At 38.6% G+C, this 144,179-nt stretch overlaps 1 protein-coding gene across 1 annotated transcript; it reads right to left on the bottom strand.

Annotated features, from left to right (window-relative positions):
* Nucleotides 1–40,806: 40,806 nt before the first annotated feature.
* On the bottom strand, nucleotides 40,807–116,565 carry LRFN2 (leucine rich repeat and fibronectin type III domain containing 2). The gene is made up of 2 exons (XM_063290267.1): nucleotides 115,193–116,565; nucleotides 40,807–41,713 (listed from the first exon to the last, which is right to left on the bottom strand). Exons 1-2 carry the CDS (start codon nucleotides 116,563–116,565, stop codon nucleotides 40,807–40,809), a joined length of 2,280 nt encoding a protein of 759 aa, XP_063146337.1.
* Between the last annotated feature and the right edge of the window lie 27,614 nt (nucleotides 116,566–144,179).

Raw genomic sequence — 144,179 nt, 5'->3', positions numbered from 1 at the left:
CTATTATGAGAAAAATGTGCAATCATAACATTTTAATAAACTCAGGGCAGATTAACTGAATCCTAGAGTGCTGAAGGAGCTACCTTGTAGCCTGGCCAGATTTGTATATATTACATGCATACCTGTCAAGCTAGCTCCAGTTCAGCAAAGGAGTGAGAAAAGGCCATGTACTCTCTCTTTATTGACTCAATCTATATGTTAAATATAGATTGAGTGAGCTGGATTGGAAGAAGATGAGCATGGTTTTAAAACTGGAGGAAGAAATATTAATAACTTGGGCAAGGCTCATGACAGCTCAAAATGCAAGGGATCTGCAAGCTTTAGTAATGAAATTCAAGGAACACAATAAAAAAAGGACTATAATTAAATATAGATAAGACCCAACTAATGTCAACAGGTACGACAACCAGTCTTAAAACTAACAATGAAGATGCTGAACTGGTGGATAATCTCTGCCTTTTAGGATTCACTATCAATATTAAAAGAATCAGCAGTCAAGAAATACACTGCAGATTAGCACTTGATAGGGTATCAGTTGAAACCTTGGAAAAGATACTCAGATGCCATGTTGTGACATCAAAGTTGAGACAAAGTTGCAGGCAATGTTTTTATCTGTGACATTCTATGGAAGTGAAAGTTGGAGTTTGAAGAAGCAGGATAAAAAAGAGTATTGATGCTTTTGAACTTTGGTGTTGGAGGGGACTCCTGAGAATACCATGGACAGCCGAGAAAGCAAACCGATGGATCATAGAATAAATCAATCCAGAATTCTCACTTGAGGCACAAATGACCAGGCTCAAATTATCATATTTTAGATATATTATGTGAAGACCTAGCATTCTTGGGAAATTCTTAATGATGTGAAAGGTGGAAGGAAAGAAAAGAAGAGCATGAATAGCAGCAAGGTGGATGGGTGCACTGTTTGAAGTCCTGAAGGACTAAGCTGGGCTCAGATCATCCTGGAGAAGGCCTATCTATGTGGTTTTAAGGATCAACACCAACTCCTAATTAAGGTAGTAAACAACAATACTAAAGAACAGTATTAATGAATCACTATCATACATATTTCAATAGTAATAATAGTAACAACAATAATTTTAACAATAACAACCATAATCATATATGGAAATTTGAGTTATAAATAGAACAAAAATATGAATAGCATCACTGAAAAGTCTCCTCCTTACCCCATATTAATAATCCATTGGTGCAAATCTGGTGCAGATTTCTCCTTGCAGTGTTGTATACTTCTTTTTAACCAACCCCCATGCTTGAAAAATCTAGAGTTCTTGGTAGCTTAGCTCAACTGATACCCAATATTCCAAACACTGGGGAATATAGTTAAGGAAGATATATATGCTTCTTTAACATGTAGCAATTATAACAATCCCATTAAAATCAGCTCAAAATTTTAGGACCAAAACCAAACCATATTAGGTACTCCTGAGTTACATTACCAGCAGCAAGGTGATTTTAATGACCTTTATTAAACATTTTCTGAAATGTCCAATGTACATGAAACATTTTTGTGCTTGTATTAACTTTATTTTACGACCCTAGGAAACTAATTTCATGTTGTTTTAAGTGACCTTCCTTTGGTATACCAGCACATGTAATTTTAGCTCATTATTTCAGAAGTCACATAAATAACCAGAATCAATTTCACCAACTTCATCCAATAACAACTGCTTAAGTTGAATAAACAACCCCCCCCCAAAAAAAACCCCTATGAAATAAATCAAACTATTTTTTCTTAAATTCTGCAAACAAAGAAACAATGGCTTCATGCAAACTAACTTTACTTAAAGTAATAATGTTGTGAGAGGTCCAGTTTACCACCTGAATGAACTGGGACAGTCTAACATCAATATCTAAGAAGATTTTAGAAAAGATCATAAAGAGATCACTTTCTGTAAGCATCTTGAAAACAATATGTAATTACTAGAAGAACAAATCTTACAGACTAATATTATTGCATGTCTTCATTAGATAACTTGCTTAATGAATTGCGGGAATTTATTGTAGGCATAATATATCTTGATTTCAGCAAAGCATTTGACAAAGCACCCTATAAGATTCTGATTAACAAGCTAGTGAAATGTAATATGGATGGCATGGCAATTAAGGGAGTATATGGCTGATTTTGATGGCTGAAAGTGAAGAGGAACTGAGGAGCCTTATGATGAAGGTGAAAGAAGAAAGTGCAAAAGCTGGCTTGCAGCTAAACCTGAAAAAAACCAAGATTATGGCAACCAGCTTGATTGATAACTGGCAAATAGAGGGAGAAAATGTAGAGGCAGTGAAAGACTTTGTATTTCTAGGTGCAAAGATTACTGCAGATGCTGACTGCAGTCAGGAAATCAGAAGACGCTTAATCCTTGGGAGAAGAGCAATGACAAATCTCGATAAAATAGTTAAGAGCAGAGACATCACACTGACAACAAAGGCCTGCATAGTTAAAGCAATGGTGTTCCCTGTAGTAACATATGGCTGCGAGAGCTGGACCATAAGGAAGGCTGAGAGAAGGAAGATCGATGCTTTTGAACTGTGGTGTTGGAGGAAAATTCTGAGAGTGCCTTGGACTGCAAGAAGATCAAACCAGTCCATCCTCCAGGAAATAAAGCCAGACTGTTCACTTGAGGGAATGATATTAAAGGCAAAACTGAGATACTTTGGCCACATAATGAGAAGACAGGACACCCTGGATGCTGATGCTAGGGAGAGCAGAAAGCAAAAGGAAGAGGGGCCGACCAAGGGCAAGATGGATGGATGACATTCTAGAGGTGACGGACTCGTCCCTGGGGGACCTGGGGGTGTTGATGACCGACAGGAAGCTCTGGCGTGGGCTGGTCCATGAAGTCACAAAGAGTTGGAAGCAACTAAACGAATAAACAACAACACGGCTGATTTTAAAGACTGGGTACCAAATATTGCTTTCTGATGAACATGGTAGATATGTAGCAGTGGAAGTTGAGCTTAATGGACTTAAATCTATTGTTGTGGGGATATATGTACCAAATGAGGATAAAAATAAATTTTTTTAGACATCTTTTGAATGAATTGTCATCTTTTTCATATCAAAGCTGGTGTCTACTAGGAGATTGGAATGGTGTAAACTCCCCACGATTGAACAGGACATCTAAAAAGGAAATAAAGCTTAAACAAGGAAGACTCTCACAGTCCTTTTTTGATATAAGAGACAACTTGGCATTAATAGATTCCTGGTGACACAAAAGTGGATTGGCAAGGGAATATACCTTTTACTCAGAAAGACATAAATCCTTTTCAAGAACTGACATGATATGGATTTCAAATTTAGCTACTATAATTTGAAAGGTTGATAATTTACCAAAGACTTTCTCTGATCACAATCCAGTAAGTTTGAAAATAAAGAGATCATCTATGGCTTTTATATGGAGATTGAATGAAGTAATTTTACGAAGAGAAAATGTTTTGGTTGATTGTAAGAGGAGTTTAAAAGATTTTTTGGACACCAACTTGGACAAAGGGCCTGACCTAAAAACTGTTTGGGACACTAGTAAGGCAGTTATGAGAGGTTACTTTATTTACCATAATTGTAATATAAAAAAGAAGCATCAACAAAAAATGCAAACTATCTTGGATCAAATTAAAGTAAAAGAAATTACTTTAGTTACAGAAATACCCAGCAGATACTGGTATTTTACACCAACTTAAACTATTACACCAACAATTATCTATGTTGACTGTGAGAGAAATTGAGACAAAATTAAATTATGTTAAATGGAGACATTTTGAGTTTGCCAATAAACCTGGAAGATGGTTGGCCTATAAATTAAGGAAGGAAAGAGAAAAGAAAATGATATTAAAAATTCAGGAAGGAAATATTGAATTAATGGATAATAAAGGAATTAAGAAATTGTTCCACAACTTTTTTTCCAATTTGTATAAAAGGCAAGAAGTTTCTCTGGAAAAGATAGATGAGTATTTGGAGAAACAAAGATTACCCAAACTCTCACAATCACAGAAATTATTAATGAACAATCCTGTAACTACTTTTGAAATAGTGGAAGCTATAAAAAGAACCAAACTGGGGAAAACACCAGGTCCAGATGGTTTGCCAGCATTGTATTACAGGTGCTTTGAGGATCAGCTTCTTCATCCTTTTCAAAGATTGATGAATTCTATTTTGCAGGGCTCTGCAATGCCTGACTCTTGGAAAGAAGCCAATATTGCACTTTTACCAAGAGAAGGCCAAGATATTACTCTGACTAAGAATTATAGACCTATTTCATTGTTGGACAATTATTATAAAATATTTGCTTCAATACTGGCTGAAAGAATGAAGAAGATTTTACAGGACTTTATTCACCAAGATCAATGTGGGTTTCTACCCAAAAGGTAATTAAGAGACAATGTGAGAATAGTTTTGGACATTATAGAATATTTACAACACCACAATGAACAGCAAGCAGCTCTCATCTTTTTAGATGCAGAGAAGGCCTTTGGCAATTTGAACTGCAGTTTTATGTTCAAAGTTTTAGAAAATATGGACTTTGGAGACAATTTTATACAAGGAATTAAATCAACTTATGTGCCTCAAAAAGCACGTATTATTATAAATGGCGATTTAACTGAGCCTTGTTACAGAAAGGAACAAGGCAAGGATGTGCTTTGTCACCTTTACTTTTTATCCTAGTTTTGGAAGTCCTGAATAGAGACATTAGACGATGATCAAATGAAGGGTTTCAAGATAAAAAGGAGGTCTTCAAACTGAGGTCCTTTTCTGATGATTTAGTTTTAACGTTACAAGACCCTTTGAATGTTGTTGAACATTTGATGAAGAAATTAAAGGAATTTGGGTCATTAGGTGGACTTAAACAAACAAAAAACAAAGATGTTGATCAAGAATATGACTACACAAAATCAAGAAATGTTGATGGGTAAGACTGGTTTTAAAATTGAAAAAAAGGTCAGCTATTTGGGGGTGACATTAGCAAACATGAATTGTATGTTGTTATAGAATAACTATGTTAAATTGTGGAGTGATGTTAAGAAAGACTTGTTAAGGAGGGAAAAATTACAACTGTCAATGATGGGTTGGATATCTGTGATTGAGATGAATATTTTGCCTAGAATGTTGTTTTTGTTCAGACAGTACCGATTTTGACAACTGATTTATTGTTTAAACAATGGCAGAAGGATATCTCTAAGTTCATTTGGCAAGGGAAGAAACCAAACATCAAGTATAAATTGTTACAGGATGCCAAAGAACAAGGAGGTCTAGGTTTACCTAACTCGAAATTGTATTTTGTTGCCTGTTGTTTGCTATGGATGAAGGATTGGGTGACTTTGAAGGACAAGAAATTATTGGAACTAGAAGGACATGATCTCTGATTTGGGTGGCACACCTAATTGTGGTTTGATAAAGCTAAAGTTAATGAAGATTTTAAAAATCATTTTGTTAGGCGTGCCATACTGAGGGTTTGGAATAAATATAAACCAATATTGTCTCCTAATGTACCTATGTGGTAGTCCCCTCAAGAAGCTTTTTTTAGAAGAGAGATGACAGGCAAACCAAACTGGTTGAGATATGAAGATCTGCTGAATTTTGAAGAAGGTATACCTAAACTTAAAACAAGGAACAACTAGAATTGGAAGGTCATATTTGTCACTGGTTCAATTTCACATAACTGTCAGAATGGTTTAATTTGGATAAGAAGGTATATAATTTTGTTAATGAAAAAATACAATTTGAAATGGAACTTTGTACAAATGATGAGCATCTTATTAAGAAAATGTATAAAATGTTATTGCAATTGAATGTAGAAGATGCATATGTTAAAATTGTATGCTTAAATGGGCTAAAAATTTTGGGTATAATATTATGCTTGAACAATGGGAGAATATTTGGAACAAAGGTATGAAATTCATTCTGAAATATAATTTGAAAGAGAATTTTTATAAAATGATGTACCATTGGTATTTAACTCCTGATAAGCTGTCCAAAATGTATAATGGGGTATCAAATGTTTGTTGGAAATGGTGGACTTGTAAAAAAGTTAAGCAATTCTGGAATCAAATATGTATTATTATTCAAAAGATCCTCAAAGTGGACTTACGATTGAAACTGGAGCTGTTGCTCTTGGGTTTGATGGACCAACAGTTTGAGAAGCAACATGGAACTTTGTTCTTATATATGATAACAGCAGCAAGACTCTTATACACTCAAAGATGGGAGGATGCACAAATTCCCTCAATGGAGGATTAGATGATTAAGTTAATGGAACTGGCACAAATGGCTAAACTGATAGCATTGATAAGAGAAAATACTGTAACTGGCTTTGTTTCTATTTGGAAGCCGCTTTTGGACTATTTGCTTGTAAGGGAAAAAAGTGAAGTTCTGATTTTGGGTTTTGATGATTAAATGGTTTGATTTTAGAGAAATAATATTACTAAATGTTTAACTAATAGCAAGAGATTAACTTTTAAGTGCTTTTATATCTGTGCTGGAGAAGGTCGGAAGTCACCTGTCTTTTATATGTTTCTGTCTATTCTTGTACTGTTTTAATTTTTCTTGTTTCCTTTTTAGACTTGTATTCTATCTGTTCTATATTCTGTATTTTGTATTTTAATTATATTCTGAAAAATTAATAAAGCTTTATGAAAAAAAAATAAAGACTGGGCATCAATGATTGGGGAGAGGCATTGAGTGGGGTGCTACAAAGCTCAGCCCTGGGCTGGATACCATATGCGACAATGCTCCCAAAATCCAATCTCATCAGATGCTCTGGAAAGAGATATGGTTGCTTGGACTGAAAGCCACCAAGAGAGGTAGTGAAAGTAGCCGAACCACCCTCTTCCACCCAGTTTCCAACATACCAACAACACAACCAAGAGTTTCAATCCACTACCCCAGATGAAATGATACTAAATCATTTAAATGCATCTGGAGTAGTGAGGCTATCATCTTTTCAGTCACTTTCCCCTGTGATTATACAAAAGCTCACTTTGGGGGTGTGTGAATGTTCCTGAGAATGGAAATGTAATCTGAGCAACGAAGCAGGTTTTTTTAACTATCACAAAAAGGAGATTTATGTACAGTAAATAGATGAAAAGGATAGGCAAAGCTAACTACACCCTACTAAGAGAAGAGTTACAGTATATGCTTTGTGTCTGCTTGGGAAGAAAAGGCAGAAGGAAGTGATCTTAGTTGAGCAATCTCATAGGCAGAGCAGGCAGAGTGGCTGACAAAGTGGGGTCACAGAGTAAATCCTTAATTCTCTATCTATACCCTACTGCCCCCTTGTGGTTAATAGATACTGAAGTGTCAATGTCATTGGACTGGACTTCCAAAAATCTCCTGATTCAAGGCTTTCTTCAGTAAAAATCTTACTTTTACACCACAAGTATCCCAGTGCTGTCCTGGTTACCCAAACACAGCACAATCAACTCAAAATTGGCAGACTGCTAGATGGAGGATTTCATCAACCAGATAGTATTTCTGAAGACCATGAACACTCCACCTTCCCCATCTGATCCTAGCCTGCTGTACTGCTGCCTGGCAGACAAAACAGGAGAGATGAACTCTACCCCTCTTCTGTCAGCTAGATCTCCAGGGTACAAGCTCCAACACTTTCATTTCATCTGGGATGAAGTCAAGCAACCAATCTAGCACGAAAGAGGAAAGTTTTCAGATTGGAGGAGCTACCATCACTCTTACCTTAACTTCAGTTATGCCACAAAATGAAATGAGAAGAGGCTAACCATTGTTTGGTCCTTCTGTTCCTACAATGGCAAGGTAACAACCTCTCATCCTATTTGACCCTAGTTACTATTTCAGAGTTTTCTTCCAAGCAGTTTTCCTTATCCCGCTGTCTCACCTTTTCCATAGGTAATAAGCAGACATACAGAAACCTGGCATCCAGATGATAACCTAATGCTAAATCACATACACAACATTTCCTGACTTTTCAGTGTGTTTCACTGGCCTGATAGAGAGACACAAACCACCACCATCTGTCCCACTGTGAACTCCCAGCCTAGCCAGAATGAGCCAAATCTCAGGTCATCCTTTCCTTCTCACTGGCTTTACAGTATATACTAAGCCTGTCCTGGCTGATTGCTAGTCCAGACCTATTCTGGCCATTGCTCCTGGATATGTATAACTTCATTACAGATAAATCAAAGATGATGTTGGGAAGTAGTTAGTGGTACGATACAGCCCAGCCCCCTACTTTGGCGAGATTCTTCATTCCCAAGAGGCAATGAAATCTTTGATATGTTTCTGAAAGAGAACGGAAGATTCTGTGAAACTTTTGCCTGATCATATGGGTATTGCAGGAAATGCTGCCAGAAATGAGAAGAACTGTGCTACTCTGAACTGGAAGATCTCTTGGCTACCTGGCATGTTTACAAAGAAAATGTAACTCCTTGCCTCCCTCAATAAGAAATGCTTTTGAAAAATTGCTTCTTACTTTTCATACAATTTTTATTTCTCTCTGCCCCATTCCTTCCCATCGCATATGAATAGGTCAAGAAGTGGGGAGTGAAAGATTTGGCACGGTACTAATAACACTGCCTTTTTTCTTTAGCTGTCACTGAGAGCTTCAACAGTGTTCTGCTGCGTATATGAGACTGAAATTTTATGAAATCCACACTTCCAGACAGACTAGTGAAACAAAAATGGCAGAAAATAATATATGACTCAATGGCCCTTCAGATATTGTCTCTAATGGCCAGGGAAATCATTCATAAGTGGGCTGGGTTGCCCATAGTTGGGGACTGTGAAAAATGGTCCTGAGGATGATAGAGAAGGAGGGGTATCTTGAGACAGAAACAATCAGCAGATGGGAGAGGCCATTTATCAATTAAATGGATTCTTAGGCCTGCATTGAAACAGCCTGGGAAAAAGACATTCGAAAGATTCAAAGAGACCACATCTTAATGAACTCACGATAAAAGGAGGGTTCGTTACTCAGTTTATGAGGTTTTGAACTCTAGCCCTTAATTCTTGGCACTGAATTCATTTTAAAAGCGAACGCCCTGATTGTCTGGAGTATTCACATGAATGCAAGTACAGTTTCCATTCAGATGCTGCTGTTTATTGAGAAAAAGCCAGGCTCAGGGATAATAGTGGCATGGGCCTTCATGGAGATGTTGGGAGTAAGGCCAATGCCCTATTGCCCTACCGTCTCCGAATGCCTAGGTAGGGTTTCTGAATCACATTAATAGCCACAAAAAGTAATCTCAGAAAAAAAGAAGTGTAAGATTCTTGCGATGCACAGCATGCATGGTGAATGCTGCATGTACAGAATGGTGCAGTTTAAAAATGAGTAAATGTGCAGGCAGAAGGTATGCTGCACATAACCCCAGTTTTGCTGTCCTGAGTCTATGCTTCAGCCCATATGAATGAAAACAACAAAGCAGCCAGGATACAGCCATTGCCGGGGTTAAATCTCAGTGGCCTGAAAATTGGCAAACCTATTGTGGCAGGGTAGGTTAGTAAGTTTGCCCTGAGACATAGAAACCCCTGGACTTGCATAGCTCTTGGAGAGAAAAAGGCCTTGAGGAGGAAATTGATGGTGCAAAGGAAGAAACAAGGCTGCATGTTAGGAAGCAAAGCAGGAAGATTAATAATTGGTGGGGGTTCAAGCTAAAACAGGAGTTTGGCCGATATCTCAAACAAGCCTGTTTGTGCACTGCCACAAAAGAAAATGCAAACAGAGGTGACTTTAGCTGAGAACAGGAAACATCTATTCTGATGTTTCTGTCAGCAGGAAAGAAGAAATGGTTAAGTAAATAGAAGTCCTTTTCATTCCAGTTATTGACATGGCAGCAGCTGAAAAATAGATTTACAGCCATTTTACTTTTCAACAAGACAAAACAAAACAAAGCAAAACACCAGAGTCATCCAAGGGGAGGAGGTCAATAAAGTCAAGATGGCGGCAGCAACTGTGTGATCAAACCCTGCCCTTTTTTGACATAGGATTCACATTAAGAGGCCTCCGACAGGAGGAGATGGGCGGGGATAAATCAGATTAAATAAATAAATAAATAAATAAACAAACAAACAAACAAACAAATAAAGAAAGAAAGAAGGTTGGGCTTCAACTGCATGGCTGCAGCAGACATCTTGACTCCACACCCTCCCCAATAAATCTCCTGCAAAACACTACTGGCCGCAACTTAACTTTTGTTAGAATTTTTTTTAAACATTATTGTGCAAAAAATTCCTTCTTAATCCCTCTGGTGAGATTTCCATGTCACTGCCATACACTACCCCTGGGACTCTTTAAAACTGCTAAAATTATTTTCCCCTTACCCCCACCCTGCAGGAGTCCACAAAAGGATTGCCATCTCTGGGGTAAGATATTAAGAAATTAGCATCTGAACACAACCTATTCAAGCTTATCAAGAAGTTCCTCCTTTCCTAACACTCTTTTCTATTATGAGCAGGTTCAGGTGACTTCTCTGATAAGACTGGTCAAAGTTTGAGAGGGTGATGCACTCTGGAAGTTGCTTTGCAAAGCAACACTCCCACCTCCAAGAACAAAATTGCATACACTTGGCTGTATGACTCATTCCCTTCCTTGCCTCCTCCAGCACTTCAAAAAGCAAACTCTCCAGCCTTCATCAGAATGACAGCATCTGTAACAGAACCTGTTGCAGATTCAGTGCCTGCTTAGAATCTCCTCTGGCTTTTGCAAATGATGGAGGTGGCTAAAAAGAGTTAAGAGGCTATGAGGAGGCTGCAAAGCAGGGTGAAGGCAAATTGTGTTACCTCTTCATTTTGATGAAGAGAATGGGGTTGTCTTTGTGATGAGATGCTCTTCATCAAGATGACTCCAAGTTGCTCCACACAGGTCTATCCATCTATTCTGGTCTAATATCTCCCTTTGGATTAAATCTTTTCTCCTACTTGCTGATACATAGATGATGGGAGCAAACCTATCAGGTGCTTCAATGGTAGGAACAAAGCTAGTCTGTACAACTCTGGAATCATCCTCATTCTTTGAATTTACAGTGGGAGGGGAAAGAGATGGTTTGTCTGAATTCTCCATTCACAACTGAGCCATTAATTGAGTTACAGTTTGGCTTTTAATGACCCTTTTAAAAATGTATCTAAATCTATATGTCTATATATCTATGTATCTATATATTTATATATCTTCAGCACAAGAAGTTGACTGTGTAGTTGAACTACTCACACACTCACATTATGAATAATGCTCCTTTTTAAGCACCAATACTGCTGATTGTATCACACTGATTTTTTACTCGGATTAAGCTTTTTAAGCAAGTGAACTGAATTCAATGCACCTTGAAATACACTATCATTCCCCCCCTATAGCCAACAAGAACCTTGCCAATTGATTCAATTTAAATATTATCAGCAACCAGTGAGGTCTACACTCATGGGGAAAAGCCTGCACCAACTCCAGCTGCACCAATGACAGTGATGAACACTCCAATAGAAGAGAAAGACAGTGATGAAAACTGCAAAGTGACAGCATTTCAGAGTCAAATGCAAAAAGCCTGGCTATTAGTTGTGGCTGAAGAATGAGGTTTTGCTTCCTTCCATAAGCTCAGGCATGAAAAGAGCACTTGGTTCTCCATTTTTGCAGAGTGAGGAAGAATGAAGCAGCTGGAAGCAAAGTGCTGGAAAAGGTACAAATGCTCCTCAAAGAAATGGAAAGAACAAATAAGGATTTTTTTTTCTTTTCTTTTAAAGCTCTGGCACATTCTCTCTTCCTCCCATACCTGCCTGAAGAATGCAGTGCAGTTGCGAGAGGGACCGACAAGATGCAAACGTGACTTGACTTTGCAATGCCCGGTTATGTGCTGCAAAGCTAATGGTTGGAGTGTGGTAAAGATCAGCCTGCAGTATAAAAACATCAGTCTGCCCTACTAAGTCCAAAGGCAAGGGAAACGTCAAACTTCTCTGTGACAGAAAATGCCCAGTGTGTGAGATTTGGCCTGTGGTTCTCCACCTCTAGTTTTAATTCCAGCCTCCCAACAGCTGGTTGGAGAGATTTCAAATGATTATCCAGTTTACTTTGGCTTCCTCTTCATCCTTTCTGGAACCAATCGTTCCTACAGAGCCATTGTCACTTCAGGCCCAACAGCGAAGGTACGTCTCATCACCACGTCTGGGCACACCTCATTAGATCAATGACAGCCTTTGGCTAGGCTCCCTACTAGGTACAATTTATAGTGATAACAGTGTGGCTTTGCTATTTACCCATCAGCAGTAATATAAAAAGATGAGACTGGAGGCATTTTTCAATAGGAGGGAAGGGCACTGGTGAGAGAATACACACAGAGAAACAACAAAGTTGGAAACCAGAAGCGAACAATTGAGGGAATAGCTTTAGGTGGAGTTAGTATTGAATAAAAGCAGATACATTTGGAAGAACAGAAGGGATGGAGAAAAGTCCCAACTATTCTGAAAACAGACTAGAAGACCTTTCTCTGTGGAAGTACAACAAAGAGTTTGAAGTTTGTTGATACAATTACTATTTTTCTTTCGATCTCTCTTTCTCCTTTTCTATCCCTCTCTCAATCTCTATCCATCCATTCATCCATCCATCCAGTATATACAGTACATCCATATACACACAAATTGCCTTAATCCAGCTAAATGGCCTGTACACTCCCACAATTTTTAATTATGTTTTATTTGATTTATGTTTCATTTGCTCTAAGGTAGAGGTGAACAACTTTCATTGACCATGGACATCAGGGTTAGTTACTGGAGCAGAGTTCTCTCTTATTTTTTTACATGATGTTAAAGCTGTCTTAAATTTTATGCTACAGTTCTCTTATGGTTTCTTGCCTTGCAATGGTGACAAACTGTGCCATTAATTTTCAGCAGTAATGATTTTAGGAGGCTGCAGAGACTACAAACCAAGAGACTTGGGGGCTGCACTTTGTTCATCCCTCTTTTAGAAACTGAATTCCTCACCACCAGCACCTATACTTTGTCTAGATAACTGTAATTAATAAATAATTAATATTATCAATCAATCAATCAATCATTCAGATACCTGCAGGAAGGGTCAAGCTAGTAAAGTTAAAAGCTTTGATTATACAGTGACAACCAACATCTTGCTTTTATTACCCTTCCTCCCACCTACTCTGTAGCCACCTCTGGGCTTGGCTCAATAGGTTCTTCTACTGGTCTTATGATAGAGTACTCTATAGCACATAGATAGCCCTGTGCTTCACTCCATGTAAGGATTTCAAGATTATTGTCTATAACTCCAGTATTTTCTGTTATTACTTTCCTCTTCTTGATTACCAAGCTAGTTTCGGATATAATGGTATGTGAGAATGACCTTGAGAGACAGGAGGAAGAGCCACAGATTGGGGAACCAGCATGTAAAAGATGTCTCAGCCTACAGACGGAGGTAAGGTGTGGGAAGGGTCTCAGAAGGGACCCTACCTAGTGTTATGGACAGTAAAAGGAAAGGAGGGGAGAAATACTTTCTGTCTTGCAAGATTCTGTTAACGTAACCTTACAATAAAGGTAGAGGTAGTACTCCTGGTTGTGCTTCTTGTCTGACTACCTCACAGAGCTAATACAGGGTTTTGCTTGAAAATCCCCTTGTGCTTTTTAGAACTGAGCTACGGAAAGGCCTGGGCAAAAGCTAAGTTTAAAAAGCTCAATTTGTTTCATAGTTTGACTGCTGCTAAGGAAAAAGAAAACAGTTGCTCAACTATAATGTCTCTTTAGCAAGAAGCTCATGAACCAGCGAATGAAATGTGACTCACAGGCATGCAATGTGTCCCCATAAGGGAACATTCCTGCACATAAAAATCAAGCATGTCAAGAAGTCCGGGCTGTCATAGCAGTTTGCTTGGTGCAGGGCTGAATCAATTAACTGTGTAAAAGGAGTGTTCAGTAATGCTTATTGGCAGAAAAGATAACATGGCGTAGTACTCTTGTATCCTCAGGTCCTTGATTGCTTTAGCTTCAGAGGAGATTTTGTTTTATACGTAATAATAATAATAATAATAATAATAATAATAATAATAAATGCATAGAGAGAGACATAGGAATAAATGGACAAACCTCTCTGTTCCAGTACAGCTTAATGGAGTGTTTCTCAACCTGAGGAACTTTAAGATGTGTGGACTTCAACTCCCAGAATTCCCCAGCCAGCCATGGCTTACACTGGCTTAATGGCTTGCTTTAAGAAGTTGGTTGTGTTTAAGGGTTTTAAAAACTATTTGTAATGAAGACTTTTTCCTTTTGATAGCTTTCCTTTCTTTTAAAGCATAAGTTGCTTTTGTCTCATTTCCAGGTCAGATCTCAAGGTGGGGAGTGGAAGGAATCAGCAAGAAAATGTGTGTGATGTTATGCATTGTACTGTTGTTGTTTATTCGTTTAGTCACTTCCGACTCTTCGTGACTTCATGGACCAGCCCACTCCAGAGCTTCCTGTTGGTTGTCAACACCCCCAGCTCCCTCAGGGACGAGTCCGTCACCTCTAGAATATCATCCATCCACCTTGCCCTTGGTCGGCCCCTCTTCCTTTTGCCTTCCACTCTCCCTAGCATCAGCATCTTCTCCAGGGTGTCCTGTCTTCTCATTATGTGGCCAAAGTATTTCAGTTTTGCCTTTAATATCATTCCCACAAGTGAGCAGTCTGGCTTTATTTCCTGGAGGATGGACTGGTTTGATCTTCTTGCAGTCCAAGGCACTCTCAGAATATTCCTCCAACACCACAGTTCCAAAGCATCGATCGTCCTTCTCCCAGCCTTCCTTATGGTCCAGCTCTTGCAGCCATATGTTACTATGGGGAACACCATTGCTTTAACTATGGGGACCTTTGTTGTCAGTGTGATGTCTCTGCTCTTAACTATTTTATCGAGATTTGTCATTGCTCTTCTCCAAAGGATTAAGCGTCTTCTACTAACACATGCTTTAAAAAAAAAAAGTATAGGGGTTAAGATGCTGGAACTGGGCTGGGGAGACTCAGGTTCAAATCCTTACTCAGCACAGAGGTCTTTGGATGACTGACCTTACTGGATTGTTGTCTGGAAGAAAAAAATATGGGAAACCCCATTGCAAGTCACCTTGAGCTTTCAGAAGAAAAGAGGAATGTAAATGTAAGAAATAAAATTATATACATGTCTATATGTGTATGTTTCTCAAAGTACACCTCTTTGTACATTTTTTTAAATTACGAAACTATGCTGTAGAATGGAAGGAAGTGTGAAAACTGAAGATTAGTTGTGTTCATGTGTTAGTTGGGCAAGTCCATGTTCTGTTACAGTCATTTAATGTTAAAATGAAAAATATGAATAATACGATTTTTCTCTCCTATCTCTGCGCTGTGGCCTCATCCTCTTTGACTTCACTATTCCCTTCACCCACCTGACATGCTTGATTCACTTCATGGCTATGACCCTCCCCTCTTATTTCACTTTCTACATACCTAATGGCATATTGCTCCTCATTCTCCCTCCATTGGAATCCCCTGGGAATTCTCAACATTCTATCCCATCTCTTTGGATGCCCCCTATATTCAGATGAACATCTCTGTTCCCAAACTCATTTCCCATCCTCCAGGTTATATTTGCAAATGTGCATTTCTTATTTTTGTTTGGGTTCATCATTATGTTTTCAAAGTCATTGTGTCAGAAGCTGATGTTTTCATATTTTCCCCAACCTTCTCTTTTGTCTTTCAAATCTATTGAAAACATTCCTGTCCAGCCTACTGAACGGGCAAGAAATGTTTTCTTTTATTCTTCCATCTACTTTCTTTCTTATATTCAGTCCATTGTTAAATCATTTTACAACATGGGAGAAAATATGCAGCTCTTTTCTTCTGCCTCCTTGAGGAAACATCCATCCCTTGCTTTGGTTCTCTCTGGCCTTCCATGATCATAATTCAGCATTCTCATTTCTATTCAATATTGTGCTGGCTATTCATTCATCTCCCATGACTTTGACCATTTCACACTAATAGTTAAGGCCTATCTGATGTACTGCCCAACCAAAATCCTAATACACTTCTTCACAGTATTTCACTGCTTTGCCCCCTATATGACAGCTTTCAGTTCCCAGCATTCTCCTACCCTCAGCTCCTTTAGCTTGCCTATCTTCACTTGTTAAAAGCCCTTTTGTTACTCAAATGATTTGTCCTTTCCTTCCTGGGTATTGCATGTGAAAACAATCAGTAATGCATCTTAGAATCCCTTTCCAAAATTCATGAAACCTTTGTCATAAATCCTAGCTCCTTATGCCTGTCCAAAACTAAACCTGGAACATGTCATGAAAATATACATCTATTATTCTACATACCTCCACCCCTACCCCCCACATCCCCATCTACAGTACTTCTCCTTCATAACTCGCCTTCTCTATGCCAAATTTTAGACTGTGAGTTTGGGGGGCATGGTGCCTTGTTCCTTTGTAAAAAACAAAAAACAAAAAACTGCTTTATGAAGAAACTTATATCTAGAATATATGAATAAAGCTTGGTCAGTTTGATTTTGGATTATATGGTTCAGCTTTAAAATTATGACGTAAAATGAGTGTACTGGACATGCAGAAAACAATTCTGAAGATCTTTTGGGGTTTGGGGGGGAACTGGGCTTTTAATCAATTTATACCTATTGTGCTTATCTTGTATTGTCTGTTTTTAAGATTGTCAACCACCAGGAGTCTTACAGAATAGGGAGATATATAAATACTGTAAATGAGCAAATGAACTAATTAAGTAATCTGTACAAAGAACCATGATCAGCAAATACCCATTATTGTTTAACCCATCGTTGTTTAACATGTTCTAATTCTGAACAAGACTAAAACATATTCTATGTTGTTAGGCCATCTTTAAGTTAAAGCACTTTCAAACCTTAAAAGAAGCCTCTTAGCTAACAATCCTAATTAATCCTAGAAGCAGTAGCTTCTGAGTTCAGTAGTTTCCCAGGAAATGGCCTAGTTTCTGAATGAGTAATTTCACCCCCTGTGGAGAGAACAGTAGCTTTTCCAAGTCCCACTCACATTATCTGTTTTCTGCAGACAATAAGATCTGGTCTCTTCACTGTAGCCTCCAACTTCAGTCAACTTCTAGTATAACACAGTGACAGATGAGAACCCTCTTCAGATGTTCTCTCATATAATTAAAAATCAAGTGAGGGAAAATAGAAAGTTCCAACAACTCTTGTGTGCCTTCTTCCCATTATTTATATCCCTCAACAAGTGAAACTACCTTTGTTCTTGGGGACTCCCCTTGGAATATTCATCTTAACAGTTATAGGATTCTGAATTGCCCAGGGAGATCTCAGCTCTTGGCTTCCAAGGTTTATCATTCAACTCATGGAAGTTTGCATACAAGAGGAAGGGGTTGTGCATGAGGGAATAGGGCTCACTATGATGCCCTTACTTTCTTTAGTGATGCGAATGAGATAGCATTTGAACAAACCTTGTTTGTGTTTGACTTTTGTATCTGAAGGAGGACTCTACCCAGATCTAGGTATGAAATATGACATTACTATGGTTGGTCACACAGTCAGCCAGATGTTTAGATTGGATTTGGCATTTTTGTCCACCTATTGAGTCCTTTAAACACCCATATATGTAAACCACAAGCTGCTCACGTTTGCCAGAAGTAACTTGCAGAAGTACCAAATTCTTTCATATGGTGTACAATGCAGTTCCACATGAGACCTCAGTGAAGCCCTAATGAGGTTTCCCTCTTGTGCCTGCTAATGTGTTAAACTAATCAATTAATTAACAAGCCAAACTAATGTGAACAATTATTCTTTTACATATACATACAGATACACTTCGATTTGTAATTAAAAACATATATTTCTTTCTTAGTTATAATTGTTATTTATTACAATATTTGCCCCAGTGTAGAGATATGGTATATTATATGTCCCTAGTAACCTTCTCTGTGCTATTTTGGAAAATGTGTTGGTACATATAGTAATCCAAACGTGTTTTCAAAATTTTCTATTGTCCTTTGCTCTTTTTTTTCCCAATAAGATGGCCAACTTTTAAATAAAACCTTAGCCTAAATTTGTGTAGTAGGCATACATGTTATAGCCAACTACACAACATTAATTATTGTGTCCGACAGCCTTAGATGACTTCTCATTTTAGTACCAATCCCCTCCAAATCAATAGGCAGAAAAATCTAGGACATACACCTTTTCTCCACTCAAGCATAAGACAGGGAAGAAATGCCTGAATAAGTAGTGGTTTAGGATTCCTCCTTTTCTGTGTCTTCAACAGTCTCAAGGAAAGGGGGAAGAGATTTAATATCAAAATGTCTCTTTCTTGGTGACTTTCATGCAAATGCTAAAAGATTTTCAGTAGGCTGAGTGAGAAGCAAGATGAAGTTGCCTTCAAACATCAATATCTATTGTGAGGGTTGTATATTTTTCAGATGTGGCTGCCTCATTGGGATTTCTGTGAATTTAATCTCAAAGGGCCCTGTTGGATGCATTATCAGACATGAATATAAATCAATAGTAAAGGGTTATGGAATATGCAGATACTATTTTATAGCCAAAGATAACCTGTGTTTTTTTTTTAATCCATTCAATCGTGTCTGATTTTTGGAGACTGCCTGGATAAGTCCCTGCAGTTTTCTTGGCAAGATTTTTGGAAGTGGTTTGCCATTGCCTTCTTCCTAGGGCTGAGAGAGAGTGACTGGCCTGAGGTCACCCAGCTGACTTTGTGTCTAAGGTGGGACTAGAACTCATGGTGTTCTAGGCCAGTGCCTTAACCACTACACCAAACTGGCTTGTTTTAAACAATATGTAATACATTGTAAGATTATGTTTTCTAATTATATGGACTTTTCATTAAATGTATATGTTTTCATAGAATCATAGAGTTGGAAGTGACCTAAGAGGTCATCAGGTCTAACCCCTTGCATACTGCAGGATTCACTACACCATCCCTGACAGATGACTTTCCACCCTCTATTTGAAAACCTCCAGTGAAGAAGAAGAAACCATTCCATGCAGTAGCATAATCCATTGATTGACCACTCTAACGATCAAGAAGTTCTTCCTGATGTCTACATCCTTGAAGTTTCATCTCATTAGTTCTAGTCTTACCCTCTAGAGCAAGTGAGAATAAGTCCAAACCTTTTACAATGTGACAGCCTTTCATATATTTGAAAACCGCTATCTCAACCTTCTCTTCCACAAGCTGAATATACCTAGGTCTTTTAACCATTCCTTATATGACTTTCCACTCCTTTCACCATCTTAGTAGCCCTTCTCTAGACTTGCTCCATTTTATCAATGCCTTTTTTAAACTGGGTTGTGCAGAAGTGAACACAGTACTCCCAGTGGGGCCTGACCAAGGCAGAGTAGAGGGGGATCATTACTTCCCACAGTCTGTACTCTATTATTCTCTTGATGCTTCTCAAGGTTTCATTGGCCTTCCTTGCAGCTGCATTACACTATTGGAACACGTTGAACTTGTGATGCTCTAGTATAGTCAAATCTTTCTCACATGTGCTGCTCTTGAGCCAGATTTCCCTCATCCTGTACAGGTTTCTTTCATTTTTCTTAGTTAGATGCATGACTTTACATTTTTCCCTGTTAAATTTCATTCTGTTTGTTTCTGCCCACAGTTGTAGCCTAACTCTTGTTGAATTTTTCCACTCTCCTCCCAAATATTAGCCACCTTTTCTAGCTCTGTATCATCTACAAATGTGGTAAGTATTCCCTTGACTCCCTCATTCATATCATTCTTTTAAAAAGTTAAACAGCACTGGGTCTAGGACAGAGCCCTTCGGCACCCCACTCAAGATGTCTCTATAGGTAGACATTTTCTTCAGCAGCTAAGAGGTACAATACACAATCCAGTCATTATTATCTGAACAATAATAGGATAGACTGGGAGATTAGTGACTGGTCTAAGGTCTACAGTTTATATTGAGTTTTTGTCACATCTTGGGCAGTCTTCTGGATTGTGGCCACAGCTTACCACCAAAAGGCCTAATGTGGCCACAGGCCTTAAAGAAGTTAGGCACACTTGATTTATCTGATTTATTTTATTTCAAGAATACCAGGATGGTATACCTTAAAATCAGGTATGTGAAAAGTGAAAGGTCCCCTGTGCAAGCACCAAGTCATGTCCGACCCTTTGGGGGGGTGCCACTTTCGTGACGTTTTCTTTGCAGACTATAGCGGGGTGGCTTGCCATAATACCATATTAAAACAACATAAAACTTTAAATAACCCAATACAAAAGCACAGAGAGACAAGATTAGCTATAGATACTACACATATATCTGGCTTTTCTGAAAGCCACAAAATATTACACTGTCATTCTCGACTGTGCACCTGACATCAGCTATACTGAACAAATGGCTCTAGTGCTGCATTTTGTAATAGCAATAGAACCAAGTGCAAATGTATCTGCAATAGTGAAGGTCAGGGAGCATTGCTTGGAATTTATTGCCATAAAAGTTACTACAGGAACTGGGATGACAAACACGCTTTTTAAAAGCTAGAGGAAATCAGGATTGACATACTATATATGAGGATATAGCACCTAATAATGCTGCCAATGTATAAGGGACGAATATAGTTACAAGCCTTATTTTTGGCCCATGCATTTTTCATTTATTGACCAGAGTAGTTTGTCATGTCACTTCTAAGTTTTATCTAAAGAATCTACTCTCTTTCTCTCTCTCCACATCCCCAGATCAGTGACAAGTTCAAAAGCAGGGGTGCAGAAGTGCAACTTGGGACCATGAATGTGATCCACTTGCATCTCTTTTATGGATCCCAGAGAGCTCCCTATATGGATAGATCCAATAAATTGGAATTTTTTTGCATTCTGAGGTGTGCTTGAGGCATTTAAACAGGAAACAAGGATGCCTTAAGAAACCCATTGTACTCCTTAAAACTTCTAAAAAACTCCCAAAATGGCCTTTGACCCTGCCTCACTGGAGTCCACCCCTGATATGCCACACAAAGTCTGTTGGTCCTTTATCTGAGGGAAGGTACACATTTCTGTTTTAAATGAACATCTAATACTGAAAACAAGGAGAGCTTTTATTATGCAAGGAAAAGAGGAGGATGCAACACTTGCATTAATGGTGGTTAGACTAAAAAGACCAGGTTCAAGTCTGCCTTCTGCCCTGAAGGTGGGCTAGCTCCTCTCTTGCCCCTGCCTTCTTTACTGGGCTTTTATTATGGGGATAAAATGAGATGAGAGCTCCAAATCAGCTGCCTTCTGCTCTTGGAGAAAAGGCAGACCATAAATCTGATGAATAAATAATAAAATAATGAATAACAGTATCTTAAGAATGTCAGTTCCTGCCAGAGAAAGGTAGAAGGAGAGAGGTGGTGTCACTCAGAACAGAAAAAAATGTATACATTTTTTCAGATTTCTATGTAGCTTTGGATGGTGGCATCATATACTATCTGAAATAGATGCCAGTAATAAGAGTTGCCAAGAGATTGATCTTGATGTTTCTATAGCCGTAATGCAACATCATTTCTCCAGGTCATCCATTGTGCAGATGACAGATTTGAAAATATTTTGACAAATGAGCCAAAAGATGGCAGAGGAATTTGATCTTCTTGTCACCTTCCCACCAGCACAAATACATTGTCTTGCCATAGGAAAAAATGAAACAGAACCAATAACTTCTTGATTATGAGATTCAAGATGATTTCATAACACAACCAAAACTGAATTTCAGAGTTGTTGCTTATTTTCCAAGCTTTTAACTTAGACAGTTGAAGAACATTTCTGATAGCTCAAAGGTCATAATTGGAAAGCTCTGCAATAGGCAACCTTGTTCCAACCATAAGCTATACTTTTCCTTTTATTATCCTTTCTTTTTTTCTGCTTCTGAGTTCCACAAGAATGTAGCAGAAACTAAATCCAAGTGGATGCATGGCACCATTTTCATTATCTTTATTTCTTTGTTTTTCTACCTCTTCTGAGGAGGTGTATTTTGAAATAAGCAAAATAGGAGTATAAAATATATTGGAAGCTCAAAATACCTGTTTTGCTGACTGTTTCTAAAAAAAACCAGTGCTTTCAAATGTCAGTCCTCCCCACCCCCCACCCAAGAACTTGGAGTACATCTCTGTAATATTAAATAGAAATAGATCACTTTTGTTGTTTTGACTGAGATTGTCTATGGCATTCCTCTCCCTAAATCAAACCACATAATATTCAGTCAAATTATTATGGCATCTTATATAGAATTTTACTCAGTTTGGGAGTTATACACAAGAATAAAGAAGCAAATTACTAAAAGGTTAAATAATGCACCAAACAAAATGTCTAAAGCAATTATTTCACTCTGCCTAATGATGGGGCTGCCCATGGAGTGTGTTTGTGTGTGTGTGTGTGTGTGTGTGTGTGTGTGTGTGTAGTGAGAGAGAGAGGGAGAGGGGAAAAAAAGAGAGAGAGGATAGCTTTAACTTTCCAAAACAAGTAGAAAGGATTGATTTCTACAAATCTGAACTACAGGGTATTTTCATAACTTCTTACTGATTTTCTTCTACAAATCATTAAGCCCTAATTGTCTAATATTATTTTTATATTTTAAGAATACCTCCAAAAGTCCAGTTTTATTGTACCCAGTGGGATCTGAGCAGCCACTTAAGTTTCACTAGGTTCCTGTTATAATCTTTACAATCCCTAATTATTATTCTGCCAGCATAAAAGTCACACATTATTCCTTGACAGTGTCACTCCTTTCACACCAAATTACATGTAGTTGTGTAAAATAAAACCATAATTAACTCAGTGCAATGCTGAAGCAAGCATCTTTCCACTGAGAAGTTTTGAATTAAAGGAGTTTATTTTATTCCCAGCAGGGCTGCAACTGGGGGCGGGTGGGCAAGCAGGGCATGTGCCCGGGCACCACACTCGAGGGCTGCCAAAATGAGCACTGGGGGGTGTGTGTGCCAAAATGGGTGCAGAATCCATGTTTGCCCCAGGTGACACAGACCCTAGTTGCGGGCCTGATTCCCAGTGGAAAGACCCCCTGTCCCAGGTGGGGGTGAAGGAGTATGGCGGCAGGACGAGTGATGTGAGAGCTCGAGAATATTCTCATCTACAACGCAGGATGAAGGTGGCTTTGCGGAGTCGGAGAGACAGGCAAACCACGGGGGCAGCACTGGAAGAAGAGCTCTGCCGACGAAGAGCTTCAGCGGCTTTGGAGCGGCAGGCGAAAGTTTTAACTTTCTTCTTGTCACTTTCACTTTCGCCATAAAAGAGCAGCCGGGAAGCCAGGAAGCAAGAACTGTAGAGCCTGTGTGAGTAGCCTAGCTTTCTAGGCTGTTCTGCTGCCCCCTTCACTTTGATGAAAGGAACAATAATTACTGACTAAATAAAGAAAAAAGAAACTTCCTCAGTAGGGGAAAAAAAAAACTTTACGATTGGGGGGAAAAATCTTTATTATAAGTCCTTGCTGCGATAAGGGGAAAACTGATTTATTTAATTAATTCATCACGCCATATTGTAATATACTATAGCTTTATATAAATATTTCAGCATATTTTGTACTGTATAAGTAGAAATAGATATTGTATATTGTATATCGTAACATATAAACAAATAGTGTATTAGGATTAATAGTTAAGATACGCTAAAAAATTAAGAAGGATATTTACAAAACAAAATGAATACAAGAAGACAGATTAGGAGAGGCTCAGAAGTGGGGGAAGGTGAATGGTTGAAACCACGTTTGAAGACTTTACACAGAAAACAATTCAAAACATCACTCAAAATTTAACTCATTTATTGGAAGAGAAAATTGATGGCTTTGAGAAAAGATTAGACCATAAGTTAGAGACAATGGACAAAATAATAAAAGCAGATATCCAAGAAGTAAGAGAAAGAGTGGAGAAATTAGAATGGGAAAAGGACACTGACTTAGATCGTTTAACTGTGTTAGAGTCAAAAGAAAAAGAATACTGTATTAGGCTTAGAGGAGTACCAGAAAAAAAAGAGCCAGAAATTAGAGAAATAGTGATTCAAATGCTTGCCAATTTAATTGACTGGGATGAAGAAAAATTAGAAGAAAATATAGAAAAAATATAGAGAGTTAACTCGAAATATGCAAAGGTTCATAGGAAACCAAGAGACATAATAATTGAATTTGCAAGAAAGAGGACAAAAGAATTGATAATACAGGCCTCTTATGGTAAAAAAAATAACATTGAAGGAGTGGAAATCATGATACTGAAGGACATACCACTGAAAATACTTAAAAAGAGAAGAGAATACTTTTTTCTTACTTATGTCTTAAAAAGAAATAAAATTCTCTTCAGATGGGAAATTCTGGAGGGAGTTAATATTATGTTTAAACAACGAAGATACAAATTGAATACTATCTCAAAAGGACAGAAATTTCTTAAAAAAACATAAGAAAGATCTGGAAACAGATGCAGAGGGACAGATTTAAAAGTAAAGAAAGTAAAGGAAAGTGTCTAGATTCTGAAGACCCCAGTGGAGAAGAATTAGCTTCTAGCTCTAAAGAGTTTACAATACTTCTCTCAAACGAATGAACTAAAATGCCTCTCCTGGAACATAAATGGAGCCAACTCCCCAGTTAAAAGGAAAAAAGTTTTTCATTATTTATATAAATTGAAACAAGATATTATATGTCTTCAGGAAATGCACATTGCTAAAAAAGATGATAAATATTTGATAAACAAGAAATTAGTAAATGAATTTATAGGAGCAAGTGAAAAAAAAACACAAATGGAATTGTAATATATGCAAAGTCTCATTTAAACTCCAACTTGATAAGTGCTGACAAAAATGGAAGATATATAATAATAGAAGTGGAACTGCCAAGCCTTAAAGTATTAGTGGTTGTAGTATATGCTCCGAATGATAATCAGAAAAAAAATTATCAAAATTTACTTAATGTACTTTCTGAACTACCCTATAATAATTGGATTATGATGGGAGATTGGAATGGGGTTACTTTACCTATCATTGATAGAAAGTCTGAACAACAAATTTTAAAAAATCAAGGAAAATTACCTCAGTCTTTTAAAAAATCAAGGAAAATTACCTCAGAAAATTACCTTTTTTTGATATGACCGAAAATTTGGCTATCATAGATGCCTGGAGACATAAAAGTGGCTTGGCCAGAGATTATACCTTCTACTCAGATAGATTCAAATTGTTCTCCAGGATTGATATGATATGGCTTTCTAAAAATCTGGCAAATAAAATCTCTGATGTAACAACCCTCCCCAGATCCTTCTCAGACCATAACCCGATTCAATTGAGCATAAAACTCCACCCAAAAAATTATAGGTGGAGATTAAATGAAACTTTGCTGAGAAATAAAGAATTTGTAGAAGATTGCAAAAAGAAACTAAAGGAATTCTTTGAATGGAATCTAAATAAAGAAGTAAGTATTGGTACTGTGTGGGATACTAGTAAGGCCTATATGAGAGGGTTCTTTATGTATCAAAATAGGTGTTTGAAAAAGGAAAGCACAACAAAAAACTCAAATAATTTTAGATCAAATTAAGTTAAAAGAAAAAGAGCTCCAATTAAAGCCATCTGATGAGGAAATAAATCGCCAAATAAAAATTTTGCAACAACAATTAAAAATACTTACAACAGATGAAATTGAAAGGAAACTGAGATATATCAAACAAAGAAACTTCGAACATTCTAATAAAGTGGGTAAATGGTTGGCATATAAATTAAGAAAAGATAAGGAAAAAAAAACATTACCAAAATTTGAGAAAATGGGGAAGAATTAGTTGACAATGAAAAAATTAAGAAGGCATTTTATAACTTTTTACAAATTTATATAAGAAACAAGAAATGTCAATTGACAAAATTGAAAACTATTTGCTAAAACAAAATTTAAAGAAACTCACTAAAGATCAAAAAGCAACAATTAACCCCATTACAACACAGGACATTATAGATGCTATTAGAAAACTGAAAACAGGCAAAGCCCCAGGACCAGATGGTTTTTCTGCAGGATACTATAAATATTTCCAAGATCAAATACTACTACCATTTAAGGATTTATTGAATATGATTGTATCAGGAAATCCAATACCTCAATCTTGATTTGAGGCGAATATTATATTAATTCCGAAAGAGAAACAGGATCCGAGATTATGTAGAAATTATAGGCCTATTTCGCTACTGAATAATGACTACAAAATATTTACATTAATTCTAACTGAAAGATTAAAAAATATATTACAAGAAATAATTGATCATGACCAAAGTGGATTCCTACCCCAAAGACACATAAAAGATAACATAAGGACTATCATAAATATAATAGAGTATGCCCAAATTCATAATGAAAAACAGATTATGCTACTCTTTTTAGACGCAGAAAAAGCCTTTGACAATTTAAACTGGAATTTTATGCTTAAAACCTTGGAATTTATGGATTTTGGTGACACATTTATAAAGGCAGTCAAAGCAATCTATACATTCCAAAAAGCCAAAATTGTGATAAATGAAGATACAACACAAGAATGCGTAATAGAAAAAGGTACCAGGCAGGGTTGTCCACTCTCCCCCTTACTATTCATATTGATTTTGGAAGTCTTAACAGAGAATATTAGAAAGGAAAATCAGATTGAGGGAATAGAGGTAAAACAAGAAATATATAAATTAAGAGCGTTCGCAGATGATTTAGTTATTACCCTACAAAATCCACTAACATCTCTTGGCTACTTATTAAAAACGCTACAAGAATATGGAGAATTAGCTGGTTTCAAAATAAATAAACAAAAAATGAAAATGATAAACTCAAATACGTCACAAAATACGTCAGAATATATTAGAAAATAAATCAGGATTCTCTAGTGTTAAAAAAGTCAGATATTTAGGGATAGAGATTACAGCTAAAACTAACGATCCATACCAAAACAACTATGCACAAATATGGAAGGAAATTCAACAAGACTTAGGGAAGTGGGAAAAACTAAATTTATCTCTGTAATCAAAATGAATATCTTGCCAAGGATGTTATTTTTATTTCAAAATATTCCAATATTATTAACTGACAAAACTTTTAAATTATGGCAAAAAGACCTATCAAAGTTCATTTGGCAAAGGAAAAGACCAAGGATTAGACTTAAATTAATGCAGGATGCTAAAGAATGAGGAGGCTAGGGTCTTCCAGATTTTAAATTATATTATGAAGCATGTGGATTATTATGGGTAAAAGAGTGGAATACTTTACAAAATTATAGATTATTAAATCTAGAAGGCCACGACCTGAAATTTGGTTGGCATGGATTCCTATGGTATAACAAATTGAAAGTAAATAAAGTATTTAATAATCATTGTATTAGAAAGTCCCTTCTTAGAATTTGGGAAAAATATAAATCTACTCTAACACCCACTCTACCATTATGGATTTCCCCGCAAGAAGCATATAGTAGGAGAGAAAAAACAGGAATTTGCAAATGGCTAAGATATTTGGACCTAATAAAATTTGAAGGGGCTATATACAAAATGAAAAGAAGAGATGAATTGGAAAATGAAGGACATCCATGCCAATGGTTTTTGTATTTTCAATTAAAGGAACAATTTAAAATTGATGCCCAAAGTTACAAATTCACAAAAGATTTAACCTGGTGGGATAACTTAGTTTATGCCAACAATGACCACATGATTTCCAAAAATATATAAAGTGTTATTACAAATAAGAATGGCAAATGTACAAATTAAACAATGTATGATTAAATGGGAGAGAAATCTTGGACATCACATTGACTATGATGTTTGGGAAAGAATGTGGACCAAAGGGCTGAAATTTACTTTAAATTATAATTTAAAAGAAATTTTTTACAAAATGATGTACATGTGGTACATTACTCCGGACAAAATAACCAAAATGTTTCAGAATACTTCAAATGTCTGCTGGAAGTGTAAAAAAGTAACAGGAATATTTTATCATATGTGGTGGACTTGTAAGAAGGCGAAAAAAAATTGGACATCTATACACAATATAATTTGTAAAATGTTGACTAAAGAAATTGATAGAACACTGGAATTCTATTTATTGGGCATCATGGACAAGGATTTGGAACATGAACATGGAAAACTTTTACGATATTTGATCACCGCAGCTAGAATTATGTATGCATCGAAGTGGAAGAAAGAACTGACCCACTCAATGGAAGAATGGACATTTAAATCCCTGGATCTGGCGCAGATGGCAAAACTTACAGACCAGTTAAATGATAAAAATGTGGAAGATTTTCAAAATGACTGGACCCCCTTCTTCAACTACGTAGAATCGACCCCAAAATTAACGTAAATGTGTAAAACATATGAATATAATACAAGATGTAAATATTATGTATTTGACTTATATAATCTCAATAGAACTGTGGAATTATTGTAACCAAATAAGTGAATTGTGAAAAGAAATTATTTAGTTAAGGTATAAAATTGTATTACTTAGGGAGTTGGAAATCCATTTCCTTTCTTTTAAACCTCTTCTTCTCTTTCTTCTTTCTCCTTTCCTTTTTTCTTTCTCTTGTTTTTGCATTTTATGTTTATTGTTGATTTGTCATTTTATGTTTGTATTATTTGTGTAAATAATTTAATAAAGACTATTTATTAAAAGAAAGAGCCCCTGTCCTTCTAAGGGCATGGAAGTGGTGTGGACACATGTTTTCTTCTTAAAAACTGTTCTGATATGTGATCATTTGGGTCCAGCCTTATCATTAGCACAAAATGGCCACCTGTCCCTCTGATGCTGAACAATTTCAACATTCAGCTTTCACACTGTGTGTGCTGTGTACCCTGCACCCCATTAACTTATTTGATACTCTTAGGCATTATGAAGACCACTATCTCATTTCTAGGCTACTTGGGCTGGGTCACCATCTCATTCTTTGCTTCAGACCTAAAATGGCTGCAGGTTGGTGCTGGGGATATGAGCATTAAGAAGATTACAAAGACACCCTCCTTCCCCAACCCCCTCCATTCAGAACACTGAATGTATACTGTATCTGTCATGTCTGGGACAGTCAGCCTATGCCTGACACAAACTTCGAGCATGTAGTTTTCCCCTGCTTGGGATGGATGCCATTGGGAATAAATTCTGAGCATGAGAATAGGAATTCTTCTGAAATTTATTTTAGCCAAATTTCTCCACAGTTTCTGGAATTTCAAATGGCTGGATTTTGCCTCTGAACAGGAAGAGATAATAATAGAAATTCTGTAAGATGGAAGATAGAAGTAGACAACCAAAAGGTGCCACATTTCCTTTCAAAACACACTGTTGGATGCTGCTTTGAAACAGAAAGCACATAAAAACAAAAAGGCCAGCCTGAAGCCTAGTAAAGAATCAATAAACCCCCAAATGGGTGGGGGGAGGGAATCCAGTAGAATATAGTGGGGTGGAAGAGACAAAGTAAATCTTAGGTTGGTTATCAAACTTAATTATATTTACTCCTCATCCATTCATGACTTCTTCTGGAAGTTATGCTCAAGAAAAAGAAGGGTGTGCTCTGGATGTTGTCCAACTTTAATATCTATCACTTGCAAACACTATGTCAGACTTTTGGCATGATGCCTTCTTTGGCTTCCTCTTTCAACCCATCTTTTTAACATTAACATTTAACATATTTCTTATTTCAGTCAGCCAACATGTTTCTCCCGCTGGATCCATGTTGTTTGGCAGTTCAGGTTGCTAGCCATTGAAGCCAGTCCAGAATTTTGTTGCAAGAGTGGTCCCTCCACCAGCTGGTCTGTTCACCCGTTGGCTAGTGACAGTGTGTTTCTGAGTCTGTGATGCCAGCCACCAGCTTTGGGGAGTTAGTAATGTCAGAAAACTGCAGGAATATGGCTTCAAGTGAATGAGCTCTAGCACCTGGCTAAAATAAGATCCAGAACTGTTTACTCAGGCAGCTTATAAAACTTTAACACGAGGTAAACTGTTTAAGAACCAGATATAATCAAACTGCCACCTTTTATAACTTATAAATATATAACTTAAGGGCAAGATTGAGGGAGGCTTCCCTCCCTCCCTCCCTTGAAAATATACAATCATAGTGGCTATTTAGCACACTGGTTTAATAGCGTCTTCTTTTTTATCATATGGTACCCAACTGAGTTTTTCAGAGAGTCTAATTAGGAATAAGCAAATTGCAAATCCCCCATCATCAAAAACATCATTCACAAGCCTCAGTTGGCAGGCACTGCTAGTAAGAATGGCTTGCATAGACTCACAGGTAATAAATCAACTCCTGCTGATTGGGATAGGTTAGTACAATTATATTTTTAAACAAAATCCAGTTATTTCATAATTTAGTTGCTCTAAATAATTCATATGCTTCTAATTGAAACAATTGGTCACTGAAATCAACTGTGAGATTTTACAGACAAACATGGGAAACACAATTCAGGCTAAATAATGTATTCGCGCTAGTAAAGTTTAGCATCTTCATAGATTTGGATAAGAACTCCCCGTGTGAAACTGGGGAATGTCCTCCATGCTTCAGAAGGGTCACTTGATCAGCTCACTAGTGATCTCTCAAGGTTGAGTAAGGAACGTCTTGCCTAAGAAGGACCTTGGCTTTTGAATCTGATGCTCTTGTACATATTAGAGCAGTTTTAACAGAGGGAACACAAAGGTAGCACCTATCTGCAGATCTTTAAAGCAGCCACATGTTTTCCCAAGATCACATGGAAGCTGTAGAGAGGCAGCTGCATAAGAAAAGATGCAACTGCTTTAAAGAGGTTATATTTGTGCTCTCTCACACCATGTGCTCCTTTTCTGAGTTATTTCTAAAGCATTGCATAGCCATCATACTGTATTTATCTAGCTCTCTGAACTTCCTTGGCCTATTATTATTATTTGTTGTTGTTATTTTAAGGCATTGGCAAATTGTTATAATTGAAGCCAAGCCTTTGAACTTTTTAAGAACTGTGTTGAAAAAACAATTAAAAAAACCCAGTAAATGGATCAACATAGGAGATCCCAAGCATGGTAATCAAGTTAACAAAAGCCACAAGTATATCAGGGTTGGATGTATTAACTTTGCAAACCAACCCACAACAAACATATCTTATGAAAGCCAATATCAATACAATTGTATCTCTGGTCTTTCAAAGTCCAGTCACACCTTACTTGTCAGCAGATAAAGTCGGGAAATCATTTCTCCAAATTTCTCTGTGGGATTTTGATGTTCCCCAATAGGTTCTAGGTAGTGTGGTTCATCATTAGTAGTTTCCTAAGTACATTGCTGTTGATATTTTTCCCCTCGCTGCAGTCACAAGAGTCTGTATTCATCAAGGTGTTGACTATCCATCCACAAGTGTCCACTGTACTCTGAATTTAGCTGGCAGAATAATGGGGCCTTTGTGAAATGGAGTAAGAAAAAGAAAAACCTCAGAAATGTCCTAAGCATAATGTTTTCTGAGAAATGATTTGGTTCAGCATTAACAGTCAGCCAAACCCAATAATGATGCAGGTCATGTCATACCTATTTCTTTTGCTAGCTTTTCCCCATCACACACATCCTTGAGTAGGTTGCTGGGCAAGTTGAACAACTGGGATGCCCTAGAGCTAAGATGTGATATCCTGGAGTTAATGTGTGATGTCATATTGCTAACAGATTGTATTAGTGCAAAACGAGCAGGGAATATTGTTTAACTGGCAAGCCCTGAATTACTTGCCTTCCATTCTGAGCATACCTCCTCTGTCTTCTCGTAGGGAATTGGAAAGTTTAGGTATGTTTTTAAACTACTGCAGAGATTAGCCTCTCCCCACCAGTATTTCGAGTATAATAACCATGCTGGCTGGGAATTTTGTGAAACATAGGTCCATCACACCTGAAAGGCATGAAGTTGGAGGAGGCTGCAACAGACGTAACTACAAGAATATAGTTAGAGAAATCAAAACACTTTTATAACCTAATCATAAGGGGCACTCTTATTTCCCATCTAATTTGCTCTGTGGTATAGCTTTTTCTTTGTGCCTAAGATATACAAGAAGCTGTTTCTTGTAACACTAGATAGCTCTAGATGAATTGCTCTGAGCAGACCTCAGAATGCCAATCGAAGCGAATATTTGTAGCTCAGGCTTGAACTGTGGAGTCCCTGGTGCTCTCTGAGCCTTGTTGTTTTCTGGCAGACGTTTCATTGCCAGACTAGGCAACATCTTCAGTGCGACTAGGCAACATCTTCAGTTTTGCACTGAAGATGTTGCCTAGTCTGGCAATGAAATGTCTGCAAGAAAACAACAAGGCTGAGAGAGCACCAAGGACTCCACAGACCTCAGAATAAAGAAGTGTAAATTGGCTGTGAGGTCTAACTGTCCAAGTTGGGTAGCTGAAGGAGTGTGACAGTGCTACCAAGGGAGGGATGCGTAGGAGGATTATGCAGGGAGGAGTATGTGATGGAGGAAGCCATGGGTCTTTCTTTTACCTCAGATGGTGGGTCTTTGGGGGGCATTTCTGGCTGCAAGCATGGAATCTGCCTCCGCTGTGTGATTTTCTCTTTGGAGCAATATTAGATCATTATCATACATAGCTTCAGATCCATGCTGGAAACGAACTGAGCCCCTTGCAGTCAGTCAGCAGCGTTACTGGATGATCTCCATCACATCAGGTCCCAGCTTCCTCCAGCTGAACTGATGAGATTTTGTGCAGCTGGAAATTCCTTGTTCTTGCCATCATAGTAGGGAGAAGCTGTGATCTGGCATGGTGAAGGATGCTCAGTGATGTTCTTGACTAATCATAAGGCAGATCATTATGTTATCTGTATGGATCTGAAGCTATGTCTGGTAATATCTTAGTTTTATATAGTGAGGGCCAAACTAGATAGGATATTGTGGCTTCAGAGAATGTTTTTATAGGAATTTCTGCAGAAAGGAAAGGATAAAAACCATCCATTCCCTTATAGTCTGCTTATGGCCTCTCACACTGTGTTAGAAGAAAAGGCACACACTAATCACATTTATTGCAATTGTAGTGGTAGAAATAAAGTTTCTGTTTACTCAGTAGTGTGTGGTCGCCATCTAAATCAAAAATATTACATCTCATTTTCTTTTTTGCCTACGGTTAACCTTACCCCTGACCCCAGATCTCCTCTCCCCTTTATACTTGTAGGCATGGACAGAGTCAAAACTGCATCACATACTACTACTACTATTATAGATCATAGCTTCAATTTTTATCACAAAATACATATCTTCCATAATTAGATATTTTTCTGAGACTGCATATAGAATATGGACACATGAATTTTTAAGATACATTTGGTATACATTCAATTGCCAATATTTAGATATAAGGAAATGCATAGTTTACTACAATAATTAATACCATTTGGACATTTTTCAGCCTTGTCCTCCACTGCTGCCTTCTTCTTCTTCTTCCCCACCTCCTCCTTGTCAGCTATTAACTGCCAGATGTAAAAATATCTCAGTGCTGTTTCTCTTAAGAAAATTCAGGCTATTAATAAATTATAAGCTTGCAACTTTTAAAATACATAAATGACAGCAGAAAAGAGTGGTTTCTTTCTGTAAAAAGGATTGCTTGGGAGAATCATTTTCTATACTGAGGCACAGAAAGAATTTAGAAAAATAGCAGCATATGAATAATTTCAATAAATGCCGTTAATCTAAATGAATTTAAACAATACCAATTTTTTCAGAAGAAAGCAAACACAATGGACTGGCTCCATGGAAGGTGAGAAGAACAAGGTTTAAAAACTGGCATCACATTAAATTCTTCTTTAAAAGAAATTGCTGATGCAGGATGAAAACAACCACCTTACAATCTTCAACATGTATATCAGCAATTAGGCTTTGATAGGTTGGCATTTATTTATTTAAAGAATTGATATGGCCACCTATCTCAGTCTAGTGACTCTGAGCAGCTAACAATGCATACAACATAAAATAACACAATGTAAATAATAATACAATGTCACCAAGGCTCCTAATAAAACCTTTCACATTACATCACAATACATATCAGCTTCCATTAGCATTTTGGCCCCAATGCCTGAGGGGAAATCCAGGACTGAAGGCCTTCCAGAAGACTAACAAGGTTGGGGCCATCTGAATCTCAGGGGAGATGTTGTTGCATAAGGTTGGGGCTGCAATAGAGGAAGCATGTCTCCTGGGCCTCCCTAGATGACAGAAGGCATCAGGAGCATGTCCACCCTGTGTGATCCGGTGCAATGGGCAGAGATAATCGTATCTGGTCCTGCAAATAGCTTGGACCTGTGCCATGCAGAATGTATAGGTGACAACCAACACCTGGTATTGCACTGAGAATCCTAGTGGAGACAATGTTAATTTGTCTGATCAACATCTTAAGTAAACCAAAAGACCCAATAGCCCAAGAAGAAGAAAAAAAAACAGGAGTCTTCTACAACATACAGTGTAAGGACTGTAATAGCCACTATGTAGGACAGACAGGCAGAAGACTAGCAGAGCACATCCAACTAGCAGTCAGAAGACACAAAAACTCCTTAAACTCACAACACATGGACAGACTCAACCATAGTTTCAGCTGGGAATCTGTGAGCAACTTAGACCAAGCTAAATCCAAAAACACTAGGGAATTCCTGGAAGCTTGGCATTCAGACAAATCAGCCATCAATAGACACATGGAAATAAAGTACATTTACACACCATTGAAAAGAGACAATAAAAAAGCTAAGAAGGAAACAAAAAGAGCAGAACACATCCTCTCCAGCAACCAACACCCAGATAAGCAAGGATTAACACCAGACAAACAATCAAGCAGAAAATAATACCCCTTTCAAGGAATTACCAAGGAGAAAACCACACCCCCACCAACACTGGCAGGCAAGCTACTGTATATAAACAAGGAGCAAATGCCACACTCACTGAGTAATATAATAAGCTAGGTAACTGATGATGTTACCTAACTGGGTAATGAAATGTCTGCAAGAAAACAACCAAGTTCAGAAAGCAGTTCAACCCTGATCTACACATATTGTCTTCTCTTGGAACCTAATTCTTGGAATCTGTTCCTAGGTCATAAGTGTGAGGTATGATCTGTCACGAGGATCACATTTTTCCTTTCTTTCATCTTCCCTAGCAAGATGGACTCACATATTTGGTTTATGCTGTGGTGACTCAAAGGTTTATGCCTCCCCTCAAAGATGTTTGAACATGTGGGCTGGAATGATAATATTGGCTAGGAAACAACACTGGATTCTTGTTCTACTCTATGTCAAACTATGATCAGAAGTAGGAGAAACACTACTAAATTAGAATTTCATAGCCTATTGGTTTTGCTTGCAATGCTTCTGAAATTTTTCATATAACTAGGTCTATTTAGAGATAAAGGAAGATTCATAGGACAAATCAGGCAATGTGTTGAAAAGCTCTCAGGTTCAACAGTGACATTTCCTGAGAAAATATCTGCCTGAAAAAGTTGGAGAGCCACTGCTTTATGTAGATAATGCTGTGCTAGGTGGACCAGCAATCCAGTCTAAATCATCTTCCTCTGTTTTTCTTTTTAAGTATAAATGTTCATCTGTAAATGCACATACTCATGTAGATCCCTTTCCATATTTGTAGCAGTGGATAAGTTCCCATAATAGAAAGAACAAACTCAGATATGGCAACAAGATGTTGCATTCTATCTTGATCAATGGAACTGTAGATGTTCTGTTTGTCAAGACTTGTTGTCACATTCACACTTTACAATTCTGAGTAAAAATGTTTTAGTGTTTAAAAGCACAATCACAGGTTCATTGGTTAAAAACACAATGAACAGGTTCATTGGTGTGAATAAGTAAAGAGGATAAAAAACTCCTAGAAAACATTCAAATGTTGACATATTGTTGACTCAAGATGGGTTAAATTCAACCATAGATTTCTAAAAACCGTTGGCTTGGTGAGAATTCAAACACTGCTGTCTTAAACTGCAAAGGCAATCACATGATTCAAAAGTTGGATCTGTTTCCATATTTTCACTATAATTTTGAAATACATTCATATACCACTCCTCTTCCATTAAATGGGAAACTCTTCTCAATGAATATTAAAATTAAGATGCTCATTTCTGTGAACTTGAGCTAGTTCGCACATGTACCTAATTACTTAACTTTTTGATGCTTGTAATTGTGTGAACTCACAGCTGCAAGGAAGTCTATTTGAGGTTATGTTAGCACAAACAACAGTGATGGCTTCTCCTTCAACTCACTAACAGATGCAAACATGAAGAGATTCATATAAGCTGCTTTTAGTGGCATCAGATGTGCCCACAAAATTTGCCAACCATTGCAAGATGCACAACATCAACAGAGTGAGCATCTGACACTGAGTAATATAATAAGCTCTTCTGTGATAGCTGAGGTTGGAGAAGAGTTTTGGAAATGCACAGTATTTAATTTAGGCTGAAACATTCATGTGGCGAAAAAGCACTTTCAAATTGTTCATTTTTTTCCCCAGAATATATAATAAGGAACAACAGGGGGAAAAAAAACATAAAATGAGGTAATCTATATACTGAATTATAGCAAGTAACTCTCCACTGCTTACATTAATAGGAATGGATGTAATGGAAATGCTATTTATAGTAATTTTCCCATAATTCCACAGATCCTTCTTTCAAAAATGGTGAAATAGTCTTTAGAAATGAATCTGCAACCTTGGTCAAACTACAAAAAAATGTGGTTTGGTTAAGTTTGGGGAAAAGAATTCTTCCAGGAGAAAACTCGAAATAAGCCAAATGTTTATTTCTGTATAGACGAGATAAGCAAGTAGGAGAATCAGGTGTCTATTTTCAATGCTGTGGGGTGGCAGATTTTTGCAGCAGTGGAAAAAAATGGATGCCCTGCAGATTTATCTGTGCTCTTATTCAGTTTCAGGAATTTTCTATGTATGCTGATGATAGAAGAATGAAAATAAGTGCATTGTGACATTTATCCAATAAAATATGTGAGTATTTATGGGTGCACCTCAGTATGCCTGTATATCACCAGTACTGGGTGAACTGTATTGGCTACCAGTGGGCTTCTGGATGCAATTCAAGGTGAAAGTGGTCAGCTATAAAGCCCTTCATGGCATAGGGCTTGGATATTTGCATGGCCATCTGTCTCTTTATCTCTGCCCATTCTGTAAAATCTAGTAGGGTCGATATACTCATCAATTAATCAGTGTCATCTTATGGGATGCAGGAGGCATGCCTTCTCTGCTGTAGCACCTGCCCTATGGAACAGCTTCTCCCCTGCCAAAATTCAGTTGTCCCAACCCCACCAGCCTTTGGCCCAGGCTTCCAATGCAGTATGTTTTATTATTGTATCATTTTCAATGTATTCATGTTTGTAACCCTTGCTAGCTGCCCAGAATTGCCTGGTGAATGGGTGACCATACAAATTGGATAAATGAATGAATAAATAAAATACTTTGCAGAGACCACACCTTCTTCAGGGTTGCTTAATTTGAAAAAAAAAATTAAGAGGTCTAGTATCAGTATTATAGTGTAGTGGTGTGGACAGGTAGATGTTCCTGGGAAGGGGAGAGGAGGGGAGGCGAGGGGAGAGGAGGATGCTGATGGGAAGTAATGGTATGCTTGAACATGAATACTAGTTTTTGTTAGATAAAGACTATTCATGAAAGGGAAACATTTCCCAATTGGGAAACTCCAGCTTTCATCAGCCGTAGCAGTTAGGGATCATTGGAACTGGCATCATATGTCACCTTGAGGGCTATACATTTCCTCCAATTGTTCTAGATGAACTGTTTCTCCACTTCAAATTAATTCCAAACTATATCCAGGAAAACAAGAATGAGAGCCAATGAATCAAACATGAACATCTGATTATATGCATTACCATTAGCTAAGTTTCCAAGGTTTAGTGTGCTGGAAAAACCACATTCTCTTTTGGGTAATTTCCATTTGTGTGGTATTATGACTGTGGTTGCACAGTTAAAAGGGTGACTAAGATGATTACATGCAGTGGTGGAATAAAAAAGAAACAGATTTTAAAGATTCACACATGAACATTTCTTACTTAATGTGTTTCAAATAATATAGCTCTCCCAGAGAGGGATTCTGATGCAGCATGTTCAAGGAGAAGCCACAATTTTATATTACCCTCTGTATAAAGGAATAGTTATTTTATACCATTTGGGTCATCAGACATTTGCACTGATTGTCCCCTGCCCAGGTAATCTGGAATATATGAATAGTGCTGCATCTGCTTCAAAAAGGATGTGGAAGAAGTCCTTCAGTCCTTGTGCAAGTGCAGCATTTATCTCCTATTCACTAAATAAGCCTGTTTTCAGAAGGCCTCTGGAAAAAAAAAAGTGCTACTACTTTACAAAGTCTACTCATTAAGGTATTGTGATGCAAAGGATGGTTGCTTGATGAAGGATATCAAATCTAGGCTGCAAAACCCCAAATGAAACCATTTTAGGTACCTCTTTGCTGTCATCTAGCAGCTGCCTGCATTTTTACAACCCAGATATGCTAGCCTGAGCCTTGAGGTATACCAAGTAGTTTGTTGACTTCATGTAATAGTTATTGCTAATTAACATAATCTAGACCGGCCTTTCCAACCTTGTGTCTCCCTGTGTTGAAATGGTTGCTCTCAGTATTCCAAGCCGGCTTTGGTCACTTAGGTTGGGGCTTCTGGGCATTGTCAACTTGCCACCTTTCACACAATGGAAGCTGTTTAATATGTTATGAGTTTGCCTAGCTGAGATACTTTTCTGAATCCTTGTGGAGTGCTTTCAGACTATCTTTTGTTCAATACTGCACCATTTCTTCCCTTAAAACACTCCAAAGATCCTTAGTAACCATTTCTGCCTCTTCAGTAAGAACCATAACCTGTTTTCTGGTTGATTTTCACAATTTACCCCAATTCATATGATTCTGTAATTCAGTGTGAAAGTTACTTCAATTAGGAGGAATGAAGATACTGGCAAGTAGCAGAACATTTTGGACAGAGAGAATGTGTGTTATGTGATACAAAGAATATGTGGATATTGGCATTTTCAAGGAAAGTGTAACACACAGACACACCACTCTTACTAGAGGACCCTCACTTCTGTGTTGCTGAGTTGTTTACAGTCAGAGGTATTTAATTGATAGAAACTATCAGCTTCCATGATCTGGAATGAACTCCCTTGAAAGAATGTACAATTTGAAGGATCATTTGTTTTTTTTCTAAGAAAAAAAATATTAATTCTAGCATTCAGAACAGGCCATTGAAATAATGAATGAAAGGTTCAATTTTTTCCCAATAAGTTGTTTTTACTGTACATTTTGTAGCAAAAGAGGAAGGGAAAAGAAAATATTTTGATCACAGGGATGCCATTGTCTAAATCTTCAAATAGGAAACATGATGGATAACAGGATCAAATACATAGCCATGTCACAATATATCTCTGAGCTGAGCTTTTTCTTAAAAACAAAAACAGAGATTGTATGTGAGTGTTCTCTATGCCCTTTACAATTCTTTTCTGCACAGACCCTTTGAAAAAATAAATAGTGTGCAATTTCAGAAAGAGCTCCCCAATGGACAAATCTTTGGGAGCGAATAAATACAGAAAACAATTCTGAATTATAGGCTGTTGAGCTTGTGGCTATAAAGGCCAACATTTCACTTCTGCCATGGAGTGGTGCTTTGGGAGGGCAGAATTAGTGCATTCACAGCTCTTCCAGATCCATTAATGCATTTGATTATCACTTAAAAAGGCATAACGGGCAGTCTCAAATGGGCAAGGGGTTTGACAAGAAAGACAAGCATGTGAGCATGATGTGGGACAAAGAGAGACTATATAGCACTGTTGAATCTGGGCCCCACCTAGTCTACACTGCATTTTCCAGAGCTCATGAGGAATATCTCCATAATCAAACTTTGAGTTTCATGTGGTGCCTGAGATTTCAGATTTCATACCCTTCTGATATGAGGATATGCCAATTTGTGGTATTTGAGTATGAGGGCTATGGGTTCCCCTCTCCCCTTTTAATGTTTATGAGTCTGATTTTTCTTGTTTGTTGACTAAACAGTGATTTTGGAACCTTGGTCAGAAACAAGAATATTTTTCTCCTTTCTGCCCCAGGTTATGAAAACGGAGTTTCTCTCTTCCACCCTCCCATCCCTGTCACTGAACTCCTTTATATTGTTAATAACCTGTGGCCATCTGGTGATGAAGAAAATAGATTAGGGAAGAATAATAACATCTCAATTATTAGATTGATTTATTTTTTCCTGGGAACGTGCTATGGAATTTTTAAAAAAAGTTATAACAAGGGAAAGAAAGGCAGTGGGTATGGATGGGTAGATTTTTGTTCCTGGAGAGGGGAGAATCTTCAGCCAAACCTTTTCAAAATGTTGCTTTTAATCCTACAAGATGATTTGTGTGTTCAGGGTCTCTTTCTCCAGCTATATTGGTTATATAGTGGCAGCTGAGGTTATCACCCTGCCAGTTTTGTGTCCACTGAAATGTTCTTTTCAGACAATGAGAAAGCGAAGACAAAAATAATTCTCCTAAGAGTTGAATAGGCATTTCTTAGCCAGTACTAATCCTCTTTCAATCTTGTGACACAGTTCACTGGAAAACTGGGATAGCACTCAATACTTCCAGTGAATTCCTTGAGACATTCACACATACATAAATAATATGTTGAGGGCATATCACCATCTCCTTACACACATGCACACATCCTATAAACTTTTCATAAATTCTTTTACTCCACTTGAATTCTTTATGTTAATATTTATTGACCAATATGTGGCTTAATGTGCGTGTGTGTTTCTGTTTTCCTTCTATCACATTTATGGCCTTTGGAACTCATGGACTTGGTTATGTTTGGTGGGACTAAGAATGGAATGGTGGGCAACTTCTATTTACACTGTGCTTTCCATGACCCACTCTGAGCTCCCATAAGTTCCCTTTGACTCAGTCAGGTCACTGTCATTGTACTGTAAAAGCATACCATTCACTGACAAACTACGTTTTGTCCAAATGTTTGTGATCTTTTTTGGGTAGTTGCAACACTGAGATGTGGAAAAGTCCCCCATGTCAAAAGAATGGCTACGTTTAGTTTTACCCTCCAGTGGCAACATGAGGAGGCTACGAAATTTGGATTCCTGCTGACCCAAAAGTGGCTCCTTGTCTGAGTGACGGGCAGCTATGGAAGTTCTTGAGTCTATTGTTTCCTCCTTTTTCTGACACTTCAGGTCCAGAGAGGCGAAAGCTCCCATGAGCCGATCAATATTGTGATGCTTTGATCTTGATGGGGGCCTCCATTTACTGGACAATGTGCCCTGCTCACTCTGGAGGCTGTAGCCATCACAGTCGCTAGAGGAAGAAGAGATGCTGCTGTGTGCTGATTCACAGTTAAACTCCATGAGTTCATTTCTTACCACAATTTTGGGATTGACTTGTGGCAGGACTCCATTCTGGACTGGTTGAGATCCATTGGTTTGAGAATAGACATTGCTAACATTGGCCATCTTGCCAGGGGCGTTGTTGCAAACCTTGTACCGCACCATGAGTATGACGATAAATACCAGCAGAGTTGCCACAATGATGCCTCCAATGATTAAAATCATGGTCCCACCCAGAAACTGGCTGTGCAGGGACTGGCATTGGGGATAGTCCTCTTTGGTGTAGAACTGGGCACAGCCCACTATGTTGGTAGCAGTGAGCGTTGTGGCAGTGTCATCCCACATGGCCAGAACACAAAGATCATAGCCTGTTCCAGAAACCAGGTTGTTCACCACAAAAGCCTTATTTGTAGCTGGAATCATCCTTGAAGAGAAAGAAAAGAGTAGCATTAGACTAATTTGCAAGTTAACAGTAGACTATCAAGGCACAGGCAACTGTGGACTTCAGTGGAACTAAATAATGGCAGTAACAGGCACAAAATTTGAGTTCTCAGTTTTTTCGCCTCAGCATACAAGCCCAGCAACCTTGTTTATTTCTGCATATGTAAACTAGTTCTGTCACCATATCTTGTGATTCCTCCCCACAGTATAGCAACTTAAAGGTTAGTGATATTTTCACAATGGTTAGAGAGACCACATATTCCAGCATCCTTGTTGATATTCAGTCCTCTTTGACCCATATTATAAATCATAATGGCTGCAGTCCCATATTGACAAAGCACAAGCATTCAGAATTCAAAGATGAGCAGTTACTTCAGTTTAAAATCTAATCAGGTTATCAAAATATACATTACCACCTTTTATAGCAGACAGGTTATTAGTCCAGGCTGTTTTCTTTTTGTTTTGTCTATTGTTTTTAATTGTTTCAGCATTGTATTAGATGTTGTAAGCTGCCCAGTTTTATTTTAAGTGGGTACTTAAAATAAATTAAGTGGAATAAATGTATTTATTTATTTGTTTGTTTAATTTGTATGCTGCCCAACTCCCTGAGACTCTGAGCAGCATAAATAAGATTATGATTGCTATATGAGGTTACAATTACTATATGCTCTTTCTAGTTTTGGGGTCAACATTGCATTCAAAGCATTCTCTGAGGAGAAAGAGGAGCCGGTGCATCTTCAGGATCAAGACTCATGAGAGACAGGGAAATGTTAGTCTCCTGCCACAGGTCAGCTGGAGGGGAATTCTCCTCTCCAGAAATGGAAATGTCTAGAGATGAGAAGCTGCTTCCCCCACCCGCCAACCCTGGCATCACACCACCCTAGGCGGCAGAGACAATGTAGGCTTCAAGAACAGAGATTCAGCTAACTTGTTTATATCAGGCAGAGCAGTTCCCTCCCTCTGGCCAGCTCTTAGCTTCAGTCATTCATTGCATCTCAGTTCTGCTAGATGCATAACAAGTAATGGCCTTCATCGCGATCCTAAGAGCAGTTCTTCCTGAATTGTAAATCAAAGAGTCTGTCTACTTAGTGTTACTGTGTGGAATTGAGCGAGCATAGCTTTTATTAGTTCCATACTGGAAAGCATTTGTAACATTTGAACAGCTTTGTGCACCTACAGAAAATAAAACAGGAGTAGAAGTTGAGGTAATCTTTTGTGTTAGTCTCTTATGTACGTATATGAAGCACCCTAAGGAAGAGCACCTGAAACTTAATTGTCTCCTTAAGTAGTATCGTGTGTCTTCCCAGCATCATCAATAAACTCAAGGTTTTCCAAGCAGAAGAAAATGGACAAACAAAACATGTTGACATTACTCACAGGCATCTAGGAGTTTCAGAAAATGGCAGCCAGGGATAAATAACGGCCCTCTGCCACTTGCTTTAACAAAAGAAATAGTTTACTCTTTGATGACAAACTTAACAAAAGGTTCAGTTTAGCTCCAAGAGTTTAACATAGTAGTTTCTTAACTATGTGACACAGATGTTTGCCTTTCAATACTGGGAGAAAAAAACACACTGAGTAGAAAGAAGAAAAGTCTTCCTATTCCACAAAGCCCAGTTCAAGTAAATGTTAGATTCAGCTTGCTATATCAGCGGAACATATATTTGTAAGTTATATTTTTCATAAGAAAGACATTCTTCATGCTATGCCAAACAGCATGTCTCCAGTAGTGGCAGCTAGACATTAGCCTTTTCAATCAAATATTGTGCATCCTTCTATCAGAACCACTCAGTGGTGAACCAAGAATATTTGACAGCTGGAGTGCATAATTTTTTAACATCCCTCTCCTCCATTGCTGTTGCACTATGTCACCAGCTGCCAAACAGCTAATTGGCACACCAGCAGCAGCAACCCAACTCCATAGCCACTGCTGATCCTTTGGATAGCCTCCGTCTCATCCCTGCATCACCAGTCAATGCCTGCACCCAGGGCAGGCCAATCCTACCTATCTGCCCTTGGTATGCTACTGGCCCCACTGTGAGTTATTTCAAAGGCCTGAAACAGTGGCCCTCAGCCTTTTATAACTTGTCTACTAATTATTCTGTGAAAGAATCTGAATCCCACCATGCTAGAAATAAAAAGGCCCTTTTTCCCAAAGTGATATATTGTTATTCTATTTATTATTTGCAGTCCAATTTAAAGAATTAAAGTTCCATTGATTTATTCTGTGCCTTATTAATTTTATCACTGCCCATCTCCCTCCCAAGGAGGGACTCTTATGCAGACTACTTTTAAATCCCTTCTGCGGTATGTGTACTATCAGTTGAGAACCACTGTTTATAAAATATCCAGTTAAATATGTCACTCTAGAGTAATGGTTCTCAACCATGGAAATTCCAGATGTGTGGATTTCAGTTATCAGAATTCCCCAGCCAACATAAGTGTTGCTATTGATGCTGGAAGTTGAAGTCTACATACCTGGAAGTTCACAGGCTGAGAAATACTGCTCTAGAGGTTCTGGGCATAGAGGATATTAGGGGCAGTGAAGTTGCCTGAGACAAAGAAAAGGAAGATCTTCAACTAACGAAGTGACAAATGTGGGCACTGGGCACAGAACCTTAGTTACTGGTTGAATAGGCCTTGGTTTCAAAAGCCATTGCTTAATTTCCATCATTACCAGGCCAGGAACATAAATATGAGAGTTTCTGTTCCCTAATTCAAACATAAAAAGTTGTTCTCTGCTGTGCAGGGGAAACCTTTACCTTTTTAAATACACTTAGAGAATAATTTCTAAAGTTTATATTGATTGATTGATTGATTGATTGATTATGTGCCATCCAGTCATTTTCATGTCCTAGGTACTGCAAATAGGTTGGAGAACAAAGAAGGGGGAAGTCAGAAATTAAATATTTATCTATATTATTTTTAGGGCTGTTTTCTCTTCTCTTCTCTTCTCTTCTCTTCTCTTCTTTTTTAATATTCATAAATAATATTAAAGCGGAGATTTTGGCACTGAGCTCAGAAATTTATACTTCTTTTTTATTTCATGAAAATAACTCAGTGTACTCTGTTAGGTATCTTTTACTAATGTTATATTGAGCATTAATTGTATAACCTCATTAATTATCTTTTTTTAGTGCAGTGTTTTATCAATGTACATATCCATTATAGATGGATAAAACACTGGTAAACTGATGTGACTGTATTCATAATATATACAGTATACTGTATACATGCATCTATGCTATTTTTTGGTATGGCGATATATTTGCACATCTGAAAAGCACTGTATGGAAGGAATCCTGATGCATTCATATGCAGAATCATTCCAACTAGTTTTGCAGTGTTTCATTAATGTGTAAATTTGTGTCTTTTACATGGGGGGTTGTGAATAAGGAAATAGAATTGAAAACTGTAGGAGATTCAGTGTAAGAACACTGAATGCAGGACAATGCAAGCAGGGAGAATGCAATGGGACCACAGAGATAGTCCCAACATGGACTCTTTTTCCAGAGATACAGATGCAAATGTGTTCATCACTTCCTACTGTAACATGTTTTCTTTGCCTTTCTTTTTTCAACCTACTTTTTTAGCTTGCTTGGTCACAATCTGATTGACAGATTCAGCTCTAATTCTGTTCCCAATGATCTATCTTAATTACATCCCTACAGCTAACGTGTTTACCCTTTTGATTTCTCAGTATCTGATAGAGTGTGGGCCAGGAATAGTTCAGACTTGCACTGGAGACATAAGGGAACAGTAGGTATGTTCAGCCAACCATGCTTTTGTACCAATCTGACAGGTGGTAATTGCTGGCGATTCTCACTCATACAAAACCACACATTGTTCTTGGCACTTTTAGTATGGATTATGTGTTCAGGCTAATTTGCGCATTTTAGGTCTCCAGAGTTAGATCACATAGTTAAGATGAATAACCTAAAGGGATTTTTATTTTTCATCGATTAAAACTAAAACTAAAATTGCTTAGAATGCGCAGTGAAGGAATCAACAATCAACAGAATGCTGTCCACACAGGAAATTCTTAATTGTTGTGTTCCTGTAGATTGTACCAGCTTTTGGCAAGGCAATTGAGCTCATCACTTGGGGCTTTAATATTGGAATCACCAAGGAGTCCAGCAGCTTGATTGTGACAGGCTACCATAGCAGATGTAGTGGAGGTAGAGGGATATTTGTGTTGCTCTCTCCCACCCCAGTTGGTTTTCTAAAAAATAAATGGGCATGAAAGACAGCTCAACATATCCCTCTGCATCCAAAGCTTGCTCCCATTCTATCACACTTTGAACCTTCTCCCTTCTCCCTCTCCCAGTGTTAAGAACAGGAAGATCTGCGAATGTTTATGCTAAATTGATGCCAGATTCATACATTCCAATCTCTGCCCTGCCTTTGAAATGCCATAAGGTGCCATAGGATTAAGGCCTACTGGAACCTAATATGATGACTGAGATTTAGCTAATAAGCTAATAGGAGATCAGTCTTTGTGTGGGAGACTGTATTGGTGCGCATATATACACACACAAATACACAGTCACCGACACACATGTGTATAATTCATTAGCACTTCCTGCAGTTTCATGGCAATTGAGCATATGACCTACTCATATTAGTGTTTCGTTCATTTGTTAGATGTATATCCCACCTTTCTTCCAGAAAGGTAGCTTTCACTTTGTCCCCAGAAGAACAACCCCATGGCCTGGGCAAAGAGAGTGTGACTGGCTTTGTCAACCACTGAATTTTCAGAGCTGAAAGGAGACTAAACCTGGTTGTCCTCAACCACAGTTCATTTCTTTTACCATCTCACTGTACTAGTTCTTTTCTCAGTGCACAACACAAGAGAGATATGTGGAGCTTTGAAGCACTGAAACTTTGAACAAAGGACCATCTTGGAAGTAAACTACAAAGCAAAGTGGTCACTTGCTTCTAAGCAGTGAAGCAACCATGACACTTTGCTCATAGAAAATGGCATCACAGAGTGCAGATTGGCCTCATCTCCAAGGTCATGTGGTGGAATGTATCACTGATCCTCTGCATTGAGCTGGGGGCATGTCACAAAATTCTGCACTGAACCAGAGAACAACTACTTTACATTCCTCCCTGCCCCTCCCACAACACAAGATGGACATGGTGTAATCCCAGAAAGTGCTTTCAGGACTAACAACTTTTTTATCTTTATTAAAGATAACCATTTGAATTATGTTCCCTACCACATGGTTCTTCTCTTCCGTTCTTTTCATCAACCGCTTTCCTCTTTCTTAATCTCCCAATCGCTTCATGCTTCATAGCAAGGGTCAGTTGAATATTAAGGGTTTTTTTCCTTTAATTTCCATCCTGAGAATAAAATTAATAAGTATTCCCCCTCCCTGACAGCTGAAGGGTTCTTAAACAAGTGTCAGGTCCATCTCCTTACCTCTGCTGAAGTGTGAAACTAGCTGCTCTGGATTAACTATGGTAATCTTTTTTTTAATTCATACAACGTGTATCTGAGACATGAATTAACTATCCTACATAAGTCTTGCTGAAGTTAGTGAGAATGTTTATGTCTTTGCTGGTTGTTTTTGACTATAAAACATGATTGTTAGAGATGCTATTTCATCTCCCTTTCTGAATTTATAATCTATTATTATATTCTGTGAAACTGCCAGCACAGATTTCTTGAGAATGTAAGGGTTTTTTTTTTTCATTCTGCCTCCTACATCTGCATTCTAGATGATATATGAACTACCATTCCCCAAATGCCACCTCTGTTTTCTTGCCATTACTTTCTGCAATGTTCCTTTGGAAATAAAGCAAATTCTTTTTTTATTACTAGAGTAAATGCTATGATTTCCTACCTAGTTTGCACAGACCTATGGATGAATAAATCTAGATTCATTCTGTGTCAGTTTTACATCCCTTCAATCATATTCCTGTTCGATCTAATATCCACATCAGTTTGCATGTGCACATTTTCATAAAATACATATCTTGTATGAAACTTTTCCTGACATATGTATTTGTGTATGCAATGTTTCCCAGCACTTTTGCATGAAAGTTCTAAGCCAAAACCTCTACAATCTGAAGATATTCCAAATTAAATTGTTTCCATTTTTTAAAAAATCAGACTACAAAAAAAAAAATCCTCCATCTCTCTATATGCCCAATGAGTTAAATAATCAGGCCATAACTACAATCCTACAATCCTACTGAATATTAACTTATAAAGGTTTTATAATATCCATATCCATATCCACATCAACATAATATCAACATTCACACAGCCTTCATATCTTTTGCCTTCCCTTGTAACTGATGCAAATAACTAGAGGGAAATCATGGAAGCATCTAAGAATTTTTCCCTTAATAAGAAAGAATCCTGATCTTCTCACACAGAAGGGCCATTTATATAAGGAATAATTTGCATATATAAGTTGACTATGTTAGTATCTTTACTGGCTCTCTTGTGTGAAAGGTGAAAGGTCCCCTGTGCAAGCACTGAGTCATGTCTGTCCCTCTGGGGGGATGCTGCTTTCGCGACATTTTCTTGGCAGACTGCAGCGGGGTGGTTTGCCATTGCCTTTCCCAGTCGTCACCTTCTCCAGCAAGCTGGGTACTCATTTTACCGACCTCAGAAGGATGGAAGGCTGAGTCGACCTGAGCCGGCTACCCGAGAATCTGGCTTCCGCCGGGATTGAACTCAGGTCGTGGGGAGAGTTTCAGTTGCAATACTGCCGCCTACCACTCTGTGCCACATATGGCTTCTTAGTTGCCTTTTATAAGCTCCCAGTTTCCATATTAAGCTACCATGATCATGCTTGCATTAATCTATTATTCTTGATATATGCCAGATTTGCTTTTCTCCATGATAGGTTAATTTTCCCCATGGAAATGGTACATGTTCAGGCATAAACAATTAAGTAAAGTAAATATATTAATCAACAATTCTATTTTTCATGTTCCTTCTCAGGGAGACATTATCTTACTGAGCAAAGACTAATCCACCTACTGCTGCTATTTTGAAATGTTGAAGTAGCAAGCTAGTTGTTGCACAGATGTGATATGATCCCTCCCCAGAGCAGTTATTAAAAGTCAGGGAAGAAAACAATAAGCTGCATCAGAAAATGAAGTACTAAGGACAAAGGATGGGTTAAATGAAATAGATGAAGTAGATGAGACAGACAGTGTGATCCTACTGTGATCCAAGGCTTTAAGAAAAGGGTGTTTAGAGACTTATGAAGTATGGGGAAGTGATAGGAATATGCTAATGTTATTTCTCTTAGTTCTGAGTGAAATGGAGTAGGAAAAATAATTCTTTTTTTTTTTTGCATCTATATCATGAAATTAGCTTTCCCACTTTGGGCATTGGATTTGAATGGTGGTGCCACCCTTTGCAAAGAGAGCATTGTACTGATCCAGAGATACACAACCCAGTGGTTGATCACAGCTAATAGTTCTGGCTTCTGTAGAATCCTTTGGAAATCTCTATCCTAGAATAAATAGGATATGCCCGTTTTCATCAAGACCACAAGTGGAAAGGAAAGGTATACCTTATCTATGCTTACTATGATTTTCTTTAAGATTCAATAGCAAGGGAAGTCATGTTCCACATCTATAGCTTGGCTGTAACTATTCAGTTGAATGCAGATGCCATACTTCCAGCTCTATTTAATTTCAATGGAATGTGCAATATAGCACATATAAAAAATGACGTAACTGCATCTTGAATAGAAGAAATGTGATCCACAATAATAAATAATAGATCAGGAATGGGTAGCTATGAACAGACGTGAAATGTGGAGTCCTTGGTGTTCTCTGAGCTTGGCTGTTTGCTTGCAGATGTTTCATTACCTGACCAGGTAACATCTTCAGTGCGAGTGAGTGTGGGGTTTGCTCCCTGTTTATATACAGCAGCTTGCCCTGCCAGTGTTGGTGGGGGTGTGATTTTCTCCTTGGTACTTCCTTGATTAGGATATGTTTTCTGCTTGATTTTTTTCTCTGCTTGATTGTAGTTCTTGAACTACCAAGAACTTCCAAGAACTACCAAACAATCACAGCAAACTCACACAAGCAAAACTAAACAAAGTGTTGTTAGTTTATAGTATATAAAATAGCATGGAAGAGACAGAGAGTATTACAGTCAATGAGTGATAGCTCTGCCCTAAATCAAATTATTCTTTCAACCAGACTTAGTCTACTAACTTATTTATTTTATTTAGGAAAGATCATCACATTTCCTTATTAAAATCACTTCTTTCTTTGTAACCTATTTCTGCCTATCTAAATAGCATTTGGCATCAATTTCCCCCACAGAATAGACTACTATTGCTATCCATGTGATCACACTTTATACCGAAATGACTGTAATAAAGCACTTTTAAAAACCATTTTTAAAAGACCATAACTTAAACATCTCTGTGCCAATTTCTGTGAAATTTGACATACTTCAGCCCCTTATTAAATATCTGGCTCACTTTTCAATTTCATTTAACTGAGATGAAAATTTTTTAAAAAATGTTACAGCCATTGTTAGTTTTCCTCATCCAAATTTTTGGGAAGACAGAACTCAGTTCTCTGAATCTCATTATGATTCAGGCTTTGAATCAGACTAGAATGTATCCCGAGTGACCCAAAGTAGATCAGTCCATTTCTAGAGTTCCAGACTGACACCTTGAATTAGACTGGACAATCCATGCAAGCACATACTCTATTTCTTCCCTAATACCAAATCCACACAATAAGTGTTCCATTATTAACTATTCTAAAACTGCTAGGAAAGAAAGTTCAATATGATGGAAGAAAGCAGAGACTGAAGTGGGCACTCTCTACTCCTTGTGCTGGAGCTAATCAAGGAGTCATCAATATCCAAGAGTGAAAATACATCTGTATTGATTTTAGGTGTGAAGACTCTTAAGAGCTATCATCAATCACAGGTAACCTGCAGTATATTTTGGAGAGGGGCACTTCTACAGAGTGACTTAAAAAGGATGTTGAGATTAGGAAACTTCATGGAAAGTTACCCAGTCCTCCTCAGATACAAGTGCTTTGGACTACAAACACTTCAAAAAGGATTAACCCTGCTTCATTTTCCAGCATTGTAATAGCCTTAAGAAAGCAACAGTGGAGTGAGTATCCCTAAACATTGTTTCTTGGTCAATAGAAGAGCAGCCCCAGCATCAGCCAAGGTTAATTCCCAGGGAGTTTGAAGGTATTTTTTTTCCAAATATAAAAGTTCATATTTCAGATTCAGACCTAAAACACAATTATAAGCATACTTTGGAAGATTTACACAGCAACTCACTTTTGGCCCAAAACTAGGTAACAAAACAGATTCAGTACAATTCTGAAAGTTGGTTTGCTTGCTAAGACACATTTAGAAGGGTTAAATGAAGTAGATAAAGTAGATGAGATGAAGAATGTGTTCTTACTGTGATCCAAGGCTTTAGGAAAAAAGGGTGGTACTAACCAGTGAAGGTCTCTAACCTGCGAAGTAGGTCTCTTTCTTACCTTTTCTCCTACGTGTTGAGAAATCCAAAGGAGAACACTGGTAGTTTACATCTCACTGAGGATAAATTTGCTGCAAGGAAATCTCTGCCAACTCATGGGCAAGAAGAACATGAAGCTAGGATTGTGTAGATCAATCTAAATGCCATCTCTATCAGTGTGATATGCCTCAATTTATTACTAGTTTTGCTGTGCTGCCTCATCATGGTGGTGGCCTGTTCCTGAAAGGGATGAGAGAATAATGCCAGGAGTATATACCAAAAGTATATTATCCCAGCATGATCACTCAAGGTGTGAAGGTCATCCCTGCTGTCCAGGTAAAGCAAGCAGGGATCTGTATTGGGCAGCAGTGATATGGGAAGATGCTGGAGGAAGAAGATCACTTTTAATGACAATGGCAAATTGATCATTTCATACTATGTGGAAGAAGGCAATGATAAACCACTCTATCAAGAAAACTACTGTACATGGATAGAGAATATAAAATGATTGACAGTTAAGTGCTAGATGATCAACCCCTCAGGTCAGATGGCACTCAACATGTTACTGAGAAATTCTGAGGATCATACAGAGTACTAAGAGTGTTTATGACGTGGCTAGATTAAAACTTTTGGGATGTCTAGTTGCTATTATTGTCATGCAGGAAAAGGAAATCTGAAGCTGCAAAGACAGAATCACAGTGGAAACATGGAATGTAAAAAGCATGAATATGTTCAACACAGCGAAAGGTGAAATGAACTGACTACATATTGATATATTAGGCATTAGTGAATTGAGATGGACTTAAATTAAACATTTTCAGGCAGAAGGTCACACTGTTCACTACTCAGAATGTGAAAAATGAAGGAACAGTGTTGTTGTCATAATTAGGAAGAGTATAAGGAACTTGGCAACAATGCAGTCAATGACAGTATAATATCAATTAGATTTCACGGAGAACACTTTAATATGACAATTATCCAAGTATATGCTTCAACTACTGATATAGAAGAGGAGGTTGATGAGTTTCATTATTATATTCAGTTTGAAATTGACAGAACATGCAAGCAAGATGTGGCTGCATCTAATTGGAAACTAGAATGCTAAAGTTCAAAATGTTAAGGAGGGAAATGCAGTTGAACTCTATGGCTTAGGAAATCAAAAGGAACAGGAGAATGACTTACCAATTTCTTCCAGTCTAATCTAATGATTTCTATATTGCTCTCTGAAATTCTTTATTAGGTTCCCTTCTGAGATCTTTGTCTTTCTTGGCTTTGGCTTTTCTTCTCGTCTTGGCAATTTCCACAGTTAGGGTGGAATATTATAGGAAAAAGCATTATAGTAACCCTCTCCCCCCCCCCTTTTTTTTTTTGTTTCCCATACAAAATTGTTACTTAAATATTTTTTCACTATACTTTGAACATCTGTAATTATTTCTCATTTCTATTTGAATCATTTTGGATATTAAAAAAAAAACAGTTTCTCTTTTTCTTCAAAAACCATATTCTAAGTGTCTTAGTTTTTTACCATATGTGATGATCATATAAAGACTCCCAAGTACTAAAAAAAAATACACCAAAACATCCAGAAAATTCTGAAAATAAAATTTGAATTAAAACCACAACTATTTTTATTACATATGGTTCCAGAGAATTTAAAAGCAAAGGATCATAAGTTATTATGATATGTGCTGACAGCAATAAGAATCAATCTGGCAGAACACTGGAAAAGAGAAACCTTGCCATCAATACAGAATTGGGAAGCTAAAATTGAAAAATACACAGCAATGGAAAAAAATGATTGCATATATTCACAGCAGAAATCTAATCAAATTCATGCAGCAGGTACTCTCTTGATGTCTGGGCTGGATGAAAAGATTTGATTCTGCCAAGGCACTGCCTGATATATCCTGATGCTACATCAAAAAGGGCTTTAAAGATAACGACCAGTAATGTGACCTGGGCTAAGAAGCCAACTGGTAGCCAATGCAACAACTTCAAAGAGGTTGGATGGATTGTGCTTTTATATCAGTTTAACTTCTGAGTAATCTCCAAAGACAGCCCTATGTAGGGCATGTTATAGTAGTCCAACTGAGTGGTGAACCAAGCATGATTTATCATTGCCAGGGAATCTTTTTCCAAGTGATGCTGGGTGAAAATTCCTAGCTGTTTTATTGGAAGCCAAGAGGAGAACTCCCAAGTCATAGATCAGCTATTTGGGAGGAATAATTGCTGGAGCCAATGTCACTAGTTTACCCAGAAGTCTATTGACAACTAGAAACACTCACTATCTTGGGTGGATATAACCTAAGCGTGTTTCACCCAGTCTAGATCTTCACATGAGAATTAATAATGAAGGTATCAAAGTGATAGTTAGCTTCTGCCTTTTAGGATCAACCATTAACAGTAAAAGACAAGCAGTCAAGAAATATGCTGCAGACTAGCACTTGGCAGAGCAGCCATGAAGGCCTTGGTGTGATGTGTCTATACCTACAAAGATCAGAACTGTGCAAGCCATGATATTCCTGTGACACTCTATGGAAGAGAAAGTTGGACTTTGAAGAAGCAGGATAGGAAGAGTATTGATGCTTTTGAACTCTGGTGTTGAAGAAGACTACTGAGAACACTGTGGACAGCCAAAAAAACAAACCAATGGATCGTTGTACAAATCAATTCAGAGTTCTCACTCAAGGCACAAATGACCAGGCTCCAATTACCCTACTTCATACATATTATGCAAATATGGAGCTTATTATAATAATTAGAGCTCTCTGGAGAAGGCTCTAATGCTGGGAAAGGTAGAAGGAAAAAGAAAAGGACAACCAGCAGCAAGGTGGATGGATTCAGTTACAATGGTGATGCATGCACTGTTGGAAGACCTGAAAGACCAGGTTAGGGACAGATCATCATGGAAAAAAATCTCTGTATGTGGTTGCTAAGTGTTGACCCTGACTTGATGGCACATAATCAATCAATCAAAGATCTTCACAGCCCCTAGGCACTGGTTGAGTACTTCTGTGGCATGTCTTGTTCGGCCTGCAGTGGTAGTGTATTCCTGGGGATCATCAACTTATTGAAGATACCTCACCTCATACTGCCAATTCAGAATTGACCTGAATGGTTTATGTAGACTTTAAATAATATGGGGGAGAGCACCAGGCCCTGAGATATCAGGCATTCAGGTTCTAAGGACTAGAGCTCTGACCTTCCATGACCACCACTTGGAACTCTCAATTGATATAGGAGCAGAACCACTGAAAAATGGTGCCCCCTACTGCAGGTGGTTCAGAAGGATACCACAGTCAAAGGCATCAAATGCCACTCAGAGGACTGAGAACTAAGAAGCACACACACCCCTCAATGACCCCAACAAATCTAGCTTATTTAATGATGAATTAAACATTTGTCACCTAGACATTTCCCAGATCAAAACTCAAGGAAATACATGCTCAATTCCACTGTACTGAAATACAAAAGATCTTGGTAAGTAAAACATGTGGCCATATACCATTCAGCTGGGAGATTCTGAACTCCTTGCTATATGTTCCTTGTTTCAGGATGAGGAGAAGGAGGCAATTTTATTTATTTAGTTACCTATTTGCCAAAATGTATATGCCACCAAATTTTCCAATGTTGAATTTCTAGAATCTGTCTAACAGAATAGGGTGTCAGTTCTTCTGGATTGTGCTGAAAACTAAAAATGGATACAAGTCCTTTGTTTGGACAATTTTGTGGGAGTAATTCATACATAGCTGTTTGGCATGATGGAAGTCAGCATGATGGTCAGACAATGACTAAGTCACATGGGGGTTCTTTCTCTCTCTCTCTCTCTCTATACACACACACACACACACACTGTATATATATCTATATTCTCTCTCTCTCTCTCTCTCTCTCTCACTGAACTGTCCCAAAGTAGTTAATGCTCACTGATGCTTTTATCTATTTTAAATTGCCCTTTGATGCATTTCATTAGCCTTGCTTTTGAATTCCAAGAACCTGCATTTCAGTGTTGTACAGAGCCAAATGTACTGCAGAACTCTGAATTCTGCCCATTTTTTCAGGGTGAGGTGGAAGCTAAGCCTGGAGTTATTTCTGCTCATGCTGCTTGTTTACATGAAACATTCCCAGAAGCCTCTTCGGCAGTAGTAAGCAGTCTTTTTAGAAACCAAGTACCACAATATTAAAACAAATAGCCAAAACAACTCAATGGAACCAGAGTGACCAACAATGTAATTGCTGCATATTTTCTTTTCTTCCTTTGTTCATATGTAGGCAGAGTCCTAATTTTGCCTTTTCATAGAACAATTATCATTAGAGCTGATTCCCTCCCAAAGTTGCTGAATTCTGTCTTCTCATCACTCACACATCCAGCTGCCCTTTGGAGAATTTGTCTTGTCAGATGAAGCCCATGGTACATGTTGCCTCATTATTATTCCCTAATTTGATTATGCTCTTTTCAACTCATTTGGAAAAGGGGTAAGAAAAGACCGAGTCAAAGGCACATTGATAAGCTTGGTATGAAATGGCAAGCAAGACAGATCGAGATAATGAACATTCCCCCTGAGCTTCAAAGAGAAAGGGAAGCCATGTGAGATTCTGTGCATGAGGGAACATTAATTAATTAATGTTGAAATTTATAGTCTTGGAACTGGATCCCAAAAGAAGAGGGAGAAAAATGTTTAAAGGTGATTGTGCAAAATATGGAGTGCCTTGCTTTGGTCTGTGCAAAATAATCCTACTTGCATGAAGATTCCTCCTACAGTCCTTGTACTTTGCCTATGACCTTATATATGTATTGCCCTCTGGCTGGTGTGGCCCCTAAATGAACATGCAAAAAACAAAACAAACAAATGCACAATTTTCATTTTTAATTAATGGGAAAGGCCTTTAATATCTTTCAGGGTTGCACTCTCCTTGAAGAACAGCATTTTTAATTTGGGAAGTTTGTGGATGCATCTTGATTATTAAAATCACAAGTAGCTTCTGTAACTTCAAGCATTAAGAAAAAAATTAGCCTTGTATGCCAGTAATGGATCTGCCTGAACACAGAGGATAATGGTTTCGTCATCCATCTTCTGGTAGCTTCCCGCTGCTACAAGGTGGTATATATGAAAATTGCTAACCGGGATCAGAAAGCACGAGCATTTAATGCCACTGCTTTATCCTCTTCACCTGTTTCCAATCAAATTTGGGACCAAGATATTTAAATGATTATGTCTTCCCTCTCTATTGGGGTCCCTGCAATGTAAAAGCACAGTGGATGTCTACAGGAAAGTCTTTTCAATAGTGGCATAACATGAAACGTCCTACCCAGCAAGTTTGCCATTTCACTAGGAGGGGAAAATCTTTTCATAATTTTATTTTGTCTTTTAAATCCATTTCAGTGGACCTTTTCATCTCCCTTTTTTTTTTCTATTTGCTGCCACCCTACAAGGTACATTATTCTTACTGCCAGATTGTCATAGCTATTCAATATGTAACTTGTTCGTTGTTGCAAGCTGGTCTTGTTTTATTATGGGTCAACCTGTACATTCTGCAAATGGAGGAATGAATGATCTTTTCCTAAAATTCCATTGTAGGGATTAGTAATGCTAGAAACAATGTCACTTGATCTAACCAGCCTCACCAATCCTCTTTGTCTTCCATCTTTCCTTAATCCAGTTAGTGACTTTGAGCATTCTTGTATTTCTGGGCACTTCTTCCCATCCTAAACTACACTTGGTTTATCAATAAAGCAGTACCTTATTTTCAATAATCATATTGAGATTCCAGGTCTCAGATCCAGAATTAAACAAAAACTATCCAACCTCATAAAAAAAAAAGTCTAGCATTATTCACAGCAGCATCTTAAACATAATTTATTCATGAACTAGTGAAAGCCAAGTGCTTTTTCTAAAACACACAAACACAAAGGATTCTGAATTAGCTCTTGTTCTTCCCATTAGAAAGATATCAATGATAATTTAATGTTAACACTGGGAGACAATTACATTCTGCAATATATATGTGACACAGAATTTCACAGTTCCTTATCTCCATTCTCTCTCCAAATTTATTGGCTTGTGAGATTAGAAAGCATTAATTTGTCAAAGCACTTGTTTAAAACTGATAAAAACTTGGCTTTTTTAATTGCTAGAATATTACTTTGAGAGGTAAACCACTGACAAGTCAGACAATCATAGCTTCTACTTGTGGCACTATCCTCACTCATTTTAATTACAAGAGTCTCTCTACTGAACATACTTCTTCGCACTTTGGTCCCAGCTCTCATATCTCATGTTCTATCTCTTTTAATTATTTTATTTTATTTTATGTATTTTATTTATAGATTCCCAAATGATTCTGGGCAGCCCTGTGCCATGAAGGGTTTTAAATGTGATACCAGCACCTTGAATAGCATCAGGAAGCCAACTAGCAATCTGTGCAGCTTGCAAAACAGCAGGGTCATATATGCATGATACAGAGCCCTCATCACTGCCTGCACCACCACATTCTGGACTAGCTGCAACTTCTGGTGGGTCTTCAAGGGCAGCCCCATGTACAGTGCATTACAGTAATCCAGTTGTGAGGTGACTAGGGCATGAGAGACAGTCAAAGGGCTTCCCAGTCCAGGAAAGGGTGCAACTGGTACACAAGATGTACCTGTGCAAAGGCCTTCTTGGCTATAGTTTTTACCTGTTCTACAAGCAGGGGCTGAGAGTCCAGGAGGACCCCAGACTGTGTACAAGTCTTAATTGAGAAGTACAACCCTATTCAGAGTAATGATGAAGTACTTCAAGATGCTCCAGCCACACATTATTATGAAAAGTGTTTTCCATCCAAGTGTTTATTCCTGTGGAAAAAATAATCTATGTCTAAAATAACCTGTATTTATACTTTGTGTTCTTTATTCAAGTTTTTGCTACTCTAGAAGGTAGAACAGAGGGAGCAATCATCAGTTCTGCCCTGCTAATGAACAACAGTATTAAGGAAGAAAGGCATTGAAAGCAATTCTGCAGTTGGTTTTATCCTGGCTTTGCAATCAGAACCCATAACCTCTTATTGTTCTACAAATAATGGTTTTATTATCAAAGCTAAGAAAGCGTTTGCTTTCTAGAATGAGAAACGCATCTATGTAGCTCCTGAGTTAATGCTATTGTGACTACCTGAAATTAAGAACTGAACTTTTATTAGTTTGGTTACTTATATACCTTCCAAAACTGTAAATAGCAACATATCCATTAACAACAGTGTGAAAGTCATTGGACCAATGAAAACATTGATTACAGATATCTATGGGAAAATGTATGATTTGATTTCTTTTGTGTCTGGGTCAATGCTGCATGTATATATGCATAAATCTGGCCTGTTTTCACATTAATGTTTCAATTTAAAAAAATATCCTTCATATGAAATTGGGTATTTCTATATGTGTGTATAAAATGAATTTTCTATCAATACATAGTTTGAAATCTATTTTCTCTCAAACTATACCTCCTCCCCCCATTTGTTCTCACAATGCACTTTTAAAAGCACAATTGATTTTTTTTTTAATGTAAAAAATGGTGCTGGAATGTTCAAGAAGTGCAGAAGTCAGAACATCACTCTATTTGAATTTGCATTTTAGCTGGGGAGGTCCAAAGTTGGGTTAGATCCTAAATGAATTCAGAAAGAGTTATGAATTCAAGCATCCATGCATGCAACTAAAAAACACCGCAGGTGTAGCATTTCAGCTAGCATTTTGTGGAGTTGGGCATCAAAGATGTTGACCATGTCTGCTTCAAAGGTGAGGCATGTCATGCAGTGCCATCTTGTGGATAGCTTGGAAAACTTCCAGAAGGGTAGAGTACAAACCAAAGATACAAAGATCTGAAGTCCCAGGACTACAATATGGCCTTGAAAGCTTGAGCATAGCCTCCAAAGCCCTTTCCCAAAATACTACTGAATTTTAATGAGATGTTAGAGGGAAATTGTAACAAATCTGGACAGTAATTATGTAAATTAAATTAAATTAAATTAAATTTCAATGAGATGAAACTAAATCTGATTTATATGTTGTCCCCACATAATTTTTGCCTCCAGTCCTTGGCATGCCACTCAAAGACCAAGTATGTTCCTCATCCCAAAGCTGTGAACATTTCAGTTTACATTGTGCACCTTCAGGAATCTCCAGGAAAGCCTCAGCAATGATTTCATTGACCAATCAGAGCAGAGAATTCCTGAACATGAGAGGACAATCCAGCAGGAGACCCTCCAGCATATGCACTGTTAAGATACACACAGATGAAAGCAGTGTGTACTTGTTGGATACCTGGGAAGACTGTCAAATTGCTGCAAAGCTCAGTGACCTTTTAGCCAGCTATGAGACATTCAGCTTTGTACTTGTCAGAGTAGTTTGATCCAAAACCAGTTCACTGAGTGCTAAAATCCTCCTTTCTATAATGGCTAATTTAAATTCAGATTTACGCATCTTCTAGTTCTAAAGAAGAACATGAAGATTTAAAGGAGTGATTTTCTTGATTTAGCTGTCAAAGGTTTGCTTTAGAATATTTTCTGATATAATAGATCAGACATTGGATTCTATCACGATCTATACTGCAGTACCCTCACAAACCCTTATCTCAAATCTACTATTTGAGCAGGCTGCAGCATTTCAGCTCTAGCCATTTTTAGATTATACTAATTTTCTTGATCAATATCAATCTGGGTTTTGTTCTTACTTCCTCCTCCTCCTAATAACTACTAGTTCTCTACTGCTTTTCTTTACTCTAGCCTCTGTTTTCCTGCTTATTTTAACTGGCACCATCGCTTTAATATGTTGCACCAAATGCCACCTTCCCTCAAACTGCCTTCTGTTTCCTCTTTTCTCTTTCCTTCCCTCTTTCTCAGTTTGTTGTGAACCATGTTCCTTTTCCTTTCCACTGTTTCTTACTTCTCTCATCTCCTTCATTTCTCAGTGTCAGAGTACCTACTAGCTTTTTAATTTGATTACTTCCCCTTCTTTGCTTCAGCTCAACATATAACAACCTAAAGAAATCACAGCTGATTAAACCAAATGTACATTTTGCTCTGTGTTCTGTTTGTAATAATGGCCTTCCAGATGCTTCTGAGCAGCCCACAAAGGCTTTCTCCCATAAAGCAACATTTTAAAAAATGCTACTTCTGATCCCAGAAGTTCTACTTAATATTATGGCCTGTTTTTACTAAGAAATAAGAGCAGTCCTTCTCTGTAAAGTAGTTAAACCAAAGTATGTGGCCATCGCTATATTCTGTGATAACAGGTTCCATAAATTATGCCCAGTGTATTTTAAAACCATTTAAAGTAGCTATGGTATGCCTTTGTAAGCCAGTTTGTTTACATAGTTTTTTGCAAGTGTTTTCCTGGAATGTAGTAAGTTTTGTATACTATTTTCACATTGCACAGTTTATGTATTATTGTATTCATTTTCTGAGTGAACTCTCTTGCAAAATTCTAAGACTATCAAATATGTTAGGATAACTGTCAGTATGCATTTTTTGCATGTTTGCATATTTTTGCATATCACATATTGCATATTTTTTGCATATTCCCATTGCTATGGGGAGCTGAGTTTAAGAAGTATACATTAAAATCAACCAACAAGATTTTTCCCTTTGCTAAGTCATGACTAACTTATGTCTTGTTATACGGATTTCAACAGACCAACTTTAACTAAGATTGGATCCAATCTACAGATTTCATGTATGTGTATATGTTTTAAGTGCCCATAACATTTATGCACTTTGAGATGGAAGACCCTCTGTCACTGTTAATAATAAAGTTTCTAGGTAGTTTTACATGGTCTCATGGTAGAGATTTGTAGGAAGGCCTTCAGTTGTTAACAACCCAGTAATATGTTTCTTGTGAGATGATCTGTCTGCCAAATGTATGTCCTGTCCTTGTTTCAAGGAACTCAGCTTAAGATAGAGAGATATCTCATTTTATCTTCAAAACATTGCATATCCTTTTGAGCCTGAAACAATGACTTGATCAAGGCTAAACACTGAATTTAGGATCTGAATCTAACAGAATACTGGGTATTATTAATGCCATCCACTTGCAGAGGCTACTTCCTAGTCTTTAAAATATTGAAACAAAGGAACCCTAATTGAAACAAAGATGGATAGAGTCAATCAGCATTTATAGCAAAATATATATTTAGGCAAATTTGCTACTGTCTATGTGTATGGGAAATGCAGAATGAGGATCATATTTCCAGCACACAAATTAACTAAGATTGGTATTCACTGAGATTCAGATTCCATTTTCATTACAGATCTGTAGGAATAGTCAGACAGCATTAGAGATGATAAAAGGCAAAACTGGCATTAGGTGGGAAGTTTTTCTTGTATAATGCAAATAGGTTTGCACATGACTCATATAAAATAACATAGTGCCATTCTTGGTGGAGCAGAATGAGCGAATAATATTTATTTTCTCGGGCTTTGGGGAAAAACATGGTTAGATCTAATTAGTGATATGTTTACATTAAACAGAGTGTTTTAATGCTCTAGTTGGGTTGACTTTAAATTGCTTTAACCATTGTGAATAGTATAGGGAAGAACCCTCCTCTCCTCTGCTTATTGTTGCTAGGGCACCATTAATAGAGGACAATGAGTTCTGAGGATGCACTGGGGAAATAGTCTCCATTACTTTATATCAGCCTGCACTGAGCTATACTGTACATGTATGAAGCCAACTCAGTCTTGATTAGTCCTGTTGTCATGTGTGTTGTAGAGCAGAATATGGTTTTCTCTTTGGATGTGCTCCCATTTTGGCATTTCCCTGTCAGTTAAAAATAATGAATGAACCTGAAGACTGAGTGACACAACACACGTATATATGGCTCAGAAGGGATCCTAAGAGTGATACAGTGTAAAGCGGCTGGGTGTTTGCTTACATTAGTGGCCACCATTGTCTCCTCACAGAATGTACCTCTGGTGATCTTATCAGGGTGTTCTTTGTGGGGTGGGGTACTGCTAGTAGTAATGAGACAGGTGACAGCTTTCAGGATCTGAACAGAAAATGAACATGCTGCAAACAAGGTGCAGCAGATGTACTTTACTGTTCACCTCACTGACCTTAAAAGGCAGACACTAAGATGCTGTAGAAGATGATCAAACAAGGAAAAAGGCAGAGACAGGTAAACCTCTTAAGCTTTCAGTAGCTGGGAATTCCAAACATCAGTGGGCAAACTACAGCTGGCTTTTTCTCAGGGTGTGCATCTGCAGATTGTGCTCCATGGAGAAGTTCAAGGAAAAACTCACCTGTCTTCCCCTATTAATACACTCAGACTTTCTCAGGCCTTTTGATACACAGCTCCCAGGTTGCCACCCATCTTTCAGAGGCTTTCTTTACATCAGTTGCAGGAAAGTACAGAGATAAGTTGCAACTCTTCTAGTAGAATTGTCTTGTCCTCATGCCTAAAAAGCAAACAAGCCTGCAAAATATTTATAGGCCGTAGAGCTTTTCTAGGAATGCCGTTAAGGAGGGACAAATCAATTTGGTCATGATGATCCCTTTTCTGTAATACTTCTAGTTTACTACTTTTCATCCCTTCTATCGTCAGTACAGAAGAAACATTCTTCTGTATCTCCCACTTCCAAGAAGCCATGGACTATAAAATAACAGAGCCAATCTCAGTCCCAGGTACAATTTGAAAAATGCTTATCACTGGCAGCAATTTCCCATCCCTATTGCCAAGAGCCAGATTAATGTTTGGGAATCTGAAATAGTGGGCTTAACACTGTACTCTAGATACAAAGGTCTTCCATGGCCAGCTCTACTATATTTCTTCCATTAATTGCTGCAGCTTTCTCAGGGTTGCGTGGTGATTGATTACACATTGTTCAGGTGAACAAGTTCGATTTTCTATGGTTTGATTCTTAATAACAAAATAATTTTGGTTGTCTTTCAATGGATTCTACTGGATCTGATAAGGAATTTGCGGTAATGTCTTGATGCCACTCCTATTATATAATCCCAGCAAAAATAACAGATGAAGAATTGTTATTCTCATTTTCTTAACGGGGTTGTATCAAGATAAATAGTAATATCAGTGGTTTTGTTTCATTTTAATCAAAGTTGGCATTTGAATTATATTGTGAATATAGTGCATGAGTGAAATTTACAAGACTGTACATTCGTCTGCTGCTCTAAATCTTCTCCTGCAATGCCCCCACAACATTTTCTTTCTGCATCTTGGGTTGAATATCCTCCTTCAGAGGAATGTACCCAAGTCCACGTAGTTATCCTCTGCTCTACTCCTTTTTTTCCTATTTCCTATACTTTATATTACCCTTGTTCACACTTATGAATAGTCGCTTGTTCTACCAGAGCTGTATTTAAGAAATCTGTTGTTCAGATTAGTCAAGGCATAATGTTATCCTTAATTTTAGCCACCATTCTCCCATCTTGTTTTCTCCCTTTTCTCACATTCGGTTTCAGCATACCACACCCTTCTGCACATTTTATTTTTCAAGACCTCCATCTGCTCCGCATGGATGCCAGAAAAAAGGTGACAAGAAGAGTTTCAATTTCACTATAAATCCATGCCCAAGACTGTTATTGTGGGGAAAATATGTGTCAGGAGCATTTTGTGTGCAGCCTTGACCTCTACAAAATAAAGGTGGAATATAAATAATAATAATAATAATAATAATAATAATAATAATAATAGTAGTAATAATATGCACCACAAACTCTTTTCCATATTTATACACATACATATGCTGCATATGTACATATACATATATGGCATTCACATATGTAAGTGTTCCTGCATGGTTCCATGGATTGCTGCACAAAACAGTGATTTCAGCTCCAGAAGCTAATCAAGTACTGTTGTCTTCCCAGTAATTATCCCATAATACAGAGAAAGAATTCCCTCCTTCCTCTTTGTTGCTGCCACTGCTCTTCTGGCAAATGGTGAGGAGGGACTCTGAATTTGCAGACACTCTTTTTCCTCACCCCTTTCTCTCTAGTGATTGGGCAATCCCTCAGTCACTGAGGCAGGATATGCCAATCCTTTCCCTCTCCCACATTCAACCAGACAGCCAACACTCCCATCCCAAATGTGAACAAATAGACAGAAGAATACATATTGGCTGAAAAATCCAAGTGTCAAGGGGGGATGGGAGGAATACATTTTCCCAGGTTTGCCCAACAGATTATTCTCAGACCCACCCTCGCTGGCAAAAAAAGCTTTGTTTTGAGACAAAGGGAAGAGAGAGAGCTGGGACTTCCAGTGGGAACATGGAGGACTGAACAGCTGTGTCCACGAGCTTTGCGGGCAGAACTGACAATGCAACAGTTTTTTGGGGCTCAGGCAGGTTTTTCCTGAAGCCCAAGAGCATTTTCCCAGACAAAGAAAATGCTCAGAATCATCCCATTTGCCCTCCAGAACAGCAACTTGCAGCCAGAGGATCAAAAACAGCATTCACGTTAATCTAGTAAGAGCCGCTGGGAGGCTGGAACATCATCATTTCCAAGCCACACTGTAGCCTTAAAAGGGACACTAAGACCAGCCACCACATTTCTAAACTACCTAATTTATTTCTTTTTTAAGAAATAAAAGCCCTAAGAGAGGCTTTTTACAGCAAGGAGAAGCGAGTTCTCTTAGTGTTTATTGTTATTTTTGGGATTATTTTTTTTAAAATAAAAGTCTTTTTAAGTTTTGGATTTTCCTTTCCATCCAAATATTATGGAGGGTTGAGAAAATGTCTCCCTGCTATTATTTTTGCATTAAATTTGAAGATTTTACTATTTTTCTACATGTTGAATCTGCTGTACTGAACTTCTAGCTTTCTCCTGCTACTTTCCCTGGGACTGCCTATTACCATATTTTCACCTGTGTAAACATCTTTTGGAAATTTCCCATTATCTCCTACTTTCACTAGTCAAGTACCTAGGGGGTGCCATAATTTACTGTGTGAGTCATGGAGGATTTCAAGCAGACTTTCTTGGATTTTCATTGTGAGCTTAAACAGAATCTTTTCAATTCCTGTCAAGTTATTATGCAAGATATTCAGGACATTGTAGAGAACATTAGTTCTAAAATGTGTCATCTGGTTGGGGATGTTGAGGAAGAAATTGAAGAGCTTAACAATGATAGAAATGTTTCTACTAACAACGAGATTGAGGCTTCTGTTGAAATGTTTGACAATTGGACAGACAAGATGAAGAAATTAAAGGGACAGAATGAATTGCAAGCCATAAGTGAGACTGACTTTTTGATGGAACATTATGGAAAAGAAGGGGTTGTTATCTATGGGAGGTTTCCTGCTGAGAAGTCTGAGTTTTTAAAGGGGGCAGTTGGATTATTTGATTTCTTTATGAAAAAATGATTTGTGTGTATTGTGGAGTTATGTAAATGCATTGGTTTATTTTGAAGTGGGGTAAGGGTTTAAAAATAATTATCTGGACTGTTTTTAGGGTTTGTTTGACTTCTCTTTAATGACTTGGATTAAGTTTAATAAGATATAATAATAAATGCTTGGCTTTAGGCTTAATATGATTAAGATTATTATAATTGTTGTATTATTAATGGCAGACAGTTCAAAACCCAAGAGCATGAGCCATGTGATGGAGTGAGCTCCCATCAATTTGTCCCAGCTCCTGCTAACCTAGCAGTTCAAAAGTATGCAAATGCAAGTAGATAAATAGGTATCACTTTGGTGGGAAAATAACAGGGACATGAAAGGAGCCCCCTCAGGCATCCCCTAGGCAACGGTGATGTCACTGGCAAATCCTTTCAGTACAGAAGTCCCTTGGTAGGTGCTTCTGACACACACACACACATACACAAATTGCAGAGAATCTATATGTCTTTTAGTTTGATCTTTATTATATCAGACAGAAAAGTATAGAATAGTAGTAGGAAGGAAATAATTAAATAAGTGGTATTTTGGTGGGGGGGATTGATTAGGAGGTTTATATTCTTTCTTTTCTTTTAATATAAGGGGAAGGAACAAATGTATTAAGTGATTTTTATAATGTCCTTAATTGTTGTTGTTGTTTATTCGTTTAGTCGCTTCTGATTCTTCGTGACTTCATGGAACAGCCCACGCCAGAGCTTCCTGTCGGTCGTCAACACCCCCAGCTCCCCCAGGGATGAGTCTGTCACCTCTAGAATATCATCCATCCATCTTGCCCTTGGTCGGCCCCTCTTCCTTTTGCCCTCCACTCTCCCTAGCATCAGCATCTTCTCCAGGCTGTCCTGTCTTCTCATTATGTGGCCAAAGTATTTCAGTTTTGCCTTTAATATCATTCCCTCAAGTGAGCAGTCTGGCTTTATTTCCTGGAGGATGGACTGGTTTGATCTTCTTGCAGTCCAAGGCACTCTCAGAATTTTCCTCCAACACCACAGTTCAAAAGCATCGATCTTCCTTCTCTCAGCCTTCCTTATGGTCCAGCTCTCGCAGCCATATGTTACTACAGGGAACACCATTGCTTTAACTATGCGGACCTTTGTTGTCAGTGTGATGTCTCTGCTCTTAACTATTTTATCAAGATTTGTCATTGCCCAAGGATATGTCCTTTATAGAATGATTTATATAAATAATGTGATTTTGGTTTTATATAGAGTAAGGGTTTGATTATGGAAAATTGTTGTATATTCCTGCTGTTAAAAGTTGGAAGTCATCTGTTTATGTAATCTTTAAAAAAAATCTCTTTTTGTGTTTTCACACTCTTTTAGCTTTTTTTCTTTTTGTAGTTTTTTTTCTTTTTTGTAGTTTTTTATCTTTGTTCTAAATCTAATAAAATTCTTATGCAAGAAAAAGGAAGAGAGAGCTGGGAGATGTGAAAGGTAGCCAATCACCTGGGAGGCAAAAGGAGGAGAAAACACCTGGAAGAGAGAGAAACAGAGATTGCTGAAAGATGTGAGCAAGACGGAGACTGGAAAAAGCCATATGGTTTTGATGTGTGGGTTTTCAAGAGGAGCAGAGAGCAGCGGAAGGCTCAGGTGAGAGAATGAAGGTAGGAGCAAAATTATACCTCTTGGGGACTAGTGAGGAGGGAGAGTGTGACCTAGAGTTAATAAAATCTTCAGAGGGAGGGAATAACGCCTAGACAAGGAAGAGGCAGAGACTCTGAGTGGATGGAATGGGTTGCCTGGCATCTCTGTTAAGAGCAGAGCCAAATGTCTCTGGGCTGGAGGTAAGAGAAGGTGCCAAACTGTGATCCAGAAATGTCTAGGGAGTTAACAGAAGCTAAGAGGAAGTGCTCCTGAAGGTTGGCAGAAGGTTGCAATCTATAGGAGTAAGGGATTAGTCAGGACCACTAGATGGAAAAGTAAACTGGGGGAAAATCTTCCTCTTGTCACTGTCCTTTCTCCCACATCTCCTCCACTAGCCTGGGAATGTCCTAGTACCTCTTTTCATAAAACATTCAACTGTTGCCTAATTTGCACCTCATCGTGCAAAGTCTGCATCTACTTCCAAGTTGTTTTGAAATCACCTCCTCCTAACAAGGGCTCACTTAGGAGAACCCATCTGATTTCTCACAACACTTCTGCTCCATTGCGTCCTCTCCTAGCATGGTCTGTCACCATGCCATAGCTATTGGAGGGTGAACTCAACTCTGAATTCCTGTACAGTTGGAATGGTGGTAGTGGTTCTCAGTTTAATGACTGGGGCCTGAACTGATGTGGCTGGCCATCCTAGAATCCTGCTCATTTCCAGCCCTTGGATCCATCTTCTTTCTTTTTAGCAATGTTGCCTCCTTGAATCTTGCCAATGATTCTAAGTATACTGCAAGAAGTACTGTAATGAGTAATCATGATACAATCACATGAGAGACAAGGTGCAGTAGATGCAATTTTTTGTTAACAGCACTGATTATATAAAGCAGCACTAAGGTGCTATTTAAAAATAACTAAACAAGAAGGAAGACAAAGAAAGAGATGGGTAAAACATGCCACCCTTTTAGCTGCTGGGGATTCCAAACAGCAGTAAGTGACTTGCTCAGACCTTTGGATACTAAGCTCCCAGATTCTCATGCTTCCTTTGCTTTGGGAGGCTTTGTTTATATCGGATGCAGGGAAGCCCAGAGGTTGGTGCAGCTTTTCTCACAACCTTGGCCTCTTCCCACACCTAAACCTCAAGCTTACCAGCAAATACATATAGGCCATAGAACATTTCTGGCAACAGAAATGTCTCTACTCAAAATGACAGTAGTCTTCTGCACTAATTCTCTTCCACTAGAGGTGGCTAACCACAGGATAAACAGAAGCACTCAGGGGCGTTTGCATTGTAGACAGTGAAATCAAGTCACAACACTTGATTCCCAGAAAATTTAAAAACAAGCAAAAAACAAACCCAAGCAGAGGGCTGTGTGTGCAGGGGTGTGGGGTGTGGGTGTGGGTGTATTCCTTACAGGCAAAGAATAGGCCAGTAGAAGCAGAATAGGCAATCACCAGCAGAAAATGGCCAGCCGGCTGGGCTGGCTTGTTTTAGTTTTTTGGCCAGCAAGCAAGAAACCACATGTGCCTTTGCAGCACCCAAGCACGTGCAAAGACAAGTGCCACCTTGCAGCAGCATCGTGATGCAAACCCATAAAGGAGGGGCTTGCACAGGGACATCACTGCAAGGCAGGGTTTGCCATAATTTGTCCCACTTTGCTGCAGACAGCCCTGGAAGTTCTGTACTGTTCCTTGGAAGCCCTTTGGGGAAGGGCTGGGTGGGAGGGAGTATGAAGACAGAAGGGTTCTCTCATCTCAAAGAGTGGGTCCTCCTTCTCATAGCTGTCTTCTTGGGCTGATTCTGCAAAGGTGTTCATAGACTAGAGTTCTCTACATAGCACAGTTGCCACTGGTGGACTCTTTTGCATGATACAGGCATCACTGCCTTTTTCCAGACAATCATTTCACATGCTTAGGCAGTGAAGTTTGCAGACTGCTAGCTTAACACAGACCCAAATATTGTCAGCCAGGCATTCTCTTATTCTGACATGCAAGCATATATAAATCTACTTTTGAAGAAAATTGCCTTTCAGCCAAAGAGAGAGTGGGGGGGGGGGGAATAGATAAATGACTACAGTTCCTGTCTTTCTGCCCTAAGAAAGAAAATAACATTTTTGGTAGTGATGATGACAATTATTCTGTTTTTTTCCCCTAGTATATTTATCATTCCGGAATCTAAAGCTTTGAAAAGCATCTTTCTGTCTCTCTCTTTTCTTCTTCTCTATCTTCTAAAAGAATACAGATGGTACTTACAGAACAATGGCATCATAATTAACAAAGCAGCATAAGTTTTGAAAACAAACAAGCAGCCAAATCACAAGAAAGAAAAAAAATAATTAAGGGTTATGCCAGGCTGTCTAAAATTACTTCAATAAATTCAAAACTATTTCCACCTTTTGTGAGAGGTCTTAGTAAATATAGCTTGCAAAGTTTGATGAAAGGTATGGATGAAGAGGCAGTTTCTTCATACAATAGCCCCTTCGCTGATAGTAGAACTGTTAGCATGCTTCTCATTGTTGCTTCAGAGGCACCAATCTCAGCACTCTATAATCTTTGACTCGTATAATAAGCAAGCATCATCGTCCTAAGAAATCATTCTTATGCAAAAAAGAATGCCCAAGTAAAAATCTTCATGGAGTTCTTTCCTCATATTGAATAGAGCATGGTCATAGTTTCACTATAAATCTTCCCACTCAGCATGGCTGTCTGTATCTGAAGGGGCCAGGACTGGAAGGGGTGGGACTCATACCCTGGCAATAAGACTTGGAGGGGTGCAATTGGTTCTAGGCCACGGACTGTGCTTTGAGCAGCATGCAAAAGCCACACTCCAAACAACAGATGGGAGCAGGACAATAACTAAATATGATTTCATTTCATTTGAATTTATATTTAACAAGAATTAAAAAGGTGATGATTCCTCCCATCATGTATTTAATAAGTTCCCTTTCCCTTTCCCTATCATTCCCATTAGGAATGATAATTTGGTGACAATGATTGAAGTGCCTCTTTCAGCCACCTCAGAGATGTCAGTTATACAATGTCACGTGAAGCTCACGTTGTGCACCCCTGCCTTAAATCAACCCAAATGCCAGTCAAGGCATTTTAGCTCCTGCCATCATAGAGGCAGGTTGAAGGAACCCCCCACTACTCAAAGTATAGAGACCTAACTACTTCCATCCTCCAAGTATTCACAGTGGACATTGGTAAAAAGTAAGATAGTTGAAGGGTTTCACCAGGGAAACCCATAACCTCTCATGGTTCTCACACAGTGATACTTAAGAGAATCTAATTAGCCCAACTGAGAAATCCTTCCCCTTCCAAATTACTGAGTAAGCTGGGGTGGTAACGCATCCAGGGCCAATCAGCGCTAAGCAAGGACTTTGGTACTCAGCCTATGAATCCTGCATTATTTTTAAGTGAGGATGGGCAGGTTATTGTGGCCCTGAATAAAGGGCAGGGTCAGGCAAAGGAATTATTAATTAGTTTGTTAATTAATGGCAATTTTGTAGGGAGGGAGACTTAGCATGGGTCACTATTTCTCCATGAAGCAGGGGGAGATACTTCTGTCTCCAGCGGAGAGCCCACACAATTTTATTTGTAACAAACTGACTTTGTGCATAAGTTGTAACTTTCCATGGTCAGGGAAATGTAGGCAGAGCTCTTTCTACCTTAGAGACTATATATGATGAAACTGCAAGCCAGAATGCTAGTATCCAAAGACACACGTCTTTAGTTTCACTTAGCTACACAGCTAATTTAGGTATAATTCCAGCTCATTGTGATTAAATACAATTGCTTTATTAGAAGGATATTTAATTAGTATTAGCTCTAGCCACTTTTTTTCCAGTGGAGAAGGATTCATTCAGTAATGGTTAAACTTCACTGCTAAGTTTATAAAATCCAATTGCTATTTAACGAGTGAACTGATTGCTATGTAGCAGTCAAGGAAAAGGCACAGGACTATCTACTAGGATCATTGATTTCATGGGCATTTGAACAGATGCACAAATAATTGGTAACACACTTGAAGGTCCAGTATTGTTGCTGTGTTGTAAAATGTTCAAGCTGTCTGGCTACTTATTTCCATGCTTTAAGTGATGGTCACTATTTTCATCCCATTTGTTTTTAAAAGAACAAAGATTCAGTAACCATAAAGACAAATTGTGAGTAGAGATGTGGGCTGCTGTATGCAAAAGGAATTTATGCTTGCCTGTCCTACATCATCACACCACAAATACTCTTCTTTCTTCTCACATTGTGAAATTTATTTGGTCCATGCAGAACTGAGAGCATCAGCTTTAGTGCTGGTAAGTCTTCTGAGCTCTGCTGGTCTCTTTGGAATTCACTACAAAACTATACATCCAGTGCAGTGTTTGTAAAATCCTTGGTGCTTTGTGAGTTTGGTTGTTTCCTTGTAGATGTTTTATTACCTGACTAGGTAACATAATCAGTAATGAAACATCTACAAGCAAACAATCAAGCTCACAGAGCACCAAGGACTCCATAGTTCAACCCTGTGCTACAGATACTCTCTTCTATTGGAGGGCAGTCTTTCTCATCCTCAGCAACTTTAAGATGTGTGGACTTGAGCTCCCAGGATTTCCCAGCCGGCATGCTAGCTGGAGAATTCTGGGAGTTAAAGCCCACACACCTTAAGGTTGCCAACATTGAGAAACACAGATATAGTAGATGGTAGCGGTGGCAGCAGCAGCAGCTCATGCCTTGATTTCCTAATGGATTACCCATTTGCACCATTGCAAAGTTGCAGTGGAGCCATAGATATTGCTACACTCTGGGCTGTACTTCATACAGACTGTGGACATTACCTGTTATAGACTACTGGCCATACACATGGTGTGCAATGTTAACCCAACAGCCACATGCTTCTATGCCCCATCATTGGAACCGTGCATAAAGTTTAACTGGAGATTGCCTTCTTGAAATTTAGAATGAAAGTACTACTTCGGCTCAACTACAATTTCAGTAGATTGCAGCAAACACTTAGCTTCACTGATTTTGTTCATTTCAGTGAACAAAATAAGTGATTTCTATTAAGTTTTTGCTATTCTGAATAGCTGGCAGGTTTTTTATTATTATTATTATTATTTTTCTGGGAACTGTAGGCATTGTCAAACACCCAAAATCATTACCAATGGTTCTTCTGCTGAGTTACAAGGCTTCAAGGCATAGGATGTCTCAAAATCCTCTTAAGGTAATATTTCTCCCAGGAGATTGCTATCTACTGAATCATCTAGCCATATTCCCAGTTAGATGCATCTGAAATCTTCTCTTATTCAACATTTTGACAGACCCAGTTCCCTCTCCCAACTTGTTAGACCATTATTCCACAGAAGGGGTATGTCCAGACATGCCTAGGTACATCCAGACCAAAATGGAGCTAAATCCACATGTTAGGCTGATTTTCCTATGGCTCAGACTTATGCTAACTAGAAACTGTAGGAATCACCTGAAAGGTACTTCATCAGGGCGTACAAATACTTTGGTGATCGATCTGAAGTTATCTCTTTGGAAGCTACTCTTACTCCTTCCTAGAAACACTTCCATCTTGTTGGGTTAAACAGCTTAACCAAGTTTAAATAGGTGAATCTAATAAGTTCAACTAGCAAAGACTATGTATAAAAATAAAACAAAACATAGTCTTTGCTAGTTGAACTTATTAGCACAATTTAAGGTTTCTAATTCTTCACTGCTGGATTCTTTAATACATGTATAAAATTGAGGATTGCAGTTGATTTAGTCTTTTTTGTTACTGTGTAGAATGGACTAATTTCCATGCAGGACGGCTGGCTGTTCATAGTAATGTGGTTCTTAAGGAAAGAAAGAGTGTCTGAAGAAGGAATATGTTTTTGTTTTGAAGCATAGTCCTTAGGATGGGATACTTGTGTTTTAAGACTGAGCTTTTGTAATTGTTATAAATCACATAAGTGGTGAAAGGGTATCCGCTTCCAAAATATATAAGGAATTATTCTCATGGCATGACAAGCCTCACAGGATTGGAGGTACACAGACCCTTTCCTGAGATTATCCTATTTTCCATTTTTTATACCAAATGTTGCATGTGTGCAGTTTTCCACAGCTTTCACTGTTTCACTTAATTCACGTATTTTCTCTCCCTTCTACATTAGAAATACAAATATAGTCACTGATAGAATCATGCCAAAAATAACCAGGCTGAAATGATTATATATGTGCCCACATTACCATTCTTTTAGTATATGGTTTACTTCTATGCATGTGTATGTGAGCATATTAATAAAACATTGCAATAAAGCCATTTTCTTTTGGTAAATGGTACTTCATATTATTATGGATAGGGACTAGCTATCTGAATGGCAACCTTGTTTCTTTATAACCTACAGCTTAATAACTGGACTAAGTGATACGTTGCATAGGAGCAATAAATTGAAATTAAATGGAAGTTTTGGGGGGTAACTGGTCTCCAAGTCAAGGATTCCTGGATCAAAGTCTGTCAATGGAGACCCAGACAGTCTTAGCAGTCAATGTGATTTGAAGCATCTATGAGTGTTTTTTGGATAAAGATAATCAAGTCATGGTACACCATATTGTGATCACATCTGATGCTGGCACTGCTCTTGAAGATGACCCAAAACATCAACTACAGTTTCTTTTTTATTTGCTTTTTAAAAAATTAATCAGCCAAATTCTTCTAGAGTAGCAGAATACAAGCTGACAGGTGCAGCCAGATGGGATCGTGTTGTAATGAAGTTTAGATTACATGATTCATAAAATATGCAATGTGTTAATGTTCTTTTGTTTTGTTTAGTTTTGTTTCCTGGTGTTTTGTAAGCATGCAGGGGCCACTTCCCACTAAGCTTAACCCTTCCTTCCTTAGCCATATGCTTTGTCACATCCTTCCACTGAACATCAGGGGGGCTGAGACAAACAAACACAAAATCCCCAATGAGCACCAGTGTGGGGTGAAATAAAATGAACTGAGGCTCATCAAAGGTTCTGATATGCATTGATGTTTGATAAAAATGTCTAGAATGTATAAAAGGTACTTCAACATTATGTTGGAAATGTGGACAAAATGAAGGGTCATTTTTGCATGCCTGGTGGACTTGTAAAAAAGCCAGAAAATTTTGGGTTGAAATACATACACTGATACAAAGAATTTTAAAGACCAAGATTCAGCTGAAACCAGAACTTTTCTTGTTGGGATTAACAACTAGAAAAGAGCCATGGAAGACTATCTTTATATATGATCACTGCTGCAAGGCTACTATATACACAAAAATGGAAAGACTCTGGTATATCCACAATGGAGGAATGGTTGGTGAGGGTGATGAAATTTGCAGAAATGGCAAAATTAACTTGTTTCTTGGAGAAAGTTCAACTATTACATTTATTAGTGACTGGATTTTTTGTTAAAAAGGAAAAAAATGAACTTATGATTTATGGGTTTGATGATTAGAAAGGGCAATTTATGGAAGAAGGAAATTATGATGCAACCTTAGAGAGAGAGGTTAAAATATAAACGCATTTATAACTCCTGTCAGAAAAGATCAGAAATTGCTTCTTTATAATCTTATCTTTTCCTTTTCCTTTTCCTATTTCTTTTTCTACTTTCTTTCTTACTTATTCACTGTTCTTTTTTCTTTTCTAATATTTGCATTGCTTTTATTGTGTTAAAAATTTATTCAGTAAAAATTATATTAAAAAAAAAAAAACTTCTGAAGGATGCAATACTTTTTGGCAGCAAAACTGAGAGATATCTCCAATGGGGGACAATTAATGGCACAATGGAGGTTTGGATTTGCCTTTGTGTGGCATGTCAAGGGCTCCATTCCAAAATGGAAATAGTGCTAGGACAAAGAAGTAGGTCAAAAACTATACTTGATTAATAGCTCATTTAAATGCAACTAATAGAATCACTTCTGTGTATTTTGTAATTTTCCCCCTTCTATCATATTAATAATTACAATTTGGGGAGCAACCTTTGGAAATGTTATTGTTTTTTGGGGCTGTGTGTGGCCCTTGGTCCTTAAGTTGTACCTAAGGTCCTGTCTTAGTGGATTGGGCCACCCAATTTTTGCCAGTTCCTCCTAGCCTCATAAATCTCCACCCATGAAGTTGCTCCTGAAGATTTAGTGATTCTGAAGAACAGTTTAGGATCTGACATGGAGGACTGAAGTAAGTCAGAGAAACCAGTGAACACTGGCCATTCTTTAATTGCAGTCCTTAGAACCTAGTTCCTGCTGGCTGCAGATTACATTATTCTCACATGCTGCTATTATTTTATTGAAATCAAAGAAAAATCTGCTGTATAGGCACGTCGGGATCAGAGCCCAAATGGTCCAGGAGTAGAGCCAGGGAGCAAACTTTAGGAGTTTTTCTGATGGGTCCTACTAGGCTTTCCTTGGATTCAGAGGTTCAAGCAGAACTTATCTAAGTACCCTAAGACTTAAAATGGGCTAGGGAGAAAAGAGACAATATTAATATATTTTCTAAATCAATATGTAAATTAAAGTTATTATTTGATTGAACAGCCTTGTGTGGTGCAGAGTGGTAGGTGGCAGTATTGCAACTGAAACTCTCCCCACGACCTGAGTTTGATCCCAGCGGAACCTGGATTCTCAGGTAGCCAGCTCAGGTCGACTCAGCCTTCTGAGTCGGTTACTGAGGTCAGTAAAACGAGTACCCAGCTTGCTGGGGAAGGTGACGACTGAGGAAGGCAATGGCAAACCACCCTGCTATAGTCTGCCAAGAAAATGTCGCGAAAGCTGCGTCCCCCCAAAGGGTCAGACATGACTCGGTGCTTGCACAGGGGACCTTTCACCTTTCACATTTGATTGTCTCACATTTCTGAAACTTAGAAAGTTGCTTTCCAAACAAAGACAACACAGTCATGTATTGGGGAAAATATATACATACAATATATATAAATGCACATATTTGAAAAATGCATATAAACATGAATTTTATGAAAACATAACTTAGAATGAGAGCTTTTTTAAAAAAAATCACTAACTAGTTAAGTGATGGAACAGGCTTAATGGGAAAAAATGAGAAACTAAGCAAAAATTAATGAGAGGTTATTTCAGTGTTTGATAAAACACAAACTTTCATCAAACATACTAGGATATTATGTGTGTGATATTCTAACTTCAGCATGTTTTATGCTTTTTCTCATCAGGTATATGTTAATTTCTAAACCAGACTTGGTTGAAACTAGTCAGGTGTATGCCTAGACACTTAATGTCAAGCATAATCTGAATATATGTCAAAAGGATATAAATTTTGATCTATGCACTTTAAACATTCATCAAAACAGGGCAAAGTACATGGCTGAAATGCCAGAGGTTTTATTGTCCATGTAATAAAAATGCAGATGAGATTTCTGAGGGAAGTCAATCTTGGATTAAAATATTCTGGTTACAAGTATGATTTCTTTAAAGTTTAGCAGACAACAAAGCCCAATAGGCCCAAGGAAATTTGAGGATAGAGGCTCTTGTGCAGTGAAGCAATGAAAGCAATTAAGAGAAACTGTGAGAATTTCCTTTTTTATGTTTCCTGTCCATAAACTTTCTTTCTTTTGCTCAGTACCCCTGCATTCCTTTATTGCTTTCTCCCATACAACAAACCATCCAATGAAGTAGATGACCCTTGCAAGTGGGGAGTTGAAGCAAGGATATACTGATTTCTGCAAGGCCACAATGTAGCAAAGGTTCCCCCAGGTCCAAAGCAAAGTAATTATGCAAAGACTGCGATTGCTTCCAATGAAAAAGAACTAAATAACTGGCCCCAGAGGTAGGTAACAATTCTTACTCAATTTGTCTGGGGACTATTGGGCACTAGATCATATATAGTGTAATCTTATTCTGGGATGATGAGGATGAGGATGAGGATGATTTACTGAGATTTTCTGGTGGTTCCTCATCCAAATACCAGTAAGGACTCACCTCTCCTTCCTTCCTTCCTGCCTTCCTTCCTTCCTTCCTTCCTTCCTTCCATCCATCCATCCATCCATCCATCCATCCATCCATCCATTGGCTAAGATTGGCTACTCTCTTTCTTGTATACCTGCATTTCTTTATGGCTTTTTCCCATATGGCAAACATTGCAATGTTGATTTATACTATATAAAACATAGCATGGTAAGAAAAGATCAATTAAGATGCCAATACCAAAAAAGGCAGCACTAGAGAATGCTCAGACAACTGCACAATTGCACATATCTCACATGCTACTAAGATAATTCTCAAGGTTTTTTGATCTAGACTTCAACAATATGTGGAACGAGAATTGCCAGATGTGCAAGCTAGATGCAGAAGAGGCAGGATCTCCAAAGATCACACTGTTAACAGCCAGTGGGTAATGCAAAATGCAATGGAGTTTCAAAGAAGACATCTATAAAGGCTTTTGACTGTGGAATACAAGGAACTGTGCACAGCCCTTAAAAACATTGATGTTCCAAACCAGCTTGTGTATACTGAAGAATCTGTATTTGATTAGCAAGCAATAGTTAGAATGGAATATGGTAAATCTAAATTGTTTGAAATTGGGAAAAGTGTGCATCACAATTGTATGAGGTGAAAGGTGAAAGGTCCCCTGTGCAAGCACCGAATCATGTCTGACCCTTTGGGGGGATGCCACTTTTGCGACGTTTTCTTGGCAGACTATAGCGGGGTGGTTTGCCATTGCCTTCCCCAGTCGCCACCTTCCCCAGCAAGCTGGTTACTCATTTTACCGACCTCGGAAGGATGGAAGGCTGAGTCGACCTGAGCCGGCTACCTGAGAATCCAGGTTCCACTGGGATCAAACTCGGGTCGTGGGGAGAGTTTTGGTTGCAATACTGCCACCTACCACTCTGCACCACATCAGGCTTAGATTCACAATTGTATACTGTATATTTATAATTGTATATTTAATTGTATATAATTGTATATTTAATTTCAATTTCAATTTCTTCTAGTCTAGCATTTCTCACAATATATTCTGCAGACAAATTGAAGGAATAAGGTAACAGTCACAACTGTATACTGTTACCTTATTCCTCCAATTTATCTGCAGAATATATTGTGAGAAATGCTAGACTAGAAGAAATTGAAATTGGAATTAAAATTGCTTGGAGAGATATTAACAAACTCAGCTACACTGAAGATATCACTTTGGTGGCTAGAAATGAGAAAGATTTAAGGAACCTTTTGCTGAAGGTGAAAGAGAGTACAAAATCCAGTCTGCTGCTGCTCTCTCTCTCTCTCTCTCTAATAAAAGAACATGTCCACAGGCAATACAACCCAATACAAATAGGCAGAGGAGAAGTTAAAACTGTAACAGGCTTTATCTTTCTAGCCTCAAAAATGTTCAAGGGTAGTGACTGTAGCCATGAAGTAAACATCTACTACTCAGAAGAAAGGCTATGGCAGATCTACATAAGATAAGTGTAAGTGTAGAGACATCACACTGTCAGCAAAGGTGCATATTGTCAAGATCATGGTTTTCCAGTAGTAACATATAGCAGTGAATACTCAACCATCAGAAAGGTTGAACAAATAAAAATTGTAGTAGTGGAGAAGATGGCTGAGAACAATTGGACAGTAAGAACAACTATGTCAATACTCAAAAAAGCAAAAACAGACTGCTAGCTAAAAGAACTAATAATAAAGCTAAAGATTGAATATTTTGGACACATTGCAAAAGCAAGAGTCATTGGAGAAACTCCTGATGCTTGGAAAAATCAAAAGCAATCAATAAAGAAGTTGACAGAAGACAAGTTGGCTACATATGATATACGCGTGAACTTTAAAGAACTCAAGCAGTGAGTGATAGACCATCTTGGTGAACTGATGTCCACCAATTAAGAAGAATCAGATATTACTGAATGACTGAACACACACATATACACATAAACACATACCTCTTTAATTTGAAAAAAATATATATCTTAAGTGTGTTATTACTCTATAATCTTCCTGCATATTGGTAAAATAGGGTTTTCCCCTTTGAATGCTTCCCACTCCCTTCAAAGGATGGCATTTTCCACTGAATTCTACAGAATGATCATAGGAGTAATTTTTCAGATATCGAATGAGTTAGGATGGGGTAGTAGTACAAAAATATCAACTCTGATTTTACTGTATGTAGAGATACATATTTAGTGTACATATGAATATACTAAAAGTGCCAACAGCTGGAATTACAGCAAGGCTGGAATTTATCTTCCATCCCCCTTGATCTTTGGGTATTTTGACAGAATGGCCTAACTGTCTGAAAAGAGTTAATGGTAGCACCCTGAACAACTTTTTTCACATGAATATATGTTTGTGTGAGAGTGAGTGGGTGTAAGAGATTACAGAGAGAGCCCTGGTACATGGAAATTTCCCATTTGATGTTCTCTAGTTGCTGTGTAAACTGATAGTCAGAACAGCTGTTTGCTCAGAGGATGGGAGAAGACAACACAGACCGTGACAGGACAAAGTAATTAAGTTGTTACAAGTGGCTGGTTGAAGATTAGAATCTATCTAGCCTAACACAGCTTATCTTCTTCCTGTCTTAATTCACTCTCTTTGCCCTCCTCTTATTTTTCTTCCTGGATACTAATAGAGGTGGGCTGTCTCTGCTTGCAGAGGAGAGCATGGGAGAAAGACAAGTGTCTCATGCCAGAACTGGATCATTTCATTTTTTCCTACCAAGTGCCACCTTATGTCGATATTTTTTCAGCTGCCTATAGAGGAGCATGGATATAACCTTGAAGAATGAATGCAATAGCAGTTACACAAACATCAGGATAGCCCTGAAAGATAGGAGGAGGTATAAGAAGAGGGGGAGAGAACCTCTGTCAGGTTTTCAAGATTGATGTCAGCCCTCTAAGGTAGGCCAGGTGAGGACACTAGAAGAACCATTGGAACTCTATTATTATAAAATTATAGAGTACTCTGATCATTACTAAGTTGGAAGGCTACAGGAACTGATGAAATACCAACAGAAATAGGGTTAGCAACAGAAGAAGAATCAGGAATGATTCTAAATGACCTCTGCCAGCAAATCTGGAGAATGACAGTGGCCAACAGATTGGAAGAGGTCAATCTACATTCCAATAGGAAACTTAACGGAGTATACAAACTGTCATACAATATCCTTAAATTCATTTGCTAGCAAAATAATGCTTAGGATCATCCAGTGCAGATTAAAGCCCTACATAAAAAAAGAGATGCCAGACATTCAAACTGGCTTTAGAAAAGGGCAAGGAACACGAGACATTATTTCTAATTGTCCTGTTCAGACTATGAGACGGCCAGGCAGGATTATAAAAGGGAAATCTTTATTTACAACCAACTATTTAAAACAGAAAAGAGTTCTTATTACAAGACAATATGACTGAATCAAGTCCACCCAGGCAGTGGAGGAACACAGGGCAAGGCTGCCAGATCAAGAGTAGCAGGAGATTGTGGCAACACAGCAAGACAGAACTCGGTAACTGTCTCAATGAATCAGCAAGACTGGGCATGGCTAGAATACATGGCAAGGAGGTAGCTTGAGGTTTGATTGCAGGATGTGGCACAGAGGCAAGGCGAGGCTTGACTACGGAGACTAGGCAAGAGTCTGCTGGAGTGACAAGACAAGGCTTGGATCTGGAGACAAGGTTGGACTTGGCTGGATCTGCGTGACAAGGCTTGGAACTGGAAGCAAAGCTGGATGTAGCTGGAGTGGCAAGGCAAGGCTTGGGACTAGCAGCGAGACTGGGCTTGGCTGGAACAGCAAGATGAGATGCGGAACTAGATGCAAGGCTGGACTCAACTGGAGCTGCAAGACGAGACACGGAACTGGATGCAAGGCTAGACTTGGCTAGATCCAGGTGCAAAGGAGGTAGGTCTGAGTTGGTAGAGGGAGTTGGCACTGATTCCATGTTGGCTACAGGCAAGGCTCCATTTCCTGGTTAAGATTCTCCTGTCAAAGCTGTATGTGCAGTAGAACAGTTGTCTCCGGCAGTTTGCTGTTGGCACTGGTGCCTTCTTATGTGAATATTTTTGTGCCGTTTCTCCTCTATAGCCAATCGGGCTGCCTTTTGCTTCATGCGCTTCTCTGCTCTCCTCTCTCGTGCACTAATTGGAGGATTCAAACCTCCCTCCGGATTCTGCCCAATCAGCGTCTCCGAATTCTCTCGCTCTGCTGAGTCTTTACTAGTTTCTGTTTCCCCAGCTCTTTCCCAATAAGTTTTGTTTTCCCCTTCTGGCTCAAGATAAGTTTCATTTCCAGAGTCAAGGTCAGACTCAAATCTCACACTGATACATACTGGATAATTGAGAATGCAAAGAATATCAAAACAAGGTTCATGGATTATAGAAAGGCCTTCAATTGTGTTGATCACATCAAGATGTGAATTGTGTTTAAAAAAATGGGAATCTCAAAACATCTCATTGTCCTCATGAGAAACCAATATACAGGTCAGGAAGCTAAATGTAAAGACAAAACATGGTGAACCAGACTGGTTCCAGGTTGGAAAAGGAACGATGAAAGACTGTATACTCTCCCCTTATTTATTCAACCTATATGCTGAATATATATTAAGGGAAGTTGGATTGGAAGAAGATGAGCATAGTTTTAAAACTAGAGGAAGAAACATCAATAACCTGCACTGTGCTGATGACACTACCCTGATAGCCAAAAAAGCAAAGTATCTGCAAGCTCTAGTAATAAAAATGGGGCTAAATATAAAAAAGTCCAAACTAATGATAAAAGGTAGGACAACCAGCCTTAGAACTGACAATAATGGTTCTGCCGCCTCGCTTGGGGTGGGAGAGGTAATAGCTCGTCTATGGGGGACCATAGATCCTTCCCACTGAATGAGAACGTTGCCCCTTGGGTTTGGTATTTATCTTATTCTTATTTATTGGTGTATTTATTGTAATTTATATTTTATGATTTAAATTCTGGTTTTATTGTAAACCGCCCAGAGTCCCCCTTTCTTGGGGGAGATGGGCGGTAATAGAAGTTTGAAAAATAAACAAACAAACAAATAAATAAATAAGGATATCCAGTTGGTAGATAGCTTCTGTCTTTTAGCATCAGCCATCAACAGTAAAGGAACAAGCAGTCAAGAAATATGCCACAGACTAGCACTTGGTAGAGCAGCCATGAAGGCCTTGGAAAAGATATTCAAATGCCATGATGTATCTATACCTACAAAGATTAGAAGAGTGCATTCCATGGTATTCCCTTGTGACACTCTATAGAAGTGAAATTGGATTTGAAGAAGCAGGATAGGAAGAATATTGACAGTTTTGAACTTTGGTGTTAGAGTAGACTCCTGAGAATACCATAGACAGCCAAGAAAACAAACAAATGGATCATTGAACAAATCAACACAGACTTCTCACTTGAGGCACAAATGATCAGGCTCAAATTATCCTACTCTGACACACTACAGCATACAAAACCTAGCTCTTTAGAGAAATCTCTAATGCTGGGAAAGGTAGAAGGAAAGAGAGTTAGAGAACAACCAGCAGCAAGGTGGATGGACTCAGTTATAGTAATGATGGGTGCACCTTTGGAAGGCCTGAAGGACCAGGTTAGGGACAGAATACCATGGAGAAAAATCTATCTATGTGGTTGCTAAGAGGTGACACTGACTTAATGACACATAATCAATCAATAAATCAGTATAGTAACAGAATCTTGAAAGCCTGATAGAGTTTCTCTCTCCCCTGCCTTATACTAAAAGAAAATCAAGTTGAGGCAATCTTGACTTTCTTTTTCAAGCCTTCCGCTCTTTCAGTGCTAAGATAATGTTTGTTTGTTTATTTATTTATTAGATTTATCCCTGCCCATCTCCTCCCATCGGAGGAACTCTGGGCAGTTTACAATAAAATAGTCTATTAAAACAACAAACATAAAATATAAATACAATAATATATATATATATATATATAATTACCCTTAATAATTAGCTATAAAAATAAAATAAAAATAGGAAAGTGGCAGGAGGGTCTAATACAGTCTGTACATGGGAGGAGCGCTCTAAAGTACCAGCCATCCCCATGCGGAGCTACTCCCCTCTCCACCCCAAGCAAAGCGGCAGAGCCAGGTCTTCAGGTACCTCCAGAAGGTCAGGAGTGATGGGGCAAACCTCACCTCCAGGGGCAGCATGTTCCAGAGGGTGGGAGCCACTGCAGAGAAGGCCCACTTCCTGGACCCCGCCAAATGCAATTCTCTTGCAGACGGGGTCCGCAACATGCCCGCTCTGCATGATCGGGTGAGATGGCAGAGGCAGTTATGCAACTGCTCTTGCATGCCTTCAGGTTTGTCTCCGTACTACACTACCAGATCTCTGTATTAGCCCATTCTGAAGAACTGCCTAAAGTAATACTACCTTTTAAAAAGCATTTACAAATCACGGAGGATCAACAAAACTAAATTTCACCTACTTCATTCAACAATAAGGTGGGAAGGGAGAACTGTAGTTTTCTAGAAAAGTTTGGGTATTGGTGCAGAGAACCACAGAGATGACCTTGGAGAAGGGCTATGGCCATTAGCAAAACATGAATTAAGCCTGGGAAAGGCAGAAGGCATCAGAAAGAGACTTAAAGTGACTGTGTCTTGACTCTCCTTGGGATATGAGGGAGGGAAGAGAAAACACTGTCAAGCTTTTAAGACTGAGGTAGGCCAGATCAAGGAAAGATTCCATAAGAAAAACTGGAACTCTATCAATATAGCTGCAGTAACAGAATCTTGAAAGCCTGACAGCATTTCCTCTTCCCTCCCACTTAAAGAAAGTCAAATTTCTTTCTGATGTCTTCTACCTTTCTGTGCTTAATTCATGTTTTGCTAACCATTACATTCCTTTTCCAAGGTAATCTCTGTGGTTCTTTACAGTTGGTCTAGAACCAATTGAATTCAGATTTAAGTCTACATTCTTTCTACCACTCTGTCCAACTACTTTACAAGGTGGTGGTTAAGTGAATCAAATTGAAGGAGAGAATGGTATTCATACTGTTTTAAACTTTGGGAGAAAGAAGGAGGAGGAGGCCCTTCCTTCCTTCCTTCCTTCCTTCCTTCCTTCCTTCCTTCCTTCCTTCCTTCCTTCCTTCCTTCCTTCCTTCCTTCTTTCCCTTTGACCTCAATAAAAAGAAATCCAAACTGCTGTATTAATGAAGTAAAATAATTAAGTTAGTTTGATGCATATTTGGACAGGGACTTCCTTTCTCCCTGACTAGGGCCAGACAAAGCTCAATGTGCTATAGCCTCTATTTAGGAGGCATTTTGTGAAATTGTTATTTGTAATGTTTATACTGCTGAAGCCAATGAGTATGTGAACAAGGCTCTGTGTCTGGTGCTCTCCCTGACTTTCCCATATCCACTTGACTATAAGAACTTGATATCCAAAACCATTATACAGGAGAACTCAAGCTCAACGGTTAAGATGTCAGGTTTGTCAACTGGAAGGCTGCAAGTTCAGTGATTCGAGACCCAAGCACCACGTGACGGAGTGAGCTCCTGCACTTGCCCCAGCTCTTGCCAACCTAGCAATTCGAAAGCATGCCAATGCAAGTAGATAAATAGGTACTGCTTTGGTGGGAATGTAACAGCATTCTGTGACTGTCATGCTGGCCACATGACTGTGGAAGTGTCTTTGGACAATGCTGGCTCTTCAGCCATGAAACGGAGATGGCACCACCCCCTGGTGTTGGGCACAACTAACCTTTACCTTTACTTACTAGCTTCTGTGAAAACATAATCTGTGAATGAAAATACAGCTTATCATCAGACACTGACTGATAATCAAGAGGTCAGGAAGAACAAATGATAGTATGAAGTAGAATGTGAGGATATAAGTGAGGGAGTCACAAATTTGGGGAAGTGTGCCTGGAATAGGACTCCAAAACGTTTCCAAGTATTCTTCAAAAATTGCTGGAGAAAGAAGTGGGAAGGATTCAGCCAGAAACTAAATTTGATTTAATGAAAATTAAATATATTAGCACATAATCAGTCAATCAATCAATCAAATATATTACAATGTTTACTCCCCATGTAATCAATTCATTTTCCCTCTCTCACATTAAACATTAATTTGATGGCAACATTTGGAGGGGCTCTGGTGTAAGGGTATCTCCAAATGTCCTAGGCCCCTGAAGTAAGGGGTATGGTCACTCTGACTGCCTTGTCCTCAGGGATTGGGACTCTCACATTTCCTCAGATGACATCTGCAAAGCACTGAAATTGTTTTATTGTAATTCTGTCTTTCAAGATCACCAAATCTTAGGAGATGTTGGTGCTCTTGCATGACTACTGGTGCTATTCATATATTAAATTCCATGAGATCTCAGATAAAAGCTGCCAAAATCTTGCATACTTGAGGGAGGGTGAGGAGAAAAGAAAATATCTTTATTTATATTTTTATGCATAGCATCTGAAAATCTTGCAAACCATTTGTTAATCTTTGTGTATTTGTTAAGATTTCCCAAAGAATTCTAGAAAGCACAAGAACTTGTGGCTGCCTGAAAAAAGATATTCTCAAGTCAAGACTTGTGACAAAGTCTTGACTGAAAGACAGAAAGTAGAAAGTAGGCTGGGCTACTATCTTTCCTATTTGCTTCTAGTAGATGAATTATTGTTGTTCTCATGAATTCACTCAGTGTCATTCATGAAATAAACCATTTACTTGGCTGAACAGACCGTAAAACTACATTATCAAATGAATAAGTTCAAAAGAATGTTGCTTGATCGATAGATAATTACAACTGGTATGTACACATCTTGCCTTTCTGTAAAAGAAAAATCCCAAACAAAGCTATTTCAGCAAAGCAATGCAGCCTCTCTACTACCAGCAATGAACTAAACCAGCCATGTTGCTTTGTTCTGGCACCTACTACAGCAGTTCCAATGCTGGAAGCTTCATAAGAGGCTTCTTTGCAGGTGGAGTGCATCTTCTGGCTAAAGGACTCGTTGAAGGACACTTGGGACATTGTGCTTGGTGAGGAGAATCATGCCCCTTATTTGTGCACCCTCTTTGCTTTGATTTGCAGTTGCTCTTTGAGGCAAGCCAGGCTACCTTATAAGGGCTTAATATTTACATCACTCACCTCTGTCTGTTCAGAAACAACAGCTGTTTTTTACAGAATGAGAGGCTAATGCTATTGAAAGGAAATATTAGCCCTTTCTATTTGAATATGCATGATAGAAATCCCCCAGGCTCATCTGTTTAAATAATCATGTCATTTAAAGTCAATCAGAAGGAAGTTGAAGTAAAAAAAAATGCTTAAAATTAAAGTTCTCCCATGCTGTCTTGACATCTACTAGCTAGCTGGTATGTACATATTTTCTGTTGTTACTTCTAAGATCTTGCTTCTAGGATTACATGTCCCTTTGCCTTCAGTTTGGCATTCTGCACATCATTCATAAAGTAAGCTAAAACTGCCTCTCCACCCATAGAGGCATCTCCATTTCCCGAAGAGAAGTCACTAAAGAATAATAAAATTATTTGCTGCCAGCATAGGTTTCCTCTCTATATTAATTAGCTGAATTAAATGTACTTAATAATAGGCAAGGGCATGACAGAGATTGGATGTGCAACGCAGGTGGGGAAAGGTAGATAACCCAAAACATTATTTATCAATGGGACCTGGGTTAAAAGAGTAACCCATTCTGACAGCAGCCAAAACTGGCAAGAGTAATACAGAAAATAATTAATTTGATTGTCCAGCACAGAAAGCTAGCTGGCAACCAAATTACAAAATGAGGTAATTAACCATCTCATTCTGACAATGCACAGGTTTGTTGTTGTTTATTCATTTAGTTCTTTCCGACTCTTCGTGACTTCATGGACGAGCCCACGCCAGAGCTTCCTGTCGGTCGTCAACACCTCCAGCTCCCCCAGGGACGAGTCTGTCACCTCTAGAATATCATCCATCCATCTTGCCCTTGGTCGGCCCCTCTTCCTTTTGCCTTCCACTCTCCCTAGCATCAGCATCTTCTCCAGGGTGTCCTGTCTTCTCATTATGTGGCCAAAGTATTTCAGTTTTGCCTTTAATATCATTCCCTCAAGTGAGCAGTCTGGCTTTATTTCCTGGAGGATGGACTGGTTGGATCTTCTTGCAGTCCAAGGCACTCTCAGAATTTTCCTCCAACACCACAGTTCAAAAGCATCAATCTTCCTTCGCTCAGCCTTCCTTATGGTCCAGCTCTCGCAGCCATATGTTACTACAGGGAACACCATTGCTTTAACTATGCGGGCCTTTGTTGTCAGTGTGATGTCTCTGCTCTTAACTATTTTATCGAGATTTGTCATTGCTCTTCTCCCAAGGATTAAGAGTCTTCTGATTTCCTGACTGTAGTCAGCATCTGCAGTAATCTTTGCACCTAGGAATACAAAGTCTTTCACTGCTTCTACATTTTCTCCCTCTATTTGCCAGTTATCAATCAAGCTGGTTGCCATAATCTTGGTTTTTTTGAGGTTTAGCTGCAAGCCAGCTTTTGCACTTTCTTCTTTCACCTTCATCATAAGGCTCCTCAGTTCCTCTTCGCTTTCAGCCATCAAAGTGGTATCATCTGCATATCTGAGATTGTTAATGTTTCTTCCAGAGATTTTAATTCCAGCCTTGGATTCCTCAAGACCAGCATGTCACATGATGTGTTCTGCATACAAGTTGAATAGGTAGGGTGAGAGTATACAGCCCTGCTGTACTCTTTTCCCAATCTTAAACCAGTCCGTTGTTCCGTGGTCTGTTCTTACTGTCACTACCTGGTTGTTATACAGATTCTTCAGGAGGCAGACAAGATGACTTGGTATCCCCATACCACTAAGAACTTGCCACAATTTGTTATGGTCCACATAGTCAAAGGCTTTAGAATAGTCAATAAAACAGAAATAGATGTTTTTCTGAAACTCCAAGGCTTTTTCCATTATCCAGCGGAAATTGGCAATTTGGTCTCTAGTTCTTCTGCCTTTTCTAAACCCAGCTTGTACAACTGGCAATTCTCGCTCCATGAACTGCTGAAGTCTACCTTGCAGGATCTTGAGCATTACCTTACTGGCATGTGAAATGAGTGCCACTGTTCGATAGTTTGAACATTCTTTAGTGTTCCCCTTTTTTGGTATGGGGATATAAGTTGATTTTTTCCAATCTGATGGCCATTCTTGTGTTTTCCAAATTTGCTGGCATATAGCATGCATTACCTTGACAGCATCATCTTGCAAGATTTTGAACAGTTCAGCTGGGATGCCGTCGTCTCCTGCTGCCTTGTTATTAGCAATGCTTCTTAAAGCCCATTCAACCTCACTCTTCAGGATGTCTGGCTCTAGCTCACTGACCACACCATCAAAGCTATCCCCGATATTGTTATCCTTCCTATACAGGTCTTCTGTATATTCTTGCCACCTTTTCTTGATCTCTTCTTCTTCTGTTAGGTCCTTGCCATCTTTGTTTTTGATCATACCCATTTTTGCCTGGAATTTACCTCCGATGGTTCTAATTTTCTGGAAGAGGTCTCTTGTCCTTCCTATTCTATTGTCTTCTTCCACTTCCGCACATTGCTTGTTTAAAAATAATTCCTTATCTCTTCTGGCTAACCTCTGGAATTTTGCATTTAATTGGGCATATTTCCCCCTATCACTGTTGCCTTTTGCTTTCCTTCTTTCTTGGGCTACTTCTAGTGTCTCAGCAGACAGCCATTTTGCCTTCTTGGTTTTCTCTTTCTTTGGGATGTATTTTGTTGCCGCCTCCTGAACAATGCTGCCAACTTCTGTCCAGAGTTCTTCCGGAACCCTATCTACTAAGTCCAGTCCCTTAAATCTATTCTTCTCCTCCACTGCATATTCCTTAGGAATATTAGTGAGCTAATATCTAGCTGATTGGTGGGTCTTCCCTAATCTCTTTAGTCTGATCCTAAATTGTGCAAGAAGAAGTTCGTGATCGGAACTACAGTCAGCTCCGGGTCTTGTTTTTACCGACTGTACAGATGTCCGCCACCTTTGGCTGCAAAGGATGTAGTCAATCTGATTTCGGTGTTGTCCATCTGGTGAAGTCCATGTATAAAGCCGTCTCTTAGGTTGTTGGAAGAGAGTGTTTGTTATGCAGAGTGAATTGTCTTGGCAAAATTCTATCAGCCTATGTCCTGCTTCATTTTGTTCTCCCAGGCCATACTTACCTGTAATTCCAGGTATCATTTGACTGCCCACCTTAGCATTCCAGTCTCCTGTGATGAAAATAACATCTCTTTTAGGCGTGTTGTCCAGTAGGTGCTGCAGATCCTCATAGAACTGCTCTACTTCAGCTTCTTCAGCATTTGTGGTTGGGATGTATATTTGGATCACTGTGATGTTAGATGGCTTGCCCTGAATTCGAATTGAGATCATTCTGTCGTTTTTTGGATTGTATCCAAGCACTGCTTTCGCCACTTTACTATTAATTATGAAGGCTACTCCATTTCTTCTGTGGTCCTCTTGTCCACAGTAGTAGATCTGGTGGTCATCTGATGTGAAGTGGCCCATTCCAGTCCATTTCAGTTCACTGACGCCCAAAATATCTATCTTTAATCTTGACATCTCACCAATAACCACATCCAATTTGCCCTGGCTCATAGATCTTACATTCCAGGTTCCAATGGTGTGTTGATCCTTAGAACATCGGATTTGCGGTTCACCACCAGCACCGTCGGCCGCTAGCCGTCCTTTCGGCTTTGAGCTAGCTGCGTCATCATGTCTGGGGCTAGTTGAACTCATCCTCTGTTCCTCCCCAGTAGCATTTTGACCATCTTCCGACCTGGGGGTCTCATCTTCCGATGGTATACCGACATATCTCTGGTTGTACTGATCCATTTAGTTTTCACGGCAAGAATACCGGGGTGGGTTGCCATTACCTTCCCCAGGGATCGCATTTAGTCTGACCTCTCTGTCATGACCTTCCCGTCTTGGGTGGCCCTTCACGGTTTAGCTCATGGCATCATTGAGGTGCTCAAGCTCCAGCACCATGACAAGGTAACGATCCTTTGCTGAAGAATGCACAGGTTAGTTTAGCAATATCATTTTTAGATTGTTTTCTTTGTGTGTGTGGGGGTATTGCTCTTTATTTTTCTTGCTGTACATACCTATGAAGGGCAGTATAAAAGGTGACTGTTTTGCATCTGTTTTGCATCAATAACATATAAAGTTAAATGCTTCCTTGAATTAAGCCTGACACCTAATGACTACAATTCATTTTACTGTCTATTTTACTGGTCAATATTCCAGTATATTAATTTTTGACCCACCCACATCCATTTTGCCCAATGTGTAGCGCTTTTGAGAATGACTGAGAAGTGGAAAAGAGGGGAGTAAAAGTGGAAAGGGGAAAATCGAGGATGCAGGAATGTGGCAGAGGGGACAGGGTGTCCCTTCATTGACAAGTGTCATTCTTTGGGTTCCTTCATTGAAACAATGCCATCTTATGGGACCTAGGAGGCTGGCCATCTCTGTTGTGGCCCTTGCCCTTTGGAATAATCTTCCCCTTGGCCCCAACCCTACAGGCCTTTAGGAAATTGGTTAAGAATTGGCTGTTCTCCCAGGCTTTGGGGCCAGGTTGGGTAAGTTGTAGTTTTCAGTTATTTGCCATTTTATTGCTTAATATGTTTTAATGTGCTTTGGTATTTTGTATTCAATATTAATGGGTTTTTTTTTTTCCTTTTGCATTCCACCCAGAGTCACATAGTTTGAATTGGGCAGTCATATAAATGCATGAACACATCAATAAATAAATACATTCTTTGTTTCATAGATTGTGTAAGTGTCATAAAGTATCACCAAACTCCCACTGTAAACTTTAGGGTAACCACCCTTTTGTATGCAGCTATATACAGATTCTTCTTAATCAAAAGGCAGAGTTTCACACAGATTTTTCACCTATGAATCTCACTTGGTGCTATTTCAGTGCTGTGAACAGATTTTGTTTTGATGAACAGGGCAAAGCTGCTACCATATAAATCTATGGGGTTTTGTTTTATATCCCTAGGTATAAGTCCTCACATGTTCACTGATTGGAATTACTGCCTCTGAAAGGAGAAGGAGAAGGAGAAGGAGAAGGAGAAGGAGAAGGAGAAGGAGAAGAAGGAGACAATACTAATTCTGGATGTAAGAGTAGTAAATATCTGCCAAACCAGTTTGATAAAGATGTATGAAACTGGTCTCTTCTCATGGCAAACTGCACTATAGAGAAAAGGCATCTATCCTGTTCTCTTTTAGTGTCTCCACCAGTGTCAAGATCTATACTGCAAATCCTTGGAGGAAGAAATCTTTTTCATTTGCCTCTTTGCTTATCTTACTCCATAAAATATACTTTAAAAATGCAGTTGCTTTTCAGATATGTATTTTTGTTTTGGGTGTTCCTTACATTGGGAAGTCACAGTGATTGATTTGTTGGGAGAAGGTGAAATCCTGATAATGGATAGAATACTTGGGCTCTACAGCAGTCTGGATTCAAAGGGAAAAAGGGGATTCGGATTACAAGTGGATGCTTCCTTAAGGGAACAGTGTTGCTTCCTGGGCTTGTGTGGTGGCAATCATGCAATCTCAGAAAAGTTGTGTTTGGTTTAAGGGGGTGCTGATAGGTGTCTTGTGCTACCTGCACATGCTCCAAATCCCTTTTGAATCTGGGTATCTAAAGAGCCCTACTATATATTTATGGATATGTGTTGCATTATGTAAGTTATCATTTGTTATATTGTTATTATAGTGCAGTAAATATATTATAGCACCTTATAAATGCCCTGGACACAAAATCTGTTCATAATTCTTCATTACACTGAGTTTCTTGACAATGGACAAAACTTTGCTTCTGTTCTCTTCTCCTTTCTTTCCTTTTTTCCTGGATCTTGTTATTGCTAAATTACCGCTAATCTCTTATACTGTTTTCCCATTTGGAAATGGCTAGTTGAAACTGTGGGGATTTTTAATCTGCAGTATTATTCTCTAATCAGAGGCAAACTACACTGAGCTCTGTAGCGATTACTCTTGGGTGAGTGGGGATATGGTTTCAATAGGATTGGGTAAGTGCTATAGATCAGATGATGTATTGAAATTGAATACAAGTAAACATCCACCCCCCTCAATGAAAGGAACCCAGTCCAAAGCAGGAAACATTTTTTTTTTTTGAGACCTGACTCAGATTGGCCTTACATTCTGTGTTGCTTCCAATCTTCATTCTCTCTTCTTCAAAGAATAAAAAAGAGTTGATTTTAGGAAAGTGACAGGTAGTAGCTGGAAATTTCAGAGATGTTCCAGGAGGGTGGGAATGCTGCAGACATAACATTCCTTGATTTCTGCAAAACATTTGGCTGAATACCTTGTGATATTCTATTAGCAAGCTATTTAAGTACAGTGGAAGCTCAATTTAACAGACAATTTAGGGGAGGCAGTGTGCAATCTCCTCAAATGTCCATTAAATATAACATCTAATAATTTATATTGATTTGTGTCATGTGTGTAATGACATAATTATGCAAATTGCTGTCATTTGCATCACATCATTAAACAAATTATGTAAATTGCTGTGAATAAGGAAAATTTAATGTTTTCAAAACTATTTTGTGGCTTGTCCAAACTCCTTTGGATACAATGGATATGTCTGCTATCTTGAAGAGATGTCCAGACAGAAATTTTCTAAATGGGTTTTCACTACCTGTATCTTCATTAAGCGACTGAAGACCTGTGTAAATCAGCTCTGATCCTATTTGGATTGGACATTTGAGATTTGAAGACAACATGATTTAATTAGAAATTTAATAGAAACTGATTTGATTTGAATTGATTCAAGATTCAGACTGAAAAATATTTGTCCATAGGTTACAAAGGGGAACTTTAAAAGACCTGAAGCTGTATTTTTGGCAGAATACAATGAAAATATCAGGGATGGTAGACCCTTTAGAGAAGTTTAAGCCCATCAAGTACCAGCAAAATAGCTTCAAAGATTTTCCCTATCTATGTATCTTGCTTCATATCTATTTTAGGGCCAAGATAACAGGGCTAAGGAAAGAAAAATATAGCTCGCCTCCAAACTGTCTAATTTCTAGTAAAGCGCCAATAAAGAAGCTGGCTGATGCAACTTTGAAACTTTCAAAAAACTGTAAAATCCAAATTTTCAAAACTGTTTTTTTTTAAATAAGCTCTTACCATTCAACTTTTGGGGGTGCCACTCTTGTGCTCCAATCCCTGGTTTCCTGGGGTGCCAAAAGGGCTGTCATAACTTGGCCCCTCCCAGGAAGGACCCCTTCCACACCGTTCTCAGAGGGGTGCCAGGCGAAGCTGTTCTTTCGGGTGGGACTCTGAGGAACACATACCAACTTCCTTGTAGGGTCACGTAACATTGCTGCCTCTGATCCCAGAGTTTGTTGGAGTAGCAGGAGGGCTGGAATAGCTGCTTGGCAAGCTTGGTCACTTCCAGGAAGGGCTCCTGGAACCCTTGGAGGGTTGCCAAGCAGAGCAGGGGACTTTAGCAAAGGTCTCTAAAGGTTGAAAGCTGACCTGCCCTTGGAGGGTGGGGTAGCTTTTCTGCCTGTTTCCTGGGTTTTCTAGGATGCCAGTATGGCTGGCATATCAGCTTGGCAAGACTGAACCCTCAACTCTATCAGAACTCATTTGTGGTTTGCAAGCACTACTATGCTATTTAGCTAGCAAAGGCAGGAAAAAATGCTCTAGCAGAATAAGATACAGCACCATGGAAATAGGCTATAAAGAAATAGGCTAGTGTGCACATGCACATGTGTACACACACACGTACACACACACACACAAAGCATTCATAGCCTTGCTGTTCTCCCATTCTTAAAAACATTGTCAAAGTAACTTTGATATCTATTTCCTTATTGTGATATGGAGAATTCAATTTGCCCCAGTCATACAAAATGTAGAAGTACATTTGTACTTTAAAAGTATGCATTCTGCTAGTCTGGTCAGCCTTGATCCATATTCAGAGCTGAATTGAACTAGCACTTTCTTGGCAGGACCAACACAAAAGGTACATTAGTACAAGAGAGAGTACATTAATAACTTACGGCTGGCTGTACTGAGAAAATTAAGAGTATCAGCCTTGCCACCTCAAAAGAGCTCTGACAAGCAAAGAGTTTAATGAAGTTATAAATCTTATTAGCTGGCTGCTTCTGTCAATGTCAAAGCTCATCATATCATTAATATCTCTCCCTTGGTATTTTCCATATATTGAACTAATGTTGCAGTATTGTTTAATGCCTGTTAGAGTCTCAGAATCCCAATAGTAGTAGTAGTAGTAGTAGTAGTAGTAGTAGGAGGAGGAGGAGGAGGAGGAGGAGGAGGAGGAAAAGCTCTAAACATCTTGAAAGCACCCCATTCAATTAGTTGCTTCAAGGGGTGCTTTTAAAGGGATGATTTGATCAAAGCTTCATCAAATTGATTCACCCATTTGAAGCTTCAAAAAAACATACCGCTTAGGTGTAGGTTGAATGGCATGACAATCATGTGAATGCATAGCTGGTTTGAAAATGAGCTCAAAGAATGTTCTTCAGTCGGTTTTCATTGAATGGGAAAGAGGTATCAAATGAGGTGCCAGGGTGTTCAGTCCTAGAGTACTTCAATCTTTTTATGATTTGGATGAAAAGGTACAGTGAATGCCTATCAAACATGTAGATCAAAACAATTCAGGTAATCCTGAATGATAGAGAACAGTAGCTGCATGACATTTAACAGAAATAAGTGCAAAATTAAGTGCCCAGATATAGCATGAAGAATACCTGAGTAAGAAGTAGCATTTGTGCAAAAGATCTTGGATAATAGTAGTTGACTGCAAATTAAATACAAATGTAAATTTAGGCTATATCAGTAGAAGTGCAGTTTCCAAGTTATGGGAAATAATCATTCTGTTTGGTCAGAACCCAACTTTAGTACTATGTTCAGTTCTGGGCACCACGCTTGATAACTGGGAAGTGGATCCGAGGGAGAGTGGGCAGCATTGTGCAAATACTGAAAAGATGTCTGCTGAACTTGCTGATCGGAAGGTTGGTGGTTCGAATCCGCGTGACGGGGTGAGCTCCCGTTGCTAGTCCCAGCTCCTGCCAACCTAGCAGTTCAAAAACATGCAACTGTGAGTGGATTAATAGGTACCGCTTCGGCGGGCAGGTAACGGCGTTCCGTGTAGTCATGCCGGCCACATGACCACAGAAGTGTCTACGGACAAATGCCGGCTCTTCGGCTTTGAAACGGAGATGAGCACCGCCCCCTAGAGTTAGACACGACTGGACTTAATGTCAAGGGAAACCTTTACCTTTGCTCTAAAGGAAGTCAAGACCTATTCTCTCACATTCCAAAAAGCAGTATATGGAATAATGGATTTCAGTTAAGGAAGCCACTTGCTAACAATAAAAGCAGTTTGACAGTGGACCTAGTGATCCAGAGAGGTGGTGAGCTCCCTTTTGCTGGATGTTTTCCAGTGGAAGCTAGACAGCCATCTGTCTGGCATGGTTTTGTTTGGATTTCTGTACTAAATGAGGGTTGGATTCAACAGCGTGAATGGGCCTTTGAACTCTATGAATCACTAATTGATAAAAGTGCTGTGGTGATCATGAGGACTGGCAGGAAATCATAGTGCAGGGCAGGAAATGACACCATGTATTTCACTTGAAAATAAAGAGAGGTTCTGCAAAAACTCTGCACAGTTCTTCTACTACGTCCTCTCCCTTTCCAAAGTTAAGAATCTTTACCTTTTGGAAAGGGGATTAAGGACTGGAAGTGGAGGCAATACAAGCTTCCTCCTGCTGCCATAAAGCAGATTGAGCTATCAGAGGAAGGGGCAGATCCATCTGGAGATGGGATACTCACAAGTAAAGCACACAGTGCACCAATGGGCCTGCAAGGTAAGTGAGATGGTGTTTGGCCATCACTATGAAAGACAGGAATATGAAATATGAAAATATCATGTAGTGCTATCTATGAAACATACAGCATACAGTAGAGCTGCCTTCAATAAGTAACAGAGTTTCAGGAGTGTACATTACCTCACTTGATTCTGTCATTTTAAAATATAATAAATTCACATGAGAGGAGGAGGAGGAGGAGGAGGAAGATTCATATCACAATTGTCCTCTGGAATCTCAACCAGGGTACACAATCCTTCAATTTTATCCTCACAATTACAGCCCTGTGATAGGGCTGGGCTTTCTCCAGTCAAAGTCAAACTGCACCACATTAAGTTGACTTGAAATGACTGGGTTAATAACCTTAAAAATCAGAAGTCAAAAAAATCCAATAGGAGAAGAAAAATTCAAAATGATTTTTGTTTCATTTTTTTCAATTGGGTAGATTAGATAGTTTTAAACTTTTCATATTATGAAGTTTAAAAGATTTCTCTTGGGAAATACCTTGCATCCATACCAAGGCTATTTTCAGGATCTGACAATGTCCTGCAAGGCCTGAAATAAAGAAACCTTATATCTCTAGGAAAACTACAGTCTTCAAGCCAGTGTGTCCCACACATAGAAGAGGGATTAATGCAATATTCCCAGCTATTTAGCAAAAATAAATGATTTTTAGTTGGTTACATGACAATTCAGTTGAGTTAGTATACTAGATTTTACCAGAAAGAAGAATCACTAGGAATAAATTGGCCATAGCTAATGGAAATTGGCTCACCATTGGGCTGCACTTGAATTTTCCCTGCTTGTTAGATTATCTGTCATGTAGCAGATCTCCCACAATAGGCGAGTGGGATTTATTTATTTGTCTGAAAAGTTTATGGGCTGAACTTTCATCCTTCCTCCTCCTAGAACGAAACCAAACCAAACCTGAGAAGGATTTAACTTTTTCTTAAGAGGTAAGGAGAGAGATTGTTATCTCACTCATTTGGTTCAATTCCAGTTGTGTTGTTATTGGTAGATCTGTACATCCAGCCAGCTGGGCTTCAAGAACAGAGACAGTGAATTCATACCTTTTGTCAGGGCAGCCTTGCTCCAAAAAAGCCACGGACTCACTTAGAGGGTCTAAGGATTTCCAGCTTTATTGGAACAGTGTGCATGCAATGAAAAAGACGGGAATCCTTATGTGTTGACAGGGTGTCCTGTTTATACTCTGTTGGCGGACGTTGCCCTTCTCCACCCCCCATTGACCCTCGAGCCAGGACCGGATGGGTGCTTGGGACTGCGATGCGTCTGCTGATGGGCGATTCCGGCGATCCCCTGCGTTCTCCTTTGTCTCCCTGCCTTCGTCCGGTGCAGGTGCGTCCCCCGGGGTAATGGGAAGGCATTTCCCCGAACTTTCAATGGGTGCCAAGTCCGGTCTGTGGGGCGTTTCTATTATGTTGGTGATTCCTTTATGGATATGGGTGCTTGAGGGATATGTGAGTGATTAAGGGATTATGCTTATCCCTTCCTCTTCCCTAATGTGCATGTTCCCCGTTGTGATGCACATATGCCTTGCAACGGGGAACATGACACCTTTCCTTACAGCCTGTTCAGATTGAGATGATCCTGTGCCTTCCCTGCTGTTAATGAAACTGATACTAGTTTGTGTGCACATTGAGTTCATTTTGTACCATAGTTTGCACCTTTAAGATGAACAGTAATTGAACACAATACTGCTGTAATTGAAAAGCACAAAGAAAATAATAGAGTGGTCAAAAATAAAGTAGGACCAGCATTGTTCTGGGAATAAACAACCAACTAAAGATGGGTAGTGTTGGATGAGTCATCAGAATGAGTAATTGCCTTTTCCATTATGAAACTGGACATTGAGATCTGTAAGAGAGGCATTTCTGGAAATGCTTCTGCTTTAGGACTTTGTCTGTTGGGAGTTTTTCCTATAAAAAGCCCTTGGAACCCACTCTTCATGCCTTTAGAAGAACACTTCAGAAGTTGCATCACTTGAGTTAAGACTTTAAATATTAGTGGTGCTATTGGTTGCATTTCAATTTTTTTAAAGTTTGCAATGTTGTTAATTTCTATTTGCTTCTTTAGATTAAGAACCACTTTAATGAACAGGAAGGAGGGATATAAATTATGTTAACAAGTAATAACATTTTAAAAATGTGAAGTCAGAATGCTAAAAGTGAAAACACCCTATTTTAGGTCACCATCCACACCATTTTTGAAGGTAGTTCTAAAGTTCTGCTGGTCTGTGTGTATAAAATGTGATACTTTTGCAATATTCTCAAAATTAATGTAACATCCTCACAATTGTTTTGCTGTTATTTCTGATATCTCTGCTTTCCAAACCTTTCTTTGATTTGGGAAATCTCAGCAGATTTTTTTTTAAGTACTTGGTGAGTACATTTGTGGACTCTTGCACTCACAGGCCTTCTTACTTTGAGAGATATACACACTGAATCTAATAATTATTTATGTGACATTTGTGCTGCTTTCCTATTTTTACTTTGGCCCAACAGATTTATTCATTTATTTTCTGCCTTTATTATTTTTATAAATAACTCAAGGTGGAGAACATACCTAATACTCCTTCCTCCTCCTATTTTCCCCACAACACCCCTGTGAGGTGAGTTGGGCTGATGGATATAACTGTCAAATATTTTTATCATTCCCTGACTTATTAATTGCACCAGAGTTCAGTTATATGTATTGTTCTGATTAGATTTTTGCCTCTGTTTATTTAAGGATCACATTAAATAATGATTTTTTCAAGTTGTTTTTTTCCATCTCCTTAATTTACCTTTAGGGCACTATAATCCTTTAGTGAGAGCCATTTTGGTGTAGTGGTTAAGGCATCAGGCTAGAAACTGGGAGACTGTGAGTTCTAGTCCTGCCTTAGACACAAAGCCAGCTGGGTGACCTTGGCCCAGTCACATTTTCTCAGCCCTAGGAGGGAGGCAATGGCAAACCACTTCTGAAAAACTTGCCAAGGAAACGGCAGGGACTTGTCCAGGCAGTCTCCAAGAATCAGACACGATTGAACAGACAAAAAAAATTCTTTAGTAGAGCTAGTTTGGCGTAATAGTTTAAGGTACCAGGCTAGAAATTGAGAGACCATGAGTTCTAGCCCTGCCTTAGGCACAAAGCCAGCTGGCTGACCTTGGGCCAGAGTTCCCACCAATGGAGGAAGGGGAGCTGAGAGTTCCTTCCAATGAGGAAATGGACCAACAACAGCTTCTTCAGAACTCCAAGAAAAACATGTTGCCTTTGCTGAAATTCCATCTATACCACAGCAAAGCCAACCATAGATTGACTTAACTCCCAGAAACAGCCAATATCATGAGAAAGGACAAGTTCATCTTTTACCCCAAACAATTTTTTTTTATATATATAATTTTTATTGAAGAAATTTTTAACAAGGTGAAAGTAATAGAAATGTTAGAAAAGAAAGAAAGAAAATAAGGAATAGTGAACAAGTAAGAAAGAAAAAGAAAAAGATTATAAAGAAGCAGCTTCTGATCTTTTTGACAGCAGTTATAAATGCATTTATATTTTACCCACTCTTTTTAAGGTTACATCATAATTTCCTTCTTCCATAAGCTACCCTTTCTAATCATCAAACCCATAAACCTCCAAACACTATTTTTAGAAAAAATTATATTCTTTGACTACAGGTGGTTCTCGCTTAATGACCACTTGTTCAGTGACTGTTCAAACTTACAACAGCACTGAATGAATGGTATTTACAACCAGTCCTCGAAGTTCCAGCCATTGCTGTCAGAACTGAATCTGAAGTGGAATCGGAGGAAGGGGGGCTAAGTGCTGAAGGTGGGAAATGCGAGCTGATTGGTGATAGGCACAGGGAAGACACCTCCGCCTATCAGCGCCAGAGAAAGAAGGGCAGAAAAACCTGCTCAGCAAAAAGCAGCCCAATTGGATCCCACCAAAAAACAGCAGGGGGGGAGGAGTATAAAAGGGAGCTCTGAGGAAAAACAGGTTGCCAGAGACAACCGTTCATCGGAATTGCCTTCTCAGCCTGGTCTGTCATCAGGGCTGCAGCCTTTGTTCCAACCTGATCTGATCTCTGCTTTTCCGCTGACTGACAATCCTTGCCTTGTTGATTCTTCTTCGAAGTTGTCTGGGTCCCGTCTCCTTGAATCTCCTCCACTGCTGCCTGAATCCTGTCTATCTGAATCTTCTCTGCTGCTGCTTGCATCTTGCCCTGCCAATTCTCGTCAGCCGTTGTCTGAGTCCTGCTCCATTGAACCTCCTTCGCAGCTGCTCACATTTCGTGCTGCTTGAAGGTTTCCTCACCATTCCTTCTACATCACACCTCAGCACTCCTTCGCAGACATTCTCCGAGGTTCTGTATGTTCATCTCCCAACCCCAGCCGTTTGAGTCCTGTCAGGTCACTCCTCCCTCACAATTGATCGAGTTGTCTTTCCATCTCTTCTTCTTTCTATCATCATCTACAGAGGTCTGTACTGTTGTGCATTTCCAAGTCACCACCAAGTTATTGCCTTGACACAGCCTGCCTTCAACTGTGAAGTCCTTCTCACCTTACCTTGTCTAACCTTGCCTTGCCTTGTTTTGCCTTGACTTGTTTCACTTTGTCCTGATCTGTCTAGTCTTGTTTTGTTTTGTTTTGTCTTGCCTTGTATTGTCTTGCTTTCACTTGCCTTGCATGTTTTGCTTCGCCTAGTCTTGCTTTGTCTTGCCTTGCACTGTTTTGCTTTATTTGCCTTGTCTTGTTAATTCTTAATCTGTAGTCTGAAAACCTACTAATTGCTGACAGTCAGTAACCACTAGTTCTAGTGGCCTTTTGGAATTGTAAACCTGAGTCACTGAATTCAGAAGCCAGGACCCTTGGTGATTGCAGCCTATATTGTGTAATATCTGTAAATATTATAATAAAGAAAATAAAACCACCTCTTCCTGTGTCAAGCATTAGTGAACCAGAATGGTTGCAGTGTCCCTGTGGTCACATGATTGCAATCATGGTGCTTGGTGGTCGGCTCACAATTACGTCGTAGTATCCTATGGTCACATGATCACCATTTGCAACCTACTTTGCCAGCTTCCTACAAGCAAAGTCAATGGGGAAGCTGGCAGAAGGTCACAAATGGCAACCACATGACGTCGTGCTTAACAACAGTGTGGGATTCGCTTAACAGTAACTGTGAGTGCTGGAACTGCTATTGCTAAGTAGCACAATCACATGATATTGTGCTTTATGACTGCATTCCTTAGCAACAGAAATTCTTGTCCCAATTATCATCATTACCTGAGAACTACCTGTACCCTTAACTCTGAAATCATACCATAATTTGCTCCACATGGCATGTCCTTGAAAATGAGCCAGTTGTATTATGCAGAATGCAGTAGCCTACATAATGATGTGAGTGATATAACATCTGTACTGTGGGAGCTGTACCGACTCCCATTTTGTTTCCCAGGGGCAACCCAAGGTGCTAGTAATGACTTACAAAAGTCCTACATGATTTAAGAACTGCTTGTTTCAAGGAGAATCTGCCTGGGCAAGCCACACCAGTAGGCAGTGCTTGCTAAAATTTCCCTTTTCCATGAGGTGCAGTTGGAGAGGACTCAGGGATACATCTTCTCTGCTATAGCTCCCCACCTGTGAAACCAATTACTCTTAGAAATAAGAACTGCATCCAGGAAAGAAAGAAAGAAAATGCTGAAAAGTTGATTATTTAACTTGGTGGATCTCAGCACAAGAAGCATTTTATAGACAAGAAATAATAGGCAAACACAAGCGGCTAACTTATTGTGAGATACTAGAATTTTGTCAAGGGGAATGTAAAACAAAATCAAGAGAAGGGACATAGTTGTCAATTATTCTTTTATTTACTATTATTAGAAAGATTTAAAGTAGACAAAAGCACTTATGGTTTTGAACATTGTAAGATTTAGTTTGAAATAGAATTGGGTACAAATGATGAATATGTAATTGCTAAAATGGATAAATGTTTACTGAAATTTGATACAGAAGAACAAGTACAAGAATGTATGATAAAGTGGGCTAAAAGTTTTGGTCATAATATACAGATGGAACAATGGGAAAATATGTGGCTGAAAGGATTGACATTTACATTACGTTATAATCTTAAAGATAATTTTTTATAAAATGATGTATCATTGGTATATGTCACCAGAGAAATTGTCTAGAATGTATAAAGGCACTTCAAATTTATGTTGGAAATGTGAACAACAAGAGGGGACATTTTATCATATTTGAAAGATGTGTAAAAAAGCTAGAAAATTCAGGATTCAAATATACACACTGATTCAGAAGATTTAAAGATTAAGATACAATTGAGACCATAGGTCTTTCTTTTGGGATTGATGGACGAACAGGTGGAAAAAAAATTATGGAACTTTGTTTTTGTATATGATAACTGCAGCGAGATTATTGTATGCACAAAGATGGAAAGATTCAGCATTACCCACAATGGACGATTGGTGAAGATGATGGAAGTTGCTGAGATGGCTAAATTAACTTCTTTGATCAGAGGGAAAAAAAACGATATGTTTATTGCTGACTGGAAACCTCTTATGGACTTTTTGCACCTATGATTTGTGGTTTTGATGATTAGACAAGGTAGATTATAGAAAGAAGAGAGTTCTGTTGTAACCATAGAGTAAGAGGTAAATTTATAATTGTACTTATAACTGCTGTAAGGAAGATTGGAAGTCAGTTCCTTGTATCTTTTTTCTTTCTTTTCTACTTTTCTTTTTCTTTTTACTTTCTTTTCATGTATTTTAGCTTTCTGTTTGATTTCTTTCTTTTTCTTTTCTTTTTCTTACTTTATATTAGTTTGTATTAGTATATATAAAGTATATACGAGTTTGTATTATGTATGTATATATGTATGTGTGTGTGTGTATGTGTATGTAGGTGTGTGTATATATATAAAACTTGACTATTTAAGTAATCATTCAGGGACTAAAGATGTGATGTAGGGATCTGGGATGTGCAAGTAATTATTTATTATAAATTGATGAAGACCCCAGTTTGGGATGACTGAATTATGGTTTGATTTATAATTTGTATTAATTTTGTTTATATATATTATTTATATTTGTTGTAATATGATTTTACTTGTATACTGCTTAGATCCACTGAGCTGCAGCAACACAGATGTACTTGTAAGAAATATAAATAAAAACTTCATTTTCACCAACACCATCAGCCATATACCCATGTGGATTCAAATTATACTAGGGTGATACTGAAGGATATATAGTTCAGAAAAGTAGCTTTGTCTGAGCAAAATTACAGCTTCTGCTGAAGTTGTGGAATAGATGGGCTTTCATATAACCCATCAAAATCATATATATATTTGTGCATTTAGCATGACAGCATCCCATCAAATTAAATTACCATTTGGCTTTAGGACTGCAAGGGATTGTTTTAATGCCCTTTACAATTATCTCCATTGTTAGGGAAATGGCAGATAAAGGGAAAACAATGACTAGAGAATAGCTAAAAACAGTTCTGAAAAGTAGTACGGTTTCAAAATAATGGCATTTTTCCCTCTCCTCTCGACTCTTGATACAAATACAATATTCCATGTGAAAAGGAAAAAAATACAACATAGAGTCAGACAATGAGAAAAAGTCTGAGCACCAAGTTCAATTTTATAAAATTGTGGAATGCCTATTGTGTCCCTAGAGAACTGATGCAGAGTAGTGGGGAGACACAAATATCACAAAGTGCCAGTAAGCCTCTAATGACCTCCTTCCTAAGGACACCAAACATGGGAACACATTGTGTCCCTGGGACACTCAGACCGGACCAAGCATAGCAGCATTGTGGTATATGTAGCAATATCTAAGTACAGGATATAAGCAAAAAAAAAAAAAAAAAAGATGACTGATCACTGGCCCTGGGAATTTGCAACCTAAATTTCAATTCAGGAGAGACTACAGAAGCCATAAGAAGGGGAGGTAGAGGCAAAAACAAAGAATGAATATGAATAAAGAACTTTAACATACAGTACATAATGTTGTGCTAAACATTTTTCTGATGTTATTCTCATTCGATTTGATGCTTTGGAATTTCCATGGATGGAAATGTCCACCTGCAGCAAAAGAGGAAACTCCAAACACCATTAAGACAAATGAGAAAGAGATTCTCAAGCAGCCTAAGAATTACAATTTGAAAAACAGGAGCCTTGTTCACAAAGGAAGACAACTTCGAAGAAGCCTTGAGGCAGATCTGGCACCCTGTTACAAGCATTCTTTGTTTTCTTTAAGTGGAAGATGGAGACTGGTGTATTCAGGCACAATATATTAACAATCACCTATATCCATTTATTCAGTCCAGGCTTTCTTCTCCCTCTCCTTGTTAGGAATAATGCTACTGTAGGGTGGTGTTCAGAACCATGACAGCAGCACTCTCTCTCTCTGTTATCTTACAATACCTGTCTGAAGCTTGAAAAAACAATTAAAATTCAGCAGACTATGCCAAGGACTAAAGGCCACAAGAGAGTTAGAATGGAATCCTGACACTTTAGTTGGTGCAGGATCCAGTGGCCTCCTTTGTTGGCATTTAATATTGATGACTTGTATGAAAATGTTAAAACATCTGATTTCACCCATGAAAATGGTGAGTTTAGCAAACATGCTGTTTCAAGCAAAGCATCTTTTTCGTGTTGAAAGTGTGAGTGTGAGTTTTGCCATCTAGATTCCACCCAGCTAAGGGAGGAAATGTGACAGATGTTGTGGGTAAGCACCGTGACATGATTCATCCTGAATGTGCCTCCAGAGCAAATGCTTAGCCTTTGATGAGCTAGATAAACCATTAGAGGCAGGACTAAAACAGAGCAACATTAACATGCTTAAATAGTTACCACAGAGACATCTTGAAAACTTCCTATGATATATTCACTTCCACAAGTGTAACTCCTGTGACTTTATTGCCGATTAACACCAATGTTACATGAAACACAGTCAGCCTTTTGTAACTGCAGTTCCTAAGGCAGAGTTTGGAGCCATGCTTGTAAAGTCAAAATCATCAAACATGCTTTTTTTTATAAAAAAGAAAAACCAAAGGCAACTTGTTTCCAAATAACTCAGTGTTGTACACTCACTTTGAAGATAAAGCCCCAGGTCCACCTTACCAGTCTGGTGCCCTCCATATCTCCTGCAGTTGCAATTCCCAGAATCCCCAATGCCTATGCAAGCCAGAAATTCTAATAGTTGTATTCCCACCATATCAAAAGAGCACCAGACTAGGAAAGGCTTACCTCCTTGATATAATATGAGAAAACCATTATAACAGCCAGTTTCTTCCTGATCTCCAGCATTTGTTCATTCATTCATTTGATCCATTTCTAAGACCCTTCCACTCACCAATCACTCTTGGGCAGCTTACAAAGAATTAAAAGCAAATTAGTAAAACCACAGCAGTAAAGAGGTAGCCAGGCCAGGGAGGGAAAAAATCTGATATATGACAATTACACAGTTATATAGCAATTATATGACAATTAATGGAGCCCTACTCTGTTCTGGCCCGGTGCCTATTTGTCATGGAGATTGCTGAGCAAGAAGTGGGGGGCCCTCTCCAGGGTGAAAAGTACATGTGCAGTACTGAATCTCTTTCCCTCCCAACCAAGAGGAGCAAGGAAGAACCGCCTTAGTCTTCTGGGTTTTCTGATTGGGTTTGCTGGTGCCTTTTTAGTTTAGCAGGATTCTGTCTAGTAGGGTGGAACAATGAACACTAGAGCTACAAGCCTTGATCTCAGCATGGTTCTTCACTCTATAACCTGACACTATGGGAAGAGCCAAATCTTTAATGCCTTCCTAACAGACTGCAGGGTTGGGGTTGTGTGAAACATGGGGGAGGGAGTCTTTACTCTAACTATGTAACTTGACACACATGTCCCCCAACCAACATGCCATAGTAACACTTTTTTAAAAATGCCTTTTCTCATCCTCATCCCTCAGCTGAGGAAGTTTGTTATATTTGGCTGTTCCACCTTTAAAGTAGTGTTTTCTCTCATCTCTCAATACAATTTTTGCTTTGTACCAACCTTTAGCATGATTCATCAAAGACATGGTTGATCATATAGTCAGGGGCTAGGATTGGCTCAGCTCCTGATGGTCTCTTTTTCCCTGCTGCAGGCATGCTCCGTTCCTTCCTGTCATGGGAAGTGTCCTCCATTGCCATTTTGGCTTGGGCTGTAGGGCAGTCAAACGTCAGAGGCCTCTTCCTTTGTAATGCCTGAGTGGTGCTTTCCAAAACAGTCATCAGGTTTTACATGCACAGCTTATATACTTGAGTTTAGTGCTCTTTTGAGAGAGTGCTAGACCTGTTTTTTTAAAAAGCAGAATTTAGCACTCGCTAAACCTGTTTTTTTTAAAGGGTTAGGTACTTCTGCGGTATACAAAAAGTTAATTTAAACAAGGTTGCTAGTTATAGCACAAATAAATGCAACACAAGTTTTCTGCTGCTTCTGGCAACAAAGGGTTTTATGTGGCCATACTTTTACTGTTGCTACTACTTTTTTGGGGGGGGAGGGGACACCATTTTGCCTATTCAATAGGTTGCTTCCAGGTACTGTTGGCCATGGCCACTCATTGCCAGCAATGCCATTCCCTTGCAAAACAAGTTGAGGATGGAGCCATCTCATTATTTATCAGTCCATCCCACTTCATTCCGAGCCTCTCCCCCATTCTAGTCAGCCTGATGGGATGGAGGAAGGATGCAGCATGAAATGGCATGGCAGATCAGGAGAACTTCATCCTGGATAGCAGTCTTTAGGCTTAGTGCTCTTTCTAAAGAGCTATAGACCCACATTCAGAAACAGCTTGATGACTGCTCACAGGTGCATCTCTGTCCCTGCAATCTGTTATTCAGGCAGCTTGAAAGGTGGCTAAACCTACCATTCCAAGTTCTTGCTCATTTTATCTTTATACTCTAGCTAGATTCAAACGAATTAGTGGAGACTGCTATAGTGAAATGATATGATACCATACACATACCATAATTGCAAAATCTGGAGGACCACCAGGTGTAGCAAAGAATTAATTTTTTATTTGTAATTAAATTTGAATAATAATAAATAAATTTGAGTTTTCTGCATTTCTTTGTGGTCGTTTAATGCTCATTTTGATTTCTGCCATATATACATGGCATCTAGATTATAATCTAGATGGAGAGTAAAAAAATAATAAAATTGGTGTTTTCAGAACCTTTAAGAACTAGGCTGAGATATCAATCTATGTTCCAGGCACCCCAAGTACGGCAGTGACAGAACAATCAGTGGGCTAGTCCCCAAAACATTTTCCTATGGTGCCTTCACTGGGAGGTCTACTCAATCTCCAATCTTACAATGTGTGCAGATAGCAATTTACATGACTATGTGGTAAGAATGAGCAAGTACCAAAAATGTGCTCCATATATTGTTAATAGCTTTGTAGAAGAGGAAGATTTGGCAATGTATTGATATTATTATTTATTTTTTAGAGTCATGTTTTGCCTTTCCTCTTGGAGCTTAAGGCAGCATACCTAATTCCTCCTCCAACTCTATTCCTGAAGCAACAACCCTGTCAGGTATCTTGGGTTAGACCAAGGTAATCAATGAACTTCATGCCTGATGCTGAATTTGTGCCTAAGTCTCCCTGGCCCTAGTCCAACCATCTAAGTGCAACACCAGCTGGCTTTTTAGCTCTATTCACCTTTGTAATTCCTCTAACAGCTTCTGTTAGGAACGTGGGAAGTTTTTATTTGGGCTATATGTTTAAGCAAGCTCTCCTAATTTGCATTTCCTGGATTGGCATGTCTTCAAAGATTTGTGGGAATTTGCTGACAATGATTTTGGGTGCCAAAATTCAGCAATGAGGTCTCTGACTAAAGACAGAGGTGAATCTGTCTTCATTTATAATTTGGTTTATTTTGGATTGGATTCCATTTTTAGTTGTGGTTTGTTTTATTTAAGACTTTCTTGGGGTTGCTTTAATTGACAAGATTTTGGGGGTATTTAATAATATCACATATGGTATATAAATTTCTTTTTCTGAAATTCCACATCTGTGGTTACAAGGAGCAGGGTTCTTGTGCCCTTGATGATGAACCAATTCATTTTAAAAAACCTATTTCTTGTGGAACTCTAGGTTTCCACAGAACCTCAGAGAAAGGCCGTTCTAGATGCTTTAATTAATAATTTCTCTTTATAGCTTAACTCCCTTTTTCCCTTTTGGGTTTTTTAACCAGAAGTTCTTCTTCTATCTTATGTCTAAAATCTAAATTCCAGTAGTTTAATTGTTAAAGCAGGCTGGGACCCAGGAAGGGAATAGGAAAGAGAAGTATAATGAAGTTGCTAAAGTCAGCTGTTTGTAAAGTTAGAAACCAGGAGAATTCTCTTCACACCACTTGCATGCCATAGCATGTGCTCATCAATCAGCCAAGCAGCCTTTATAGACTTTAATTTGACATACCTTAAGTCAAATGGGGAAAAGACATGAATGACTGGCAAAAGCATAATTAGGCATGTGTAACCTCTCCTTCTAGGGGAGAAATACCTTATCACAGTGTTTCTTAAGCTTTTTTTCTCTTAGGACCCCTTCCCGCTTTTAAAAATTATGGAAGAGCCCCAAAAAGCTTTTGTTTGTATAGGTTATATTTATCAATATTTACCATATTAAAAATTAAAATGGATGCATTCATAGATTTATTTACTGAATCATGGAAAAATAACAATATTAAACCTGTTAGATATTAACAAAAATAAAATATTTTTTGTGAAAAACCCTATTATTTAACAAATAAAAATAATAATTAGAAGAATGACATTGTTTTAAATTTTTGGAAACATTTTCAATGTCTGGCAAATAATTTTGATTTTGTGGACCCCTAAGAGGTGTTCTACAACCACACGTTAATAAACACTGCCTTAACACAATGGAAGGGCTCAGTAGCTTCAATTACCTTGTCAAGGACATTGACAGGAACAGTAATACCTGATACAGTTACTTTTTCCAGGAATAAATGAAATTAAGAGTAAAGCTTAATGGGGATGAGGGCAGATAGAGCTCTTCAGGAGTGAGGGAAGCTAATCCACCTCAGAATGGAAACCAAAGTCAAACCTGGAAGAAAGGAATGGCAAACATTGCTATACTGTTGCTAGGAAACAAGGCATTTAGCCATATTTAGATGATAAGACCTCCAGTTTAGAAGACACTTCTCTAGTTCCTGAGGGAGATTGTCAGGTTTTCATAAGTAGTGTTGGAGGTGAGGAGGTAGTCAGATTAAAGCTACAAGGCAGCAGCTTTAGTTATTGTAAACTGATGATAATACATGCTGCTTATCAGCTGTTTGTGTTTGTGGCATGTATTCATTTGATAAATATCTAGTCAATTATGGTGACATTCTTGAAAGAGAAGTTCCTTCTTGTATAGGGACATATAAATTGGAACATGAAATATGAGAAGCATGAACCAAAGAAAACTTGAAATTGCCAAGGCAAAAATGAAGCATACTCAACTGGACATTTTAGAACTGGGATAGGCCACTATATCATCTGATTTAAATGATTATGTGATCTACTATTGGAGGCATGAGACCCTACAAATGAATGGAGTGGTGCTGATATTCAAACAGGGATGCACAAGAAGGAGGCATGACAGTTAATGGCCCAGCTGTCAAGTATGAAAGCAAAGGTGCAGATGAAATACTCAGTTAATTGTTTGAAGCTGTAGAAGAAGCTGGTAAGGATCTAACAGTTCTGTGTCAAAAAATACAGAACAAGACTGTGTTGCCTAGAATTTTAAAAGATAGTGTATATTTCTATACTGAAGAAGGGAGATGCAAGAGAAAGTGCATCTCCACGAACCAATTCATCACATAAGGTGTGTTTGCTTAAGATCTTGCAAAGAAGAAAAGATTTGTACATGGAGAGAAAAATGTTAGAACAGGTAAGTTTCAGGAAGGCAGAGAGACACAAGATCAGGTAACTAATGTAATATAGATAATGGAGAGAGGAAGAGAATATAAGAAAGAGATTACCTTTGCATTACAGATTAGAGCTGGTTGTATTATACGGATCATACTCGAATGTGTTGCCAGAGTATCTGTTATTTTGGAACATTTTCAAGGAATAAGAAACCATTGTTAGAAATGACTTTGGATGAGTGGTTCAGAATAGGAAATGGAACGTGGCAATGGTCATATTATCCACCTATTTGCTTAACTTGTATAATGATTGTAAGAAGGTCAGAATTAGAAGAGAGAATAACTGGATCCAAAATAGAAGACTGAAAATCTCACAATGAAGAAAACATCATTTTGTTACCAGAAGCTCATTATGAAAATAAAAACGGAAAGTGAAAAATCAGAGATAATGTTAAATTTTAAAAAAGACAACAGTAATGTTAACCAGCTTCCTTAATAGACTTATAGTTGACAAAGAGAAGGTGGTAGGTGGCTTTGGTAAGTTTCACCAGTGGGGGAATTGCCCAATAAATTAATTGAGGAAGGATCAAGGTTTGCAAAAGTCAAATGGGGCACAAGGGAAGAGAGAAACTGACTGCATCAGATGGATAGAAAAGATCTAGCCCAGAAGCAGGCAGGAGAGAGTGAGGAAACTGCACTTTGTGCCCCATCTGTGAACTTGGAGCATTTTGCAAAGGGAGGGGCCAAGTTGATTCATGTAAATATGTATTATACCTTTAAGAGTGCTCAGTTGTGTATGAGGGTGAGAAAGAGGCAGGGCTGCTAGATTTTCAGATAACCTCTCTGCAGGATAAAGAAAAAAAATGTACATCAGTATGATGGCTGTTTCTTTATTGCAAAGTGGTTCATGGTTGTCAAAAAGTAGTGGTTGATTTTATTGTATTTCCCAGAGGGAAAAGAAAGGAACCCCTAGTGGCTTACCTCCACCAGTTGCAGATGTCACACCAAATTGCAGATGCTGGAGAGATCCCTCTTAGGGATCTTGGGAAAACCAGTTTCTTGAACCCAGGACAGACCCTGCTTTAACACAGGCTACATGCAATTTTCATAAGGGAAGTATGTTTAAACTGTTCAAACTAGTTAGCTGATATATTTACTTGCAAAATTAAAATTTATATCTGTATGTGGGATTTATAATTCCAATTCACAGTGTTTGATACCTAATAATTTCTTATAATGACTTTTGCAAAATTAGGCTGCAGTCTTATAGCCCAGCCTTATAGTTCAACATTATAGTTATTGTATAAATATGCACATTCATTACTATTTATATACATTTAATGCATATCAACTACAATCCATACACCAGAGTCTGCATGTTATTGTTCCATATCTATAGCTATCCTGCAGAACCTTCTAAATCAGCCAGTGCACACACCATATACCATATACTGTGACTATGCACCAGTGTTGCCCTGAAGCAATTTTGTCTTGAAATGATTAAAAATCAGACATAGTGTTCATTTGTAAAAGTCAGTTTGACCAGATAAGGGACTTTAGTATTCATTCAACCCATGTTTGCTTAGGGAAGCTAGAACTGAAATATACAGCACAAAATTTACTTTTACATCCAATATATGCTTGAAATGCTTATATGAATGTGTTGTGGTTCCATAGATTTCTTCTGATATATAAATGCAACTTCGCCACCTACAACTCTCGATGTGTTGAATTACAATCTCCAACTCCCACCAGCACTACTTTGTCAAAGCAGTCAGGGTGATGAAGGTTTTAATCCAAGGCACCTAGAGGATCACATGTTTAGAAAGGCTACTCTATAGACTTATCTAGAAATAAGCTTGCTCAATATAACGCTTTGTGTTATATATAACATATATAACATCTTTGAGAAGATATGGGTTAGAGCGTACTATTAGATGAATAGAGCTCATTCTGTTTCAAATAAAGACATAGATCTTGTGATTTGAATGTTTACTGTTCTCATATGTAAATATATGTAAACAACTGCTGGGTGGGGCAGGGGGTGTCAGAATGACAAAAGCAGCACTGTGGCATTATAATGCAAACACCACTCCTTTTGTACCTGTGTTATGATGCATACACATATGAAAGGAGTGGAGCTTGTGGCATCACGCCACAATGCTGCTTTCATCATTTTGACAAAAACAGCCAGATCTCTGGACATCACTGTGTATAGATTTATAGGTTCATTGTTATTTCCCATGTCAGCGATCGTCTCGTTGATATTATATTGGGAATGCTCCTCGGCATTCTGCGCCTTCACACAAGTTTATCCCCAAACATCAGCAGAGAACAAACTTTGTATTTAGATGATCCAGTTTAACTTTCAGTTATATCTAGTAAAGTGGAGAAAATATTCTTATATGGAATACTGCCAATTCATAGCATATTGAGGTAGCATAGGAGTACAATTTCCCATCTGAAATGCAGTTCCGTCATCTAAAACTCAGCATGTGCCTGGGAAATTGGAATGACTGGCTAGAAAATCAGGTCTGCAGGTCAATACTGAGATAGATGGAATCTGCTTCTATATAAGGAACTGTTAATGTCTGAACATGTATACCAAATGTATTGAACTCCATTCTAGCCCTTCCAATTAGAATAGAAACAAAGTATGAACAACGGCCCAATCCTAAACAATTATACTTGGAATATATTCCTAGCAAATATGATTTGAGTAGCAGGCTAAATCATAATGATAAAATTTATAATGTTTAAGTAATACAGTCAACTCACAATTGTTTAAATATGCCAAAAAATGGTACAACGAGATATTATTTTTTAAAAAAAAAATGTCCCAGAATTATAAAATGTATATAAAAATATAAATCTAAAGAAATATCTAATATACATTTTCATTGTGTGAATATCACTATTGCACAGACTGAGATGATGCACTTATTCATAATTTGCAGTCTTGTTTTTATCATCCTTAATAAGAAATACAGCAAAATAAAATGGGCCTAAATTTGCCATAAATCTGAGCATTGTGAAGTACTTCTTAGAATCACATTCTAAAGCAGAAGCATTATTTCTTCATTTCATGTGTTCTAGTCCTGGTTTTTGCAAAGCAGATCATGTAGTCATGGATCAAATGTGTCAATGAGGTTAATCTTCAGCAGGATTAAAATGCATCTGTGTAGCTCAAATAGGCCCTGCCCAACACAGGCAGACATTCTTGCCAGCAGTTCCAGAGCTGTGGTCTTGTGTTTGAGTCTCTAATCAAGAATGGCATTCTAGGGAGAATTTGTGCTAGGAAATGTCTCAATGAGTCTGTATGCTATATTTCTAGACTTCAAGATTGTTCACCAGTTTCTATTTGCTCTTCATTATGATTCCTAACTCTCTTAAACACTAAGCAATGAAATACCCAGTTGAGAATGCAATGACAATTTTCCAGACAGTTTGAAAACTTGTGATATGGGGACAAGGGCCTTTAAGTGACCTACCAACGTGTAGCACCTGGACAGCTGGCATTAAGTCATCTGGTTTATGTCTTCTCCACTATAGTGAGATATATCATATACTGAAATGACAATAATATCTGAATTTGCAAATTCATATATAAATTTGCATAGGAATGTTTTATGAAAATCCTCACCTTTTTTTCTTCTTCCTCTTTGTGACACACAATCACATAGGCAACATATTCCCCATTATGGAAATAATAATAATAATTTATAAATATGCATCAATGGATACATGTTAATGTATAGCTTAGGTACTTTGTAGCAATATACGTGGCCTTGGTCTCATGGCAGAACTGACATCCTGGTTCATGTTGGGGATTTTAAAAAACTTGTAAAGACTCCACTTCTAACACAAGAAAAGGCTGAATGGTTCTTTGAGGAAATTTATTTATTTATTCATTCATTTTATTCCTCACCACTCATCTCACCAAAGTGACTTGAGTTTAATCACCTGCCAGCCTAATCTCCTTCCATAGAGGTCAATAGGATTTCTGTGGTTCTGGGCACAGTCAGATGCTAAGTAAAAACTTTCTAATTCCAGAGGAACATACATCCAGTATATGCTGCCGACCAGTATGGTCATTTTTCCTAGTACCACAAACATCTGCAATTTGATGGACTTCCAGATTCCATGAAGCTGGCAGGACTGGGGAAAAAAATGTTTTACTTATTTCTTAGGTTTACTAATGTGCAGGTAGTCACCAGAACCATGAAATCTCTTTTGCTCAGTCCAGGAATATCCTTGAAAAAGCAATAATATCATATTGTTTGAATGAAAGGCACTCAAGATCACTGTATTATGTATGAAATAATACTAATAATTGTCAATAAGGTTCACTGACAGCAGAATAGTGGTTCTTATATCCCCTTCCTGGTTTATATTGTAAAGAATTTAGAGAGGAGGAAATGCTCAGAATTAATTATGCATAATTTGTTCTATGTGTCACAAAGATAACAAGCCGTGCCACTTCTCCTGGTATAAGGTTTTATTTATTTGTTTGTTTGACAAAGATCCCATTTTTCTCCAGGCGTTAAAGGAGTTGTTTTATGGAATTTCCCTTCATTTTATCAATGTAATAGCAATTTTGTCAGGTAGGTTGTTCTGAGAGAGAGTAGCTGGCCCAAAGCCACCAAGATGAAGATGGACTTCAGCCTAGCTCTTCTGAATCATATATCTGTGGCTTAGTTTTCAATCCCCACAGAATGATTTTTCCCCTTTGATTAAAAATGCGTGCTACTGTGCTACGTGTAATAACTCAGGATTATTAGCCTGCAAGTCACCAGCTTCCTTATATGATTTCACAATTGCCAACTCAACCATCTATATTCAAGACATCATGCTCATTGTACAAGGTTAAGGGATGATGTGAAGCTATGGCAAAATGCAAGGCAGTTCCAGCTTTTCATAACTGGAAAAGAAAGAATTTTTAATGGAAGGGGGGAAAAAGTATACTCAGATGTAAGAGGCTGGATTTTTTTTTATCTGCTCTTATTAGTGAATCTATAGTTCAATCCTGTCATCCGGGGCAAGATTTTTAAAAACACTACTTCAAGCACAGCAAAAAATCCAAAGAGTACTTGTTTACCTGCATATGATAGTTCTGCCACTTGGTAGCATGTGCTACCACTCAGATAGACATGGTACAGGACATCTTTCGATTCTTGTCTTCTGTGATAATTCTATGAGGAAAAGGCTCATGCTGCAAACCCACATCATAATTTCTCTCCTTAGGAAAGAAAGAGATGGCATTCACACCTACCTGTAAATTAGAACTTCATCATCCGAGCAGTTATATTGCAGCTGGTACATTTTAACTCTTGGAGCTGACTTGCTTACTGTCCATTTGACTAAAGCCGAAGTAGTTGTCACCTCAGAAACCAAGACTGCCCTATCTGGTGGTCCCTTGTTTTCTCCTCGATTAGACTTGCTGGAACTTGTGATGTCAGAAAGTCTTGATTTAGGAGGGGCTGTCCGACCTGTACCATTGCTGAGATGTGGAAGCTGGACAATGGATAACTCAATGGTTGCAGTAGACTCTCCAGCAGCATTTGCCGCTATGCATGTGAACGTTCCGTAATCCTTAGAGGTTGTGATAAGGATTTCCAAAGTGCCATTGTCATAAACGATTGTTCTTGAAGAATTCCCAATAAGTCGATCATCTGGTGCCACCCAGTGAATGACTGGAGATGGATCTCCAATGGCTTTGCACTTTAAAGTGGCAGTTTGTCCTTCTAAAACCAACAATTTGTGAGTATGCTGGGTAATCAGAGGGGGCTCACAAACAAATTCCTCTTCCCGGACATACCAAAAGTATCTTCCCTTTAAACCTGGAGGAGAAGCACAAGTTTCCATATCATCATCTCTGTCCAGGCGCCGTAGCCACAGTAGTTCACAGTTACAATGCAAAGGGTTTCCTCCAAAGCTTAGAGATAAAGGTGGAGAAAATGGAGTTGAGGTTAATGGAGATACTTGAGACCTGGCGAAAATGGGATCAGGAGGAAGCTTCTGAAGTCTGTTTGAAGTTAGATCCAATCTGGCTAGTTTCTGAAGGTCTGCAAAGGTCCCCTCTGTGATATAATCTATCAAATTATGATCCAAACTAATCTGGTGCAAGTTTACCATCTTCATTATGGATTCCCAAGGGATGCTTTTGAGGTTATTATAAGAAAGATCCAGATCTTCTAAGGTAATCAGGAAGTCTTCAAAAGCTTCTTCTGAAATATAATTTAGTTGGTTGTTGTTTAGAATCAAGTGCTGAAGGTTAAGCAAGCCTCTCAAAATATCCTCCCCAATGTCAGGCAGCCTATTACTGTCTAAATGCAAAGATCGTAGGCTTTCTAAATCAGCAAAAGAATAGGGCTGAATGTAACTGATGGTATTCCTAGACAAGGTAAGGTCAACAAGGCCAGTCATGTTGGCAAAATCCTGTCTGCTGATATTAATAATAAAGTTGCCCCCAAGCCGGAGTTCAACAGTCCTCCTGTCTATGTCTGGTGGTACAAAAAGGAGTCCTTTTGAAGGACAGAGGGTCCCCAGTGACTCAGACAGATTCTGACAAACACAGTATTTTGGACAGGCGTTGACCACAACAGCCATTCCAAACACCAGGATGCTGCAGAACAGTTTTTCCATGGTAAATCAACGATGGGGCCTGCAAGAATGAGAAACAGTTACACATTAGGGAATTGCTTTCTTACCAATATGGACAAATGTTAAAAACACAAACACCCCTAAAGCAGCATGTTTTAAAATCTAGTGGCATTTGAAATGCTATTTTACCAAGCAGGACATGACAAACGCATTTAAGCAATACCTGTAAGAACACACAGGGTTATACTTCATGGTGTTTTCCAGATACTGTTGTTGGTACTTTTATTTTTTTTATAAGAATTTTATTAAGTTTAGAGCAAAGATAAAAACTACAAAAAAGCAAAAAAAGTACAAAAAGAAAAAGAAAAAAACCCCAAAAAGGTTTAGAAACAAAAGAAGAATTAAAAAAAAAATACATGAAGAGGTGACTTCTGACTTTAAAGAGCAAGAATATACAACAATTTTCCCTAATTAATCCCTTACTCTATCTTAAACCAAAATCACATTATTGCTATAAATCATTCCATTAGCACATTATAAAAATCACTAAATAAAATTGTTCCCTCCCTTTTTTTTTCTTTAAAAGAAAAAGAAAATGTATAAACCTCCTAAACAACTCTCCCCCCTGAAACAACACTTAGTTAATTATTTCCTTCCTACCACTGTTCTCTGCATTTCTGTCCACTATAATAAGAATCAAACTAAAAAGCATATAAATGTTCTGCCCTTATAATTAATACTACTACAGTTATAAAAATCTTAATCATATTAAACCTAAAACCAAGCATTTATTATTTACCTTATTAATCTTGATCCAAACTGTTACAGAAGAATGACATCAAACATACCTTACAAGCAATCTAGATAAACTTTCTCAAACCCTTACTCCACTTCAAAATAGACCAAGGCATTCACACATCTCCACAATAAACACAAGGCATTTTTCACAGAGAGATCAAAGAGCCCAGCTGCCCCCCTTAAGAACTCCGACTTCTCAGCAGAAAACCACCCACAGATAACAACCCCTTCCTTCCCATAACATTCCATCAGAAAGACAATTCCATTTATAGGTTGCAGTTCAGTCTGTCCCTTTAATTTCTTCAAGTCGACTGCCTGGTCATCTGGCAATTCAGCAAAAGCCTCAATATCGCTCTTAGTAGAGACATTTCTATTGTTGTTAAATTCCTCAACTTCATGACATCCCCAACCAGATGACATATTTTAGAACTAATGTTTTCCACAATGTCCTGAATATCTTGCATAATAACTTGACAAAAATCCAGAAGGATCTGTTTGAGGTCTTGATGGAACTCTGAGAAAGTCTGCTTGAAATCTTCCATGTCTCACACAGTAAATTATGGCACCCCCTGTGTACTTAACCAGTGAAAGTAGAAGATAATGGAAAGTTTTTAGAATGTGTTTACAAAAGTGAGAGTCTGGTAACAGGCAGTTTCCCAGAGAAAATAGCAACAGAAAGCTGAAGGTTCAAAACAGCAGATTCAACATGTAGGAAAATATTAAAATCTTTAAGTTCAGTACAAAAATAATAAGAGAGCGACAAATATTTACTTCCATTCCTCCTTAATATTTAGACAGGAAACAAGTGGAAACTTTAAAAGATTTTTAAAAAATTAATCCCAAAAATAATGATAAGCACCAAGAGAGATCTCTTCTCCTTGCTGTAGAAAGCCTCTCTTAGGGTACATAACCTTTTAAAAAATATAAATTGGATGGTTTAGAAATGGGGTGGCTGGTCTTAGCGTCCCTTTAAGGCTACAGCACAGCTTGGAAATGGTGATGTCCCAGCCTCCTGATGGCTCTTACTAGATTAGCACGAATGCTGTTCGCGATCCTCTGACTGCAAGTCAACCATTCTGGAGGGCAGATGGGATCATTCTGAGCATTTTCATTGTCTGGGAAAATGTTCCAGGGCATCAGGAAAGACCTACCTGAGCCCAAAAAACTGCCACATTGTCAGTTCTGCCCCCGGAGTCCGTGGACACAGCTGTTCAGACCGCCACGTCCCCACCAGAAGTTTGTTATTGGTACTTTTAGAAAAGATAAAACCTGTTGCTTTTTTCTGTACATTGACAGAAATGTCATCTCTTTTATTCTGAGAGCTATTCCTTATTTAGTTAATCATAAAATGCTATTTCAGCTGGAAAGGGCAAACTCTTTCTTTGGAGGAAAGATCTTATACCTATTTATCTTTATGAACATCTATGTATTAAGGAAAAGTCTGGAAGTTGTTCAATGGTTCACTTGCAGTTTGTACAAAACTCCAAGTAGACCTGGAACAAATTTAAGACCAAGAGAGGAAACAACAACAATTTAGCACTTATATTACATGTTTGTGGTGTTTGGAACTTCACATGATAGAGAATATGTCACAAGTTTTCATCAGTTGTGGTTAGAATGAGCTTTAAGAGCCAGTATGGAAGGATTAGGAGAGGAGGAGGGGAGGTGATTTTGTGGACCCTGAATTGCACTTTCAAACAGCTTTATTTATTTATTTATTTATTTATTCGTATTTATATAGCTGCACATCTCAAACCAGTGACTCTCAGTGAGCTTTCCTCAAGTAAGAGCTGGTTAGAGATTATAAGAGTCGAAATGCAAAACATCCAAAAGGTACCAGGTTAGAGAAGTTACTTCAGGATGTAGATTTAGTTCTTTGAGTCTTTTCTTTTAGATGCAACAAGAAGGAATTCGCATAAAACCACACAGTGGCCAGCTCTACCTCCCATTACACATCTTTGCTTCAACAGCTGAATTACTCCTATGCATTTCATCCGAGGCATTTAATTATTAACAATATTAATCACCTGCCCCCAATGCCAAAGAATTCTGGATGGTATACAGCTAAAATCATCAGCTGTACAGATACATCATGTATGTGTATACAGTTATAAAAAATAATAGTATTGATGTGTAATAATGGCCATGTAATTAAATGATGAATGCATAGATAGAAAAAAAGGCCTTCCTCTTTTGACATGGTAATACTCTGCAGAAGTAAGTTAAGACAAGTAAAGGTCATATAATAAGAAGGGTAGCAGAGCATTCTTCATGTTTGAGGTAATTCGTTTTATGATGAAGGGTTCAACACTAGTATAAATCTAGAAATAGACTATCTCACAACAAAGTCTCCTAGACTTTTTCAGGAATGTTGATTTAAAAATATATATTCACCTCTTAGGAAAATATTGAAATAGTAACTTTTTGGTTTTGCTGCATTTGAATCTGAAGCTCCTAGCATTATGAATCTGATTATACCAGCCTTTGAGATTTACTGCACTTGGAGAATTCCTACTAATGCACATTTCCAGAACTATTTATTTATTTATTTATTTATTTGATCATATTTGTATAGCTGCCCATCTCACAAGAAAGTGACTCTGGGCAGTGTACAACGCTGAATAAAAAAGGCAATAAATACATATACAACAATCATTAAAACTATAAAAACCATAAAAAACACACAAAACAGGAGAGGATGATGTTAACCGTAGTGAGGGAGCCATCGTACAATCTCCCTGGTCCCCTGGGACTCCCAGGCCTGATGGCCTAGCCAGTTCTTGAGGGACTTGCGGAATGTTAGAAGGGATGGAGCTCACTTCACTTCCAGATGGAGAAGATTCCACAAGGCAGGTGCCATGGCAGAGAAGTCCCACCTCCTGGGACCTGCCAAATGTAATTCCCTGACAGGCAGGACTCGAATCATGCCTACTCTGCCAGACCTGATGGGACACAGTTTCTTCTCCCCCTTTCTTCTCAGATAGCATGATGCAACCTGTAAAGAGACAATCTCCTAGAAATGTTTATATTGTAAGAATTTTTCCACTCACAATTTTTTAGATGTCAGTTCATATAGTGCTATTAATCTGAGATGGTGAAGAAGAAAAGGTGAAATATCCCAGTCTGTTCAACCCTGCAGGTAAATAGAGGACACTTCCGAGATATGTTTAGCTTTACCTTCTCTTCTAAACTAGAATCCTGTGGCTTTGTAGCCATGCTGTTTATGCAAATCTCTGTTACAGTTAGCAAAGCTCTGAGCTTTGTATTTATCCATTAGTAACAGACAGTGGGCTTTTGGAATCTTAAGTATAATTATATTCTGGAGCTTTAATTTAGTGTGCTATCCTAGAAGCTGTTAACTATAAACAAACAAAAAGGCTTTAGAAAGAGATGGATACAGTTAATTAGCAATGAGCAGAGATTTCCTTACCTACCTCCTTCCCCTATTGCCTAGCCCAAATCAGACTTTTTTTCAAGGTTTTTGTGCAATATTCCTTTTAGTGTGTTCTATTTCCCCAATTACCATTTGGGGAGATGCTGTTACATTTCACTGCACCCCTGAGAGCAAGTTGACATCAAGAAGCATAATTGAGGAGGAGCAATTGAACACAGCTATAGTAGATAGGTAACAATATCAAAGAAAGGACAGCTCAAGTTATGTCTATAACTTCTAATGCCTAGGAATTAAGTTCTCCAGGTGTGTGTGAGTGTGTGTGTGTGTGTGTGTGTGAGAGAGAGAGAACACCTGTGTATCTATGAGAGATACACAAAGAAGAGATACACTATCAGAAGGATTATAGAATCTTTGAAAGGATGAAAACAGTGTGATAGTTATCACTCTGTATAAAGTGGACATCTTCAGATGAGCTATTAATAAACTGAAATGCAAACCCAGTGATGTACAGCTTGCATTAGCGATTGCAAAAATCTGAGCTTGATCAGTAAGATAGGATGTTCTTCAACAAGGACAATTACTGATTTCAGAGGCTGGTTTCAGAGGCTAGTGTCCACAGTAACATCAGGGAATTCTGAATTCAGTAGCTGAAACAATAAGTTGTTTAATTGTATTCACGAAGAATAACTGCTGAGTTTGATTCCCTGCAAAATCTATTCAGTGAAGAGAATGAAGAGTTATGGTAACATTGGAAGGAATGACTGAAGGTGGAAAGCCAAGGACTATTGCTGGTTGTGACAATAGACCTCTCTTCTTGGAATAGCTATCTGGTGAGGACTATAATGGGGTAATCCCTCACATGGACACATGAACATGTATATGGAAACCCAGGTGAAAGTATATAGTCCGTAAATGGGTAACAGTCTTGGGCATGTGGGGAAAAGGAAAGTTAAACTCAGTCTCTATTACTAAATAGACAAAAATCAAATAAGGCAAACTGTCCTAACAGTCAGGAATCACGCTGAGAGGAGGAGTAGGTCTCTAGTGTTTATTACTGCTACATAAGACAGAATCCTAACAAACTGAAGAAGCGTGGGAAAACCCAGACAGATAAACCCCAAAAGTTAAGGCGGGTCTGATCTGTGTCTCTTTGAATGGCTGCTTAATTCCTCAGTACTACGCATGCATTTTCCCCCCTGGATAGAGGCCCCCTCCTGCTGGCCATCAGTACTCATGACACAAAGAGCCATCATCCTAGAGCAATGACCCATTGATCAAAACCCTAGAAAATTTTCTTCCTAGAGGATTACAAAAGAATCAAGGTAACCTCTTGCCTTTAGGTAAAACTGCTTTCTGCTATTTTCTAGGGAAGAGAGAAATGAGCACAGGATTCTCCCTCTCTCTCTTTCTCTCTCCTACAACCCCAACCACCCCCACCCCACTACCCCTTTGGAATCCCAGCCAAGACTGTGGCAGCTCATTTCTTCTGCCTCTTTAGCTCCAGAGAGGCTCTTTTCAGCTCTTGCCTTTCAGGAACCAACTGCTCACCCACACATGGAAAGCCTTCAAGCTACAGTAGGTCCCTTTCTTCAAGACATGTTCCCTACTCATACCTTCCATGGGCCCTGACTAAGGGAAGGCTGGTTGGAAAGATGCCATGAGGTTCTTCCTATCATTGTTCTCTTTTCTTTCCTTTTGGGGAGGCAGGGATTCTTTCATACAATAGGTTTCTTTTTGTAAAGTCTAAATGTGAAAATGTGAAGGGGGAAAACCAAAGAACCTCAGTGAATTTTCCCAGCTGCCCTGGAGGAAGGAGGGATGACTGAGGAAGAAGAAGGGGATCACCTGTCTCTCTCTGTGCTCATGATCCCCGATTACTCTATCCCAGAGAAAACCTTCAAGTTTTCTTGGGGGGAATGTTTGCAAATGAAGCACTGTGGGTGATTGAGCCCCTGCTAGCTGTAGAAGTTTGCTGGCCCAAGTGGATTGAGTTTATCAGGAGATTAAGTGTATCGGGAACTCTTCAGACCACACTGCCACTTGGATGGAACAAGTGCTTCACATAAGGGGTTGTCCTAGATGGCTTCTAAAATACCTTCCAACTCTATGCTTCTGTGTGAAAGCCTGTACTTCCTACACTTAGGAAGGGAACTAAAAGGACTAAATATATCCTTTCAGCTCTCTACAATTCAATGAGATACATTGAAAACATATGAAACCAGCCCCACAAACAGGAAGCATTGCCTGGGAAACATAAACTAAAGAGAAACACAAGAAATGCCACCTGAAACATCTAGGATCATTTCTATTCCTACCTGGGGCAAAATTACTCCTAATTCCCAAGATGGCTATTCATATTGACCTTGATCTGAAACAAAATACATCCATCAAGTCATTTGAATGGAAGGCACATTATGTGCCTAATGACAACATAAGACAAAGGATTTCAGATCAGATTGAAAGCCCAGCTGTGCACCTTCCTTTAAAGTGGTGAAGGTAATGAAAAGCTGAAGAAGATAACGGGAGCTGGAGGAGCTGCTGCCATGGCTGTTGACACCTACCCCAATGGTGTGGTAAAGTGGAGAAAGTGACATGCTGTGAAAGACGTCTGTCAGGGGTAATAAAGTCATCAGTGTTGTATCACACAGGGTATTCTTTCCATGCAGTCAGTTATCAGGAAGTGTGTAAATGCCTAACTAATCCAGTTAGTTTTTCATGGTGGTCAAACGATTTCTATAGGAAGACACAAGACACAAATTCAATCACATTCTCCTGATTGCACTCTTCAGCAGCTGGGATCCAGAGACATATGAGGCCTTTTTAAACTGCCTTTTCTGGACCTATTTTTCCACCATACTGCCCTGATTCCACCATACTGCCTCTGAAGATACTAAACCACACACTGAAGAAGTGTGTGGTTTAGTATCAAAGTCTCTCTGGAATCTACCTTATTTGCCTGCTCTAGACGTATTTTTCCCTTTGGCAGAATCATCTGCTCCCTTACCCAAGGCTTCCATCTATGGTAAACATTTATCCTGACATCTCCTCCCACTCACCAGCAAATGTCTTACAGAATGCCTGTGATATCTTATGACTTTGCTGATTTGCATTTAATAGGCTTCCATCAGACTGCAAAAGTGGCATTTTTCCATCAGTCTGTAAATCAAGGTAGGCTCCTGGGTGCCACATGAAAAACAGCCTCTTTAGATCTCTTATCACATGGTTCAGCATGAATTAATATGAATAAGTAGCACAAGACTCTTGTTTTGTATTTAAATTTCCCTCATAAAGATACAGGTGTTGAGAAGTGGCATTTAATTTTTAGAGATGTCTCCAAGGCACTTTGTTTAAAAGTTCTGTGTTCAGTCACTGAGCTTTGCATATAAATTACAAATCATCTTTGCACACATTGGTATTAGTTATAAGGTAATTTGTAGATTAACAGCTTGTGTGTGTGTATGTATCTACATGCCTATGAATGGGTATCAGGCAAGATCCATCTATATGTCAGCCAAATTCCACCTATTTCAGCATGCTCTTTCTTAGGATGCTCTTAGGATGCTGTCCTTAGGATGCTTTCAGCATGCTGTTTTTTGGGAGAGACAAATCTGTCAATTTCAGTTTTGCCTAGTTTATATTTTTCTATTTCTTCTATTTCTATTTCTTACTTTATTTTCTCAGGTTCTATTATATAGGTTTTCCTAGGTTCTATTTCTTAGTTTTAATTTTTAGTGATGAGCAAGGACCACTGATTTGCTTTGTGGCCAGATCCTCAGCTCCAAAAGTAATATAGTATATATTATTATATATAAAAAAAATATTGAAAGTTTTAACAACAATAATAAGAACTAATACAAACTAAAACAGAATGAAAAGAAGAAAGAGAAAGGGGAAAAAAAGAAAATCTAATAGTGCAGAAAGAAAAAAAGTAGAAGAAAAATAGAAAGAAGAAAAAAGATATAAAGATAAACAGAAGTGGCTTCCAATCTTCTTCACAGCAGTTAGTGTATAAATACAATTATATTTTAACCTCTCTCTCTAAAGTTACATCATGACTCTTTTCTTTCTATAACCAGTCCTGTCTAATCATCAAAACCATAAATCATAATTTCATTGTCATCTTCACCAACCATTCCTCCCTTGCAGGTATTGCCAAATATTACCATCTTTCCATCTTTATGCATACAATAATTTTGCTGCAGTTATCATATGTAAAAACAGTGTTCCATGGCTCTTTTCTAGCTGTTTATGGATCAGTCCAAGGAGGAAAAGTTCTGGTTTCAATTGAATGTTAATCTTTAAAAATCCTCTGAATCACTGTATGTATTTGAATCCAAAATTTTCTAGCTTTTTTATATGTCCACCAAGCATGATAAAATGACTCTTCTTGTTGTTCACATTTCCAGCATAAATTGGAAGTACCTTTATACATTCTGGACAATTCTTCTGGTGTTGTATACATCATTTTATAATGCTTAAATAATTTATAATATAATTAAATTTTATTGAGCATCATCCCCACCCTTGATTCCTCAGGTGACCCTGCTTAATGCACCAATACATAAGCATACACAAAACACAAAACAATGGTCCAAAATGGAATGGAGAAATACTACTTACAAAGAGAAAAGACAAGAAAAATAGAGACAGACACCTATACTATTAACCATGCTACTATGTTTGAAAAAGGTAATTAACTGAAGGACAATAATTCAAAAATAATGGTTGTTTTCAAAACAGAGAGAGGGAGAGAAGTTTTGCCCCTCATTCAGATGGTTGGGCAATCGATTCTAATATGAGGTCAGAATTAGTAATGACCTCAATTACCTTATGCTGTGTTGGGTTCATCCCAAACTGGAGCAAAGTCTCCCTAATTTTCCCAACTGCAAGTGTATTCTGGCCCCATTTCTGCATCAATTTGCAAATTATAGGCATTTTCAAATATTTTCTTTATTTTTATTTCTCCTATGCATATGCCTTTTCATACTCATATTCCCAAGTATGTGGACCAAAGAACCCTTTTAATCAGTGTATTGCCTTTTGTCTATTATATTAGTGGGAGGATGTATGATTATAAGCACATACAATTATGGCCAGAAAATAACTATTTCATATTTATGATCCTGTCTTCATTCTGAAATATACTATGTATATAGTAACTGGTACCTTCACCTGGCTCTTCACCCAGGCCCTCAGTGAGGGAAAGTGAGACCCCTCACTTCATCACACTTGCCATCTTTTATCTTTATCTTTTGTTTTTTATTGATTTTATTGAAATTTATTTGTTTCATTATTGTGAGCTGCCCAGCATTGTTGAGAGTCAGGTGGCATACAAGATTAATTTAATCATCATCATCATCATCATCATCATCATCATCATCTTACATAAAGTACTGAGTAATTTCTGGTTGTTGGAAAACTTTCAGATTCATATCAGATTCCCTTTTTTTGTCCACTCAATTGTCCCTGTTCACCTACATGGCAGTAGATGGGGTTGCCCAATTTTAGCATTATGAAGCTAAGCAAAAGTGGGCAACTGGAACCTTCCTCTTTTTATTTCTTACTATCTTTTGCCCCAGTATCAATCACAAGGAAATTCAGTGTGATGGAATACTTACAACTTTGGATAAAGATCCAGAGGCACAGGTTCAAATACCAAAAACTAGCAGAGTGGGTAACCTTGTTCATGCATGTTATTTACCTCAGATTTCAGGATGGGTCACAGTATGGAGACAGCACTGCTCACACTTTTTGATGACCTCTGGTGGGGTCAGGATGGAGGGTTGCATGTCATTCTTTGCACCTTGACCTCTCAGTGGATTTTGATACTTTTGAACATGTCCTTCTGGACCAGCTATGAGGGTTAGGAGTGGAGGCGCCATATTGCAATGGTTTTCTTCCCTTCCTTGTGGCCAGTTTCAGTCAGTGTTAACTGGTGTGAGAAACTGAGCCCATGGCCCCTCACTTATAGGGTGCCTCAGGGCTCTATGCTCTTGGCCCTCTTGTTTAAAATCTACAGTACATGGAACTGCTGGGTCAGTTCATCCTTTGGTTTGGTGTCAGATATCAATACACTGATAATACATCTCAATCTCAGGCCAACCAAGTGATGCTGTTGAGGTCCTGTCCCAGTATATGGATGTTGTGCAGGTCTGGATGGGGAGGAACAGACAGAGGCTTAATCCTGACAAGACCCAGATATATTTGGCCCCCTTGGTCAGGAGTTCTTCCATTTTTGGTCTTGGAATGGATTAGACTTCCTCATTCAGGACTGGTGCACAATTGGGCATTTGTTGTACACTCACAGCTCCTGCCTGAAGAGCAAGTGGCAGCTGTGGCCAAGAGGGCCTTAACACAGATACATCTAGTGCACCACTTATGCTCTTTCCTGGACCATGAGGCCCTACAGACAATCATTTGTACCTAGTCACTTCATCACTTCATGAATGGAGTACTGGAATATGCTATACATGGGGCTGCTCTTGAAGACCACTCAGAAGCTACCTATGCATAATGCAGTGGTCTGCGCAGTGATGGGCATGCCTCAATATGTCCATGTGACACCCCCCCCCCACTGCTCTGTGAGGTGTACTGGTCACCAACTGTCTTCCAGATGCAATTCAAGGAGCCACTTATCATCTATAAAGCCCTTCATGGAATAGGCCCTGATTATTTGAGGAACCACCTGTCTCTAGCTTGGTCTGTCCATTCAGTGAGATTGAGCAGAGTGGGTGTGCTTCTGGTCCCATTGATTAAGCAGTGTCATCTAGCAGAACCCAGGAGCTGCCCTCTGGAATGAAATCCCTCGCCCACAAGAGATCCAGATGGCTTTTACCCAGATGATATTCAGGAAGCTATTAAAAACCTGGCTGTTCTTCTAGGCTTTGTGGGTAGGGAGATGGCTGTGCCCCTGTTGAATGGCTTCATTTTCTTTATATGTTTGTCTTCCAGACCATTTATTACTTCTATTTCTTTTTTTGTATTTCTCATATTTTTCAGTTGTAAGCCTCCTAGAGCCATTGGAAGTCAGGTAGCTTCTAAACTGTATGTATGTATCTATGTATAAATAAATGCCCACAGCAATAAATGCCCAGCTTCACATAGGGACTAACTGGCAGTGCTGGGAAACTCATTATCTTGGGCTGAAGGCTGACAGTTCCTTCCACTGCTGCTTCTCAGCAATCAGAATTTAAAGGCATGTGGTCTATGATCCAGGAAAGGGCCATCAATATTAGCTGCCATGAATATTCTGTTCCTCCATGGAGCTGTCCGATCCTTTTTAAAAACTCCATTTGGTAGTAATTACCACAATGTTGGCAGCAAATGCCATGGATTAACTATGAGCTGAGTGAAAAAAATTGCCTTCTGATGGGCCTGCTTCTCCTTGCCTTCATTTTCATTGGATGATCTCAAGTTTTCAGGTAGGGTCCTCATCTTTAACAGCTATGTGAAAAGTAGTATAAAATGGTTACATCCAGGCAGTGAATAAATAACCCTTTTGAACTGTTTGGATGCAAACAAGTGAACATTTGGTTAATTATAAAAAAAAAAAAATCTGAGTTAATTTGATATATTCTCATGAACCCAAGATTATCATCTTCAAAAAAAATGGGAGAAACTGTAATTCATTCACTACAAAGCAGAGTTCAACTTATCTACTGTCTCTTTTAATATTAAAATTCATATGGGAAATACAAGAATAAATAAGCAAATAAATTACACATAGTTGAATCTTCACTTATGCCCTCAGATAATAAGGACAACGGTATTTCTTTCCTGTTGGCCAATATGCCTCTGAAACTCTGCATTCTCTGTCCTGCTGGTCCCTTCTGAATATTTTGGCCATTTAGATGGCACATTCTTCCAGGAAAAGCAAGCATTTTAATATATGTCTGTAAGGTATTAATACAGTGTGAACTCTGTTCTTGGCTAGGCCTCTCATGTCTAATTGCAACATGAACTAATTAACAGCATTAATTACATGAACTATAATTTTGACTCAGACACTATTATCAGCAGGAAGAAATTATACTCAGACACCTTTTGCCTCTGTGGCCATCATCTGTCCCTACCAATGAGATGGACGGTTTCATTTCCATGGCAACTGAATAGCTTCATATAGAAATGAAAATATAAGAAGGACCTAGGAAGCCCCTCCAAGTTATAATAAAGAGAGAAAAATACATCCTGTGAAACCATTATGTCAATGGTAAAGAAAGAAGGAATATTTATGTGAAAAGAAAAAAGAAAAAGAAAACCTTGGAACAAATTGAAGATTGGAAAGCTGAGAAAATGAGTGACCTCAGCCTGTCAAGACAGATACACCTACAACTATGCCAATGCTGCATTTATACCTCCCTGGTTTGTTGTATTCTTGCTGTTGTTATTTATATTTGTATTTTTCAAGTATTTACTACTTATCTTCTTTAATCTTACATTATGGGTAATCAGGTTGTGCTATAGAGAAGCCCAAGCTGCTATATAATTCTCTGCATGAGAAATTCTACAAAGTTGGCAATACAGTGCCTCTAGGCACCTCAAAACAGCAACCATAGCTGAATATTATTGGCATTTTGTTAGATTTATTTATTTATTTCTCACATTTCTTTACTGCCCATCTCGGCAAACGACTCTGGGTGGTTTACAATCAAATTAAGATAATAAAAGATTAAAATATCATAAAACAGATTCATTATAAAATATAAAATAATATAAAATAAAATATAACATCCAAAATGGCAAAACAATAGTCTCAGTAAAATTTCCCAGGGCCTCATCAAAGTACCAACCACCACCATGATTGACTATCTCCCCTCCCACCCTAAGCAAGGTGGCACAGCCAAGTCTTGACTCCCTTTCAGAAGGCCAGGAGACTGGGGGACTGCCTGGCCTCTGGGGGTAACTTATTCAACAGGGCGGGGGTCATGGCACAGAAGGCCCTCCTCCCGGACTCTGCCAATCAACTATCTCTCATGGACGGGGTCTGTAACATGCCCTCTTTGCCTGACTGGGTGGGACAGGTTGATGTGATGGGGGTGAGACAGTCCCTCAGGTAACCTGGACCCATGCCATGTAGGATTTTAAAGGTGATAACCAACACCTTGAATTGGACCTGGCAGCAAATTGGCATCCAATGCAGCTCATGCAGCAAAGGTGTTATATGCACCATCTTTGGGGCTCATAAAACTGCTCGTGTGGCCACATTCTGAACCAGCTGTAGCTTCCAGATACTCTTCAAGGGTAGCCCCATGTAGAGCATGTTGTGGTAGTCTATATGGGAGATGACTAGGGCATGAGTGACTGACCAGAGGGCTTCCCAATCCAGGAAAGGGTGTAACTGGCACACAACACAAAGTTGGGCAAAGGCTCCTCTGGCCATGACTGCCACCTGCTCTTCAAGCAGCAGTTGTGAGTCCAGGAGAACTCCCAGGTTCTGCATGGGATCTGTCTGGGGCAGTGCAACCCCATCCAGAAGCAAAGATGGTAAGTTCCCAGATATCTCATCCCATGGTGATTGATGATCTCACCCAGTGGTCTCATGTAGATGTTAAAAAGGAGTGGAGAGAGTACTGAACCCTGCAGCACCCCACAAAGGAGGGGCCGCAGGCTGGATCTCTTGCTCCCTATCAACACTGATTGGGACCAGCCCCAGAGGAAGGAGGTGAACCAGCACAAAACCATGCTATCCACCCCCAACTCCCTAAGCTGACCCAAAAGGATACCATGGTCGATGGTATCGAAAGCCACTGAGAGGTCAAGAAGAGCAAGGATGGATGCACTGCCCCCATCCTGCTCCCACCAGAGATCATCCAAAAGTGTGACCAAAGCTGTTTCTGTCCCATATCCGGGCCTGAAACCTGACTGAAAAGAGTCTGGATAATCCGTTTCATCCAGGATCCTCTGGAGCTTCAAAGCCACCACTTTCTCAACCAGCTTTCCTAAAAAGGGGAGGTGGGAGACTGGACAAAAATTGTCCAGCATGGTGGGATCCAGTGACAGTTTCTTGAGGAGGGGGTGCACCAGCACCTCTTTCAAGGCAGCTGGAAACACTCCCTCCCCCAAGAATGAATTCACAATCACCTAGACCCACCCACATGTCACCTTCTGAGCTGCCTTCACCAGCCAGGAGGGACAAGGATCTAATTGACAAGTGGTGGCATTTACACTCCCTGTCCACTTCCTCATAAGATCTCTCTTATGAAAACACTGAAGTCTCATCACATCTCATGAATTCATGATCTCATGAGATGACATTTCAGGGAGATTGCCAAAATTTTGCAACACAATATTGTATTATTTATTTGCAAACATTTGTATGCTGACTATAATCATAATTCTAGGTAGGTTACAATAAACACAGTAAAATTCTATAAAACACTCTTATAATCAATCCCATAAAAATACTATCAATAAAAACTGTTCCTACCATCAACCAGATCTGAATGTCATCTTGTAGAGGACTACTTTCCTCATTTTTGTGAAACACCATTAGAACAGGGACCCAGGGGGAGGTGTTTGGGGGTAGGTGCCAAGCTGTTGCAGAGTAAATGGGCTACTAATGAGAAAGTTGATTGTTCTCTGGATCTGAACCCCATGATCATTTTCAGGATACACAGAGCATCCTTTCCTACCAGATCAAATAGGGTAGGCAGATTCTACCTAAAGAAGGTGATCTTGAAGGTAACAAGGATCTGAACATAAAAGGATTTAGAGGTAATCACTAGCACCTTGAATTAACACTGGAAGCATACAGGCAGTCAATGAAGCTCCTTTAGACAGGTGTTATTCTGTTAAACTGGCTAACGCTGCTCAGCAAGTGAGCTACTGCATTCTGTGCCAGCTATAGTTGCAGAACGTTCTTTAAGTCCAGCCCAACATAAAGCAAACTGCAAATTGAAAAGGGCATGGGTTACTGTTTTTAGTGCATCCTGGTCCAGCAGGAGCCATGAGTTCAGAACTCCCAGAGTATGTACTGACTCCTTCAGAAGAAGGAACATCCCATATACAGTTATAGATGGAACATCTATGATACCCAAAGGTTTCTGGAAAAAACAAAACAAAAGGAAAGGAAAAGAATTCCCTCTTGCTAGGATTCAACTGTAGTCTATTTGCCCCAAACATTGCCTCATGGACTCCAAGCACCAGGTCAAGACTTCTGCCACATCTTCTGTTAAGCTTGTGGGTAAGATGTAAAGCTGAATATAATCAGTATATTGATGATACCCAACCCCAAAGCTTTTCCATCAATTTAATGTACATGTTAAATAAGATGGGAAAGAAGACTAAGCCCTGGAGCGGCTGACTCTGAAATGCCCAGACTTTGGCCTCTCCCCACTGACAACACCAACTGGAACTGCCCACCCAGGAAAGAATAGAACCATTGTAAAACAGTGTCCCAGTCCCCAAAGCTTAAAGACATCCCAAAAGGGTACCATGGTACTGATGGTTGATGCTATTGAATACTGCAAGACAAGAAGGGACACATCCACCCATAGGTCCCATCACAGATCATCCCCAATGTAGTCCCTATCCCATGCTTAGCCCTGGAACCTGCCTGGAAAGGATTCAGATAATCCATCTCATCCAGAGCCTTCTGTAGTTGAAGCCCATGTTATTCCTGGACTCAAATTATTGAAAAAGATAGTGTGATGATGCCGATGGCCAGAAAAGATTGCTGGACCCTGTTCTAAAGGTACCCCCTATATTTTCAAATAGGGAGAGGTATAACATTACTTTCTCTGAAAATGAATGGCACACAATTTTATCAGTATTTTGCTAACACATTGACAGTAATGATATTGAAATGATGGATGGCTTCTGCTTTTTAAGATCAACTATCAACAGTAAAGTAACTGGCAGTCAAGAAATATGCCCCAGACTAGCATTTACTGGATAGCAATGAAGGCTTTTTGAAAGTTATTCAGATGCTGTGATCTGTCTATACCTACAAACAACAGAATCATGCAGGCAATGGTATTCCCTGTGATGCTGCATAGAAGCTACAGTTGGACTTCAAAGAAGCAGGATAGAAAGAGAATTGACACATTTGAACTTTAGTGTAGGAGAAGACTCCTGAGAATACCATGGATAGCCAAGAAAACAAATGGATCATAGAAATAATCAGTCCAGAGTTCCTACTGGAGGCACAAATGATGTGATCAAAGTACCATATTCTGGACTCATTATGCAAAGACCTAGCTCTCTCAAGAAGTCTGTAATGCTGGGAAAGGTGGAAGGAAAGAAGAGGACAATCAGAAGCAAGGTGAATAGACTTGATTATAGAAGCAGTAGGTATACTGTTGGAAGACCTAAAGGCCAGTTTTGGGACAGATCATCCAGGAGAAAGCTTATCTATTGATTGCTAAATGTTGACACCAATTGGACAGCATATAATCAATTAATTGATTGCTAACTCAATGTGAATTTCTAAGAATGAATATAAAATACCTAATTAGACTGGAATAGTCAATTAGTAGTTATAATCTTACAGTGGTGAATTCTGCTGCAAAAATACGTATGTAACACTATACTTCTGATTCAGTTTTGTGTTATACGTTTATACCTCTGCATAGTAAATCCTTGGTTTTTAAACTTAAAAGTCTAGCCAAAAAAAAAAGTTCCACATCAGCTCTTTTGCCAGGCTAACCACAAATTAAAAGTGAGTTTGGAACAGAGATATTTGGATTGGAAAACAGTTTCTTGTGAATTAGGCTTTAGTTTATGTACTACTTTAAAACATAAGACAATTTTTATAGTCCTTGCTATAATAAAAATAATTTAATGCTTTGATTGGATGGAAATGTGCATTACCAGCCAAATTTAGAAGCAAAGTCTCATGTAATTGTAATGTATTGTTGTGAATTTGGCTTGAGACACTGTAAAGATATGCCCAGCTGCAAGATGCAAAATGAAGCAGTGCTCAGCTGTGCTACTTGAAGCCAATGCCTAAAATATGGCAAATCATTACAAGCAAATGGTTTGGGTTGTACTTGTTTTTCAGTGAAGAAAAGAAATTTTACAAGTCTTATAGACCCTGAGAGATACATCCATTAGCCTTTAGGCCAGCAGAATGGGCTTCTTTTTAGACATTCCAAGCATTTGCCAAATACATTTCATCTCCCTCTCTGTGTTGTGTACATACATGATCACTGATGAAGGTCAAAGTATTTTGAAGTAATAATGCCTGGACCATCTAGAAACCATTGAAAGCATCATACATCTTGATTCAAGAACTGTTGTTATCTTCAGGATCTACAAAACAACAATATATCCTTCCTCAGCCATGATGAGATTTTCTTCTTTTCATTGAGATAAATTCTCCCCGTTTTGTTGTTTATTCCTTTAGTCGCTTCCGACTCTTCGTGACTTCATGGACCAGCCCACACCAGAGCTTCCTGTCGATTGTCAACACCCCGAGCTACCCCAGGGATGAGTCCGTCACCTCTAGAATATCATCCATCCATCTTGCCCTTGGTCGGCCCCTCTTCCTTTGCCCTCCACTCTCCCTAGCATCAGCATCTTCTCCAGGGTGTCCTGTCTTCTCATTATGTGGCCAAAGTATTTCAATTTTGCCTTTAATATCATTCCCTCAAGTGAGCAGTCTGGCTTTATTTCCTGGAGGATGGACTAGTTTGATCTTCTTGCAGTCCAAGGTACTCTCAGAATTTTCCTCCAACACCACAGTTCCAAAGCATCGATCTTCCTTCTCTCAGCCTTCCTTATGGTCCAGCTCTCACAGCCATATGTTACTACGGGGAACACCATTGCTTTAACTATGTGGACCTTTGTTGTCAGTGTGATGTCTCTGCTCTTAACGATTTTATCGAGATTTGCCATTGCTCTTCTCCCAAGGATTAAGCGTCTTCTGATTTCCTGACTGCAGTCAGCATCTGCAGTAATCTTCGCACCTAGAAATACAAAGTCTTTCACTGCTTCTACATTTTCTCCCTCTATTTGCCAGTTATCAATCAAGCTGGTTGCCATAACCTTGGTCTTTTTGAGGTTTAGCTGCAAGCCAGCTTTTGCACTTTCTTCTTTCACCTTCATCATAAGGCTCCTCAGTTCCTCTTCGCTTTCAGCCATCCAAGTGGTATCATCTGCATATCTGAGATTGTTAATGTTTCTTCCAGCGATTTTAACTCCAGCCTTGGATTCCTCAAGACCAGCATGTCGCATGATGTGTTCTGCATACAGGTTGAATAAGTAGGGTGAGAGTATACAGCTCTGCCATACTCCTTTCCCAACCTTAAACCAGTCTGTTGTTCCGTGGTCTGTTCTTACTGTTGCTACTTGGTCGTTATACAGATTCTTCAGGAGGCAGACAAGATGACTTGGTATCCTCATACCACCAAGAACTTGCCACAATTTGTTATGGTCCACACAGTCAAAGTCTTTAGAATAGTCAATAAAACAGAAATAGATGTTTTTCTGAAACTCCCTGGCTTTTTCCATTATCCAACGGATATTGGCAATTTGGTCCCTAGTTCTTCTGCCTTTTCTAAACCCAGCTTGTACATCTGGCAATTCTCTCTCCATGAATTGCTGAAGTCCACCTTGCAGGATCTTGAGCATTACCTTACTGGCATGTGAAATGAGTGCCACTGTTCGATAGTTTGAACATTCTTTAGTGTTTCCCTTTTTTGGTATGGGGATATAAGTTGATTTTTTCCAGTTTGATGGCCATTCTTGTGTTTTCCAAATTTGCTGGCATATAGCATGCATTACCTTGACAGGATGAATTACCTTGACACCAACAACAAATTCTCCCCACAGGAGCTAAAATGGGGCTTGAGAGAACATATTGGAAACTATTTGAATTATTGTCTCCATGTTTCTTCATGCCCACAGGTATCATTAAAGGCCTGCCGTTAACCTTTACCTTAACGTTCTCATTCAATAAGTGATGTCTGTAAAGAAGGTTACATCTTGGTTCACCCAACTGGCTTTAAACTGATCAACAAATACTTCTCAGTGCAATGAACTCTGGGAGTAATTGGCTAGAACTCCTGGGTCTTTGATAAACTTAGGATACAGCTGCAAATTCAAAACAAGGCAGAGAATATTCATCAATGTGCCATGCCTCTCCCACAGTTGTTGTCGTTGTTGTTGTTAAAACAGTTCAGTGCAATGCTACATGCTGACTTATTCTGATAGATTTCCAGTTTTTTAGAAGTGAAAAGAAGAAGTTCTCCTTCTAAAAAGTAGAAATTCTCCCTCTAAAGAAAAGTAGTATCTGACACAAATATCTAGGTTTCATTTTATAGGATCCCACATTCTGATGTACTTCTTTCTCTTCCATTGTCTGCTTTTCCTTTTCTTTAAGTATACTGTAAATTTTAAATGCCAGCTTTCTGGAAGCTATACTGAGAAAGCACTCTTTGTCATCGTGACATTCTGTCACAGTGACAAAGACAACTATATTATGAGAATAGTGAAAAGACGTTAAAAACATGAAAAGAGTGTGCAATGAATACATGTGCATAAAATGTGATATATTTGCAATATTCTCAAAATTAATGTAACATCTCCACAACTGTTTTGCTGTTATTTCTGATATCTCTGCACTTCCATGGAAGAAATGGTGAACTGAAGATGGCTCTGCTAAAAGCTGAGCTGATGATCATGGTGGAATGAAGATCCAGGGAGTAGACCAGCTCTTCATAATTACTCTGGACAAGAAGAGGACTTGAGATCACCACAAGTGCTCCATACAGTTGCTTCTCATGAGGATACCACAGGACAGTGCTCTTTGGTGCGTTTAGAGCTCTGGGAGATGAGGGAATAGCCATCTTGCTCAACCCATGGTTGCCACCTTTAAGGACCCTGAGTTCACATACTTCCTTTACTAATCACTTTCAGAAATAGCTTGTAAACTGATTTTCAGGTATTAGGAACCTTTGGATCAACAAGCTCTACAGTACCAGGTGAGTTTCCTTCAATCCTTAGTGAAAGAAATTTTAAATACAAGTTAAAGGACTTATTTCTGGAATAAACAACAAAATGGTAATTAAAACTTTGATTTTAGAAAGTTACAAATAGACTAAGGGTCCAGATAAATTAGAAATAAGATTTTGGAATTAATTATAAGAATCCTTCCCATGGGAAAATACTTTTGTTTTGATTTTTTTTTTTTTTAAAACATGATAGGATGGGACTTTGAAGGTTGGACACTAGAGGGAACTAGAAGGAACTACAGATTACAATTAAAGGAGAAGAACACCTAAATTTGACTTACTAATGCAGAATGAAACAAAATATTTTAACATTCAACTTATTGAAGGATAGTTTTGAACAATGAACCCAGAAGTTAATTTTAAGAGTGACTGCCTCTATAGATAGACTGTGTTTAAAATATGTTATGGACAAGGAACAAATTTTACCAGACAAGACTAAGACTGATCTGAAAGTGGATTTAAAAATAACAAGCTACAAGAATGATATGGAAAAATATGCTACACTGGACGTACAAAAGAAAACGGCTGATGTCTTAATAATTAAAAGGGATATACAAATAAACTAAGAGAGTGACTTGGATAATTTTCCTCTATTGGATTTACAAAAGAGGCTTGTTTAAGCTTTGAAGAACTTTGTGAGAAGAGATAAAGGAAAAATGAAAAGAAATCAAGTTTCAGGACATTATTTGAAAGGACCAAAGATCCAGATCGTTAAAAATAAAAGGAAGGAATATAAAGTTGGTTTATTTGATCAAGGTTAAAATAGATATCTCTGGTAATGCTTAATGGACTTTTGCTGATCAAGACTGAAATGACAAGGTTTTTAAGGATTTGTTTATGGATAAGAGATGGGATATGGAAAGAAGATATAATCTGTTGTATTTTAAGAGAAGGTGATAAGTTACTAAAATTGTTTATACTCATGATAAAGGGGGAAGTCATTTTTATACATTTCTTTTCTTTTTCTTTACTATATTCTTATTTTTTCTATTATTTTTTATTTTCTTTTTCTTTTCTGCACCTTCTATTTTTTCTTTTTTCTTTGTCTTTTAGTTTGTATTAGTTTTTATCATTGTAGTTGTAATTTTTTAATAAAATCACTATTTAAAAAAAGAGTTCCTGGTCCGCATCACCTATTGAGCCTCCCTGGCTGAAGATGGCCTAGAACCTGGATTTTTGTCCTCTAAACCTTAAAAGCAGCTTTCCCAAGGATACAAGAAGCTGCAGATCATTCTCAGAGAGTTTCTTCTTTTGGCCCTGGGTCTCCAGATGGGTTCATCTAACAATGGCTTCCTTTTGAATTTGCAAAAAGAAATACTCCTGAGTGTTAGGCAGGGTTCTGGCATTTCCATTCATCTCAAAGAGACTGAAGAGCATCCAATGATCTGCACCCTCTCTGGTTCCCTCATTTCCTTTGAATTCCAAGGGGAGCTTTCATGATGGAACTTTTCTCATAAAGCCTTTTTGGATCTGAAAACAGCAGCAGCCAGAGATGCTGTGGAGTGATACAGAAGTTGGAAGAGAGAGACAGAGAGAGAATGGTGGCAGCATCAGCAACCTTCACCATCTCACAGCCAGAAAGGAAGTTTAAAAATTCTACCAAAAGAAATTCAAAAGCACCCTAAGAATTAGTTTGAAAAACACAAGCTTCTTTTCTAGAACTTTCAGAAAATTAGAAGAGAATTCCCATCTCAATCTTAGTATTATCTTCTTTATTATTATTTTTTTACTAAGTCTGCCTAAACAACAATCAAAACAATAATAATATATATCCAATACTTGTAAAAAAAAACATTTAAAAGTATCCCATTAACTTTATCCATTCCTTTACTACATCATTTTGTATCTTTAAGTTCATTCCTGCAGCATTGCTTTATTTTCCTTATTATCGCTATTATGTTTTCAAAACAACATGCCACGTTTAAACCCATGATGTCCAAAGTAGTGTGATATGTATTATTTATTTTGTTATCAGTATAACAACAGAAGAACCAGTTTGGTGTAGTGGTTAAGGCATCAGGGATTTGCCAGACAGTCTCTGAGAATTGGACACGATTGAATGGATGTATTAAAAAATAACAACAGAACACTAATTATATGTTGCATGAGTGAATTATCATGGGGACCTTAAACATTAAAAGTGTGTGCATGAGAATGAGTGCTATTGATGAGCAACCAGCCAATTTACTGTACTGGCTAGAATTATGGTCTTGAAATTGAGAAATTCAGCTTTTCAGGCCCCATCCTGCTATGAAGCTTAACGTACATTACAAAGTTCTTGGGAAGTCAGATTGTCATTTGGGAAAAAGATGTACACAAACAAATGAAATCACAGAATCATAGAATTGTGGAGTTGGAAAAGACAAGGATCATCTAGTCCAACAGAATGTGCTGGAAAAATCAATTAAACCATCCTAGAGAGGAGGCTGTCCAGCCTCCTCTTTAAAAATCTCTAGATGTAGAGAATCCACAACATAAAGAGGAAAGATAAGTACATATGTTCTGTATATCTGCATTAAATTTTTGGCTTGCTCATTGCCTGCATTTGTATGATGTCTGCTTTTTTCTATTCCTGATAAATGTCTGAGATGCACAGTATGTCAATTCATTCTGATATGTTCAGGTTTCCACAGAGCTGAGCTCATTTTCCTTCCAGAGGGGCTCCTGTTCACTTCAATAGAAAGTACAATGGGGTGCCCACAGAGAAGTGTTTCTCAACCTTGGCAGCTTGAAGATGTGTGGACTTCAACTCCCAGAATTCCCCAGTCAGCATACTGCCATAGAGGGATTGATAAGCAAGGTCCATCTTCCAAAAAACTGAATGGGAAAGTTCTAATCTCAGAGGAAATCTGTAACAGCATTAGAAAGCTCCTAAAGCTTTGCACTGGGAAACTGATTTTGTAGTATCTACTATAAGGTCAGTTAATTTTAGCCATCCCCACATTATATGCTGACAATAAATCAACTTTACAAGCTTGTAAATGTGCATGGAGGATTATTCAGCTCTTTTGAGTTGGCTACAATTGTGCTTCCTCAGCAAACTCCCCTGAAATTTGCAGCTCCAATCTTCCTTCTCTATTACAACAAAATAGCAAAGGGATCAATCTGTGACCCTTGTGGAACCCTTTCCTACTGTGCGACATGAGATTGCTCATTGAGTCAGCCTGGCTTCCCTCTTTCTAGTGCTGCTGCTTCTAATTCTGGTCCAGATTCCCTGCTGTTCAAAATGCAATATATCTCCCAGGGTGGGCTGTTATGAGTTTGCTCTAATACAGCTAAATAGTTGTATGGCATTCTGCTTCCCAACTATGCCAGAGAAAGAGACCATTAAGCCTGGATCTTTATTTTTCTGTTTGGCTTGATTTGTGATTGCTATTTTTCTTAACTTGTTGTAAGTCCATTCAGGGGAAAAAAACTGCATTTGCTGCCATCTGCTTTAACTTGGGGTTACTAAATGACTTGTTTAAGTTAACTAAAAAGAACAAATAGTAGAATTCCGGATGGTGGCTTAAAATAGAACTGAACCTGAAGTGGAAGCACATGTTCCTGTCTATATTGATCCACTTCCTCAACTGTGGTTGACTTTTTTCTCTTTAAGTGTTTTTTTTTTTTTTTAGAAAGAAGAATACACTGCATTCAGCTTCATTTGCCTTCAGTTAGGGCAAAGTGAGAACAGATCTGGCTCTTTCTGTGGTTCCCACGGGGCCAGTCAATGGACAGTCCTGATTGGGATCAGGGGGGCAGATAGATAGATAGATAGATAGATAGATAGATAGATAGATAGATAGATAGATAGATAGATAGATAGATAGATAGATCAGAAACAATAGGCATGCACAAAGTGTGATCAGTGCCGTTTCAGCAAACAGATTTGAGACGGTCCTTCAATCTGGAAAAGTAAGTTAGGGTACTGCATCTCAGTATGAAACACTGGGCTGACTTGATTTGGTTAGCAGCAGATGTGCAGAAGCTCCCTCTAGCATCAAGAGTAGGGTGTGCCCTGTTCAGAGCTGAAGCTGGCAAAGGTGCTTTTTATTTGAAACAGACACCTTTGTTGTACTCTTCAGTAGATCCTTGAAGGTGGCTGTGCTTGTACAGTAGCTGCATAGTCTCAAGAACATCTGTGTTGGAGTAAAAGCAAAATAAAGGAGGTGTAGCAAGACAGAGTAGCAAGACATGGTTATCTATCTATCTATCTATCTATCTATCTATCTATCATATGTATGCGTGGTTGCATTATTGTTATATTCTGTAAGGTCTCCTGGCTTAAGGGAAGTATTTTCTTGGGCCCAGGTGGCTACCATGCAAGCCCAGGAAAACATGTGACTACTTTAAGAAGCTGTTGACAGATACAGCGAGGGTGCCCATTCTGGATCCAAAGCGCCCTTGCCCACTTCAGATCTGAATACTGCCCACCTTAAATCCAGAGCAAAGCAGGGAGACTGCTCCAATCCATGGCTTTGAAGGGGAGCATTGCTTTGATCACTGAATCAAAGTCCCCCACAGAAGCTCCACACAGCGCCAAAGCGCTCCACAGTTCATATTAGGAAGAGGAAACAAAGGCAATGAACATGATGTTCCAAAGAAGAACATTCTTGCAGTTCAAAGGGTTTTGATGGAAACACTTCTCTTCTTTCAAAAGGCAGCAGAAAGAGTAAAGTGTGATATATCCTCAGAGGTGGTGGGGTAGAGAATAAATATCCTGCTAGGTTATTAAGAATAATGACCTGCAGAAGAATTTGGGAATTCCAAAAGATGGGCTCAAACCCATCACCAGTAAGATTTCTTGTAGGTATCCCATCATCACTGCATGATTCCAGATATTCTCCAAGCAGTAGTGTTCCTTGGAAGTAGGAAGCGAGGAGGAGGAGGAGGGGAGCAGTGTGGTGATATGCTGAGTTTCTTACATTTAAGGGGACAGAGAATAAGTAGTAACAAATCACCCTATACCCTCAGAGAATAAATTGGGCCTCACTTCACAGTTCCTGCTTTCTAGCTACTCCAGAATGGCAGCAAAACCAGCTAGAAGGAACTCGTAGCTATAGATAACATTTGAATTTATATTGCAAACAGCAGGCTCCATTGCCTTGGAATTTGCTCACTGCATCCCTAATATTGTTATTTCCCATGATTTATTGTTTCCCCATCCCCATGCAACACATTTCTACGAGTGTATGCCAATGTATCTCTCCATTCTCCCACTTGCCTTCCTGCCACCGCCCCCCCCCTGCCCCGCAACTTCTTTGACTTTTGTTAAGCAACTTGCTGTTCAATTCAGCATATTCCTTCAATGACTTTTTATTTTTGTCTTTTTCCTTATCCCATCTTTGGAGTTGTTTTCCCTTGGGAGCTTCTGTGTACTTTCTGTGTATGGCCCTTGGGCTCTCTGTACCCCAGTACTCTGTTGCTTGCTTGTTTCATTCAAGTACATGTCAATCAAGTTGATGCTCAGTGTAATTATTTTTCTCAAAATGATGACCGCTGAGGCCTTTACTGGTTACAGGAATTTTCTTCATTGATCTTGGCCAGACCCCAAAATATATTTCCCAGTTTGTGTCGACTTGAGAGGATTTTCTTGTTGTTTCAGCATGTAAAAGTGCGAAGTTTCATGAAGTACTGGGTATTCACAGTCTTGGGGGGATTTTTAATGTGCCTAACTCAGCCAAGAAAACCTGTAATAATTAGTGATGGGAAGAATCAGCCTGGAGAACTACCAATAGATGCATTCATCATTGCCATCCAGCAAGAAATCCCCATGGCTCTGTCATTTATGACTCCATCCAAACGTTCATGCAATGGTGCCACTGGACTAGACTGTGGTATACTACCTGTCCTTCCATTAAAAGTAGAAATGGGACCATGGCCTGGACAGCTATGTAAAACATGCCAAACTTAGATATTTAAGAGGAGAATATATAATTGTTCTGTTTTTGAGCAACCCAATTATTGTCTTCCGTATAATACTTCCCTTTAAATTCTATTCTGTGCTAAGATTCCAGACAACTAGAATTTATTTTCTTGTATATCCTGCCTTATAGTTGACATTTGGTGGGTTCAACAGGAGCAAGTAGGAGGGAAGCTTCTCCTTATAACAAACAGCTGTTGCTTGTATGGATTTGATGTGCCCACTTACCAAACTGTAATGCCAGTTTTGCCCCATTTTTGTCATTGACTTGTTCTCCCTTTTTAGATTGATTTCTAACACCCATATTTACATTTAACAAATTTGGATTTTTGCCTTAATAAAAATCTCTCCCACTAAGAAAGCAACAGTCTCTCTCTCTCACATACACTGCCATTTTTAAATCTGCACTATAATTTTCATTTTTACTGTAGTTGTAACCTCCCTCTTTTACCAATATGCTGCAGTTATTTCCCTATTTGTGAAAACTTTCTTAACATTAACCAAAAGAAATGAAATCCTTCTTCCACAAGTAACAAGTTCAAAATAGCAAGGAAAGGGAGGCACGCTATTTCTATAAAAGTTACTTTGCCACAGTTTTGCATGTTCTACTAGCCTGCATGCACATTCATTAGATTTCCTGCTTGCAGGAACCAATAATTATTAATTACATAAAAAGAAAAAAAGACTACATTTAATACATTTTTGTCTCCCTCTTTCTCTCTCTCTCTCTCTCTGAATATGTGCATCACAGGGACCATCCAAAGTTACTGCTTATAAATCTATTCTTCATGCAATTGAGCATTACATTTCCTCACTCAGGGAATGAACGTGAAACTGTTGTCTAGAATAAATTTTGAAACATTTAAGATATCCTATCTTTGTGGGTTCCTACACAGAATAAAATCACCAGAACCTCTCCTTTCAGACCCAGGTATTCATTAGAATTTAATTATAGCCTTCAGAGGTTTGCCTGCGCATCGGCCATGATGGGTGGGAAGACAGAGGTCATAGCTGAGAATTGCTTCCACTGGCTAGATTTCATACTTTGTTGAATGTCACAACTCAGTTCCAGAGAATCAAAATAATATATCAAAAGGTATATTTAGATATCAATAAAGAGAAAATACACATTTCATGAATATTTACACTGATGGCTTGCAATACAGCAAGATCAAAGACAGAATCATGACATGACTCTCAAATAGGCAGATTGGTCACCTCTAAATCAGTTTTCTTTAAAAAGGGCAGCCAACTGAAAATAATTGCACATCAAGGATGTAGGACACCAACTCCTGTGCTTTTATGCTGATCATCTATTTTGGAAACATCTCCAGTGGTACAATTAGAAGGAAGAAGGGAAATGAAGGAAACATTTTGTTTCTTGTCTATTTGTCTTTTATGCTGAAATGTAATTATTTGCCACAGGTATTGGCTTCAGGGGAAAAGAGGAAGAGAAAAAAAATGGAAGGAAATATGTATGAAGGGCTCCTTTTTAAATGAGATAATGGGTGGCTGATATAATTTCTGCTCTTTAAGCTTGTAAGGGTATTTCTTATTTCAGAAAAATCTCAGCCAGGTAATTGTCAGAACTGAGTAATGAAATCAA

This window comes from Candoia aspera, chromosome 1, assembly GCF_035149785.1.
Source record: "Candoia aspera isolate rCanAsp1 chromosome 1, rCanAsp1.hap2, whole genome shotgun sequence".
In the NCBI taxonomy this organism is placed as follows: Eukaryota; Metazoa; Chordata; class Lepidosauria; order Squamata; family Boidae; genus Candoia; species Candoia aspera.
This window is presented reverse-complemented; position numbering and strand designations above follow the sequence as displayed.

What these genes read in the sequence shown, in the direction of transcription:
- LRFN2 (XM_063290267.1), bottom strand. Translation starts at nt 116,565, where the DNA reads ATGGAAAAACTGTTCTGCAGCATCCTGGTGTTTGGAATGGCTGTTGTG. An exon ending in GATGAAGTTCTAATTTACAG is followed by an intron (nt 41,714 to 115,192) that starts GTAGGTGTGAAT and finishes TTTCTCTTCAAG; the next exon opens with GATGATTCCAGCTACAAATA.